This window comes from Eurytemora carolleeae, unplaced genomic scaffold (assembly GCF_000591075.1).
Source record: "Eurytemora carolleeae unplaced genomic scaffold, Eaff_2.0 scaffold254, whole genome shotgun sequence".
Taxonomy (NCBI): domain Eukaryota; kingdom Metazoa; phylum Arthropoda; class Copepoda; order Calanoida; family Temoridae; genus Eurytemora; species Eurytemora carolleeae.
The window spans coordinates 104,344-248,522 of NW_019396145.1; the positions used below are offsets into that span (position 1 = coordinate 104,344).

The window sequence follows — 144,179 nt, forward strand, 5'->3', positions numbered from 1 at the left end:
ATTGGGCATTTGCTTCTTTAAATGTAGAGATGCATGTTGTTTCGCGGAGTTAGAGATGTTTCCGAAGTATTAGAAGTTTCATCTCTTATATTTTGATCTCTATTACTGTATTTTAAGTGCACAGATACTCCCCCCCCCCCCCACACCTTCATGTTAAGACAAGCTAAGCACAAACCAGTTTTTTATTTTAGTTTTAGTTTTCTATTTACAATTGGTTTGACAATTAAGTCCTTATAGCAATCCCCATAGGAACTATCTTACGAACATGAAGTTTAATTAAATGTTTGATAAAAGTTTAATCCATTAAAACTAATTTATTTAAGCCTCTGAAAAGAAAGACGCTGAGCACTCTTAATTCTTTAATTCAAATCAACTTCAGAAAAATATCTACGCACATCTACGAGAAACAAAAACTTGAAAATTAAAGAATTGAATGTCACACAAATGAAGCCAAATAATGTAACTTATATCTTTCTGGAAATATATGTTTTTTAATATTTATAACTCTGTTCAATTAATAGATCCAAAAGTAAGACTAATAATTACTAAACAAAATTAAAATAACTAATCATTTAATATATATACATAATTCTTTAATATAAAACTGTGAAAAGTAAGATTTAAACATATAAAAATGGAAATTATGACATAGAAAGGCAGGCTTTACTTAGTCAAAGAAATTGATTATCGCGACAATGGAAAGCATATTTATGCAACTAAAACCATGAAACCTGATTTGTAGATCTTTGATATTTCAACCTTTGAATTCTGCCAGATCAGAAAGTCAAAGTTAAAAATATTAAAGATCATCAGGTTGCAAAGGTACAGAGAATAGTAAAGTTGGGTTTGTTGCCACTGTTCAGAAACAATTAATTTCAGAAGGTTTGAGTAAAATTTCATTATTGAAATTGAAATTCTGAAAAGATTTTTTACCGGTGTAGATATTGAAACAGACAGAACAAGCTTTTTTACGTGAAACTGCGGTGGCTCCATGGCATAAAATAACATCAACAATTACGAAAATCTAAAATCTAAAAATAACTATCTAATCTAAGACGTAAAAATAATTACCAAAATAAAATAAAAATTATTATGGTTCCAAAAATCTTTGATTTATCAATTGGTAAGTTACTAATATTGAAAAGGATTTGAGTTTTTGCCACAAACTCTGATTTTCTAATCTCAATATCGTTGTAACCTAATGTCGTAGACCTTTAATATTTCAAACTATGAATTCTGTTAGATCAAGTAATGTAAGTTTGACATATCAGAGGTTTACATCATAAGGTTGGAAAGATTTAGGTTTTACAAAAACTGAATTTGTTGCAAAGACTCAATTCCTTTGTTTGATTAATAACTTTAAAATTGTCAATTATTATTAAAATCTTAAACGAAAACCTATTTGATCTAATAGAATTTATTGTTTTAAATATCAAAGGTCTATCGACATCGAATTGCAAAGAATTTTAGGATTAAAAATGAAAGTTTGAGGCAAGAACTGAGTTCCCGTATTTCTACTAAGTTCCCTTAATTAAAATGTGAAGGAAATCGGTCGAGGGGTTTATGAGTTATGATCGGGCATCCAAACAGAGATTACTATACTTTATCAATGATAACTAAAATCTTAAATTAGTCATTGATTACCAAAGTAATAGAATTTATTAATGATATCTTAAGATATTGTATTTATCAATAATAACTAAAATCTCAAATTCATCAATGATTACTAAACTGTACAGTATTTCAGTGATTTGTGTATTTTAAAAATCTAAAATTTCAGTCACTCTAAATTCTAAAATATTTTGGTTTTTCTTTCATTGCCTTTATTATTGCGTCAAGGGTGAAAATGTAGTGTGCAAAAACTTGTAAAACTGCACCACAGTTTGCAACCCAGGTTTATTCTTAGAAAATTTGTTTCTCTTTGCAAAAGTTGTGTCAAATTAACTTTTCCAATACAGCTTAGATTTTCTATGTGTTAAAAAATAGCAATACTTTTATCGTTTCTAAAATTCTGGTTTCATCTATCCAAAAATTACATGAATTTATTTTCATACTTTACCTGTAAATAATGCAACAATCCCTAAATCTTCTAGACCCTTTACAGCAAAATCAGGTAAGTGAATCTCTTTATAAAGGTATACTTACTCAGAGAGAGAACTGTCTCAAGCTCAAAGTAGACAAAGGAGAGTAATCTACTGACCAATTTCCCCAAACTATAATTTTCTGATCCTTATTTCTTTGCAACCTGATGTGTTAAAGCTTGGAAAGTTCGAACGTTTACTATTTAATTATATATATCATTAACAGATTAAAGGAACAGAATACTCACAGAAATCTATAACTTTCTAATCTTTATTTCTTTGTAATCTGATGTTGTAAACCTTTGAAATTTCAAACATTGGCTATTTGAGTCCAGTGTATGAAATATCTGCGATATCAGGTTTCAAAGATTTAAGGATTATAATATCTTCACTAGATTTTTCACTTACTCGAAATTACGTAAATTGTATTTCGTGTAATTGGCGAAACTTCAATTTCGCGAAATTACGGCGTAATTTCGCGTAATTTCTAAAATGTTATTTCTGCGAAATTTTGTAATAGTTACGCATAATTAGCTAAACTTCGATTTCGCGAAATTTCGCCATAATTTCGCGTAATTTCTGCAAAAGTAATTTCACGAAATATTGCAATGATTATGCCTAATTGGCGAAACCTCCATACAAACCAGCCTATAGGAGAACATGTTAACCTTCCTGGACATGAACACTACCATATAAAAGTTAGCGAACTAGAGAAGGTTTGGGACCTTGTGAAAAGTTTACTTTAAGTACGAGAATTCAAATACATTTTTTATAACTGATCTCACAGGAATGAACAGAAGAAATATATTTTCCATAAAATGTGGAACTAACATTTACTTTTTTTCTCTACAGAGGTTTGATCCATCACTATAAGCGAATTTAAATTCAATTTGAGAGTATTTAAATTATCCAATCAGATTGAACATGGTTGTATCGCTCATTTCCTTACACATATTTTCCCGCTATATTCATTTCTGAGAATTAATATGTACTTTACAAATTACGGAATGGTGTCGTATTACGTAATTTCGCGTAATTACGCCTTAATTACGCAAAACTAGACTTTCTTTCGTATACATAATTAGCACGTAATTTCGCGTAATGCTCCTCCGTAAGTGAAAGAAAGTGTTCCGCGTAATTACGTGTAACGTAACTACGACTGGAAACCATAATCTTCACTGATCTCAGAACTTTAGTCCTTACGGACTATATAAGACTCTCTCTCTACTATTAAGGTAATAATCCTATAGTGAGTTTTAGTAGACTATTTATTAACAAAATATACTGGATATATAGGGCTTATCCCTGTTATGATTTACAATAATATAACACAGTAATTTATTCCTTACATACTAAAACACTAAATATCAAAAGATGAAAAATCAAATTTAGAGAATGATATCCCTGAATAAAGTTGAAAGAATACAGGGCGTTCCTAATAGTGCCCCACTGGGGTTGCAAAGAGCTCGGGGTAAATGGTAGTGCTATGGAAACGCCTCAACACGGAAATGCCTCAAAAAAAAGCGGAAACCCCTCAAAAACCGATTTTTTGAGGCGTTTCCACAATTTCTGCAAGAAAAACGGAAATCCCTACAAACCCAGTTTTTGAGGGGTTTCCTCTTTATTTTGAGGCGTTTTCTAAAATTTTTGAGGGGTTTCTGCTTTTCACCTGACAATTATTTTTGAGGAATTTCCCAATATTTTTGAGGGATTTCCCAATACTCTTGAGGCGTGTCCGCAAAATTTTTGGGGCGTTTCCGTATTTTTCAAAACTTGATTTTAAAGGAAAACTCAACTGAACTACTTCTTTATAAACAACCTGACGTACAGAACGTATCATCATATTTAGATAATGGCCAGTCTTCAACGCTAAAACACTACAAAAACACAAAATACTATCTACAGAGGACAAATCTTTTTAGACAAGAAAATAGAAGAAAAATACAGTCCCTTGATGATTTCATCTTTGAATTCATACCAGGCATCTGTTTTCTAGAGTATATTTTTTCACCCATAATTTCCTTTTTTCAGCATCATATTCTCTGGTATATTCACTACTTTCCTGTTTCCTATCTAGGAATTTCTGTTTCTGGCATAATTCTCTCTGTTTTCGGCTTTCCTCATCTTTTTCTTGTGAGGATCTTTTCAACATTTCACATCTTTTGAATACTAATACTGTGATAAAAAGCGGTATTATCTTTCTCCTAGCTGGTCCCATGATGCAGGACCGCAGCATCCTCTTGCTTTCCCATCTTTCTCAAATTCTTTTAGATGTTTCATGCATTGTTGTTTCTTGTCCGTCTTATTATCTTGCTCCAGCATATTTCTTGTATGTTATCCTGTACTTAATATTTTAACACCTCTTTGTCTAGTCTCTGCAGAGGGGGGGGGGGAGTCCAGAGTTCCTCAACACAATTGGTAATCACCGTAAAATTTTGTTTTCTGAGATTTTTGATTTAATGCACCTTAAAACCAATTTTCGGTATCTATCAGGATTTTATAGCATCTGTATTGACTTAAACTATATTTTAAAATTATTTTCAGATTTGTTTGGTCAACAAAAACTGAGAATCAAGGCACAGTTCATTTTAGCCGAATCTTAGATCATATTCGCTCATTTAATGACTGCATTTCATGATTGGCGTTAAGATACAAAAAGTTGGGCTGCCTGTTAACTAAAAAATTATCTCATCCCACGCAAAGTAATATCCATCTTCATTGGAAAGATATTTATAAAAAAACTTTACTGTGTTTAGATTTTTGTATTCACCTACTCGAGTTCAACATCTACAACAAAACTAATTATATGCATAGAAAGAACATAAAATTTTGAAAAATTAGTCTCATCCCACCCTCTTCTGAAAATGAAGTATTTAGTCAACTAATAATGGGTAAAAGTTTCCTCTCTATATGGGCTACAATATCATGAACATCAACGCCAAAACCACTGGGCGCGATCCCGTTAGCTATCAGTCTTGGTACAAACACTAGCTATAAATCAAGCTCTAAAAACCACACATGGTCACAAGCGTAGCTATCAAACAAGCTAACTAATTGAGCTCTAATTGCCACAAAGGGTCACAAGCATAGCTATCAAACAAGCTATTATTCAAGCTCTAAATGCCACAAAGGGACACAAGCGTAGCTATCAAACAAGCTCTTAATCGATCTATACCATATACTTAGGTATAATCTCAACCTGTATGTTTCAATGAGGACTCAATTACTCTACACTGTAATCAAAGTGGAGTTCTGATTATTTAATATTTTTGTGGTTTATATTATGCAAGTTTAAGTTAATAGACGTAATTACAATACCTACCTTATTATCTATAGCACATGATTTAAGGCAATCATGTTACATATTACAGCACAATTAGAAAAAGTCGCAATTTAAGATACACCTCTTCACTATATATCACATGATTAAACTAACCATGCTACATATTAGAACTGCGTATATCAAATGAAAAATGTAGAAGTTTACAAACATTGATCATTAATAATATACAACTGAACTTGCTGCGAATTTATAGAATATCATGTTACCCGATATTTATTATATTCCTTTTACCAGTTTTTCATACAATTATTTCAAGCTGTTTTCTGGATAAACCATATAATAATCAAATTATCCTGGTTTTCCACCAGGTATTGGATTATTGTATACACCATTAGTGCCTGCTTTATAATATTGTAATAATAAGAATAGTTTTTTTTATACAAAGAATATACACATAGCCATAATCTTGCTTACATTACAAAATATGCAAATTCCAAACTATATGAGTTCTTTAATACATTTTAGCTGATACTGAACTCAGTACAATGTACAGTAACCTGTTTTTTATGTTTTAGTTAAGCGTGATACTGCACACTGTAAAAAACCTGTTTATCACAGCTGAGCTTAACGTGAAACTACACACTAAACATAAACCTGCTTAAAGTTCAGTTTAGTGTAATACTACACGTGTCACGTACTCTGGGGAAAAACTGCCATACTCTCAATTGGAGTTTGTGGCGAAAGCATGACATTTTTCTTTATACTTTTTGCCCCCAACCGTATTTTTTCCAATTTTGATCTCATCAGTGGTGTTATATAATATAGGGAGGTGGGGGGGGGGGCAACCCGATTTTGCCACCTCCACCTCAAGAAAGTGCTGAGTTGCGCCCCTGGATCTCATTTAAAAAAACAATATGAAACGTCTTGACTTTTAGAAAAGAGTAATTTTTACAGAGCCTGTATTCTGCATAGGCTTTTTGGAGGGGTTGGAGCCATTAGAGGACTGGTATGAGACCTGTGTGTAATTTGTACCTGTACAATTTGTAAATTTACATGTATTTTGTAAATTTCTGTGTAAAGAAAATACAATACATATATCCCTGTGTATTATTTTTATATAATATAAGTTGTAAATGTGAATGTAAATATTTTCTTTATATAAACGTAAATGTAAATGTAAAGGTTTTATCCCTTTGGAGAAATATTTACTTTATATTACTTGTGAATGTAAATATGTAAATTGTAAATTCTCTGTGTAAAGGTTTTATCTCTGTATAAAAATATTTACTTTATATTACTTGTAAATGTAAATATGTAAATTGTAAATTCTCTGTGTAAAGGTTTTATCTCTGTATAAAAATATTTACTTTATATTACTTGTAAATGTAAATTGTAAATTCTCTGTGTAAAATTTTTACGTTATATTACTTGTAAATGTAAATGGTAATTCTCTGTGTAAAGGTTATATAAATTCTTTGTGTACAGGTTACATCTCCGCGTAAAATATTTTTGTGTACATAACTTATTTGTAAATGTAAATTTTCAATCTTATTTCCATAAAGATTCAAGACAATGTTAGTGTAATGATGTTGTGATTTTGTTGATCTTTTACGATCAGCGATTCAAGGGATCTTAAGATCGCTGCGATCATAGTTATCTAGGGGTATCATGCCCCCCCCCCCCCCACCCCTTGTGCAGACTTTGGAATCATAACGGTTTTAGTTGTGTTTACATGATAATTCTAACAAGCCAAAACAGATCTATAAATAACCCAAGCGAAGCCCTCCGTTATTTCGGAGGTTGGGGGCAGGAGAACCGGCCCGATCAGCCAGGGGAGCTAGGGTTAGGATCTAGGCGAGGGTGGAGTGAAGCCTCAGAAAAAGAGTTAGATGTTAACCAACCCTTTCGATGAAGAGTGGAAGAATATCCTGAGCATCCATCTTCCACTGATTATTATTCTTTGCATCGATCTTATAGTATCTTTTTAGTTTATTCGTGTTTGTATAAAAATAATAATAATGAATTGTAAAACCGTCTCGCTGAATATTTGATAACTTGAGTTGTTGTACTAAATTTTTAGCATATACAATATTAGGTTTTTCATTTTCGAACATATCCTGAATTTGAAACATTGTCGCGTTTTCGAGTCAAAACCCACTTTTCCGTTTTTGAGTATAATCCACAATTAGAAACAAAACTCAACTCAACTCAAAATAAAAGAACAGTTAGTTTTTATTTTCTATTTTGTTCATATTTTACCTTATCAAAAAAATCTTGTTTTGTTTCATAAGTGTGTTAATAATTAATAATTGACAATGATATGAATTCCGGTAATTGTCTTTAGACCAGGATATGTTCTGAAAACACGACATGAGCTGAAATCCGGTAATTGTTTCAAAATAAGGATATGTTCGGATATGAAATCAAGTATCATCAAAAACTAATTCTCACACCTTATATTAGTTTAAAGTTGACGTTTATTGTTTCAATTTATTGTTATAGCCATTTTTTATAAATATATCGTGTAATTTTGTTCTGCTCGTCTTGGATTTAAAGATATATACTCTTGAAAAAAAAAATTTCAGATTCGGCCCATTTCTAACACTCAGTTTTAGAAATGGAGTTTGTTTTGTAACTAATATCCCCTGGAATATCAATGACATACGCATTCATTTTACGTCAGAATATCATTTTTGTTGAACTATAGATTTTATTTATAATAATGGAAATCAACAAAAATTCTTAATATGTTAAATCATTCTGACTTAAAAGTGTAACCTTGAACGCTTGAAACTTTGGAATTGTGAAATGGGCCAGTTGTCCATGGATGCTAAACTCAGAGTAATGGTTTTTCTGAAAAGGAGCTGATTTACTTCACATAATGGAAATCACCTTTTCAATTCACCCCCCCCCCCTCCCGTATTGGTGTAAACTGCCTCAAAATCAAAATTGGGGTTATATGTAATTTTTTTCGTGTGTCTGTGCTTTTTCATATAAAAACTTTTCTTTTATTTGTCAAAATCGTGCATCAAAATAAAATCACACTTGATAAAAAATTCAGGATAGACCCCTTCCTGAGTAACATCTGGAAGGGGGGGGGTGCAGCGTAGATTGTATTATTCTGCACAATAGAGATAATAGACATAGAGTATAGGTTTACTTGCTTACAGGCAGGTAATCAGAATAGATTTTAAAACATTTCTCACACTATAGGAGCCAGTGCCCAGCACCTCCTTGTATCTGTAATCTGTATTGCAGGGTTTTGTTTGAGAAGAAAAATTTTCTTCAAATTATTGTTTAATTTATTCCTAATTAATTATTGATACTAAAAAATGTGGTAGAGTAAAGTGCGTTATTTGGTTAAAATTAAAACTTTTCCGATTTTGAAGATATTTAAGAAAGCAACCGCAGAAAAAAAAATGAAAATGATTTATCATGGCTTCAAATCAAGGGGGGAGACCAGAACTCCTCAACAGGTAATCACCACCACCGAACTGTTGTGGCAAGCCCGCTCCTCAATTGGTAATCTTGTAGTAAATTGCTGGGGTTGTGTATAGTTTACCTATCTGTATTATCTATGTTTTGATTTGACCCAGATCGGTCAATCTATATTTACCTGTTATCAATAAATTAGTATCAAATCAATCGTTGTTTTAGACAGATGTATACAGCAAGGATTGGCTAGAGATAGTCAGGAAAGACATAGTATTAGAGTTCCAGTCAAGTATTGAGAGGATATTTGGGACCTAGATCTTTACATTTTCTGGTGGCAGCAGTGGGATAACCTATGACCCAGATCTAGATGCCTGAGACTGTGAAAGTATTCCGAAAGAAGAGTAAAGTAAAAACCTGGTTTAACGGGTTAGCTAGAGAAACTTTAGCTGGAGACCATTTGTTTGAGAGTGAACTAAGGGTGGCTACAGGAAACACAGTGGCAACGACCCAAGGGTATCCAAGTTTACCCAGTGACGACTCAGGAGATTGAGGGACCGTTCAATCCTCAACAGACAATATGGCTGTGGTGATGGGACAGCTGCAACAGATCCTGGCGAAGCAGGCAGTGACGGAAAAGGCAATAGCGGATATACAGAAGAAGGACACGGACCAAGCCTTTGTCAAGACATGGGGTGAGACAGCCACACCAGAAACACAGGACCCCATCGGTAGGGTCGTGGCATTACTCGAGGCTCCTAAGCAGGAGGATTCACAAGAGTACTATATAAGTCTGCTGAAGGCGGAGAGGGTAGCTGGGCGAGCTACCCTGAGTACCTTCTCTGAGTTAAGTAAGGCGGAAGCTGCATACAAGAAGAAATTGTGAGATTTCAGCCGTTTTGCTCCATGGTAACCATGACAAGGTGTTTGACTGGAGTAATGAGCTAGAAGCATATATCGAGATATAAGTGAGAGATGATTCCCAACAATGTGATCAAGAGGATGCTGTTGGATTGTATAGATGGGAAAGCATAGTCAGAGATAGTATTGTTAAGACCTGATGGATTGCCTTTCCAGAACTATGAGATTGGTGAATTCTTCCAAGAGCTGTTGAAGAAGTTTACCCATGAGAAGGACGAGGAGGGCCGGAAGATGGAGTACATGGTCAGGAGACAGGCCAGGAATGAAGATGCCCGACAGTACTACACCAATAAGCTGCAACTATTCTTGCAAGCCTACCCCCCAGCTCGGAGAAGTTTAGTTGAGTTCAAGAATGGAATGCTGTTGGGGCTGTATAATGCAGAACTGAGGAAAACTTGCCTGAGTAGTAATAGAGTAAGAACATATTGTTGAGTTAAACCCGCTGACGTCATAGGTCACGTGACTGATTTGGACCAATAGGAGGCCTGGGATTTATTTTGGACCAATAGGAATCGAGTATTAAAATTGCTGGGAAAATATTTGGACCAACAGGAGCTCAGTATGGGGGGTTTCAAGTGAAGACGACTTTTAAAGAGGGAAGACAACTTTTAAAAAGATGGAGGACGACATTTAAGGGGAGGGTGTAGAAGGGGGTGGGGGGAGGTTCAATGACCCCCTGGGGGGGTCAAGGATCCCCAACGCCCCTGGGGGGGGGGGGTGGATAATAGAACAGCTTGAAAACAGCCGCAACGGAAAAGACATGTGACGCCGCAACGAACACATAGAGACAAATATGGGCGAACTTTAACAGACCCCTGCTGTGACCAGGCATAGACATTATTTTTGATAAATCAGCCTTGCAGCATATTAAAAATCTTTAAATAATGAAATTACTTTTATTCAGTGACAAAAAATCCGTTATTTAAGAAAAAACAGATTTTTTATTACTGATTTTTTGTCATTAAACTTGATACTTTTTATAACTTTCCAAGAGACAATTTATCGTCAATTTACGGACTTTTTCTGTTTTATATTTTCAGATTTTTAATACGTAAGTTAGGGGCAAATGGTCTGCATTTTTGTCACAGACAATTAACATTTTAGTTTTAAGGATACAGTATATTACATAAGAATCTTGGCATTTGTGCTTAATTCAGTCTAGGAGTGTACATTTGTGTATTGTTAATTGTTAAATGAAAATAAGTGCAATATAATGTATATTTACATATATATTTTATATCATATATATCTAAGTCCACACTAAAAGTGAAAGAATAAAATTTGATTAAAATTCATAATAAACTATTTGTGGTTCAGCTTAATTTTGAATGACGAAAACAAATTAATTTTGTTTTTATTTTTGGGGTGGAAAATCTGTCTTTTTAATCTCAGTAAATTAAAGGGGAATGTCCACATTTCCATACAAAGGGTGGGGGTGGGGGGCTTTCTGACTTCGTTTTTAGAGATTTCTCTCTGATTTTTTGCATGCAGGCCTAAATTGTGATCTACTTTTTGAATCAAAAACCAAAGTGGAGAAAAAATAATATCCCCCCTCATTTTCCCGAATTTTTTCGGGCATTTTTTCAAAAACTTTGTGAAAGGTCCAGTTGGGGTGTCTAAAGTCATTAATATTAGGTCGAGAAACTCAATTCTGGATTTTATGATGCATTTTCCGCTCTCCTTATACCATTTCCCCCCCTTTCCCGCACTTTCCCCCTCCTAAAGGCCAAAGAAGCCTTCTGACTTTATTACTATAGATTTCTCTCTGTTTTTGCATGCAGACCTGAATTGTGATCTAGTTTTTGAATCCAAAACGCAAGTGGGGGAAAAATAATTTTCCCCCTGATTTTTTCTGCATTTTCCAGTCATCTTTTTCAAAAACTTTGTGTTTGGTCCAAGAGTGGTGTCTAAGCTCACTAACTTTGGGACAGTAAACTCAATTCTGACTCTATATTCCATTTCCCCCTCTCCTTATACCATTTCCCCCCCTATTCCCGCATTTTCCCCCTCCTAAGGGCCAAAGAAGCCTTCTGACTTTGTTACTAGAGATTTCTCTCTGATTTTTTGCATGCAGACCTGAATTGTGATCTAGTTTTTGTATCAAACAACAAAATGTAGGAAAAATAATTTTTCCTATATTTTTCCTGCATTTTTCGGACATTTTTCAAAAACTTTGTGATAGGTCCAAGAGTGGTGTCTAAACTCACTAACTTTGGGACAGTAAACTCAATTCTGACTCTATATTGCATTTCCCCCTCTCCATATACCATTCCCCCCCCTTTTCCCGCATATTTCCCATACAGACCAGAGAAGCCTTCCAACTTTAGAGATTTTTCTCTGATTTTTGCATGCAGACCTGAATTGTGATCTAGTTTTTGAATCCAAAACCAAAGTGGGGAAAAATAATTTTTCCACTGATTTTTCATCAACATTGGGTTGGGAAACTCAATTCTGGACTCTATTACTAAAGATTGCTCTCTGATTTTTGCATGCATAGCTGAATTGTGATCTAGTTTTGAATCAAAAAACAAAATGTGAGGAAAAAAAATTTCCCTAGTTTTTCAGGCTTTTTTTCAAAAACTTTGTGATAGGTCCATGTTTACCTCACCAATTATTCTGTAAAAAACTGAATTTATAAAGATGATTTTTTGCAAGTAAATGTTATACATAATTTTATGAACAATTAAATATTGATGGTTTTAATTTATTTTCTATAATGTGTGTATGATTTATATAGTTCATTATTTTTTTTTTTTTCAAAGTTTACAATTGTTTAAATAAGTTTTCTTTTGTTGTTGTATCTTCATACTATGCCTTTGTTCTGCTATGAATTCGTACCGCAAACAAAATCAATACCAAAATGTTTACAAAAAAATATTGGAATTATTTCCATTTGCAAAAATCATGATATACATATAATAATATTTAAAAGATTAAACATATAAATAACTAAGAAAACCATTCTTAATAAATTTGATAATAATTTATCTACAATATGATATTACATTTAAGTTAGAATATAGTACTTTTCGTTGTATAAATCGAATTTGCTTTTCTTGCTAAATCTTGATTCTATCCCCTTTCCCTTGTTATTATAACAAAACAAAATAAAACATAAATATTATAAACTTTGTGTGCTGGTTTGTCCCCTCCCCCCCTACGATCCATTCTTCTTCTTTTCCTCTCTATTCTTCAATACCTTTCTTCTGTCTACTACTTTAAATTTTCCTCCTTTTCCTTTTGTTCTAAATTGTTTTTGTTTTATTTGGTTTTATTTAAATTGAACATGGATGTATCCTGCAGAAGGGCCTCTCATTCAAAACAACCAACAATGGTTAGAGAGGCCCTGGCTAAATTAAAATGTAATTGGTTTTAATTAAATATTTAGTCAAATAAATATCTATCTATCCATCTAATCACTGAGCTTAGAATAAAAAGGATTATTTGAATAAATAGATTAATGAACTATATAAATCATACACACATTATAAAAAATAAATTAAAAACGACTCAAAGAAGTTCGTAGTAAGATTTCGATTCCACTGGAGACCACCGGAGGGATTTTATTTTCACTGGAGGGGTTTGAAAAAAATGCTTTTTACAATTTAAAACTTTACGCAGGGTGATTTTCATTCCACTGGAGGGATTCAGTTATCCTTCCAAGGAGTTTATAATTCCACTGGAGGGACTCAGATATCTTTTCTAGGAGTTTTATTTTTATAATTCCAATGGAGGGATTCAGATATCCTTCCTGGGGGTTTATAATTCCACTGGAGGGATTCAGTTATCCTTCCTAGGGGTTTGTATTTCCACTGGAGGGATTTAGATGTCATTCCTAGGGGGTTATAATTCCACTGGGGGGGATTCATTTATCCTTCCAATGGGTTTATAATTCCACTGGAGGTATTCAAATGTCCTTCCTAGGGGTTTATAATTCCACTGGAGGTATTCAGATGTCCTTCCTGGGGGTTATAATTCCACTGGAGGAATTCAGTTATCCTTCCTAGGGGTTTATAATTCCACTGGAGGGATTCAGATCTCCTTTCTGTGAAAAGATATCTATATCCCTCCAGTGGAATTATAAACCCTCTGGAAAGATATCTGAATCCCTCCAGTGGAATTTTAAACCCTCAGGAAGGATATCTGAATCCCTTTAGGCCTGCATGCAAAAAATGAGAGGGAAATCTCTAAAAACGAAGTCAGCAAGCCCCCCCCCCACACTTTTTGTATGGAAATGTGGACATTCCCCTTTGTTCCTGTAAACCGAACTTTTTATGTTGCGTTACAAAGTTTTTAAATAATTGAAGAAAAATGTTATTCTCTCTACTTGAAGTGAGTCTCAAAAACATGATAGATTTATGTTCATGGTGTATGCAATTTAAAATACCTTACCAATTCACTGTAGCCCCCAATGTAAACTGGAATTATTTTACACTGAGAACCAGATAACTATAGAATAGGGAGACGACATTAAACAATAATTAAGTGTATTTATATAAAGTGAAACGGGCCCGGGTGTGTCTCATAATAATTGGACTATTTAAAGTCATAAATTAGATATAAAGTGGTTTTTCTATTCCAGAGTTATCAGGTTATTTTTAAAGGATTAACTGAAACAAAATTAAATGTTTTTGACCGTTATCCTTTTTTTGGATCATTTTTTCTTGTTAACAAACAAATTTTGTGCTTGAGGGCTCAGGCAATTGGTGTTAAAGTCTGCGGTTTTAGGCCTAAAAGGAGGGTTATGAGTATTTAGGAAAAGTCTGAAAATTTTAACAATCTCAGATCAACATTTTTTCAGGGTGTCAAATTGCCCCTACCCCCCAACCCCCCAGCAGGACCAATTAATGACAAGGAAAAAGTAAAAGATCACATAAGTGTTGAATATTAAGAATTCAATGAGATTTTTGGTGATTATTGAGAATTTATTGAGAAGGATAAAGAAGATACAAAGAGAAAATTTTGAAGGGTATACAGAATTTAACGCAGAAAAACTAAGCAGATTTTATGCAAGTTTTGTGTGTTGTTTGGGATTTAACAAATAATATAGTAGAACAGCGAAGACAGCATTGTTCTGCAATTTCCTTGACTCTAGTCATGATGTGTGTCTGTACCAAAAGAGTGTGCGTGTGTGATAACAAACTCGTCTGCAAAACAGTGTGATTGGCTTTCTCATGCCAGTCCAGCGCCATTTCCCTCCCCTTTATTCCTAATTCCTAGTTTGGTACTTACATACACCTGTATCGTACATAATTGAGTTAAGCGTGACTGCACGACTGCGCGTTAAAATTTAAGAGCAAAGATTAAAGAATAGCTTAGAAAAATACAGATGAGTAAGTTATATTATTTCTAAGTTAAGAAAAGTACAATTGAAGAGAAAGGCTTATTAGGGGTTTAGAAGTTGAAGCTAATCTGTATACACACCACGGGGGAATATTTCCTGAATAATTGTAATTTATGCTAATGTAGTACTGTACTCCTAGTACAGGGCTTCATGGAACAGGGGAAAACGGCAAGATAAATAATAAAAGGATTCTATTTTATATTGCTTAGAACAATGTACTATCAGATCAGTCCCAGGAAACATGAGGGCGGTTACAACTTGAGAATGTGAGTTGCCTACTCAGAAAAACTGAATTATAATATCAAATTTATTTTTAACGATGAAGGTTCTATATTTTGACGGGTTAAATAACGCACCATATAACGATTGTGGTATACAATAAGACTTTTAAAGAGAATGTTAGCATCGTTTTCTATGGATTTATATTCATCAAGATACCTCTAACATTGAACTTACAAGGGCTAAAGATCCTTCCGGGTTCATTTCAGTTTGAATTTAATTGAGTTTTGGTTTATAATTTGATAATTAATATTAACTTAAAGTAGAAAAAATACTAAAAACAATCTGAACTAATGAATGTGCTATGATCAGGAATAACAGTGGTTTTGTTCTCATCAGTTGAATCATTTAAAAAATAAATATGCCATAATATAAACTTTATACTTTATTATTTTAAACGTATCCGCCGTGAAATTTTTTTTTAATTGGTCAAATTGTGATCGAAAGTCACAGCTTGGTGGGCCAAGGACCGAACTATTAAATCAGCGTGCTTTAGACTTGATTAAGTGATGATGGAAACTGCAGTTTCTCTTTTCTCTAGTGTGTTCCACTAAACATGATAATTGAGAGACGACTAAAAGTTTGTCTTTCACTCTAGATAACTACTTAATGGGATTGGTCACATAACTGATCATAATATTCCCATTTTTGAGATTTAAAAAAAAACACAATTAAGTCTTCCTTTCCGCTCTAATATATTCCTGAGGAACAAAAATTCAATTATATTTTTTTTATTAAGGAAAAATATTGATATTCATCGTTTTTTTTAAAGAATGATTTGCGCGCAATTGTTCACATGAAACGGTGCCTAAGCTAACAAGCTCAAAATGATTATCAAGTTAATCGAAAGAAATAAAGTCTTTTCTACAAAATCAAACTTTAAAATGCCCTTTTCTTCGCAACCTGATGATGTAAAGAATGGATATTTCATACGTTGACCAATTGATCTGACAGACTTCCGAGATTTTAATATAAAAGTTCTACGACATCGGGTTGCAAAGATATATGGGATAGAAAATCAGAGTATGTAGAAAAACGCATTTCCTTTGTCCTGAAATCGTAAAACAGTTAAAAACGATTTTTGTCCAATACATTCATATACAAGATTTATTGTAAATGAGGACCTAAAATAAAAAGAATTCAATTTTCAACAAATAATCTTAATGCAAAATAAAACAAAATGAAACTACTGACGCCCCTTAAACCCTAAACTTCAAACCTTATTCCTTAGTTCTTTGCAACCATGATATTTCAAACCATGACGCTAGATCAAATATTTTTTTCAAGACCTCAAGGTGTTTTATCTATTTATAATTATACTCAAGGTTTTAATATATCTATTTTACTCTGCAAGTTTATTTTTTACTAACTCTTCTTATGCAGAGAGAGTAAAGAGAAAGATTTACTATGTTTTATATAATTTATGGGTTGCAAGATAAAGATAAATTTAGCTGATAAACAACAAGATAAAAACCAAAGCGTTGAGTCATAGCCTATGTTTTGTACACTTTATGATAAACAGGACCTTAAGATATTATCTTTTGATTTGTTTTATACTGTATTGTTAATGTTTTGCTTTTAGTTCAACTTTCTCCAGTCCATCTTCTTTACAATCTGTTTCCTTTTATTGTTTCTTTCGACACTCACTGCTTTTAGATGCAGAAGACCCACCCCATCTTTTTACTATTTTAAAATTAAAAAATCTTTTCTCTCCGTTCTAAATTCTGTCCAAAACTCCCACCGCTCTACTTCCGATTTTCCCGATCTCTCTCCAATTTTTGACCCAATTTCTTTCCAATTTTTGAATACGTCATAGTTCTCTCCAATTTTTTAATCCGTCCCAATTGCTCTTCAATTTTTGATTCCAACCCAATTGATTTTTGAATCCGTTCCAATTTTCTCCAATTTTTGAACCCATTCAAATCCAACTTTAATTTTGAATAAATACAAATTTCTCTCAAAACTTTTAATTCGTCCCGTGACCGAATTTAGAGAATTTGAGCGGCGGTTTAAATTTAAGCCGAGGCTTAAATATGGTTGGTTCCACCTAAAATTGTATCAAATGTTTCAAGATTTAAGCCGGCGCTTAATTTAAACTGGGTTTTGGCAGATTTAAACCGCGGCTCAAATTCTTTAAATTCGGCCACCGGACAACCTTTTTCCAAGATTTGAATTCGTCCCAAATTTCCTCCGATATTTAATCTGTCCCAATTACTCTCTGATTTTTGATTCTGTCACATTTCTCTCCAATTTTTGAACCCCTTCTAATATCTGTCATTTTTTTATTAGACCCCATATCTCCGATTTTTTGTGTTCCAATTTTTCTCTGATTTTTAATCCAATTTAATTTCTCCCCAATTCATGAATACGTCATAGTTTCTCTCCAATTTCTCTTTTTAATCTGTCTCAAATCCCTCTCCGACTTTTGAAACTGTTCCAATCTCTCTCCCATTTTTTAATCCATACCAATATCTCTACGATTTTTGAATTCTTCATATTTCTCTGCAATTTTTGAATTCGCCCCGATTTCTTCCCAACTTTCAAATTCATTCCAATTTTTGAATCCATGCCCAATTTCTCCCACTTTGTGAATCCGTCCTAATCTCTTTCCAATTTTTGAAACTGTCCCAATCTCTCACTATTTTTTAAATCCATAATCTTATCTTTCCTGCTTCTCCTAATCCTTTTCCATTCCTCCCAATTTTCCAAACCCATTCCAACAATCCACTAGAGCCAATCTCTCTCCGTTTTGAAACCTGTTCTTTTTCAGATAGTTTTTCCCCGATCATAACAAATATTTAACATTTTTGATGACACACATGAAGTTTTAAAGTTTGTTTCATTCCCCACCTAAGCACGTTCAAATGTGATTCAAAGAACTCTATTGAGAAGAACGAAAATGGTTTGAATTTATAATAAAGTAACCGGATCAAATGCTCTAAGGTTAGTGTAACGTCTTGAAAACGCGTTATCTATAGAAACTAGATGATTTTAAATAAATTGTGATTATTTTAAATAAATTGTGATTATTTTAAATAAATTGTGATTATTTTAAATAAATTGTGATTATTTTAAATAAATTGTGATTATTTTAAATAAATTGTGATTATCTTAAATAAATTGTGATTATTTTAAATATATTGTGATGATTTTAAATAAATTGTGATTATTTTCAGAAAATATTGAATCACATTATTGGTTTCCTTTTATGGTTCTAAAAGTGGACAAGACTGGATTCAAAATATTCATCATAGTTTAATTTCATGCAAGGTTAGTTTTAAAGTTTCCTTCAAATGAAATTATGTTGATCCGACCAAGTTTCACAAAGTTTATTTCATGAAACAACATTTTTATAAATGTATAAATGTAATATATGATAGAATTTGATGTTACATAAAGTGTATGCCTTATTCAACAATGCCCCTAGATATAACACATGTTTAAAATGTTTATATATTACAAGGGGGGTTTGTTAATTCTAAACTCAGATCAGATTTATGTGTATAATATATAATATATGTTTCTCTTTATAACTTGACATATATAGACACTTGCATTTTTTTTATTAAACTTAGATTTTGTGTGTATATTAGCCCAGAAACAAATCCAAGAAATCTGGATCTCTAGAATTCTAGACCCATGGGACCGAGGCTGAGGAAATTCAATTCTTTTCCTGAATACTCTCAGCGCATATTATTTTTTATTATTGCCGATTAAAAGGACTGTCAAGCATGCATTTCAGCAAAGAGGGGAATACCAGATTCTAAACGGTTCCTCCTGAAACCTTAACCGGATCAAAAATGGAAGTAACGTCATTTTTCTGGCTTGAAAAGTGTTTAATATTCAAATGTCTTCAATAATTTCTTAAGTAAAAATACCACTATTGCAGAGAACCCACAATACTTGATTTTGTTATGTTCACAGTCCCTTCAAAACTTCAATAATATGCATGGCACTTTTTGAAGCGCTCTAAAAAACCTTTCCAATTTATTCACTGTTATGAAGTATTTTAATTTAAAAAAAAAATTTGAAGAAAAAAAAATTTAAAAATAGTGTAGATTGTATTTTTACGGTTTAGAGAAGAGAAAAATTCTATGATCCTGGCCATTTTAATTAACCAGAAACAATTGTTCTAGCTAGAACCTTCTAAACGTTTAATCCAATGTGAATTTATATATAGTGAAAAGCAAGATTTTGACGCCTATTAGATGAATATGATGATAAATCAAGAAACCCACATTTTTTGTGAAAATTAAAGAATAATGAATCATTTCCTTAATTTTATATCTATTCTAACCACATCAGTCCTACAGTAATTTGAATACAAATATTCTAGTAGTCTTAAAGTCTCAAACCAATAAAAGTTGAAACAAAATAAAGAAATAAATAACTAAAGAGATGTAATTATACTGCTACTACAGTTCATCTAGAGTAGGGCTGGGCACGTTACGACTTTTTAAAAAATCGTTCTGTTCCGTTTCTTTAACTTTTGGAAACCCGGTTTTTAATTTTAGTGCATTTCTGTATCAATTCAACTAATAATCAATTGTACAAACTAAAGCTTTGGATTAATGTTTATAAAAACTAACGTTCAAAATTACTAGAATTCACAAAAGTGATAAAATGTGGTTTTTAATAAGTTCATATAAATATGATTTATTTTATATTTGTTCAAATGCTCTTAAAGCTGGCATATGAACAGCTAGCTCAAATAGTTCAATCGGCAATCCCCTTCTAAACATCTAATCTCTCAGTAGTGATTTAAAATCAAGTAAAGGAATTGAGTCTTTGCCACAAAAGCTATTTTTCTAACCCCTATATCTTTGCAACCAGATGGTGTAAACCTACAGTGAAACCCTTGATAACAAATAAGAATTCATCAAATGTAGTATTCTTCACTTTCTGATAATGGAATGTTGCAGACATTTAGTTTTTTGATTAAATGATTATATGGAACTCTATAAAACTGTTCCCGCATATTCATGGCTATTTATTTATTTTCGCAAATACTGAAATTTACGTAATATAGTATAAAACTCATTGAAAAATTGTCAAGACGACATTTGATAAGTTCTTCCGATGTATTTGTTATTAAGGGTTTCACTGTATGATATTTCAAACTTAGACTATTTGATCTAACAGAATTTATAGTTTGAAATATCTAAGGTCTACGACATCGGATTGCTAATATATAGGAGGGTAACAGTTAGAGTTTGTGGCACAAATTCATTTCCTTTATCTTTCCTTCTCTTTTCCAAGAATCTATGAACATATTCTTAACATTAATTAGTATCTTCAACATTAGTTGCAAAACTAACACTTGGCCCATTTTAAACACTGAATGTGAGAAATGGGCCAAATCTGCAAAGTCATCTTTTTCAACAGTATATGTCTTGAAATACAAGCCCTGTAGAACATAACTACGTTATATCTATTTATACTTTGCTTGTCTGTCCGTCCGTTTGTATCCAATAAACGTCAAAACGGCTGAACCGATCGGGCAAATTTTTTTTGTGGGACCTCACTTGACGCCAGGAAAGGTTTATGGATGATACTTTGCTTGTCTGTCTGTCTGTTTGTGTCCAATAACGTCAAAACGGCTGAACCAGATCGGGCAAAATTTTTTTGTGGGACCTCGCTTGACCCCAGGAAAGGTTTATGGATGATACTTTGCTTGTCTGTCTGTCTGTTTGTGTCCAATAACGTCAAAACGGCTGAACCGATTGGGTCAAATTTTTTTATGGGACCTCACGTGACAAGATTTTTTTTTTGTAAAATCCGCGAAATTTTTTGTTTTTTTTATTTTACAATGTACACAAAGAGGACATGTTCACAATTGAAATGGAAGATGTGCGTAAATCGCCCTAAAAGCCTAGTCTTTTTAATTAATATATATTAATATATATTAATTAACTAATATATATATTAATATAATAAAGTATATACATACTAGGCTTTTAGGGCGCTTCGCGCCCATCTTCTATTTAAATTGTGAACATGTTCTTTTTGTTTACATTTTAAAACAAAGAAAAAAATTTTTTGCAGATTTTTAAAAAGAATTCGCGGATTTTCAAGAATTTAATTTTTTTTACAAAATTAAAAACCTTAAAAACACATTTTTTTAAATTTTTATCATTCATAAACCTTCCCTGTGGTCATGTGATGTCCCACAAAATTTTCCCCTTTTTTCCTTGCCCACTTTGCTTTTTTTCCTCGCCCACTTTTTATGGAATTTTCCTTATATGGAAGGATGTTGTGTATATAAATGGAATTTTCCGTATATGGAAGGATGTTGCGTATATATAGGGCGGGGAGGGGGGGGGGGCCAGAAGTACCCTCAAACGGGTTTTTTCAACTCACTTTAAAAAAACCAGGGTTGAGGTAAGTTACTTTAAAAAAATCAATAAAAAAAATCAATAATTAAGGTACACCTGCCCTTTTTTTCCATATATGGAAGGATTTTAGATATATAGGGCTTGGGAGGTGGGGGAAGGGGGTGGTCAGAAGTGGCCTGAAAAACACACAGTTATTTTCAACTCTCTTTTGAGTGAAAAGTGAAAGTGAGTTGAAAATAACTGTCCTATTCTACTCACCAATTACAAGTACCACAAGAGAGGATAATATGTTTGTAGCAGATTGATAGATAGCTAGGATTGATCAAAAGATCACCAGTTATAGGATCTACAGAAGGATTAGCTGAGACCACATCTAGACCAGCTGGGAACAGAGGCTCAGATGAACTATTGAGGGACTCTTTAGACCTATATAATGTGGATTAGATAGGAAACCGTTATAACAGATATATTTATACCAATAAATAAAAATAATAATATTTATTAAACCTATGTTTGAAGACCTGAAGAGATAGTTTGTAGGTCAGTAGTCATTAATTGTAGGTCTGCAGATATACGCATGGTAGGTCTGATGGTCATTGATTGTAGGTTGGATGTACAAGTAGGTCAGATGTTCACTATTTGCAGGTCAGATGGTCATAGATGGTCATCCGACCATCAAATGTGTACATCCGACCTTATACAAATGCGTACATCCAACCTACAATCTATGGTAGTTCTTCGGGAGCAGTGGAGTCAGGGTCCTCAGGGGGCATTGCTACCCCGGAATAGCTTTCCATATGAGTTGTTCAATTCAAAGTAACATAATTTATATTTATTATTAAGTTCATTAAAGATATGATATATAAGGAGTTAAAAACAGTAACATTCACAGGAAAATGTCGCAAACATTCTTAAAGAGAAAGTTGAAACTAAAAAACGTAATTTTTTTCTAGCGCTGAATGTGGCATATTTATAGATTTATTTTTGAAACTGAGAATCAATAAAGAAAGCTTTAACAATATTGTACACCTTAGGGCCATAAATGCTTGATGAAGAGAATTTGATTTCACTAGCTATCTTTTTAAGTTTCTGTCTGTCCGTTTTTATTTGAAAATTTGTTATGTTATATAAAATAAAAAATAAAAGTATTATTGTTTTAATTAAACTAAAAATGTTTAATCAAAATCATTTATAACAACAACAAGTAACAAGTGTAAAAAGTAAAATTTTATATGGTATCTTGGAAGTATGGATTGTTATTAAGCAGGGTGAATTTATAATGTTCCGAATTATTTTGGTTCTTCCCGTAGTGGATTTTAATTTGTGTTTTTGGAAGAAAGATTTTAACGGTCGAAAAAGTATTTTCAAGAAAATCTATTAAGTGTCAAGCGTAAATATACATGAACAGTATTGTATTTCTTTCTATATTTAAGATAGTTTGAAAATATTTCAAAACTTTTAAATCATTTAATGACATTCATAACTATTTATTATTACATTGATTTCAAGTCGTCTTCCTAGTCCACTGAAGTAGAATGTCAGGTATAAATAGAGTGAATGTAAGGTTATAGACTCCTCTGATTAATAAGATGGATTGTCTGGGTAGAACAATAGAAAACATTACTCTTTCCTAACAATAGAATAATGTTCAATATGTACAAACCCCACCAGTATTTTTATTTCTCTAATTATTAGAATAAGCACTAAAGGGAAAATAAATATCTACGAATTCTAAACTTATTAAGAGCAAAAGACGCAAATTGTGCCACAACTAAAAATTGGAAAAAAATTATGCATGATTCCAATCTAAAACAAATTTTCAAAACTCAGACTATTAAATTTTTTAAAAATAGCTTGAGTAAACGGCGTTGCCAAAGTTTAAAAAAAATCGTTTTTGTCTATTTGATGTCATCTCCAGGTATTCATGGGTTCCCTCAAAAAATGTTAGCGAATTTTCTCCAGCCATAACGAACAAATATATATGAGCGCGCTTAAATAGGTTTTTTTTTCCATTTAAAAAAATCTTATTTTTTAGCCTATGTCACCCTTGCCGGGATACCCATGGGTTCCCTAAAAATGGTAACCAATTTGGTCCAGCCGTTTGGCCAGCTATAGCTAACACACACATATATATATGAGCAAAGAAAATTATTATATTATAGAGGACGTGAGTCAGACTCTAATAAAAACGCATAAATAATTTCCAGTATGTATATTTCTTATAACTTATTACTAGAGGGTTCAGAACTAGAGTCAATATCGATATCACACGTGTAGATATTTATCAGTACTATGCCCCGTATCCGTTCTATCTAATTCCATTGAATCTTGTGGAACTTGTTTACAGAACAGGTTGAAAACCAGACATCGAATTTTTAAGATTTTCATAGAACAGATCGGTTGGGGGATCTTGTGCTTGAAATTGAGTAGGGAGCAGAAGAGAACCATCCTGAACGGGAACAGTGGCAAGGTGGAGGGTGGGGGAAACCTTTAGGCGGAGTACATCAGGGCAGGACAGTTGTTCTTTAGCAAATTCTGAAAAATTAATCACTGAAGAAGTTGAAAAAGGTGATGGAATTGTTGAAAGTGACACCTCAGACACCTCCGACACCGCTGACACCTCAGACACTGCCGACACCTCAGACACCTTAACCCCAGGGGAAGGAGGCAGTTGTAGAGCGGGAGGATATTTCGGAGCAAGAGGAGATGCTGGAGGGGGACGAGGAGATTGTCAGCCACTACATTTGCAGCTCCAGGAGTATCCGAGGTATAGCTTGTTAGCTCCAGGAGTAGCTAAGGTTTAGCTTATTAGCTCCAGGAGTAGCTGAGGTTTAGCTTATTAGCTCCAGGAGTAGCTGAGGTTTAGCTCATTAGCTCCAGGAGTAGCTGAGGTTTAGCTTATTAGCTCCAGGAGTAGCTAAGGTACACTTATTAGCTCCAGGAGTAGCCAAGGTTTAGATTATCAGCTCCAGGAGTAGCTGAGGTATAGCTTATTAGCTCCAGGAGTAGCAAAGATTTAGCTTATTAGCTCCAGGAGTAGCTGTGTAGCTGATTAGCTTCTGGAGTAGCAGTGTAGCTGATAAGCTCTGGGAGTATCTGTATAGCTCTGGGAGTAGCTGTGTAGCTCATTAGCTCCGCCAGTAGCTATATAGCTGATTAGCTCCGGGTGTAGCAGTGTAGCTGCAGATTAGCTCCGGGAGTAGCAGTGTAGCTGATTAGCTCCAGGAGTAGCTGTATAGCTAATTAGCTTCTGGAGTAGCTGTGTAGCTGATTAGCTCCGGGAGTATCTGTTTAGCTGATTATCTCCGGGAGTAGCTGTGTAGCACATTAGCTCTGGGAGTAGTTGTGTGATTTGGATGTTTCTGAAGGCAGCCTCTGCATGAAGGAACCACAAGTCGGGGTCCTCTGTCCAAAAATCCAGGAGCTTGACGGAGACTTTGGCGATGTACTCGGTTGGAGTTTCTTTCTGGTCCGTCATGATGCTCGGATGTATCACTTAATGTTCAAAGTTAAAGAAAATCACGAAACTGGATAGCGTTTAACTGTATGTTCAAAGTCGGGGGTCACCAATATAGAGGATGTGAGTCAAACTCTAATAAAAAAGCATAAATAACTTCCAGTATATATATTTCTTATAACTTATTACAAGAGGGTTCAGAACTAGAGTCAATATCGATGTCTACTTAGGAAAATTACATTAATAATTTATTAACACTGAAAGTGTGTATATGATCGAATAGTTTACATACTAAAAAAAGTTATAAATATTTTTTTGCAAGAAAGCGGCATTCAACTTAACGATATATTTAAAAATGAAAACCTTGTTAAAGTAATTTCACGTTTTAGATAAATTAATTTCTGGATGTAAACCCAAAAAACGGTTGTATGTTTTGTTTTCAGTTACGTAAGAACAGCTGATTAGCGATGGTTATGTAATATTCTCCGTAAATCCTTTTCTCTGATTGGTTCAGATTTTCCCGGGAAATTCAAATTTAAAATTTAGAAAGTTTAATATTTAAATAGCTATTTATTATTTTACAGAACTTTTAACCTCGAACTTAAAATTCGCGCATTCTTTAGTTTTAGACTCAGGGGGTTAAAGATGGTAATTACAGAAACAGAAATAAGCTAATAAAGTTTCAGTTATTTTAGTTTTTTTATATAAAATTTATTCATATGATATACAGTTAGGTTTTTCTTTAAGGTCAATTTCAATTTCATTACACAATTTAGGAAACATTTTGGATGGAAAGCTTTCTAAATTTTTGTTAAAACCCTGTTCTAATATATATGATTGTGTTCTATTCGGTTAAGCTAAAGACTAAAACATATTTTGGAAGGAAGAGGGAAAGTTATCATTAAATTATCCATGCATAAATGTCATTTGTCTTGTGTTTCTTGGTGAGAATTGACAAATGAATATATTCTGATAATCCATTTTTTATTTTGGGGAAAAAAACTTATAGTTCATAGCTTTTTTACAAAAAATTACAACAGATTCAAGATAATCTAAATATATAAATAGATTCTAACAACCATTAATCAAAGATGTAGGGTAGGGAGTTTTCACGAAAATCACCAGTTTTCTGTCATATTTCAGAACTTCAACTCAACATTATGATGACTAAGAGACTTCTCTCAAAAAAATTACTAAAGCAACTGAGCCTTATTTGACTTGAATAAGAGGTTTATGGAGTAAACTCAATATTGTTGCTATTTTTTTAGAAGACATGTACCCCTTTCCCTCCAACCCCTTGAGTTGTCATGTATTTTTAAACTTCTTCCATGTACTGTTTTTCTAAAAATAGTCCAGTGTATAGGAGTTAGAGTGTTGTCTTCCACTTCCAGACCAAGCAACAAAACCAAATATATTTGTTATACATATTTATCCCACAGTGTATTTTAGAAATCAATAAACATACAGTACTTTTTTTCTCTTGTCTCTTTGGGTTGCTACATTTTGGTGACCCCAATGTGATTTTGTTGCTGACAACTTTAAATTTTCTCACACTGACATATCCAAAATTGGTTTTGACTGGGTCCCTGTGGTTTTTACACCCAAATACCATAGTAGGGTTTTCAGCAATTTAGAAAAGCTGTTCCGGTTTATTTTCAGCATTGAGTAGCGATTGATGCCAGAAGAAAGGGTAAATTATGTGATCCAGGGTACAGTCCCTTTGACAACCATTTCCGTAAAACTTCCATCCTTTAGATCCAATTCTACAGAGGTTTGGTTCATCTAAGCAGAAGCTCAGTTTGAGAACAAGAGAACTACTTCCTCCCACACTAAGTTTACTCACTTTGTTGCTGCATTGCCCCAGGATGTTGCTGTAGACTTCTGGACCTAGTTTGAACACCTCCTGCCAGACCTCATAAAGCTTCAAGAAGGGGCCTCATTCATATGTACTCCCTGAGCCATTTCCAGAGATACCAGGCCTTGCAGAGTTTGCCTTTGTTTACCAACCAACAACTCTCTGAGCAGATGGACAAGATGTTAGTCCTCCTCCCTAAGGATGAGAAACCAGGCATTTTTTCAGAGGTCTATTTATGGACCTCCTCCCAGTTAATATTCGAGAACATTTTCTTTCTGAATCTATCAGTGACTCTTGTGTAAGGGCTCTTTAGGCTGATGAATTGTGGACGATCCCTGGACGCAGCCTCCCGGCCCAGGCTTTAATTGATCAGTTTGAGGACATGCATGCTTTGCCGGGCAGTAACTCTTTCACGAGGTCCAGAGCTCAAAGTTCTTTGCCCAGATCTTCTAGCCATTCCTCAGTACCAGAAGTTTGGAGTAGAACTGGTTCCGATGGAGTCTAATAGTATTACAGCAGGTGGGGAGATGAGCCTAGTCAGTGTAGACTGTAGAGCTCCCTGCTCCTATTTTGGGAAACTATTTAGCTGAAGGGATTTTCTAAACTTGATTCCTGCTGAATCTACTACCTTGATAGTAGATTGGTGTTGGTGTTCAACTGAAAACTGCTGATGGTTCTGCCATGGACATGTTTGGTTCCTGTCAGATAGCTTACCAGTTTGGGTCTTGGCGGTTTGAATGGACTTTTCTCCTTGCAGAAGTATCCATGCCCATCCTTGGCTCTGATTTTCTCCACCATCACCACCTGTTGGTTGACGTTGCTGGTTCCCACCTTTAAGATGCTTCCACCCTGGAACCTATCCCCACCGTTTCCTCTGTTCCTGCCAGTTTTTTGGGATTTGCTTGCATAAACACTTTAATGATTTTCTTAGTAGAGAGCTCAGACAGCGTTTTAGGGTGTAAAGCTATAAGTGCAAGATAGTTAAGTCTGCTATCCATCTTGTACATCTTGTGTAATGAAGTATTCTCTATGGAAGGCTAAAACTTTTCTCTCCTTGCATTAACAGTGAATTTAGACAAATCCTTTGTCAGGTGTTACTTTTTAAACGTAGTTTCCTTTTAATTTTGTATTTTCCAGGGGGGGGGCAGGGCCCCGCCTGGAACTCCCTGGGGGGGCAAGAGTACTACTGCCCCCCTTGGTACGCAACTGTGCCTGGCCTGAGGAAGGGAAATGCAAGCAGATGTAATATGAAAAGAGCCTCCCCCAATGGGTGCCCCCCTTCGTGGTTGCACCCTTTGATACGGCTGGAAAAGTCCTTATGTAGTTAGAATGTGAAGAAAAAATTAAAGTATCTACACCAGAATATATTTATATATATTTTTATTTTGAGGGTTTTTTAAGGGTTTTTTGATGAAATTTAATTTAAATTTCTCAAATTTATCCGGGCTCAAAACGCAAATGAAGTGATTGACTCTAGATGTTTAGGTGTGTTGCTCTGGCGGTGGCTGTCTTGCAGGATACATACATATATTTTCTTGAAAAAGCTCTAATCTCTTTTTTACTTTTATTTTAATTTTCTTTATATTTTGTTGCGGCCATGTTAAAGAACATTAAATAATCCTATTTCTTTTTGTTAACACTGCATCAGCCTAAGAGGATCATTTTAGACACTCTTAAACTTTTAACGACTGTTTGAGAAGAAGTTTCTCTGCCTAAGTCTTTTGATCCTAAACTTACTAGATTCTTGATTCAAATTAGAGTTAAGACCCGTATTGACCCGTCTACAGGCCGATGATAAAAATTATTTCTAGGACTAAGAAAGTAGATTTTCTATTAATTGTTAATATATTTCTGTGTGAAAATAAATTTTAATAATAAGGATAATAATTTAATCTGCATATATTTATTCTTTCAAATGCAGAAACTTTAAAATTCTATAAAATCTTTGATTTTTTTACATTTTTATCAATCATCAGGATATTTCCAAAGCAGAAGTATTCATAATGTTAGCCTCATTTTTTGGGCCGAAAATATTTCTGGTTATTCACATTGCCCTTGGGAAAGTTTATGACCGGTCAAAATAAGAAAATTTTGCTTCGCAATAATTTTGATATCATTTTTTTTAAATCAGCCATGTTAACATGAAAGTATTCGAGCAATGAATTATTTTAGAAAACGGAGAATGGGGGAGCAAACTCGAACTGCAGACAAAGGGGATTAAGAAAGGGATGTCCATAAAGAATGAGACTTTAGAAACGACTTTATGTAATTTAGTTAGTCTTTTTTCTTACTTTCTTGGTTCTTAAAAAGTTTAAACTTGTTTCCTTCTGTGCCAACTCAATAGGTATAGAGAGTTTTAGGTCGTCATCAAACTCTCATTCTTCGAGGTTTACTCTGCATTATAGTAGGAGGGGAGTTAAATCCAGCAGAAGGCGAGTATATCAAACATTAACATCTATGCAAGAAAACTTAATTCTGATGCAAAAAAAAATCGAATCTTCAACTCTTTCAGATTATTTATTCATCAATAAAACTCCTTTTTTATTTGATAGGTATGTTTATATTTGGAATCAAATTAAAGTTAAAGAGAAATTTTAACCCCCGGCTTTTTCATCTCCGTTTAGAACTTTCTGATATAAAACTTTTCTTTTTATCCTACAATATACAATACACAGAATACTTGAGTAACTTACTCTATAGAGGAAGAAAGAAGTTTTTCTGTTAACTCCATTTTCAGAGCTTTCATTTTAACAACAAATCATTCCATTCAAGAGTTTTGGTTCTGAAATAATACTTTCCTTTCTATTTTGTTACAACGTCAACAAACCAAACACTGTCAATTATATTATATAATATAATAATAATATATATATTATTTTATATACAATCATTAATAGTTTAAGTTCGCGTCTCTTCAGAAGGTTTAATTAAAATTTTATATTTTTAATTTTTTCTTGAAAATCATTGTTTGGAGATTTAATTTTGAATGAACTGTTTCTACAATTCTTAAAGTAGACCTAAATTGATAACAATTCAAGTAATCCAGAGATGGATTTTAAAGAATTTGAGCCGCGGTTTTAAATCAGTTCTATTTTATCTTAGCATTTATTTGAGACATTTCGTTGTCAACCTTCTTGAACATGTATGATTCTTGAAACAATAACCACAAAATTCTCTTAAATCTGGGATTTCCAAAATGTGGTCTTTCTTATTTGTGTTGTCAATATTACCAAGGATATTAAGAATTTCGTTCAGATTAAAATTTTGTTAACCCTATTCCTGCTGGGGTTTTTTTTTTACATAACTGAAAAAGTATTGGTCTTAGGCTGTTTAAATTTTCTGACTTTTCCTACATACCCAAAGCCCTCCCTTTAGGCCTAAAACCGGGCTTTAATACTAACTGCCTGAGTCCTCGGGCAAACTGCCCGAATGACTACTTTTTCCTGTAATAAACTAAATCTTTGTTTTGACCCACTTTCAGTTGTCAGATTTTGATAAAATTTAGCTTTTTGGAAAGCCTATGACATAAGGAAACGGATTGCACAAGTTTTGCAAAAAAAAATTGCAAATTTTTTGCAAACAAAAGAAATTTGCACATTTTTAGTTTTTCTTTATTAAACATCAGGTTATTTAAAATTTTGCAAAACTTTTTGCATATTTGAAATGGCATGGTCAAGGGCTTTTCAAAAATGTATAATTTTTCATTTTTTGGAAATTTTTTTTTTGCAATACACAGAATACTTTTATATCTTACAATACACAATATGCAATACACAGAATACTTTTATAACTTACTCCATAGAGGAAGAAAGAAGTTTTCAGAGTTCTTATATTAAAAACAAATTACTCCATTTAAAAGTGTTGGTCCTCATATTATACTTTCCCTCGTAGGTGAAAAATATATGCGTTTGTTTGTAAATTCTGCTCAAATTGATGTGCGGGTAGCTTGAGATGGTAGAATATATAGTATATATTGAATTCTTTATCTTTAACCAGCAATCTGATGTTTTCTCTCTAATAAATCAATGGTGTGCGAATTAAAGAAGTATATTGATCAGATAGGGCTTGGCCCACGTTGGCACGCGGGTCAAACAGTTTTCTGATCTTTTTTCAGCTCACATCATGGTTGTTTCTTCTCTCTGGTTCTATATCAACTGTGTAGCCTGCTTTTTGCAGATTGCCAAATTCAGGGCAAATTCAAAGATAGTAATATTTGACAATATAAACACTTTTAGGCATAAAAAGATATAAAAGTGAAAACATAAAAACATATTAATAACTTTTGTTTCAAGTGATCTAAACACCCCTAAAGGCAGCATAAGGCTTTTTTGCACAAACTTATTTCTTTTTTTACTTCTAAAATTCATATCTTCTTGTCCATTGTCATTTGTCATAAATGAAGCATGATATAAAAAGTTTATAGTGTCGTAACTTTTACGTAAATCCAAACTTTTGGGATCCCAAACGACTATCAACTGATGTTAAAGATATTGGGATTGGGCTTGGTTTGGGAATAAGGTATATTAATGAGATAGAACCAATTGGGAATAGGTAAAATATCAGCTGTAGAGAAATTTGGGATTAGAAGATTTGTTATTCGAATCAATTAGAGCTAGGATGAAAGGAAGGGTTGTTTTATTGGTAGTTAGAGTAATTGGGAAGATTGGGCAAAGGAATAGATATTTTTTGAGAACCACTGCATCGGAAGAGAATAAGCAAAATATTTAAGTTTAGTATAAAGATACGGATATAATAAAATACGTGTGTGTAGAACAATAAGAGAATAGCTGATTTAGTGAATAAAAATGTTAAATAGGAATGAAGACGACATTTTGGAAAGAATGAACAATTATTGTTAAGTTAGAATAAGAGAGAGAAAATGATCAAAAATCGCATTTTTAATTTACAATTGTTCCACAACGGTGCGCTGTATACCAGTGTCTAAGCAAAGATTATGCGTGTTTTTCTATCTGTAAATCGATAAATTTTGATTCGGGTTTCTTTTATAAATTTATGTCCCAGTAACAAGAAAGGAGGTTGAAAGAGTTCATTCTTTTTTTCAGAGAGGAAACCAATGATATCTACTTGATTTTTCTTTGATAACATGTTTAAATATGATTAATGAACGGTTTTTATTTTTACAGTTTGTAATAGTAATTATATATTATAAATGCATATTATGCTGTTTGTACAATTATAGACAAAATGTATAAAGCATGAAATCTTATGTTCTTGCTTCTTCTCCAGATAATATTACGGGGTGTAAGGTCTGGAGTTTAATGGTAGAACTGGAATATTAGGTTCATATTCTATCTCGTTCAAACCATCAGTGCACTCTGGGTTGGAGTCCTGCAACAAGAAAAGTTGAATTAAAAAGAGTGACTTGCTAGGTATAGTAGTTGTACTGAGAGTGCATTTAGACTATAGAGAAAAATATCAGGATACATTGGATACCTATTAAACGCTTTAAGATTCTATAATTGCTGCATAAGACCACAAATTCGCTCTCGAAAGATTATGAGGAGGTATAATTCTGGAGACTTGCTCTCAAGGTTTTGAATTCAGATATTTTACTTTAAGAACCTGTAATCTCAGTTCAACTACCATAAACAAGAAAATATAAAATTACAGCTGTGGATCATGTAAAACAAATTCTTCCATTAAGGGATTGTTCACGTGATTTAAAAGGCTCTACAGTGTTCTAAAGGATTCAAAAATAAAACTTTCCTGATGCTGGCTGTGGTCGCAGGTTTTCAAATTTACAAAACTAGGATTTAGCGAGCTTTGCGCCCCTTTTTTCTAATAACAATTTTAGCTTTTACACGTTGATTTTCAAACTTTTTTTATAAACCTTGGGCTCAATCAGTTTAACTGGTTTAACTGTTTCGGATTGCTCCGCATCCTCTCTCTCTCTCTATGTACATATTGAAAAACAAATATTATCATCAGCCTATATCAGATAAAGATAAAATCATTTATTGCATGAAGAGTCGCGCGCTTTGAAGCATACATTGACAATCCCTTTAAGTATCATCAGATTAGTCCTTGTTAATTTTTTTTTTGAAAATGCCTTTTTATCTTTCTATAATCGGAAAATTTTAGTTGGCTAGAGCTAAGCTAAAGGGTGTTCATTCAATAAACTTTAAATACAAAAAGCTAAGCTTTTTAGATTTATGAAATTCCATTCCATTTCAATGCTATTCAATCCTGACTTCTGATTAATCATCTCATTGGTCGGATCCCAAAACTTTAGCGAGTGATTGAAGACAGAGTTAAAATCGATGAACAAAAAGATTTAGCTTAGTAGCAAAAGTTTTCTGATCAATTATTGTTCATTAACCGTCTTCAAACTCGTGTAAATAAGTAGCAAAAAGCGCGCTGGAAACAGGAAAGTGGTGAAAATACCAGAGAATATTATGCTGCCAATGAAGAGTTATGGTTGCAAGCATATGATCCAAAAAAGAGGAGCCTGGTTAAATTTAAGAACCAAATCCTCAAGGGATTGTATGATGCAGAGTTAAAGGAAACATGCCTGTTTTTACGCCTAAGGAACCAAAACAGAAAGGAGATATTAAGGCAGTATTAAACCGACAGCTAGCTCTTGATAGACATGAGTTCAAAACTGCATATGTCAATAGTTTTGAGATGATAGAAAACAGCAAGAGAGCGGAAAAAATGTGGGAAATAGGAAACAGCAACATAGAGAGTTCTAGGAAGAAAGGAAACATCCGTTGTCCGTAAATACACGGGAAAGTTTGTTATTATACAGGGTGTTTATATAAAGCTGAATTTCTGCAGGAACATTAAACCTTTTGAGGGTATGTATTCTGAGAGGGTGCGGCACTGAACCAAATGCATCTTCTAAATTGAAAAATGTTACATGGACTGTTTTCTTGTTTGTCTTTGCTTGGCTTATAAACTCTCCAAGGACGACATTATGCTCAATAGTGCCGTTAATGCCCGGCAGAAAGGCCTTCTGTACTTTCTCGTCAATATAATTATTCGCAGTTAAAAACTTGGTCAGTCTTTTTGCAAGAAGAAGATGTAAGTCTTTGCAATAGAAGATGTAAACTGCGTTTCAATTGAATGCTTAACATGAATAGCTTAAATCATGCAACATACTTAAATTCTGCAATAAAACATGGACAGTGAAAGATTTACTGAGTTATAACCCTTTAAATATGTAATTTAAACTTTAACTGTGCAATAAATCTGTAATACTTTAGCTACGCTCAATATAACGAGACCCGGGTTTAAATAAATACTTTATTAACTAACTTGATTCATAAATTTTAATTCAAATTATCGAAAATTATATATAGATGGGTGACATGGCAGAATTGATGCTCTTCTTGCCGTGTCCTCATATCCGGCTCAGACTCGTCTTCCGCCACAATACTCCCCCCAAAAAGGAATGGCGGAGTTAAGGCGGAGCATGCACTTCTTATCCCAGCTTGTCTGTGAGGATTTCTTCTCAGTATAACTTCAGGTTTATTGAGGAAAGATTCAGACTCCTCTTTGGAGGCAAACAAATTCATGGCGGAGGATGGCTCAGGAGGATGACTTGCTGGTTGGAGAGGAGGATGTCCTTGAGGCGGAGGGTTGGCTGGAACTACTGGGGAATCAGAGAACACTGGCTTTAAACAATCCACAGAAACAGAGTCAACCTTGTGTCCAATCTGGAGGCAGAAGAACTTGCTCCACCGCTCAACAACTAAGTAAGGACCACAATACAGAGGAGTGAGGGAAGGTTTGCTGGCATCTTCTTGCACAAAAACAAACTTAGCAATTCTGAGAGCAGCTGGGACTTCAGTTGGAGGCTGCTGTGGAACGTCATGAGGCGGAGGAATGGAGAAACCAGCTATAACTTTCCCTATCTTACTGAGGAACTGAGAGCTTGGAAGCTCAGGAGCATCTAAGAACTCTCCTGGAATCGTCAAGGCCGAGCCATACACTGCCTCAGAGACGGAGAAACCTGTATCTTCCTTTGGAACAGAACGGAGTCCAAGCAAAACCAGAGGTAAGTGAGAGACCCAGTCGGAGTCAGCAGCTCTGGCTCGGAGAGAAGATTTCAGAGATCAATGGAAACGTTCAATCATACCATTCTACTGAGGATGAAAACTTGTTGTCTGAGAGGTTGAGATCCCCAGAGAATGACAGACTCTGGTCCAGACAGAGGAGGTGAACTGTGCTCCTCTGTTGGTGGTCAAGGTTGAAGGAACACCAAATCTTGATATCCAAGTTGAGATAAAAGCTTTTACACAAGTCTCAGTTGAGATTGAGGATAATGGAACAGCTTCTGGCCAACAAGTAGTCCTGTCAATCAGTTAGTCAGGATATCAGAACAGTCCTGACTAGAGGGTAGAGGTCCAACAATATCAATGTGTATGTGAGAGAACCGTCTGGAAGGAACTGGAATGGCAGGAACAGAAGTTTTCACATGAGTTTGTGTCTTACCCCATTGACATTGGAGGCCCATACTCCGACATCTTGAGACAAACCAGGCCAAACGAAACGAGCAGAAATTAATCTCCGAGATCCTCTTACACCAGGATGAGAAACATTGTGCAGGGCAAGGAACAGAGATTTACGAAGAACTAGGGGTCTGAGAGTTCCTGTTAAGCTGTCACATAATAAATCTCCGGAATCCAGAGTTACAGTCACTATTGAGAGAGGATAAAATTTTACTGATGAACAAACTTGCTGAAGCGATAAAATCTTTGAAAAATCAAAGTTTGGAATAGAAAAATCTTTTAGAACTGTAGAAGGAGGTGGAGAAACTGCCACTGCCAACACCTCCGACACCACCCACACCCCTGACACCTCAGAAGCAGGATCCTCAGTAGGAGAAGGATTTGGAGCATCATGAGAGGGAGAAGGGGCTTGGAGCTGGGTTTAAAAGAGGGGGAGAGACAGTGGTTGGAGGGGGCTGGGATGGAGCACGAGCACTGGAGCACTGAGAAGGGCGAGAAAGGGCATCAGCCACGGTATTCTTCAGGCCTGGAACATGCATGATGGAACTGGTGAACTCAGCGATGTAGGCCAGGTGTCTCTGCTGTCTAGCCATCCAGGGAGGAGAACTCCTGAACAAGGCAGAGGTTAGAGGTTTGTGATCGGTAAATAACAAAAATTCTCTACCTTCTAGCATGAATCATAAGTGTCTGATGGACAGGTAAGCAGTCAGGAGTCTCTGTCAAAGGTGGAGTATTTCTTCTCTGCATCTAATAGCTTCCTGGAGAAAAAGGCTAACGGAAACCAGGCATCGTCAATCCTCTGTTGGAGCGCAGCACCCACATGAGAATCAGAGGCGTCCACGATGAGAGAAATTGGAGCTGACAGACGAGGATGAATTAACTCTGGAACTCTGATGAGGAGATCCTTGGCGTGGCAGAAGGCAGCCGCGAGGTCAGGGGTCCAGGTGAGAGACTTGCCAGGACCCTTCAGAGCTTTGGTGAGTGGAGCTAGTACTCTAGCAGCCCCCCCCCCCTGGAGAAATTTCCTGTAGAATTGATCATGCCAAGGAATCACTGTAGAGCAGGCTTGTCTGACGGAGCAGGGAACTTGGAGATTGCTGCTGTGTGCTTGACTAGGGGAGAACAACCACTTGCAGACAAGACCCAAAAAGACCCAAAAACTCAATCTTAGGAACAGCAAACTAACACTTGGGCAGGCCAATCGTCAGTCCCTACTGTCGACAGAGGAAGAGAACTTGACAAAGGTGATCCAAGTGCTGCTCCAAGCTGCTACTGAACACTAGAATATCGTCCACATAAGTGAAACAATAGGGCAGGTCACCTAGGATAGAGTCCATCATCCTCTGAAAAGTATTCCCTGAGTTCCTGAGGCCGAAAGGCAGGCGTAGAAACTTGAACATTCCGAACGGTCCTGGTTGAATATAGAGTCTGAAATTTAGTCCTATGTTATTGGATGCTTGTGTCTCTGTGTGGCATTTAGAGCCGGTCCTGGTTGAATATATAGTCTGAGATTTGTCTGATGTTATTGGATGTAGGGTTTCCAGTCGTAATTTCGTTACGCGTAATTACGCGTAACGAAACGTAACACTTTCTTTCACTTACGCAGGAGCATTACGCGTAATTACGCATATATTACGTTTACGAAAGAAAGACTGCACGTAATTACGCGTAAGAGAATAATCTATTACGTTGGAAACCCTAATTGGATGCTAGTGTCTCTGTCTGGCATTTAGAGCCGGTCCTGTTTGATTAGGTTAACTGATATACCTGGATAGATTAGTCTCCAGTAAATTGTTATGGAGTATGTATTTGCTACAAATAAGTGAATTATGTATTACACATTCCCCAGCTACCTCTATCATGTCAACTTATGCGGGAAAATTTCATGTAAAAATTTTCAAACTACTGTTAAAGACGATACTCAGACATTAAGCCAGTGTCTAGCTTTTCAAATTAGAGAAATCAAGAGATTTAATTCTTTTGATCTAATGTTTCAGTTCAGGGTAACTAAACTCATTGATTTCTCAAAAAAGAGATAATTCATTTGATGTACTGTCCACTTTTACTGTCTATAGTATTTACATAAACTGTACTACTTGCTCCATAATTAGATGGGATACTTTAAGTGTACAGTTCAGTGCAAAGCTTAATTCTTATTTTCTTTTTAACCTCAAAAATGCAACCAATTATCAAAAAGTAACTTAAAATGCAAAAATTCTAGATTAAGTTCTTTTATTTGTTTACAAAACTGCCCCAATTATTTTTGAAAACTTGTTTTTGATTTTAAAACCCTGTTCAGTCTCCCCCTAACCCTGTTCAGTCTCCCCCTAACCCTGTTCAGTCTCCCCCTAACCCTGCTAGCAACAACACATCTCTGTGACTCTCTGTCTCCTNTGTTTCTCAGCAATGGATGACGAGGGAGTCAGCTGCGAAATATTGCACTGGCATTCAAAGTCTAATCTGTGTCTATCATATGAATCATTTATATAGAAAATAAATAATGTAGTTTTTCCATTTATGAAAGTTGTAAACTTGTAAAACAATTGTAATATCTTAATCTCTGCTACAAAATAAATATTTAAATCTAAAAAAAAGATTTTAAAACAATAAATTTAATCAATAAAATAAAATTAAATTACAAATTACAATATCATATTATAGAGGTTAAAAAACTGAGGAATAAATACAATATTATCCCTTTGAGTTTTTTTAAGAACCAGTTTTTAAATATAAAATTATCCCATTGATTAAAAAAAATTGGGGAATAATAACATTTTTTAAACCTGGTTTATGATCACATTTTCAACACAATTGCGTTTCAAAACTAAATGTTATATAATTTAATATTTTGGAATTTTTTATACCTTCTGAGCCTGTATCCCAACATTAGTTCTAATATTCCTCTTGTTTACTGGTTGGAGAGGTCGGAGATTATTTTCTGTTTAAAACATTTACTCTTTACAATCATAGGGTGCAGTAGTCATCAAAGATTTATAATGGTATCTATAATTAAAAATAGCTTGTCTGTTTGTTTGTATCCAATAAATGTCAAAACGGCTGAACCGATCAGGCCCAAATTTTGTGTGGGACCTCACCTGACCCCAGGGAAGGTTTATCAATTATCAAAATTTTTAAAATTTGCAATTTAAAGCTTTTATATTTTGTACAATTTTGTATATTTTTGTTTTATACTATTCAAAGAGAGAAGATGCTCTCAGATAAAGCCATAATTAAAAGTTGAAATAGAAGATGGGCGCGAAGCACCCTAAAGGGCTAGTTTGTATAAATTTGGATAAATGAACCAAAAGGTCGTCTTGATTTCACTTGACCAACATTCACTTTGCAGCCTCATCATTAGAAATTTAAGGTGTAGAAGAATGAATGCTTTAATCATATTAATTGGCTAAAAGATTATCCTGATCCAATATGGCCAATTAACTTTTCAACCTCATTTTTACAAAGAGTTCAGAAATCATTAAATCTTAAACATAATCTTTGTGTTTTTCATGTGGAGAATGTATACACCATAAAAACGTCTCATTGGTATAAAATTAATCCTAATTTGTTTTAAATAATACTGCATTCTCAGTTCAATAATGTTACTTAGCCTGTCTCTCTCTTTAAAGGGCTAATGGTTTAGGTAGGCTAGACCAATATTCAATTTACATGCTCTTAGGGTACAGTGAAAATGGTATGAAACATAATCATATAAAGGTTTCCTATCAATTTTTTATGTAAAATTTAATTCTAAGAACATTTCTGGTCAAGCTGAAAACTGCAGATCAGCAAAAAGAAGAAAACAATTCATTTTTACTTTATAAATAAATTGTAAAAAATGCACACAATTTTGTTCTATATTTTTATCGAATTTTCAAATATCTTGGTCTTTACAATAGTGTGTAACATAATCTGGCCCAGACTTATGAATGTTTAATAAGAGGCTATGCTGCTTGTTTTTAAACTTGGTCATTTTCGGTCTATGCTGGAGCCTAGATGTAATGAATCCATCCCTAGAGTCTGGACTCTTGTTCAACAACAGCCTTAGTTGCCTGTGTCACTTGTTGAACTGCGCATTAAGTACTCTGTGAATGAATTTTTATATCTGGAGTTACATATGGCTTCTCAAGAATGTTTGTAAGTTCTTCATTGGAGAGACAACATGTAAATATTGGTTCATAGATATCTTGACTTGGCCATGAATAAGATCTTGTAAGGTTGTGGCTTTAAGATCTTCAGCTCAAATTAAGGAGTTAGGCCCAATAAAATTATGACCATCCTTAGTTGGTTTTAATGGAGAACAAGGCTCAATGTTGAGTTCTAATAACAACCCTGAATGTGCCAATTTCTACTATGAAAACCTGCCGAATAGAATATTAAACCAGTTTTTTTTAACTCTACTCTATGGAAAATAAGATGCAGCTTGAATCTGAAAGATCAAGTCGTAAAAAAGGCCCAACAACAGCTTAGACAGGATCTGTATTTCTCCAAATTTTTTTAAATCGTAGGCTCTGATAAGTCATGTTTTCTGGTCCACAGATAAACCAATCTCATTTCTGTTGAATGCCATCTTGGATGGTTTAAAGCCCTACACTTTATTTCTCTAAAATATGATGGAAGGCAGCCTTTTTTTTACTTCATTACAAAGTTTTTATGACAGTTGCTGATCTGATATTTTATCTAAAACATTCTTTGGAAGAATAATTAGGTCTCCACCTCCAGGAACAGCTTTGAACTCAGGTTGGCATTCCATCTCATTTACTCATCCTAATGCAATATTTCAAATTGTTTTACGATCAATTTTTACAATAAGATGGCAAAATGGCAATTCATTTGTGTGTAGTATACAAATACATTGATGACACTTGTGATCTAAGAACTATTCAAGTAGCTATTGCAACTCCTTGCCGCCAATGTTAATAACTGTACTGTCTTCATCTAATGTCATACATGATTCAGTTAGATCATGTTGTTGTTGCATAAGATGATAGACAGCTTCAGCTTCTTTCATTGCTGGTTTAACAGGATGCACTGGTTCTACAGGTGTAACATACCCAACATAACTGCCTGATGGTACTGCTGTCTTTAAATCCATCACATATTCCAATTATCTCAGAGTCATTGATCTTTTTCTTGTCTTTAGCTTTTACTGATTTCATAAGAGTTCTTTCTTGCCCTAGCTATTTTTGATGGGTCTACTGCAAGGTAAGACAATTCTCTCAAACCAGCAGAGACAGATCATTGGCAATATATCTATTTGTATAGTGCTTTCTGTACACAATTGTTTGTTCTTTTAATAATATTCCAGGTTTATCCTAGAGAACTATTTTAGGATCAACCCCCCTCCCCACCCCTTCCTATCAATTTTGTACATGACCATTAATTTTCAGCTATTTAGCAAAATTATTATCTTTTATTTTTTATTACTTTAGAGTTACGTTAGCTTAAGATAATTTCTGGGCCAAGTACTGCGGCTAAGACAGGCTAGGGGGCCAAGCACTGCAACAAGGACAGGCTAGGGGGCCAAGCATCACAGCTAGGACAGGCTAAGGGGCCCGCGCTGTGGCCACTTGACCAATTATATGCATGTGTATCAAATGAGATCCATGCACAAAATTGATAGGAGCCTAGGAGGGGGGGAGGCTGGTATGGGGTAAAAAATCGTTCTCTAGGAAATTACCAATATTCCCCTCTGTATAACTGTTCAGTGTTGGAAGTTTACTAGGCATAAACTCTTTACCTTTGCCATCATAGTCAGTCATAGCTGAACAACTAGATAGCCTAGTTGATACACTATTGGAAGCCATCCTTGGCTGTTTTGATTACTTAGTATTGATGTAGAAAGCTGACTTTCATTGCTGCTGCAATCTTAATCCACTCAACCTGATGCTAACATCCCATTGCCTACACTAGTTTAGAGTGAGTACACATGTACAGTGATTAAGATCACTTAACAGTGATGACTAAACATTGAATACCAAAAGATTTAATAGAAGTTACGAGTACTAAACAAATCGTTTGTTAAAACAAAGATATTTGAAAATTTGAGAAAAATATAGAACAAAACTCTGTGCAAAATTCATTAATTTTGTAACAAAATAAATTAAAAACCCTATTTGATGGTTAATTTTTGGGAAACAAAATTTCTGTCTCTAGAAAATTGACAAAGGTACAGTGGATTTTCATTAAATTTTTACGAAAAATGCGGCACATAAAAGTCCAAATTTGGGAATCAAGATGTCTTCCAATAAAAAAAGCCTTTTCTAAATTGTTATTAGAATTAAATTTTGCTTAAAGGTGTATTTTTATAAAACTCATATTTGAACTTTTCTATTTGTCTCCTACTTTTCAAATGTAAATGTTCCATGGGCCTATAGATCCATGTTCCTCTTACCATGTTTCAGCCTAAAAAATATAACCATAGCATTGTGATTTATATATTTGAGAAGTTAAAATGCAACACATAAATTAAAATAAATACAATTTTATTTATATTTCATTCTTAATTCACAAACTCCACGGGTAGGGCATGTGAGACTTTCGTTCTTGTATGTGTTAGGGTGTACGCATAATTTCAAGTGACCCTACATGAAAAGATATCAATGCCAGATTTACAACGGTATATCCTTAAAACCTTTTACTGAATAATGTTGTGGGCAGTTGTGGGACTTCTTCTCATTAATCTACAAAAAGTTTAAATGTTGAACACTCTGTTTGCAACCTGTTTTAAGTTTTAAAATGTTTATAGTCAAATTCTAGAGTTGGCAAAAAATAATATTTTCTCTTAGCTGTGTTGAGGTCAAACTGTATAGGTACCTTCCCAAATGCTTTTCTCCAAGTGGCACCTTCCCAAATGTTCAATTTCCCAAGCGGCAACTTCCCGAGTCCATCCTAGCCGCATTGCTCGGACCCTCTGACTACGCCTCTGTCAGGAGGGGGCCCGTGGCCCAGGGCCCCACTCTAATCCGCCCCTGGTTTAAATGGTACCGTTGTAAATAGGGCATTTCCCTCTTTTCATGGAGGTACACAAACCAATTTCATTTTATAAGCATTTGAGTCAGTGCGCAAAATTCTTGTTTGCTGTACCCTACTTGCCCCCCCCCTTAAACCCCCTTTTTTAAATATTGATACCTTTTTTAACTATTTTCGGTTATATATACCCTTCCATATTACAAGTGTTGTTAATATTATTTATGTAATTTTCTTAAGTGGACTCATCAGTCATCAGACACTCCCTCTTAATAAGCTTCAAGGGGTGAAAAAAGAGATGGAAACGTTTTTTTAAAAATATCTATATTTTTATAGGAACGATACATATTGTATTATAAATAATCATATAAAATTTAAAACGAAGGCCGTATTGATTAAAGCTTTTTTAATTAAAATTTTTTAGTTAAGGGTAAAAGTGAGATTTTAAGTGTTTTTTTATATTTAGGGGATGCCGTGGCCCCCCCCCCCCTTCGTACACTACTTTTTATTAGTAGATTTTAAAACTACTGGCAAAACTATAGTTTTATAGCATTAATTTAACTAGTTAGCTGAATTGATTAAAGGAACTTTAGGCGTAGTTTTAAGTTACCCTCCATGCACCCAAGTAACCCAACGGCACTAATTGAAACCTTAAAAATGTGGATAATATTATTGTTTTTCTTGGTTAAAAAGTGTTATATTCAGATGTATCCGATCAGTCTTCCTAAAGTAGAAATGCGCATATCAATTTTGTAAATAACCCACAATAGAAAATAATCAGTTTTCAAAATTATAAACATTGATATCTAATAATAAGGAACGTTGTGAACCCGGCATTGTCATTGTCACTTGAAATTGCGTTCCTTTTAAAGTACGAATCCTTTTAAAGTACGAATCCTTTTAAAGTACGAATCCTTTTAAAGTACGAATCCTTTTAAAGTACGAATCCTTTTAAAGTACGAATCCTTTTAAAGTACGAATCCTTTTAAAGTACGAATCCTTTTAAAGTACGAATCCTTTTAAAGTACGAATCCTTTTAAAGTACGAATCCTTTTAAAGTACGAATCCTTTTAAAGTACGAATCCTTTTAAAGTACGAATCGAAACAAGGACTTCGCGTGTTTTCAGTGATAATTTATGAGAGTACATCAATTATATATCTCTAATATTCACTTTAATTTTTCAGAATTTTTTTTATTTGAATAACTAAAACCGCATTAGAATTTTTAAAATTTTGAAGTGAATGAACAAAAAAAAAATGTTCATTCTCTTGAAAAGCTAAAATGATCCCTTTAAAAATTAATACAGTGAAACGAATACATCGAAAGAATTCATCAAATGTCGTATTCTTCACTTTCTAAAAATGAAATGATGCAGATATTTAGTTTTTTAATTAAATGATTATATGGAACTCTTTAAAACTGTTTCGGCATATTCATGGCTATTTATTTATTTTCGCAAATACTGAAATTTACGTAATATAGTATAAAACTCATTGAAAAATTGTCAAGACGACATTTGAGAAATTCTTCCGATGTATTCGTTATTAAGGGTTTCACTGTAATAGGGTAATCTTTAAACGTTGCATAACTAATATTATCTGAATTAAGAGAATAAATTTACAAAAAAATATTTTCTGTTCTTTTTTTACTTTTTCAAAAGGACATTTTTTTCTCTCATATTTTTAGCATTTTTTCGTGAATTTTCTTTTTTTTTAAACTCGCATAGAATAGTCTTAACAGTACACCCAATACTGAGCTAGACTGCGAACATAAAATTTGAAATTTTCAATGTTCGGACAAACATCAAAAATATTATTTATAAATGCATACAGTAAAATTTCAAAGAAAATTAAATATTTACCTCTGAAAATGTGCCAGCTGCTTTGTTGTTATAAAAATAGGTTTATTGAATACTGATCAGGAAAAATCAATATTTTTTTCATATTATATTAAATGTTGAATTAAGTATTTGATCTAAATCAAAAGGTTCAGGAGTTTAAGGAATAAGAGGATTTTCAACGTAATTTTAAATAATTTTTTAAAGAGATTGCAAACCGTAATTTCAAATGACCTTTCATGCAACAAATGCAATGCCCAATTTACAATTGTATAATTTTAAAGACGACCTTACATTTCTTCTCTAGACATCTAACTCTGTGAAGTGTTGTATCAATAGGCCCAACGATCCTTTGGAATAACCTTTGTTTGGACTGTTGTTGATTTGTAACAACGTATAAAAGTAAAAAAGAGAAAATGAAGACATTTGTAAAATACAACTAGAAACCACACTTGATGTTGATCAGGTGGATGATTCTTGTTATGATTTTTTTTACATTTAGCTACTCTAAACATTCTAGAACAAATGAATATAAACCTTCAATTAGACTTTAGCAATATTTTTTTCATAATCAAAAATAATGTCCAATTGAACCAAAGTTTTAAAAACCTTGGTTCATTTGAACAAAATTATCTTAAAATTATGTTTTTATCAATTAAAGTAATTGAAATTCAAACTGATTTTCCAGTATTCCAGTGTTCAAGAACCCCCAATAAGCCTGGAACCTGAATATTTTTGTATAAGTGGTGATAATGTACACATTATTTTCATAATTTTATATATTTTATCCTCGAGTTGTATTTTAATTTTAAGTAAAATTATCAATGAATACTATTAAATATCGTCTTTTTTTGCTAATGAACTAAATTCCTATTCCACACAATCTGGAAATTGTGCACACGAACATTTAAGGTTTTAAATAGGACATTGCTATCTTTGCATGGAGGGTCGCTTGACATTACGGTTACAGTCCCTTTAAGTTCCACTTTATCTTAATTAATTGCCATATAAAAATATCACCGTTTTTATCTATATATTTTAAGATGCTTAAAACGCAATTTCTCAGGTTAAAGTTTAAAAAGTATCAATATGTACTCATTGTAAATTGTGACTTTCCATTTATAGAGTGGAATGCCCGATTTACAACAGTACCCTGAAAACTTTGTATAATAAAAAATTAATATCCATGTTTTATTGAAAATGTGTTACTTAAATTTGGTTTCTTAAAAAAAATATTTGCTTTAGGAAAAATGAAGAAAATTGTCAGATTTAACAACTTTCAAAATTATGTTTTCCACAGTATTAATCAGATAAAGGTTTAAAGGGTACCATTGTAAATAGGGTATTAAAAATTACATCACTCCCAATGAGATTAAGAAATATGTATTTGATTTCCTATCCATGTCACAGTTTCCCAGCAGCCAGGAAAAGTTGAACTTCCCTAAATATTCCAATAATTTAAAACACTAAAAACTACTTGTAAAAATTCTATATTGTTTACATCATAGATTCATAACAATACAGATAGAACACTAGATGTCATCTTTTCAAGATTTAGGGATTTTTCACTCACAATAACCCTGAGGCAGAAGCCCAAAGGAGTTATACACATTCCGCGTTCAATTACAAGACAGAGAGAACATGTGCCCGTAATTACTTTGAGCTTCTGGCTTCGGGTTATTGTGAACGAAAAACCCCTAAATCTTTAAAAGACGACATTCCAAAAATCCTTATAATTGACCTCGTATGTTATATAGTCTTCAGTTCTAGGCAATACTTGATGTAAAGAGAAGGTTGGTACTTTCACTATATCTCCTCTGTGCAATAACTAAACATAACATCGGAAGTTATATTGGTAAACGTTTTAAGCTCAGCTCAAAAATACTCACATAATACTCGAAAATACTCACATAATACTCACATAATACTCACATAATACTCACATAATACTCAAAAATACTCACATAAAACTCGAAAACCCTTGTTTTTTTCTGTAAGCAAATTTTTAAGATGACCTTATTCAGCCTACACGTAAAAATTATTGGTAAAAGTAAAAAAATAGCTTTTTGTGGGGGGGGGGGTTATAGAGGGGGTAGACATTTTCACTAATGTCTAGATTCTGCATCGATGACTTTATCACTGATATCTACATCAGGGACATTTTCACCAATTCTACATTCTACATCGGTCAGAAAAAACTCGATTTAGTACATGGCATCGACATTGAAAAATTCTAAAATTATTCCAGTCCAAATAAAAAAAAATAACAAATAATACAAATGCAATGCTAATCAGAAAGATCTAGAATTAATTTACAATTAATCAGACGACTTTACAACCTAATTTTACAAATATGATGAAACAAAATAACCTAGTCCTGACTTTACAACCTAATTTTACAAATATGATGAAACAAAATAGCCTAGTCCTGACTTTACAACCTAATTTTACAAATATGATGAAACAAAATAGCCTAGTCCTGACTTTACAACCTAATTTTACAAATATGATGAAACAAAATAGCCTAGTCCTGACTTTTACAAAATGTGGTCTGCCTTTTTTCATCATTTAAAATTCCCTTCCCCTCTATTTGTGGAAAAATTTTGTCAATACAAAAAGAATTAATTTTTATCATTTTTTTACAAGGGAAAAGGAATAGACAAAAAATATTCCAAAAATCAACATTAAAGATTATTGGTAAATGCAATATAAATATCTTTTATTAGCTAGATTTTTGTGTTTTATGTTTGTTAGACTATTTTAAATGATACCTTTGTGTGCATACAGAATGAAGTGTGGGGGGAAGGATAAAACATTTTCTTTATTCTTTATTTTAATATTTTAATATTGTTGCGCCCGAATCCATTACAGTTTTTATCTTACCTTATCTAGATGAACAGATATGAAATCAAAATCTGATTTCCTGTATAATGATTCCGTTATCTGTACAAGAATGGCGAATGCTACTAGACCATTAGGGTTCTCTCGAGCTATGCTCATGTTCGGGTACAGTTCTAGATAATATAGATAGATGTTAGGGAGAACAGTTCTAGATAATATAGATAGATAATAGGGAGAACAGTTCTAGATATTATAGATATGGGAATAATATTTTGGTTCAGTTTCAAACACTCAGAGTTTTTAAAAAAGTTTTTTATTTACAGTGAAACCCTTAATAACGATTGACAATTTTCCAATGAGTTTTATACTATATTACGTAAATTTCAGTATTTGCGAAAATAAATAAATAGCCATGAATATGCGGGAACAGTTTTAAAGAGTTCCATATAATCATTTAATTAAAAAACTAAATATCTGTAACATTCCATTATCAGACAGTGAAGAATACGACATTTTATGAATTCTTTCGATGTATTCTTTATTAAGGGTTTCACTGTATAATCTTAGTCATTATTGATAAAAGACGAAAAGAAAGTCGTCACTAGCCCTGTACTGTGTTGTATTTGTACCACATTATATTGGGATATTTAAAAAACTTTAAAAGACTTAACAAATTAAAAAAGTATATGATGGTAATCATAAAAAGTTGCTTGCAATATGATATGGGACGCACCGCGTACAAATTATTCAAACCATAATTTGTAATCATATTTTTAATTTCCGAAAAAAGAAAAGAAAATAAACTCAGTCAAGAACTAAACTTGAATTTGACATTAATGTAAACCCACACTAACATCGTTAATTAGTATAGTCATTTCAAGATTGTTTATGTGGTTAAAGGGCGTAACTATAGAGTCTGATTTGATTTGATTTGTAAAGAGGAGGAACTGGAATGTTAGTCTTTCTTCAAAGAATATCATACCTGAGTTGAATCCATATATTTGAATTTCAGCTGGGAATGATTGTTTATTGACCGTATGTTCAGAACCAGGGTTCCCTGTATTTGCCCAGTGAAAGTACATCTCCTAATCAATGAACAGAATTAACAATCTAAAAATACATATTTAAACATTACACCCCAAGAATTGAAAGGGAGATGCAATATCGAAATATATTTTTTAATCTGAGTTAGGAGTATAACATCCGAGTGTTATCTTAGCAGTCTATGAATTCTATATAATAAATACCAAAAATAAAATACATAGTTAAACTTTCAAAACAATAAAAAAATTCTGACTTTAATCTAAAGAAATTTCTTAATGTAGAAGGCTAGAGACGGCATTAACTTTAAGATTGGTCTTGATCTATGAATATAAAAAAGTTAAGGAAAGAAACTGAAAGACGGACGGTTTTATGTAAATGTCGTCTTTCTTAATGCATTAATAAAAGTATATACATAGATTAATACATAGATTAATACATAGATTAATAACAACACAGAAAGAACACTATAATAAATATAATCTTTTCAAGGTCTAAGGGTTTTTCGTATGCAATAACCCGGAAGCAGAAGCCCAAAGAGGTTCCACTTTTTTGGGCTTTTGTCAAAGAGTTATTGTGAACGAAAAACCCATAATTTTGAAAAGACGACATATGGTATTATATCTGTGTTGTTTTTAAACTATGGCCCTAGACTTGAAATATTTGTTGTAAACTTCTATAACTGAATTGAAGGCAAAATTGATAATTCCTAGATAAATTGAAGGGACTGTTCCTCAATTAAAAATGCAAATAATGATGTCCCTGTGGGGCATCGAGCGGTGAGAATAAGTTCTGTGCATCACATAACCGCTAAGTTTCACCCATAATTTTTTTTTGCATAATTTACAGCATTATTTTGTTTCTTTTACCAATATTATAAATGAAGTTTCTTTTTACCTTGAATCTATATTGGTATGTAAGAGGACCTCCTGCTATACCAATATCCTGACCCTCCCCCTCATCTACTCTATATACCAAGGACTGTCCTAAGTTTTCATTTTTTTAAACATTCAGGATATTTAAGATTTCAGGAGGCTTTTATTCCTTGATTTTGCTTTGTTCAGGCTTTAAAATTCTCCAAAACTAAAATGAACGAGGGGGGAAGGCAAGCCGTCCGTATAGCCTCGATCCCGCAATTTATTCATTAACATAGAGTTGCGGCAACGCGCTCACCCGTAGTGCTTCCTAGTCGCACCACTATATACTCCGGCAAAATGTTTTGATCTAATCTAAACATATTTTTGAAGGAAGAGAGAAATTTAATTTTTACTAGAAATAACACAGTTTTGCGTTCAATTCGGTTTAAATCTATCTAAATATATCTATCTATCTATTTATCTGATTTTAGATAATTTCAAACCGATTCGCATGCAAAACTACGTTATTTTTAATAAAGATCGAATTTATGATATGATTAATATGTTTAGGGTATAAAAGATGCCATGAAGTCTTTGAATCTTAAATTAACTCATTCTTTCTCTATAATAAGCATTTCAAAGTAAAGACATTTTGCCACAATCACGATCAAGATAAAGTCGAGTGAGGGGCGAAACATGTTGAGGGTGGGGGGGGGGGGGCGAAATCAAGTTTGCTCCCCCCAAGTTGCATCACTTTACATCATGTTCTAATTCTCTGAAGCCTTGGTTAACTATCTTATAATTATAAAATAAAATGGTTTACCATAGATTCAGAGAATTTTAAGATGTTTTACCTTTGTTTCTGAGAATAACAATATGCAATAGTTTCAGTTTGTTATAAGATGGGTTATGTTAGCCTTTGAGAATCTTAAGACGGTTTACCAAAGACTCAGATAATTATAAGATGGTTTACCTTAGCTTTTGAGAATTTTAAGACGGTTTACCAAAGACTCAGATAATTATAAGATGGTTTACCTTAGCTTTTGAGAATTTTAAGACGGTTTACCAAAGACTCAGATAATTATAAGATGGTTTACCTTAGCTTTTGAGAATTTTAAGACGGTTTACCAAAGACTCAGATAATTATAAGATGGTTTACCTTAGCTTTTGAGAATTTTAAGATGGTTTACCAAAGACTCAGATAATTATAAGATGGTTTACCAAAGTTTCAGTATAGTTATGAGCTGATGGTGTACCTTAGTTTTAAAGAATTTTACCATGACTTACAAGAAGTATTGTAAATCAGGTTTCAGAATATAAAAATATTTTACTTAAAGGGACCGTTCACTTATTTGGGTAATTTCAGGGTAGATGAACGGTCCCTTTAAAATAGTCATCAAATCTTATATCTAGTGATCACACATCTTTGGAGACTTTACAGCAATCCTCTGTAGTCTGAAGTATACAATTGTGCAGTTCAGAATTTGGATAAAGTCTGGCTTTTTACGACAACTGTAGATGTAGATAGAAAAAGTTATGTAAAAAATAACGAAGATTTACAAGCGCCCAAAATTGTTAAAAATACCGAAAAAAGGTGCCTGACCTGAATTTTAATTGCAGGCCAGGACGTCTTAGGGAAAAGTTAAGGCATATGTCAAATTCTTCGTCATAAAATGAGGATTAAAAATAAAAAAAACTTTTCAGACCCCTTTAAGCGCACTGCCCCAGTATATCTTCTGGCAGAGTCACCCTTATCCATGAATTTAAGATAATTAGATACTGGTAATCGCATATTTTTGTGGAGTCTCAAAAATAGTAAAAAAAGCCTTGAATATTTTAGAAGGAATACTTAAAAAGTTATGTCCAACCTGTATTCATAAACTGTCCAGTGACACTCTTCTTCTCTACCCGAATACTATCCAGGGATCCATCATAGTTCAGGTTTATTGGATCAATATCTATAGGAGATTGTAGTTTACCCTGCAATACAATGTGTTTTTTTATCTCGAAAAATCCGTTTCGTATCTCAAATTACGTTTTGGTTTAATTAAACTGAATTGAGCTCAAGTAGATCAATGTAAATTGATCTACGTGAGCTCTGAGGATAAGCATAATTAGAGTTTCATTTCTCAGAAAATTTTGGGGTTCATGAGTCATGAAGGATTGCAAATATTAGTATTTTTCATCGTCAATTAAAATTTTTTGTTCATTTATCTCTAGATGGAATTCATAAAAAATCATGTAATAACTTTTTTTATTTTAAGCCAAAATCAGTTGAATTTATGCAGAAACAATTATTAGTAATTGATTTTACATATAAAACATGTCATCATTGCAAAATTTGTAAGATATCCTTTTATTTCATACTAGCTGACGGGCCAAGCGTTACCCGTGAAAAAAATCTTAATTTTTTAGCCTCAGACAACCCCCGGCCACAAAAAATGTCAGACCATTCGGTCAAGCCGTTTGGCTGGCTAGGGGGAACATATATACGAATGTCTTGTTTTATTAAATAGATATAAAGATATACATTGCGTGTGTGGGTGTCTGTTTGTTTGTTTGTATCAAATAAACGTCAAAACACCAAAACCGTTCGGGCCCAATTTTTTGTGGGACCTCACGTGACCCATGGGAAGTTTTTGGATGTTCGAATTTTCAAAAATTTGTCTCTAATGAAATTCGATTTTTAAAAATTTCAAAAATCCACGAAATTTTTTTTTTGTTTTGTCTTACAATTTATACAAAGAGAAAATGTATAAAATTGAAAAAGAAGATGGGCGCGAAGCGTCAAAAAACCTATACATATACTTTGCTTGTTTTTTTGTTTGTATCCAATAAACGTAAAAACGCACAGACCGATCGGGCCCAAATTTTGTCTGGGACCTCACATGACCGGCTCAGGGAAGGTTTATTGATGATCAAAATTTTCAGAATTAGCCTCCAACAAAATACAATTTTCATAAAATTTTGAAAATCCAAGAAATTTTTTTTTAAATCCGCAAACTTTTTTGTTTTTGTTTTACAATGTAAACAAAGAAAAAACGTTCACAGTTGAAATAGAAAATGGGCGCGATGCACCCTGATAGCCTAAAATAGCTATAATCTTCTTCAATTTTTAAGGCACAATAAAGGTAGATTAAAAAAATAGTGAGGCATCAGTCTTGTTTGCTCTCATGTTATGCTTTCAATATTGGAAGCCAAATTTATTAGGACAACTTATTAGCAGAAAATCTAGAATTAAAAAAATCGACAGAAGATAATAATGTATAAATGTAATTTTCAATCTTGTACAAATGTAGGATCGTTAAAATCGTTAAGATCTACATTTACAATTAAGTGAACCTTCTTATCAATTGATGTCATAACTCCAAAATTTTTAGATTTCAAAATACAGAAAAAATAATCCACTATCATGTCGTAGAGTTTTAAAGTTTAAAACAAGAAAATTGGCATCAATTTTCATTGAATCAAGATGAAAGTGCCTGATTATAATTTTTTTGTTGAATAAGACATGTCAGAATTAGGAATTCAGATATTTCTTATGGAAGCGCAATAAAACCCCCTATTTTCATAAATCCATACCAAAAACCTGATACTTAGTGTCAGTTAACTCTGTTATCAGGTTCACAAAATCAGAAACCTCGGAAACAAATTAGAAATTTACCCGAAAAGCCAAATATTGAATATTGAATGTTCTGTCTGATTAATAAGTAATCCCCCCCCCCCCATTCTGCCTGTAAAATTTGGTCTGAATGATAAGACGGGGCATTCAAGAAATATTCAATAGGATCAATCACAATGAGGCTTTGAAGACGACCATACATAATTTACCCAGGCGTTATTCTTACATTCTCTGTTCTCTGCAACGAGGGAGAGGTGACTGATCTCAGGTTTTGGAATTGCTCCCAGGGTTTTAGAGTGCTGCCAGGATTTTGGAGTTGTTCCCAGGGTTTTGGAGTAAAATGTGAAAATTTATCCGACCATTTCAGAAAAGTCCTTTAAAAGGGGACTTTAAAACCGAAAATTGAAAAAGGTCTCTGCTACCGGTATACCCCTTTTTTACTGCCTTTGTTCAGATTAGGGTTTCCACGAAATGGCTAAATCTTTTGCGCAAAATTTGCGCTATTTTCGCGCAAATTTTATTTTTGCGAACTTTTGCGCTATTTTTGCGCATGAAACGCAATGAGTTTTGCGCGGTTTTGCGCTATTTATTTTGCGCAATTTGCGCAAAACCGGAAATATTTTTTGCGAAAGTTGCGCATGAAACGAAATTTTAGTTTTGCGCAATTTGCGCAAAACCGCAAGTTTTACGCAATATGTAACTTTTTAGGCACATTGTCAAAAATTGATATTCTAAGCTTAGAATTAAACAACTGAAGATTTATTCCATATAAAAAAAAAAAATATTAACATACGAGTATGATAACGATTATACCACACTCAATTGGTTACTTCCAGTTACAAAAAGTTTAAATTAAGGGACCAAAATTAATAAAATAGAAATTAGAGAGTGTGAAACTTGGCAATATTTTAATCCTATTAAATAATTTCAAGTGACCCGGCCTTAAAAGCTTTGCTTAATATGCAAGTTTGAATTGTATTCTTAAATTTCTTTAATCAAATTTCTGAAATCTTTTTAATCTCGTATAAAATAATGCAAGAAAGTAACCAATGCCTGAAGAATCCACTTTTAGGAAATATGCATGTCCAAAACTAAAATTGTCGAGAAAATTGTGAGATTTTAACTCTTCTTAACTGTCATTGGTCAATTATGTAAAAGTGACCAATAGGAAGACATTCCAAAACAAGATTTTTCCAGAATTGAATTCTAAGAAACACACACCGTCACCAACCGTTTGATTTTTACGAAATTGCGGAATTGCGGATTTGCGCAAAACTCTTGTTGCGGAATTGCGCAAAATTTGAGTTTCGCAAAAGTGGAATAGGGCAATTTTGCGCGAAATGACTTTTGCGAATGATTGCGCAAATTGTTGTTTTTTCGCGCAAAATTGATGCGCAAAGAAAGAAAAATATTGCGTTTCGTTCCGCAAAAATTGCGCAAAAGTTTTGCGAATGGAAACCCTAGTTCAGATATTTGCAGAAAAAAATGCAAATTTCAGTCCAAGTAGCCTGTGGCGATCATATAGTTTTGATTAACTCCCTTTTTTAAGGGAGTGACCGGCTATGTAAGGTCCGGTAATTGAATTGAGTATGCAGTGTTGTCGAAAACTTCTTTAGAACTCATTTGAGACATATTTCACTTTTTAAAGATTAAAATCCTGAGTTTGAGCGCAAATTCGACGTTCAAAACTTCTGATTGAACAAGATTACTTATTTTCGATGATAAGATTAATTTTTATTTTCTCACAATGTTCCTATCATGACGTCTGTAATTTATTGTAGAATATTTTTACATTTTATGTCGTCGTTAATTAATAATTGAAAAAAAACTAATTCTGAAAGCGTATCCACCCCCAAATCAGGAGTTTTGAACGTCGAATTTGCGCTCAAACTCAGGATTTACAGACTTTTAAAAAGTGAAATATGTCATGATTCCAAAAGAAGTTTTCCACAACACTGCGCCTCAGTTCAACTACTTTACATAGCCGGTCACTCCCTTTAAAGGACTGTTCATAAAAGGTCGGATAAATTTTCACATTTTAATCCAAAATCCTGGGAGCAATTCCAAAATCCTGGGAGCACTCCAAAACCCTGGGAGCAAATTCCAAATTCTGCAGGTGTTAACTGTTTGTGTTCCTTAGTCAAATCTTTAATTAAATATAGGCCTAGGCAATTTGCCGTTTACAATGACAGCCGTTATGCGTTAATTTTGCATGCCTAATGTTTACATGTAAAACTTATGTTAGCTAGCAGATGTGTGTCTTTCTATGAGACTATTGAAGCAAGTTCTAAGCTTTGCATTAGATTTCTTTCTAATTTATGTAAAAATGACCTCAACACAGTTCTTGGCAGAAATTTATTTTCTATTGCAAATGATTGTTCTGTAAATTCTTCGGATCTTAGTAAAATGTTAGTTTAGAAACAAATGAAATATTTTAATGTCCCATTGGAACATGAGTGGAAAGTTCCGGTTTTACAAGAACTTTTAAATACAAGAATGAATAATTTATATGTTGAAGGATTCGATGATTACGTAATAACTGAAATAATAAATATGTTATGCAGTGAGTAAAAATAAATGTTTTCTATTTGTGCATAATTTTGCATATTTTTTCTCTTTTCTTTCGGAAAACTGTATTTTCAAAAAAAAATTATTTAAACAAATTTAAACTACACCATTTATATATGTGTTTATATCTTTGTGTGTGAATAAATCTTTATAATATAATAATATAGCCCAGCTGAGTTCAAAAACTATGAACCTTTCATCAAATGTTTACACCATCTAACCTTTCATTTTATCTATTTATTAATGCTTTCATTAAATGGTATAAAAATCTAATGAAAGATTATAGTATTTGAATTCAGGTTATATTAGGCATACATTAATTAACAGCCGTCACCATTAACGACAAATTGCCCGAGTTAATTTATACCCCATAAAAGTTCACACTATATACAATGCTGAAACCAAATTCAGCCTTCAGCATTCTTATAGTTTAAGGTCGTCAATACTTTTTGGGTAACCCTATATCGGTCAGATTGGTTTAGAAAATTCTCCGTGTTATATAACCTTAGCGCATGTAGTCCAATCTGGGTTCATGAGACCCCAGTAATAGGGTCCGGAAATTCCTTCATAGGTCCACCAGCCTTCCCAGTTACAGGATATACTTCCGATACAAGTTAACACTAACAGTACATTCTGCAGTACACAAGAGGTACTTTTCTTCGTCATTTTTATCTAATTGAAATCATTTTTGGGAAGGGTTAAAGGTATGAAAATGGAAGTGAATAGTTTAGGGAATTGGTAAATATAAAAGTAGGAGCAGTAAGAAAAAGAGAAGATAGGTAGAAGCCGGAAGGTAAAGAGAAGGTAGGTAGAAGTCGGAAGCTAAAGATAGGTGGAAGCCGGAAGGTAAAGAGTCAAACGTTATGGAAACCCAACGTATAGAAACAAGGCATATTTTGCGGAAGAATATTTTTTATAGTTTTGAAATTTTTTTTGTAAATATTAAGTAGCTTCATTATCATTATTTTGTTGTTTGTTTAACATACCCTGCACATTAAAGGAGGGAAATAGTTAAATGATTATCAATGCTATTTGCTTAATTTTCACTTTTCAAATATTCTTCGGTGCTCCACAAAATAAAATGGTAAAGGAAGACAACTTCTCATAAATATACAGTGCTCCCCAAAATAAAATGGTAAAGGAAGACAACTTCTTATAAATATACAGTACAGCAATGCATTTTCCCCACTCAAATTTGCCATTTTATTTTGTGGAGCACTGTATTTTTATAGAGGAGTTATCTTCCTTTACCATTTTATTTTGTGGAGAACCGAATATTTGAAAAGTCGACTTCATGGCCATTTATTTTGGGGAGCACTGTATTTTTCTGAGAAAAGTAAATTGTCCCTGACATGCATAAATATTCCGCCAGCATTTTCTATAATGTCCCTTTTCATGTTTTGTGACAACAACGTAAGCTGTCCCGCAAAATACACCTTGCGGCTATACATAGCGGTTTCTATACGTTGGGTTTCTATAATGTTTGACTCCTTATAAAACGATAGGTAGGAGCCGGAATAAAAATAGAAAGTAGGTTATATGGAGCCACAAGCTAAGGTAAAAGTAGGTAGGAGCCAGAATTTAGGGCAAAGAAACGATTAAAGGACGTGTAGGAGAAAGAAGGTGAATGGTAGGGTAAAGGTCGATTGGATGAAGCAGAAAGGTAAGGTAAAGGTATGCAAGGAAGGAATGTAGCGTAAAGGTGTAAAGTAGGAACAGGAAATATATAATGTTTGAGACGACGTGTAGAACTAAATAGAAAGAATACCCAAACCTCTTGGAAATCTCTACGAACATCACAGAGGGAACGAGATGAGGACCCACTAAACCACCCATTTTCCAATAAATTCGAGGCTGTATCCAGTGCCCATCTTAGAGAAACATTGGGGGCCGGGGGGGATACGTTTGTGTAGATTAAAGTCAAAAAATATATAATCTAGTTATTTTGAAAATGATAAAATAATAAGAATTTTCATAGAATTATTCTGATGGCTAATACTAATGTATATAGAAATAACTTCTCCCCCCCCCTAAACCTCTGGTCTCCGACATTCCCCATTCTTCTTGGAAGAACGGGTCTAGAGAATTTAAGCTAAAATTATATGCACATGACAATCAAAAGTCGGTGACGTTGAAATGACCAAAATGAAAATGATTATATGGAGATAAATTGAAGGAATGAATAATAAACAAATTTACATTTTTTTCCGGCAAAATAATTTTTTATCATTTGTCATGGGCCCAACCAAAGTGGGGCAGTGTCGAGGATGAGTTCTCACCTCACCGGCCCCTACTCTTCTTCTCACCCCTCCCCCTCTAGTCTCTACCTCTCCTTCTCCCCTCTCCCCCCTCAATTGGTAATCAACATAAAATTTTGTTTTATGAGATTTTATTTTTATGCATTTTTATAAACACAGTTTTCGGATGGTTTTGTTTTCGGCGTCTATCGGGGTTTCATGGCATATTGACTTAAACTAGATTTTCAATTTGTTTCCAGATTTATTTGGTCAACAAAAACTAAGAAACATATAGCCAAATCTTAGTTCCAATTCGCTGATTTAATGACTGCATTTCATGATTCGAGTTAAGGTACTAAAAGGCCAGGCTGCCTGTTTACTAAAAATTATCTCATCCCGCGCAAAGTAATATTTATTTCCATTTAAAAGATATATTCAAAAAACCTTACCATCTACAACAAACCCAAAGAGAATAGAATTCAAAAATCTTACCAGTTTTTAGATGTTTGTATTCCCCAATACTCGAGTTCAACATCTACAACAAACCCAAAGAGAATAGAATATATATTAGAGGGGAATTTACTCGAAAAAAGTGTAAAACGGCCATTTTGTTGTACTGTTTCCATACTGCAGGTTTACTTCACATATTTATGCTATATAACCTTTTGGGCCCTGGAATATCATTTTATAGAAAATATAAAATTTATATTAAAAGAAACCCAAATTATGAAATAGGCTGGTTTCATAACTGACCAATGATCATTTCACATAGACTCTATGCCTTTCACTTTACAAACGATGATTTTCCGTTATAACTATAAATCAAATGATGTTTTTTATTTACCTAATTCATTATAAAGTTTATTTAACAGCTTTAAAAAATTCGAAATTGAAATGGATAGTCTAGGGAACATACCGTATTAACCGTCTATGTCCGAACTTAATATTTTTCAAAATATTTTTTTAAATTTTAATTTTTTTTAGAAATGTTCCCTCAGGAACAGAACTATTTTTATTTTTGCATACAATGCATAGTTTTAGAGATAGGCCTGGACAGCTGTCGATATCGACCGCTTCGTCAACGTACGGGATTTTAAAATGGCCAAAATCGACTGCTCCAGAACAAAGCAAAGTTTGTATTTTTTTTCTTTAAAAGTAAATATATCTATAGTTAAACATTGAAAACAGCTTGTTTGTAGTTTGTGGTTCAAATATCTTGACACACGTGGACGCCTAAAAGAGGGGGGGCAATTACCCCCCCCCGTCCCCCTTTTATAACATTACTCATCCCCCTCCACTTTCATAATATTACTCAGCAGTCAGCCCTGGTTAAGTGAAATCTTGGGGGGTTTCAGACCCCCAAATAGTTAGGAGCCCCATAAAAAAGTTTTAAGTCCCCTCTGTACAAAATCCTGTATACACCCCTGTTATCTTCTAGAACTAGTTTTCATAAAATTTATTCTAAGTATTATATATACCGTTCAGAAATTATTCATTTTCTCCCGTACATTACCATAAATCATGTTTCCTTCCCATCCCGTCCCTCCCTTCCCATCCCTCCCTTCCTCCTATAGTATATGTTTAACGTTTATGGATCATGTATAATATGTATATTTTATGATTTTTTTTTATTTCCCTGCAGTGACACATGAAAATTTGTAATTTGTTATATTTCAAAGCATTAAAATGTCAAAATTCTTTCAGATAATTCATTTTGGTACTTAATTTTTAGAAGACAGCCCCTGTTAGGTAAGTTTAGCAATCCCGGGCACAGGAAACCTTTTTGCTGAGTTTATGTGCCGATGGCAAAGTTGGCGGGTAAAAAATTCTGGACTTTTTATGTTCACCATCGGTTTTAGGAGACTTAATGTTTGTAGGGGGGGAGGGGGCTAACCCAAATTTTTTTGTTGTATTGTATAAACCTAGCTGACCAACCAACTGACGTCACCAAGACGTCAGGGCGACGTTGTCTCTAGTCACCGCGGTCAGCTCATTTAAAGTAATTATTAAATCTAGCAAGACAAAATTTTACACTTAAAACAAGTTTTAAAGCATTGATTTTTATCTTAAAGCTAAAAGAATTTTGTTACTTATTCCCGCACATTTAAATTTTTGAACTTTTTCCTTTTTAAAGTCAATTATTATTAAAAGATTATTTTTTGTACAGTCTTTGGCGGGCTTCGAACTGGGTTCCGTGGGGTTCGAACAGGCTTCTGAGGAGGTCGAACAGGGTTCTGCTAACTACCTGGGTTCGAACAGGATATTGCGGGGTTCATGGTCCCATGGCCCCCCTCCCTCTTTGGTGTTTCAATGGATTTCATAATAGAGTTTAAAATAACTCCGGGAATGGAACTATTTGAACAACAACATTTCACTGAGCTATATATCATATTGACGAGAACTGAAGAAGGACATGAGAAGGACTAAACTAACTTAAATTTCTCTCTACAGAACTCATGTACACCACAAGTACTCAATGACATAAGAACAGCCAATGGTCACAACCGACCTAGTTAATCTATATCATCTATATAATAGGAATATCTTTAAAACATCTCTGTACATTTATATATATTTCAGGATGAAAAATGTCGTCTTATGTGCAATCTATCTTTGTCTATGTTCTACACCCATTTTTCAAGGGCTTTTAAAAAATATAGTTTTCAGATCTGTAGCTTTAGTCTGGGCTATTTAAGATTATTTCACATACTCGGTTTTTTATCTCCCTGCACCCTAGCTTATGCATAAAAAAATTTCAAAAAAATCCTTTAATTTTCTGTTTATGAAAAGTCAAAAAATTAGTAAAAAAAAACTAGAGAGGGGAGCCAAACGCCCCCGTCTGTTTTTTGGTTAAGAGCTCCAGGTCGTCATCATTGTTTCATGCACTGTCATGTTTATGTTTCAAGTTAAATTCATGCCCTAGAAACTTAATATTTTGACATATTTTGTTGCTAATAAATTGAAAACCTACAAATTTGAAAATTGTCAAATGTTTGCAGTCATTATCATCGAATTCTCTTTAAATAAAGAAAGAGAATCTAAAAATTGGTCAATTCCAATTCCCCCTTAGAAATACGATCACTTTATATACAAGTGTACAGTATTAGATACGTAAACATATCGTGATGTATACAACCGACCACTCTATTAATTGAGTCACGGAAGTTCGTAGTAAGATTTTGACTCCACTGGAGACCACTGGAGGGAATTGATCACTGGGGTTTGAAAAAATACTTTTTACAATTAAAAACTTTACGCAGGGTGATTTACATTCCACCGGAGGGATTCAGATATCTTTCCAGGGCGTTTATAATTCCACTGGAGGAGTTCAGATATATTTCCTAGAGGTTTATAATTCCACTGGAGGAGTTCAGATATATTTCCTAGAGGTTTATAATTCCACTGGAGGAGTTCAGATATATTTCCTAGAGGTTTATAATTCCACTAGAGGGATTCAGATATCCTTCCTGGAGGTTTATAATTCCACTAGAGGGATTCAGATATCCTTCCTGGAGGTTAATAATTCCACTGGAGGAATTCAGTTATCCTTCCTAGGGGTTTATAATTCCACTGGAGGGATTAAGATATCTTTCCAGGCGGTTTATAATTCCAATTTGCATCAAACTTTTTAACTCGGAAAAAAATCCAGTTTTTTAAGTAAAGAGAACCCCTAAAAAATACGTAAAAATACGTAAAATAAAAACCTTAAAACTTTGAGATATTACTTGGTATGAAATTTACGAAAAAAATACGTATTTTTAGGTTTGCATCAAACTTTCATTCTCTAAAAAATACAACTTTTTAAGGTAAAACCCCCTAAAAAATACGTAAAATAAAAACCTAAAAACATTTCTTGGTATGAAATTTACGAAAATATACGTATTTTTAGGTTTGCATCAAATTTCAAACTCTAAAGAAAATACAACTTTTTAAGTAAAGAAAACCCCTAAAAATACGTAAAATACATAAAATAGAAACCTGAAAACTTTGAGATATTACTTGGTATGAAATTTACAAAAATATACGTATTTTTAGGTTTGCATCCAACTATTTAACTCAAAAAAATACAATTTTTCCAACTCTAAAAAAATACGACTTTTTAAGTAAAGAAAATCCCTAGAAAATTTCTTGGAATAAAATTTACGAAATTATACGTATTTTTAGGTTTGCGTCAAACTTTTAAACTTAAAAAAATACAATTTTTTAAGTAAAGAAAAAACCAAAAAATACGTAAAAATACGTAAAATAAAAACCTCAAAATTTAGAAAAATTACTTGTTAATAGATACCTTTCTGGAAAACCAAAGCATTCAAAAAAAATTGTTTGGTTCTTTAACCAAAAGTTGAGCATACGTATTTATATGTAAAAATACCTATTAATACATATACTTATATAGAAACTTTGGCATTTTTAGGTTTTCAGGTTAGTAGGGTAGCAAAAAAAATATAGTTCAAATGATCGCTAAAAAGTAGTTGCTCATTTGAATTATATCTTTTTGTTTTATTTAAAATATTTTTTTTCCTCAATTGAACTATACTTTTGCTTCTTTGAGCTATTTTTTGCTCATTTGAATTATTTTTTGGTCATTTGAACTATTTTTTAGCTCATTTGAACTATATCTTTTTGATCATTTATTTGCTCGTTTGAACTTTTTTTTTAGTATAACTTGAATTATTTATCTTGATCATTTGAACTATTTTTTTCTATTAACTGAAAGCTATGTTTTTCTCCGAACTATCTTTTTTCTCATTTAAACTATTAAATGTTTCATTTGCACTATTTTTTGGTCTTTAGAATTATTTTTATGTCCATATTTGAAATATATTTTCGATCATATGTAAACTATTTTGTGATGATTGTTTGACATATTTTTTTTCATGAAATATAAAAATTTTAAACTGCATTAGTTCAAATGAGTGAATAGGTCACAATGTGTTGTTTGAAATACAGGAATAAGGACGTCATTATCAGTAGTTAGAATGGTTCAAATGCGGTTCCACTTTCATTTTAAAAATTCTACGTGGATATTTTGGCCGATCAATATAAAAAACTGAAAATTCTTATTGGACGGGATTTTGTAGTTATACCCGTCCGAAATAAAAAGTTTTATTTAAAGCAAACTACAGTTAAGAAAATCTATATATAAATTTGTCTTGTCTGGGTGTTTTTCTGTTTGGGTGTCTGTTTGTTTGTATCCAATAAACGTCAAAACGGCTAAACCGATCGGGCCCAAATTTTGTGTTGGACATCACGTGACCACAGGGAAGGTTTATGAATGATAAAAATGAAAATAAAAATGTGTTTTAAAGGTTTTTAATTTTGTAAAAAAATTTAAATTCTTGAAAATCCGCGAATATTTTTAAAAATCTGCAAAATTTTTTCTTCTTTGTTTTAAAATGTAAACAAAAAGAACCATGTTCACAATTTAAATAGAAGATCTAATTAGAAATTTTTACAATAATCATCAAATATTTCACTAAATATCCCCTTCACCCCCCCCCCCCCCGAAAATTGAGTTGCGCTTAAATGTTGTGATGGTACCGTGCTCATGATCAGTGATCACCCTTTAGATCACATGATTCGTTTCCTAGTCTCCTAGACTCCCTAGTCTGTATTAGTTAGATCCAGATCTCAGATATAAGTGTACATCTGTTCACTTACCCACAATTCCAGGGGGTATTGAACACATTTCGAGAACTCAAACTGTACATCTGTCTAAATGTACAGATTACATAAAGTGATAACACAAGTAAAGTATAAAGAGCCTAGTTTACCCGACAATTATAACAATTTTTAATTTCATCTGTTTATCAAGTAAATCACGATTGCAGTATGAAAAAAATTCACTCTTGTCGTCAACGGCAGTATAATTGAGAACCCAGCCGAACTTGCAGGCAGGGTTTATGATATTTTTTTCGATCTTCATTGCCGTTTTAAGTAGCCTTTTAGTATATATATGTATGTATATGTATGTATTTGTATGTATATGTATGTATATGTATGTATATGTATGTATATGTACGTATATGTATATATATGTATGTATATGTATGTATATGTATATATATGTATGTATATGTATATATATGTATGTATGTATATGTATGTATATGTATGTATATGTATAGTGATGTATGTATATGTATGTATATGTATGTATATGTGTATATAGTAGTATATGTGAAGCGAAAAATTCACATAAAAGATTATAATTGGACCAATCAAATATCGGAAAACGATTATTTGATTTTATAATCTACGCATATATAATATAATCCTGTTCAATTCTTATAGCTATAGCTTTACTTAAATGAGTTATATTCTTTTCAGAGTGTTGATTTGAATTCTAAATTATGAGGGAAAATAACGAGGACGAGGAGAACCAAAACCAAGGGAAGGTACAAGATCAAAATGAGCGAACCAGACTTTTGCCTGAAGGTAAATTATTCACTCCAAACTATATCATTGTGAGCAAAATCAAATTTATGCGGAACTACTAACCTGGTGTAAAACGTTGCAATCTTTTAACTCCTATGTTTGATCCTAAATTCAGCTGGGAATGGAGAAACGCAACAAAAAAACTCCTCTGAGAAGGGAGTTTTGATTGAAAACATTAAAGATTTTAATTAATTGTTCAGTTGGATTTGCAAACGAGCAAATCAATCTTTATTTAACTATTTCTCTAGATTATTGGGAAAATTATGAAATAAAACTGTAAGGAACTGTAAACGTAATTTTAAGTGACCCCCCATGTTAAAAACTTGGTCAGATTAAGGTTTAAAGGGTACCGTTGTAAATCTGGTATTGCCAGTTTTGCATGAAGGCTCGCTTGATATTACGCGTGTAGTCCTTTTAAATAGGTTTTGTATTAACGTTTGTTGATTTATTTAATAATAGAGGTTTTAATCCAGTAATAGGAAAAAATATTATTTTGCAATACATCCGAACTCTGATTATTTTTAAACCTAAAACTTTTCATTATATTTTAGTTAAGGGATAAGCATATTTTTAGATTACCTTGCACTATAAGAAAAATGGGCAATTTCTTTTTCACGCAATATGTTTTAGCGATCCTTACAAATGGCGATTTTGTTACAGAAACGATTTTAAAAGCTTAAACCCGAGAGAAAAAAAATGGCTTTAGCGGCCCAAGGACTGTTTTAAAATACGACTAAATTCTAGCAATTATTACAAAGTAAGATTTTGTTCACGGCAGCACTGTTCACGGCAACACTGTTCACGGCAACACTGTTCACGGCAACACTGTTCACGGCAACACTGTTCACGGCAACACTGTTCATGGCAACACTGTTCACGGCAACACTGTTCACGGCAACACTGTTCACGGCAAGACTGTTCTAAAAAAAATTCTCTCAATCAATAATATTTTGTTTCAAACTTAAACCTGTTTATTGCAATCCTGACAATTTTGGTTTGTTTACAATTGAAACCTGTTAAAGTAATTCTTACAAAATAAAATTTAGATTCAGGCTTAAAACTTATCTTAAAGTAAGATTTTGTAACTGTTTCTTGTCTAAATATTTTCTACTAATCTGCTAAGACGATTTTCTAGAAAAACACCTGTTCTGGCAATCCCTAACTAAAATAAGATTTTGTTTAGGGGCAACATTTTCTAACAATTCTTTTAATAAAACGATTTTGTTTAAGCAAACCTGAAAAATAGCAATCTTTAACTATATTCAACCAACCTGTTTTTGCAATCCTTACAATCCTAAACCAAATAGGATTTTTTTTAACCATCTTCCCTACTCATTTTCTACGATTGTTCAAACCTATCTTATGATAGAACACACAGTTCTGTTGAATGTAGATAAAAAATTAGCTTACCGAGAACATTATAGACGAATATATACAGAATTGTTTTATAAACTGAGCACTAGCCACTAAACTGTTCTGCATAATAACACGAACTATACAAACCATTATATTTACACTAAAACATATTAAGAATATAGCGATTAGCGATTGTTCTACGGTTTGAATAAAAGGGAGATAGTCTTTCTGAGGCTTCTCTGCCTCCTATGGCAGATGTATTCTCTGGCGTCCATTCGGTCTGAGCCTCTCGTCCATACTGATTCTATCTTGAGTTCAAACATGGCAAGTCCTCTCCCTCCACATTTTAGAAACCCGCTGGCCTAGTTGTTGGCCTAGATATATGCCACGCTGTTTACGGGTGGCTTGGGTTCTATCTATATATTCCTTCTTCTTCTTATAACAACTTTATTCAGTACAAAACAAATCGACAATAGTATTTTTCATTTATAGAATCATAGAGAAAAACGTCTCGTTCTACCTATTGCCGTACCGAGCTGCTTTTCGCACAGCTCTCCATTAATTAAGATCTGATCAAAATAATTTGCAAGCGTAGTTGCAGACTTTTCATCTATACATCTATATGAATAAAAGAGAGGGAAAAAAAACAAAGCAACAAAAAGGACATAAAATAAAAATCTAGAGTACTGGAAAACCGAAAAAATGGGAAATGACTTTTCATCTATATATTCCTAACATTTAAATACGGGGGCTGTGTCGACTGTCCTATGTACAACAAGAACTTTAACTTGTGGGGCAGTTTCAACCGCCCTATGTCCAACACGAACTATAGACAGTGAGGCTGCTATGCTCACATTACTGACCAAATCTATATTCGGCAGTTTACTTAAAATAGCTGTAATGAACGTTCATTATTGACGGAATATTGAATAAGTTTGTCAAGTTTAATGTCAATGTTAATAATTTGGTTAATTCCAGGTTCTCAGGGGCACGGAGAGGATCGAACAAACTTTTTTCTTTCTCCATCTTTAAATTCTATAGGTGAGCTAATAATGTGAAGGGATTTTTAGCATAATTATGAGTGAATTGGAGTGTCTGCAACGTTGTACTATAGGTCAACACTTTTTAGACGTGTTAGATGAAAATATTTAAGTGGTCAAAAATTTCATGAACGAGGTTGAAATGTCGAGTCGAGTCAAGAAAGGTTGAAAAGGATAGAGTTGTGATTTGTAAAGAACTCCTGGTTTCGTTTTCAGAATCACTTAAAATACTTTGATATTCCCGCAACTAAATTTTTGTAATATTTAAATTTTATCGCATCTTGCATGTGTGATGAATTTGTTCATATAAATGCAATGCGTTTTAGGAATAAAATAAAATTGAAAAGAAGTGTATTCTTAATGATTCAGGTTATTAAATTGGGCTCAATCCTGAAACAGGATCGATTCGTGAACCTCCATCCCCATTAGACTCAACTGTGCAAATTTTATAGCAAATTCTATTTTAAAATGAAATATAGATGAAATATTTGTTTTAAATTAAAAAGATCGGAGTATAAATAAGGCAAACAAACCCTTATCTTCCACCTAATATCCAACCCCTTCCTGAGCCCTTTCCTATCTTATCTTTTGCCCCCTTTCCCTTACTTTGATACCCCCTCCCCATTTTATTCCTCCTAGTTCACCTGAACAAACATGAACGTCTCCATGTCTCAAATAATGATTATGAATTGTATTCGGTTTTTTTAAATTGCAAGACATCATTATATTGCTCTGTGAATCTCATTTTGTACATAATATCATGTTCAACATTTTGATATTTTGTTTCAGGAGATATTCATAGTATATCAATGCCAGACAATCATGTTTATCCTTACCTACCCTCTGCACAGGAAACTGTTTATCCGCCTCCTATGGTAAGTTTAAGAGACCCATATAATAAATTTTTTACTGAATATTTTTTTTTTGTTGGTTTCTTAAGACTTTATTTGTCATTTTACAATTCATAGTTTCTTTAATTCATGGAATTGCCTCCCGCTACCTAGTGTCTAATTTTGCCTTTTTTTTGCTTTACTTGATACCCACTACTATCACATTAAACACTGTCACATTTAATTCATTTTTGATCCATTGTTACATTTCTTTTCCTACATGGTTATCCATGCGACTTTAATGACTACCGAAAACTCTTTGAATATACAGTTCATCCCCAGGCCTTAAATGTTTCGACGTAAAATTTTACTTAACCCTTCCAAATCTCTTTGTTGCTTGAAAGTTCAGAGACAAATGATTTAAAGAATGAAATCGTTCTTTTTCAGGGAATAAATAAATCGTTATTTTGTTTTATGGACGAAAGTTTTCAGGCAATTAATAGTTAACCTGCTGCAGGGGCGAGTTTTTTAAAGAAACAAATCGTTATTTTGTTTAGGGACGAGTAGTTTCAGGGAACAAATTGTTAATTTGCTATTAGTGGCACAATCTAAATTAAAAAGTCGTAATTAAGCGATAAAAAGTCGCCTAATCAGGTGAAAAAGTTGGATGGCACCCGAATAGGCGACAAAAAACGCTTAAGATACATCGCTTATTTAAGAAAAAAAATCGCTTATTAAAAAAAACATCGTTAATTTTCAACAAAAAATCGCGCAGAAGAAGTTGGTGACTGCCAAATAAGCGACACAAATTCGTTAACTTTCAACAAAAAAGTCGCTTATTTTTAACATAAAAACACATATTTTCAACGAAATCCCTTATTTTCAACAAAAAATCGTTTTCATTCAACCAAAAAATCTCTTATATTTGACAAAAAGCTGGCTTATTTTCAACAAAAAAATTGCGTATATTTAACAAAAAAGTTGCTTATATTCAACCAAAAAATCAACTCTTAATCGCCTATTTTTGTTCTTAAATTGCTAATGTTCCTATTATTGTTCCTGTTCCTAATACTGTGTCCGACCCACCTGAAATCCCTGTCCAAATCCTATATTTTTGTTCCTTATTCCTGAATAATCTTTTTTATTGTTCCTAAATCCCTGTCCTAATCCTTTAATGTTGTTCCTAATTCCTGGACAATCTTTTTTTTGTTCCTAAATCCCTGTCCTAATCCTTTAATTTTGTTCCTATTTCCAGAGCAATCTTTTTATTGTTCCTAAATTCCTGTCCTAATCCTTTAATTTTGTTCCTTATTCCTGAACAATCTTTTTATTGTTCCTAAATCCTTGTCCTAATCCTTTAATTTTGTTCCTAATTATCAATTTTTTTGTTCCTAAAAAATCTTGCCCCCCCTCACTTAAATCCTGTGTCCGCCCCTGTTGATTTTTAAATTAAACTGCAGAAGAAAAAAAGTCAAGATGTGCAGTGTGCCGATGAAACAAAACACAATGCATATGTCGTCGTATACTTACATCGTTGGTTATATCTATTTTTAACAAGCTAGAAAAATATTTTTTCGTCCTTCATAATGATTCAATTTTTCAATAAATATTAGTTATTATATTTCCATTAAATAAGAAATAATCAAAAAGCTTGAAATTGAAAAACACATGTGATTTATCAAATTGGGAACATTTTTTGCCTCGAAATATCAGGGGGGGCGAATGTCCCCCCCCCCTGTATCCGTGCCTGGATAAGCCCCTCACCCTCGGGAAAAAATTCCCCCGATCCTGAGCTTCTCAATCGTTTCATCCAATCCGTCATAATGTTGTTCGATGTATGATTTGAAGATTTGTTTATTTTCAATATGAACTATTTAGCAAACTATTTGGAACGTTAAGCAAATAATTTGAAAAATAGAACAAATCTGTAAACTTTAAATCTTGATTTCCCTCTAATTTCTGTGAGAACTGCTGTCAAACATTCACATAGATCACAATTTGTCGCAATTAGAAATAATCAGCTGATTCATAAACTGGTTTGAACAGGAGTTTTTGACTACCTGCATGAAAATATACGATTTTAAATCGCTTATTAGGCGATTTTCAGTCGTCTAAAATGAATTTATTTCTAATTCAAAAATAATAATTTAAAATCTATTAAAATGCAACTGATAGTCATGATATACTACTTTTGTCCTTAATTTCACATTTTTAGTTTTAGACGATTTAAAGATGCAAATTAGGCGTCTTTTAGTCGTCTATCATGAAGTTTTTTTTTACTTCACAAATAACGATTTAAAAGCGTTTCAAATTCAACTACAAATTGTTTATTCAGCGACTTTTTGTCCTTAATTTCACTATTTTGAGTTTTTAATTAAGAGTGCAGGGAGAAACAAATCGTTATTTTGCTTTGATTTTTAGTTTCGGAAATCATGTCATTAATTTGTTTCAAACTTTAGGGACGGAAGATGTCAAGAATCCGGACGAACTCTGTAAGTATTCTGAATGACGATGGAGACGATGTAATTGCTACTAGCTTTGGCCCTGTTGTAATGGATCATGCTCCCAGCAGGTTGGATACTAATATTTAAGTTAATATTAGTTAAACTAGGTACAGATAGTTGAACAACTTCTCTATTCTGTGGTTGAGATTATGCTAAATATTATATTTTAAAGATTTATTCACACACAAAGATATTAATACATATATAAATTTGTTTAAACAAATTTTTTAATATATAGTTTTACAAAAGAATAATATGCAAAATTATGCACAAATTGGCGACATTGGTCTTATTGATCCTTTCTCATTACATAACATATTTATCATTTAAGTTATTATGTAATCATCAAATCCTTCAACATATAAGTTTTCAATCAACCTAGTTATTCTAGTTTACATATATCTAGCTATTCATTAATTCCAAACTTCGTTGAAGTTAATTCAGCCACAGAAAGAAAGTGCTTCAGGGGTAACTATAGTTCAAGGCGCGGTAACAATTGAAATAGCAAGGAAAGTAATTATTTGGGCTAAAATATTTCATTAGTCAGTAAAATTTAGGAAGAAGAATAAAGGATATTTTTGAGACGGACAAATAAATCAACAGCTACAGCGCCTAGAGAAATAACTATTGAAATACAAACATAGATTTGGTTTTTGAGACTATAAAAGATAAAATTGAATGGGCCAAAAATGGATTATGGGATTGAGGCATGGGACAAATAATAAATTATTACTAAATTATTATAATATGGCATTTGTCTCAATTAATTGTTTGGATAATCTGTAGCGATTAATTTTAGAAATTTTTATGGAAACATCTGAGTATAATCTCTGTGATGAGGGAAACTACTAATAATTATTTACAAACACTTAATCTTATTTTACTTTAGCAAGGGTCCAAGAAATCCTAATACCGATATTGTCTACTAAACTTCCAGATATTTTGTATGCAAAATTGATCAAGTAAAATTTTCAATTTGTTGAAAAAGAAGTTGTACACAATATTATCAGTTTTTAGATGAAAATACGTGAATATATTATATAATGCAGAGTGGGTTGTTATTGTTTTTCCCAAGGAACAGTTAAGTTACTTAACATTCCGCTGTTTGGGTAATCATGGGCCAGAACTGTTGATAATAGGTGGTGAAAAGATAACTAATAAAAACTAATGTTCAGTAATCTAGACTGGTTGCTTGGATGGTTTCTCGCAATAATAAGGAAAGCATATAATTGAGAAGTGGGACCCATAAATTGTAAACCAGCAGAGAACGGTTAGACTAAAGTTTTGACTTTTAATAGTCCAATGAACAAAGCTATTGTGCACTTAATAAGTTAATTCTCAAGCATGTGGTTTTAAACTTTTTTGTTTTATAAAATCATTAAATACACATTAGATTGATTTAATGTCGTCTCCTTATTCTACATTACAAGGTTCCTACTGTAAATTATTGAAATTTTTCTGTAATTTATCAATTTTACAAGTCAGTAATGAGTTTTGTAATTTGTACGCATTGTAAAAGGTTTCATTTATTTCCATGAGTTGAATGGCAAGCTAATTATATAGTTTTCTTGTAAAGTGGAGTTCTGTTTACTGCGAATAATTTCTTCGTCAAGTATTTAAGTTTGGAGGCTCTGGAGATGTTAACGATCAGGTATTCTTATACAATATCTTTAAAGAAATGTTGTGATCCTTTATTTGAATCGATCACAGCCTCAACCATTTTAAGCTTTATCAGATCAATAATGTGTTAAGATATCATCGTTTTTCTAGCCTGCAAAGTGTTTCATTCTCACAATTTTCTCATTAGTTTCTGTAGCAGAAATCCGCATCTCACTTTTATAGAGAACTTTTGTAAATAAAAACCGACAAAAAGAAATAAACCACGTTTTTTAAAAGGAATCGTTGAAAATCTTATACATTTTTGATCAGACAACGCTTTTTAGGGTCCTGATATTATGTATAAGTGGCGGATTATTAAATATTACGTTTACGGTTCCTTTAATATGTATATGCAGTGTTTTAAAGTCTATTATCCGACTCTGTTGAACTAATGGTTTCCTTTAACCCATTCGAGTTTTTTCATATTTTTAAAGCCAAATGATGTCAGAAAAATTAAAATGTTGATTTAGGAATCTATCATAAAAATACCAACAAAAAGTTGACTCATTATAAAAGTTTACTTATATAATTCATGATCAAAAAGAAATCTGAAACCTTTATCTTTACCAAATAACAGAATTGAAACTTAACTTTAACTTCATATATGAACCATTCTTTAAAATAGTATGTACTTCTAGCTATAAGCGTCTCAGCCCATACATTTTTTTTCTTCAAAGTTCACTTTATCCATGCAGATTTATTTCTTAGAACAGCTAATGTCGATAAGATGATATGTTGGACGTCATTAGCTTTGGTTCAGTTTGGCTTGGTAACCTTGGTTTTGTTTGGCTTGGTAACCTCAAAAAGACAAAAGAAAGGGTCTTAGGGGGGTTTTATATTTTATCTAATCTACGTTTGAGCAAACAATTTATTATTTTCCCCCAAGGCCTCTCAGCATATTTAGGAAAAAATTCGTTATATATTGTTATTTTAAAATCTTGCGTTACAACTTGGTATGACGCATCATAAAATATGTCAAACTACTCTAAATTTAGAAGCCTTGCAAATTTGTTTTGAAAACTTTTAAGTTTGTCGTCTTTTTTTTCCATGTCTCGTTCTACCATTACTCTCTATTACGGTAATTTCCACCAAATTCCCTTCAGACTTTCGCCTAAGACTATGGTTTGCAGTGAAGAAAAAAATGTTCGCGAAAATTTTTTTTCTTCGCATATCATTTGCTCACAAAAAAGCTAAAATTTCGCAAAAAAAATAATGCAAAAATTTCGCAAAAAAGTTACCTTTTTCAGCTATCCTTTGCTATGGAATGATTTTGATATTTATATTGAAACAAATCTAGAGTAAGCTTGGGTTTAAACTTAGTGTTTAACAATTCTTGCTTAAAAATTCTTGCTTGATAAATACTTGTACTTTAGATGTGATAAACTTTTGTGTCAGTTGCTCAAATACTTAATACATTCTCAATTATAGCTTTGTTTCTTGCTTGACCAGCCTGTGGATCTTATCTTTTATTTTGAATGCTAATTTTTAGCCACCAGACTTCTTAAAGAAACCCTACCCTCTCTCTGCCAGGAACTCCAACCTTTCTAAATCTAATTTTTGTGGAACTTTTCAAGATAATTTTTGATTAAAGGACCAACTGAAAACAGTTTCGGTTAGTTCCGTCTCCCTGCCATAAAGTGTAAATCAAATGATGTTATTATAAATATCCATTTTTACATGTATGATTTATGGCTAAATATATAATTTGATTTGATTTATTGAAAAATTAAATCTTTTTATGAAGAATAATTTTAGGTCTTCAATGCAGACAATTGTTATTTTGATAACTCTGTTGTCCACTAGAACTCCAATTCTACCCCCGTCAAACAAGGTTGGTATATTTCAGTAAAAAATATATATACTACAGGATTACATTAAAAATCAAAGAAAGTTTTTGATCGCCATTTAATTTTGAGTTCCACCTAAAAGAATGTTTTGAATTCTAATAATTTCTTTTATTGTTTCTGCAGAAAAAAAAACAGAAGTAACTATTAAAGAGAGTCCACAGTGGCGGATACAGGATTTAAGTGAGGGGGGGGCAAGATTCTTTAGGAACAAAAAAATTAATAATTTGGAACAAAAAACCGTGCTGGAGGCGAAAAATTTTTTTGAGTTAAAAGACTCAAAATGAGTAAAAATTAGTGACTAAAGACTAAAAAACTAGATTTTTAAGTTTTAGGAACAAAATTAAAGGATTAGAACAGGAATTTAGGAACAATTAAAAGATTGTTCAGGAATTAGGAACAAAAATAAAGGATTAGGACAGGAATTTAGGAACAATAAAAAGATTGTTCAGGAATTAGGAACAAAATTAAAGGAATCGGACAGGGATTTAGGAACAATAAAATGATTGTTCAAGAATTAGGAACAAAAATATAGGATTAGGACAGGGATTTAAGGTGGGTCGGACACAGTATTAGGAACAGGAACAATAATAGGAACATTAGCAATTTAAGAACAAGGATGAAGACACTCTTCAAGGAAAAATAGTTCCAAAAATAAAATTAGAGTAGCCAAAGTCTGATTGAATGATTGATTGATCACCAACTTGAATTTCCTCAAAAGGCCTAAATAGCTTCATCTGCGAATTGTAAATCTTTATTTTAATTCCAGCTTAGTACAGTCATGGTTGGATTGTGATTTGGTCATAGGGCATTCCCGAAAGTTTGATTGATTGATTGATTGTTTGATTTGGCGGAGAATTTGATATGTTGATGATTTAGATAATATTTGGGTTGATTCTTACATGTAAAAGTTTATTTTTTATGAATAAATAAAATAAAATGTTTTCTAGGATCGAGTCCTAGTGGTTCTACAAGGCCTTCTAAGTGGAGTTAGGGTGTTTTTACAGGTATACATGTACACAGTGGAGATGTAGGTCAAAATCTACAAAATTTTATTTTACTTCCTTTACCAAGGGAAAATTATAAGAAAACTTTTAAGTTTTATTTATTTTCCACTTTATTTTATAGAAATTCTTAAAAATAATGTTTTTTCTCGACCCTTTGAATGAGATGGGGAATGCAGACGGCCATAGGTCACAACATTTCCCTCTTACATGCCACATATTATCTTTTTTTGTCTCCTGGCAGCCATAAACCACAACCGCACAGTCTTCCATGCCACAGCATTCAAGTCTTCCGGCTGTTATTACTTTTTTAAATGATAATATAGGGCATTGAAACAGCAATTTTTAAAAATCCTGCCACATTACGCAAAAGATCATATCTTTAAGAAATTTTAGAAGTTTATTAAAGATCAATGAATTGTGTGTCAGTTTATAAACTGCTTTACATCATCACAAAGAAAATTTGACATTATTTTGCGCATTGTGGGCACCGAGACAAATTGGTTGGGGTAGTCTAAAGAATAAGAAAAGATTAGAAAAAATCACAAAATTAACCGTCATTACCAATTACAGATTTCCTTTAAACAGTGCAAATTTTCGGTTAAGGGCGACCTTTGAACTTTAATGAGTATGTTTTCCGGTAAAGCAAAAAGAGATTAATTGGTTTGTTTGGTAAAAATTGGAAGGAAGAAAAGAGATAGGAGGAATGATCTAGATGTGATGTAAATATGTTTGAAGGTGGGGGTGGTAGCTGTTGTATCTTTCCTATCTATAACCATCCATCTAAAACTTTCTCTCTCCTCTCTGTTATCTGCCAATCTGGTTGTTTAATGAGCACTATGATTCCGATGATTTATTAATGTTTATAATCCACGATCACATAGGTAAAACAAACTCGCTTAAAGTAAGCCAATTGAGAGAGGCTTAGTGGGATTTCTTAGCAACACTACATGATGGTGTGTGTTCTTTTTACCGGTCGGGCTTGTACTACTTAAAATCCAGGGTGCCCAACTCTAAATTGTCAAAAATCCACCGAAAGGCAAATTTTTATCCACAAAATCCTCAATAAATAATTAAGAAATCCCCAGAAAATCCTCAATTTTTCCTACAGAAAACAGCTTTTTTAGAGTTTTTTGGGAGGGTTTATGAGAGTTTTTAACATTTATTTCTGTATCTGATGCAATTTCAGATCTCTTTACTGCAGTGCAAATGTTATAGTTTCATTTAAAACTCTGAAACACAAAAAGATTAAAAGTCACATTACACACTTCGAAAAAAATAGTTGCTTACAATTCAGAGCTCATGTTACATACTTTGAAAAAAATTGCCAAAAAACTAATGTTAAACCAATTAATTCCAAAAAATAGTTTTTTTGATCCTATAGATTAAACAATTTTCAAGATACCGATATGAAAACAAATGAGCGTCAGTGGAATCTCAGACATCTTCAGATTGTAATATTTTGAGAAAAAAAAAATTACTACTGACATTTGTGAATTTTTTCTACCTTTAAATTAATTTTCTCGTGGAAATTTTAATTTTACAGAAAACTTTATTTCTAAAAGTCCAGATTAACAATACTCATCTAACAAACTGACAATATTTAAATAAAAAAAATGTAAAACTCAACCCCCTTTCAGAGAGATATATATGTTACAGGAAAACTTTCCTTTAATTTCGAGACATGTTTTTCATTAATTTTTGACAGAATATCAGAAATATCAGAATAAATATTAAAATCCCCAGAATATCTACAAATCCCCAAGGGGTTTCAAAATCCCCAGATTTGGCACTTCTGGGGATTTAATCCACAAGGTTGGGCACCCTGTTAAAATCCTGGTTCGATTTCAGGGTAAAAATAGCAAATAACAATTTACAAGATAAACAAACATAGATCTAGATTGAATGATAAATTGATAAATTGATACATCATTAAATTAATGATTCTTGTTTTGGGATATAACCACCCCTAAACCAAGCCAACCATTTAAAACCACGCAGGTAGAGAAAAGATAGAAATCCAAGCGCCAGATACAACTGGTGTATATAAAGGTATTCTAAGAAGGCATTCATGAAACAATAATACATCATTAAATCATAATATTTTGTTTTCTAGTTGTCATTTGTCATGTAAAAAGGTCGGCAATAATATAAAACTGATTTTATAAGTAAAATCCCAAACTGTAAGAATCCCAAATGAATGTTAACCAATGTTGGGATTGGAAGGATTGGGATGAGGACTAGGAAGTTGGAATAGGTTGGACAGGGATCAATTGGAAATAGACAAAATAGGTTGGGAATTGGGATGGATACCAACTAAAGAGGAAGTTGGGATTGGGATTCAATGAATGTGAGGATGATAAAAGGGTTGGTAAATCGGGAGTTGGAGTAATTGGGAAGATTAAGTAATGAATAGATGTTCTACGGGGACCACAGTATTGGAAAGAGAATCAGCAAGATATAGAAGTTCAGAACAGAGATACAGACATAATAATATACGTGTGTAAAGACTAGGGAGAATATGTAGTTTAGTGGGTACAAATGTTAATAAGGGGGGAAGACGACATTTTGGAAGGAATTAGCGGATTACTGTTAAGTTGGGATAAGAGAGAGAAAAGAGTATAAAAATCATCATTAGAATCATTCAATACTCTGAAACATATGTTATGGTGCATCATTTTCATTGTTTATAGTGTTTTCAAAAATAAACCATTTTTTATGAAAGATTGAATTTATTTTTGGGGAAAATAAGTTTTGCAGCTTACATTAAAAGGAATTAATTACATATTTTGCATGACGTAACTTGATTTTTGAAAATCACAATTTCAATGCACTAAAGGAATTGAGTTTTTGCCACAAACTAAAATCTTCTGGTCCCAACATCTTTGCAACCCGATGGTGCAAACCTTTGATATTTCAAACTTAGATTATTTTATCTATAAGTATTAATAGTTTGAAATATCTAAGGTCTACAACATCGGATTACAAAGATATAGAGATTAGAAAATCATAATAACTGCCGGAAGACTCAAATATTATGGCTTAAAAGAACGTATGGTTGTGACTTATGGCTGCCGGAAGACAAAAAAGCTAATATATGGCATAGAAGGGAAAATGTTGTGGCTAAAGGCCGCCTGCCTTCCTCGCTCTTTGAATTCATACATTAACAATTGCAGCTTGTTAAAAATCTACTTTTATTTTTATACATTTCTATAATCATTTTCTGTAATTTTTAACAACTTAAGAAATATTGTTAGCATTTATATGTTAACCATACACACACAATCAGAAATCAATCAGTGGTTTATGTGGTTTATTCATTGGTATTTTTAGAATCTATTAGTTATGGTGAGAGAATTAATCGGCAAAATTGATATCTTGAAAATATTGAATTCCTTTTACCAAGACATTTTTGTCATAAATTAATGTATAATAATTGTAACCGTTAAAATACTTTTTGTGTTGAAAATCTACTCTATTTATATTTATGATAAAATTGAGTTTTAAGAATCCCTCATTCACTTTGAACAGAATTCTCGCTATTTTCTATTTAGTTTGCCTGCCTCTCCTTCATGCCCCTGGGGGATGCATTGACGCTGGTATTTACAGAGCCACTCTGGACTATTATCATTTCAAAGATTATCCTAAAAATAAATATAGGTAGGTTTTATGTATCTTACCAACATCATATGTAGGTCAAAGGTATCTAAAATCAATATAAAGGGTGTTAATAAAAAAACACAAGATGGTAAAACTCAAAACTAACCAACAAAATCATATAGAAGATGGCCAAAAACCTAAAAAAATTAAAAACAGTTTTCTATAAGACTAATTGGTGGAAAATATAATGACATATGCACCTCAACCCACATTGAAAAGACAGATCAAGGCTTAGTTACTAAACAGTGATTAAGCCAGTGATGGAGATATTATAAAGTAGCTTTTTCTCAGGTAAAATTCCAAGTCTAAAATCCATTTCACAAACAACTCTTCTATGTAATACAAAACATGCAAATTACATTTAAAGTTTTGTGTTTTGACGACCGGAAGGTTAATAAAAAAAAACCAGCAACTTCAAAAAGAAAAATTGGTATGGGTGAATTTAATGATCATAAAACATGGTCATGAAGGATGTGAATATGTTTTCCTAATTAAACTATGTAAAAAAATAACTATATAAACATATAAAACATCCAGATTAAAGCCATAGTTAAGTAATGGGAAGCACAAAAAATAAAAATAAACAAACTCAAAATAAAAATAGTGTCCTAGGATGATGCTACATTCTAAGGAGATGAAATTTCCTTACAGGCTGAAAGAGATTTTCAGCTCCACGCTGGATTACATAATTTGACCACCAAAATGGCAAATGTTTTGCTTTACAAGAACTTTCTGGGTATTTTTGTATGTGTTTATTGGCTTTTATCCCTCATCAACTTCAGTTTGTTTTAGATAAAAATGGGAGTCAGATCAATAAAGGAGACTAATGAGTGATTCAATCTTTGTATTTATTATTTTTAGTTTTAATAAATCAAAATTTTTGTGGTTTTTCTATTAACAGGTATTGTAAAATCAATACAGGTAGGTTATAGGTATCTTAGTGATAAAATAGGTAAGTTATAGAGATCTAAAAATTTTATAAAAAGTTTACAGGTGTCATAAAATCAATATAGGTAGGTTACAGAGATCTTAAATTTAGCCCTATCTCTGCTGGGGTACTTGAAAACCAGGATATGCTGGGGGGGGGGTCAATTTGACCCCCCCCCCCCCTCTAAATCCCATGTTTGATGCCCAAATATGACAAATGATACATCATTGGAAAGCTCTTGTGCTCTACTTTTAGATTCTGCAAAAAAATTAGCAAATTTGCAATAATTGAATTTTTTTTTGCAAAATCCCGTTATATAGTAAAAATGTTTGCAAATAAAAATTTGTCCAAAAAATGAAAAATTATACATTTTTGAAAAGCCCTTGACCATGCCATTTCAAATATGCAAAATTTTTTGCAAAATTTTAAATAACCTGATTTTTAATCAAGAAAAACTAAAAATGTGCAAATTTCCTTTGACAGGTTGTTTGCAAAATTTTGCATTTTTTTTTCGCAAAACTTGTGAAATTCGTTTCCTTATGTCAAAGGCTTTCCAAAATAGCTAAATTTTATCAAAATCTGACAAGTAGAAGTGGGTCAAAACAAAGATTTAGTTTGCTACAGGAAAAAACAGTCATTCAGGCAGTGTGCCTGAGGACTCAGGCAGTTAGTATTAAAGCCCGGTTTTAGGCCTAAAGGGAAGGCTTTGGGTATGTAGGAAAAGTCAGAAAATTTCAACAGCCTCAGACCAATACTTTTTGAGTTATGTAAAAAAAAACTACAGGGGGGGTCAAATTGACCCCCCCCCCCCCAGCAGGAATAGGGTTAAATTTGAAAAATTATTTAGGATGGTGGAAGACGATATTTGGAATATTTCTTCTAAGTGGAATGGTTCTTTGTATTCAGCCCCCGTTTATATTTCACCCTCTTCCTCCGTCTAATTCGTCTTCAAATAACTCAGGTCAAGCAAATTCAAATTCTAAACCCAATTCAGCATTGGAAAAAAATCCTTAAATTTTTATTTTGAACATGGAGTTAATGATATGATAAGTATTTTTATAGTCTAAAATTTATTATAACTTAAGGGACTTAACTTATAATAAGTTTTCTTTTTATATGACAAATTTCTTTTTTTAGGCTTTGCTAACGAGACTGATTATTCGAATACTACATTCCAACCTCTTGATATTTCCACAAAATTCACTACTCAACCATCATTTTATAATCAAACAAGCAACCAATTCTTCAACACTGAATTAAGTGAACTCAATCTTAACCATACAGCAACTTATCCTAAATACACAACACCTAATCCCCAATACACAAATACGCAAAATATAAACTCCATCTTCAATCGACACTCCGATGCTCCTAAAGTAAGCTTTTTTATCATTATATAAGAACTTTTCTTGTAATTGTTGTTTTAAGTTTGAAATTTTTCTTTTACAGCAGCCATGGTTTTTTCATACATTATTAAAATTAACAATTTATAATTTAAATTATAATTCAATTGTATAATGTTTTATATATATATATTTATAAAAAAATAGTTTAAAATCGAAATTGTTCTGAGGCATTCTATCCGAGCATAGACCTCCAGGGCTATAGTAAGTTAAAACAAAAATTTGATTGGACCAACACCCAAACAATCAGACCAGGGGCGTATGTAAGAATTTTATAGGGGGGGGGGGAGGTTAAATTCGAATTTTTCTTTTACCTCCCCCCCCTAGAAAAATATCTACCATTTTATCATGATGTACATCAAATTATTGGTATTAGTTTGGTTTGACTTAGGTTGTAAATAAAGGCTTCCTTTCCTACCCTTTAGCTTTCACCTTACTTTATATCCTTCAATATATAGTCATTAATTTTACATTACCTCATTAGTTTGATCTGTAAAAAAACCTTGATTTATTTTATATATATACACATATAAACATATACAAATATATACACATATGCATAAACATATACATGTACATATACATATACATATACATATACATATACATATACATATACATATACATATACATATACATTATACATATACATATAAAATAATTTTACTCTTAGAGGAAAAAGATGTCACTTTTTTAATCTTTATGAGAATCTACTCTGCAAAACTTGGAAATAATTTTGTCTTTGTTTTTTTTTATTTCTAGTTACGTTTAGACTGATATTTTTGTAAAATTTTCATGTATTTTCATCATGTTTTCATGTAGTACATTAAGATCCTAAATGAATATAATTTTGAAATGACATTATTTAGAAGTGAAAATGTATTCTCCTTTATCATGGCCATAAACCCTTTTTTATCTATTAAATAAATAATAAATAATAATAATAAATATAAAATAATTGTAATGACTCGACATTGACCATTGCTTTAAGCGCTGCATTTAAAATCATTTAGAATATGTTGACTTAAACTCTGAAATATTTTAAAATTTACTGCACATCAAAATCTCATTCAAATTTTAAAGATATTCAATTTTTAAAAAGTTGTCTTTACACATGTTTTTATGTTTTTTAAAGGGTGTTAAAAGCAGACTTATTAATAGGAAACAATTTTTTGGAGGAGAAACCACAGGATTCTTAGGGGGGATACTTAACCCGATAACCCACCTATATACGCCACTGAATCAGACAGACATGCCAATTGCCAAGAAAGGACTCACTAAATATGTGAGTAAAATCAAGTGTGATATCTTCAGGATCCAAGCTACAAAATTTAACTTTCCTAATGCTGAATTGTTAGCATTGTTAGTATTATACTTTATGGAACTGGAACTGCTATCTCTCCTGGGTGAAATAGACAGAATATTGTCTACAACAGAATGTAAAAATGTCCTACTAGTCAGGCACATTAATAGTGATATTTCTAGACCTACACATTTGTGTAAAGTATTAGAACATTTACAGAGGAGATTATGTTTGTGGCAGATTTTCTACGCTTCAATTGCATTTGTGGCAGGTGTTATGTGTCAAGGAAAAACTTGTGGCATCTGTTAAGATATTTTTTATAATATTTCATTGTTTTGTGGTAGATTTGAAGCTCATTCATAATGCAATATTTAAAAGTGTATTTTTATATCATTCAAATTCCAGACCTAAATCCTAGGGACGTCAAGGTCCACCATTTGCCCCTCGTCTATTAAGGGTTAATGATGCAAAGGCTTCAATTTTGATCCCAATACCAGTTTCATAAACTGTCCCTTTCTGGTTATTCATATAGTTCAATGTCTATCTCTCAAAATATAAATAAATAGGATTTATTAGTTTATATTTTATTGGTACAAATACATCTGTTAAAGCTCAATTCTCTGCACAACTATAAGCTCCTTAGCTTAGCTGCTGCTTCTGGTAGTCCAGCCTGTGGTTCAAAGCAGTCTAGAGGTAGCAAAACCATCCAGAGAATACCTATTGCTTGGAGCTGCTCTTCAATGGTTTCAATGTTACTACTGGTCCTGAGATACTTCCTGTAAGCTATCCTCAGACCCCCTGTTTCATGTAAATCTCCATCTCGTCCTGGAACTGGAAGAGAAGCTTCCCTGGGACTAGAGTTCTCATTTAGCTGCTCCATAAGATTCCCACTCCTGTAGGGTTTCTTGTAGCTGTTCCAAATTAGGTGGTCTCTGATCAGCTTCCTCTGTTCCTTGCATCTCCTCAGATATAGGTTCAGGATTTTTACACTTAGAACCTTCATTTAGCAGCTGTGGGTTGGCCTTATTTGGAGCAGCTTCCTTTGGGCCAGATAAGTCTTCTAGAGCTATGTCCAGGAGTGGATGCTTCAGAAGAGGAGATATCATCTTTAAGCCAGGGTAACATATCTTCCAATATCTCTTGTAGAGCATCTCTCAAACTCTCCTTATCTCTTCCTGCTGCATAGACTAACTGTTCAGCTGTTCAAACTACTCCAGGGAGATGAGGGTAATCTGGGGGTGTAGGTTGGGTTGGAGGAGTCCATGGTTCCGAAGAGTCCCTCAGGAGTTCTTCCACTTCTGTATCTAGGTCCTCCATCTCCACAGTGTCTGGACTGGTATTGGAGCAGTCTGTAAAGAGCAGCTTCCTCAAGGATCTCCAGTGATCCATAAACCTCCTGATAACTGCATCATATCTGGGGCCTGGTAAATCCCCTCTTCATTAAGCCTTAAGATCTCCTCTTCTCCCAGAGTCATCGGTCTGTACTGATCATCTATCTGTTGGTGATCACCAATAGGGCCTGAGTTTCAAGTGGAGCTCTCTGTAGAGTGTGGATCAGCTCAAGGTGCAGTAGACAGAGGGTTTAGTTCCTCTCCTTCTGTGGATTCCAATCTCTCTTCATCTCCTAAAGTGTTGGTCCCATTTGGTAGTTGAGCCATCAGTACTGGTTTTGGACTTGGTTGTCTTAGGTTTACCAAATGCTCTATATCTCCAGTGGACCTCTCATTAGGACCAGCTCAAGCATCTAGAGTCTTATCGGACATCTCTTTATTCATAGATTACTCTATATCTCCAGTGAATCTCTCACTAGGCTCCATTCGAGTATCTAGAGTAGTTGAACTAGCTGTAGAGTTCTATACCTCCAGTGGCCCTCTCATTAGGCCAGGCTCGAGTATCTAGAGTAATAGATGATGAGAATGAGCCTGCCCAACCTCTGATGTATTAGATGATGAGAATGAGGCTGTCCAACCTCTGGTGTATTAGATGATGAGAATGAGGCTGTCCAACCTCTGTTGAGTAGGTTGATAAAATACCTGTTAGTTTTCTATTGACTGTCTGTTAGCTGTCCATGAGGTATAAGTCCCCAGGCCCTAATTAGAAACAGCGGAGCTGAGCTCAAATGCGTTTTCTATCTGATATCCTGGAGTGTGCTGATTAATTCTCCGACTCTCATAGATTGCTCTGACTCAGAGAAGGAAACAAAGGTTTTTTAACTAGGGAGGGAGTGCTTCCATATTCTAAATATTACAATAATATGTGTGGCAGATTTATGCATTTATGTTTGTGGCAGATTTTCTACTCTTCATTTGCATTTGTTTGCAGGTGTTATGTGTCAGGGAATAACTTGTGGCAATTGTTATGATATTAGTTATGATATAACATAATTTTGTTGTACATTTTAAGCTCATTCATAATTTGGCTGGCATATTTTAGATTTATTTTTGTGGCAGATTTTCTTAGCTTCAATTGCATTTGTGGCAGATTTTATGTGTCAGGGTATAACTTGTGGCATTTGTTATGATATAACATATTTTGTGGCATATTTTAAGCTCATTCATAATTTGTGTAGCAGATTTTTTTCAGATAGATTTTGTTTGTGGCAGATTTTATGTGCGAAGACATTATTTGTGGCACATTTTATGGCATATTTTTTCATGAAATATGAAAAATGTTACCAACTGAATATCCTAATTGGCATTTTTGGCTAAAATTGGCATTTTCTTCTGTTACTTGTAGAATTTCCCCTAAATCAGCAGATTTCTTGTCTTGATGGGCAAATTATACCGACCCAAATTTGCTCTGTGAGGAACCCTGAGTCATGCATATCCTCCATCAGGACTGAATGCAGGACATAAGAATGGATGAAATACTTGAACCTGGAACTACATACGGGAGAACCTCATATTCCAAATACTGATCCGGGACCTGAGTGGACAGAGCGTTTGGAAACCCCTGCAGCTACAGTGTGTCATGCAACTACAGCAGATGATAGTTTGAGGCCAGCCTCAGATAGGAGGCCTAATCTCCAGAGATATCTCTTCCTAATTGTTATTGAGAATGATGGTAGAAACCTGTTTAATGCCTACAGAAACTAACAGGCTACAGAAGATATATATAACTGCATTAGAGAGACAGTTTGAAATTTTCCATCATAATGACGCTCTTCCCCCTCGTCATGACGTGTTTGCTCCTCACCCTGGCCTGTCCAGTCCGTGCCAAAGATGATATCCTCAAGTTTATATCTGAAAATATTTTTTTGTTACTTGTCTTTGCACTGTGGTTGCTTTCTTTTTTGCGCTAATAATTGACTACAAATTTAAAAGGTTACTGTCAGTGATTTTTAGATAAGGGGTCGCTTAAAACTATGAATATATAAAAATACTCTAAATTTAATTTACAAAGTTTTTGCTTTTCTAGAAAGAACTACCATCGAATAAAATACCGAAGCCAAACCTACTTCACAAGTTTAAACAGATTACAGGTCAAAGCTTCAGTTTTAATTTTTCACATTAAATTAAAAAAAATGTTTCTGACATTTAGTTGATTGTTGGTTGTTAGTTTTAACAATTGTGTTGTTTAGGTTTGGATAGACTTCAACTCCAGTATGTAGCTAGGCAGAGTATTGAAGATAATGATGGTGGAGGGGATACACCTGGAACAGGAAGATATTATATAGGTATCAGAAGTTTCCATTAATAAATTCAGTTAGGCGTTGAGACATTGGAAGTAGGGCATTCTCAAAACTTTGATTTGGTTGCATACTTTTCCATGTTTAGAGCATGGACTAGAGATATATACACGCTAACATTACTATCTGTGAGAAGTAGCTAACATTGAATTCTCCTTATTGACAGGACATATTCCCTTTGCTGTTCGCTTCTAATACAGAACGTCCCATATAATACTAGTCTTATCTCCAAGCTTTAACGCCAAAATGAACACATAATACTCTAAAAACCTAGCATTTTTTGCAACAAATTTTTATGTTAGCTTTATTAAATTTTTAAAAATGATTCATACTTCTTAAATTTTCAGATTTGTCCCGAAAATCGTAATTTAGACCCATTGACGATCTAATATGATGTGGGACACCCTGTAGGTTAAAAATAAACCGTTCTAACAGTGCACACATTAGTATTTTACTTCTTGTAGTGTAAACACAGATATTTTGCCTCTAGCGGTGCAAACACCAATGTTACGCTATTGCGGTGCAAACATCAATTATGAAAGGTGCCAACGCTGATAAATTACGCTGTTATGGTACAAACACTAAAATCACACTCTTTGTGGCACAAATACATATATAATGCTTCTTGCGGAGCAAACACCAATATTACGCTTTTTATGGTTGAAATATAAATTCCTTTATCTATATACTTTGCGGTCTGTCTTGGTGTCAGTTTGTATCTAGTAAATGTCAAAAAGGCAGAACTGATCAGGCCCAAATTTTGCACAAAACTTAAAACTTGTTCTACATATTTTTCAGTTTTTGACCCTTTTTTGCAAAATAATAATTTGAATGCTTTTTGAATGAATTTTTTATTTATTTAATGTTTTTATCGTAAAAAGTCAAATTTTTGTTATTATTTATTATTCCCTTTAAGCCCTGAAAACATATTTGCATAATAACTTAAAATGCTTGTTGCGCTTGCAAGAATACCACTTGATCGAAAACCACTTGATTAAAAATGAGGAGTTGATCGAAAAAGTGTATGCTATACAGTTAAAGCTACAAGTTAGTTTAGCATGTTTAAATACCGAATAAGCTCTTTTTTCATCTCCCTTTTCAATTCTTTGTTTCTTCTTGTTTTTCCCTCGCTTTCTTCGTCTTTCTCCTTCTTTCTCGCTCTTTTTTCTTCATTGTCAATCTTTTTCTTTTTCACTCTTTCTCTTTTTCTTTCTCCTGCTCTCTCCTTCTTTCTACCTCCTTCTTTTTTCTTCATTTGTCTCCTTTAATCTTCTTTCTCCGCGTTTTACTTGAAATTTTTCTTCTATCTTCTTATTTCTTCTTTCTTTTTCTTATTTCCTTTTTTCTTCTTTCATCTTCTTTCTTCTTCTAATTTCTGCTTTTTCTTCTTTCATTTCTTCTCTTCTTACATGTTCTCTTTTCCCTCTTACTTCGTAATTTTTTATTCAAATTCTCCATATTTTTTCATACTTTTTTCCCCCCATATTCTTTTCTGACAGAAGCCAGGAAGATGCACCTGAAACCCCCATACCTTTGTTCGCATTAGTGTACTGCAGTTTATAGAAGGAATGTAGGTTAGGTTAGGTTAGGTTAGGTAGTACTTATTTGCTTATTTTGAACAAGTGTGGAAGTGTCTGAGACTGCAATTGTACACAATTTTTTGATCAATTCTTGAATTTCGATCAAGTGGGTTTCGAGATCATCTGGTATTCTTCCGTCGCGCTTCATAGTGAAATATCAAAGGTCTGCGACAAACAAAACAGTCTACATTTTTAGAAAGAATAACTCATTATAGATTTAAATTCGTTTTTTACTATAAATCTATATTAAAAAAAAGCTCTATGCTTATATCTATATATTAAAGCTGTTATGTAAGGGTATATATATATTTATGGGTCAGCTATAGCTGGCCAAACGGCTGAACCAAATAAGCTGAAATTTTTTTAGGGAACCCGTTAATACTCTTGGGATAACATAGGCTAAACAAAAAGTAAAGCAGTCTACATTTCGTAACTTTAAGAATCAGAGGAGTGCAGTCATTAAAGATTTAAATTCGTTTTTTACTGGAAAAATTAGATAAACTTCTGAATTATGCGTATTAAGCGATTTAATCATTTAAATCAATTCTCTCTTTGTTTGCCTTAGCTGGGAACTTTTTTGGATTCTCATAATCCCGATCCCTTGATCTCGGTATCTACCGTTTGCACTTCTAATATGATGATTATAAAACTATACTTTTCCATGACTTCATTTTAGTTATTCTTACTCCGATCAAAGCTACCTTCAACCCCTGACTTATTGTAACAGTGGGCGAGTTTTGTTGATCTTTTACGATCAGCAATTCAAGGATAGTTGAATATTTGAGAAACTCAGTGCATTGCTTTATTGATTTTTATTCATATACAATATTATTACGATTATTGAAAATAGATAATAACAAGCATTGATCTCTATATCCACAAAACAAGAATTAAAAGTGTTCCCAGCGTTTGTCTGCATGCCACAGAGCAAAGTTTTCATTAAATCTGTATTTTCTTTTATTTGATTATAATTGTCTGATCCGGATAAAGTATTAAAGAAATATAAATATTATATTTTTTAGTCAATAGTTTCTCTTCGTTATAAACGCTCCCGGATTAACCTTTGGCAAGCATCTATGATTACCCGTTTTCGATGCCTATTCACACTGCACACTACCCTTAGCACAATGTAAACGATACAACGATACAACACTACGCACTGCAAATTGCAAACTATAAACCGTACACTGTACAATATGCACTGCACACTGTACACTCTATACACTCCAAACTTCACACTGCACACTGTATGCTGCACATTATGCTGCACATTTCACACTATAAACTGTACACTGCACACTGCACACTGTACACTGTATGCTGCACATTATGCTGCACATTTCACACTAAAAACTGTACACTGTACACTGCACACTGCACACTGTACACTGTATGCTGCACACTTAACACTGTAAACTGTACACTGCATGCTGCACACTGCACACAGCAAACTGCACACAGCAAACTGCACACTGCACACTGTACACTAAAAACTGCAAACTAAGTTCGGCAAATGCACACTGAAAATTGCACACTTCACACTGCACACTGCGATAGTACACTGCACACTATGAAGTGCAGACTCCACGCTGCACACTGCAACCTGCAGCACACAATAAATTTCACACTGTACATACTGCAAAATGTGCATTATACACTGTGCAATTTACACTGCAAACTGAGTATGGCAAATGTGCAATGTACACTGCAAACTGAGTATGGCAAATGTACACTGTACACTGCTCGCTAGACACTGCACACTATGAAGTGCAGTAGACTGCACACTGCAAACTGCACACTGCCAACTGCAGATTATACATTTCACACTGTACATACTGCAAAATGTGCATTATACACTGTGCAATGTACACTGCAAACTGCACATCGCACACTCTTCAAAATGCACACTGCACACCGAACAATGCACACTGCATCTGTACACTGAACACTGCAATCTGTACACTGCACACTTCACTTACTATACAGTGCACACTGTACACTAACTCTTTACACTGCACACTTCAAACTGCACACTATGCACTTTACTCTTTAGACTGTACACTGAACAATGCACACTTTAGGCTATACACTGTGCACTGTTTAGATATGTGCCATAATAGGTTAATCCGAATGCGTCGATATAGACGCAAAAACGTTTTTTGCTTTATATTTAAGCACAAAAGTTTAGTAACATAAATTTCTTAAAGACCCCTAAGGAAGCCGTCCTGGAAATGTCATGCAATTCTGTCGACAGGGAAGCTGGTTGGTATTAATAGGCTAAGTACAAAATGAGATTTTTCTTACAACGATTTCCTTAAAAGATATAGCTAGCATGAAACTATCATTTTATTACAATAATGATTTGAGGACTTATTTAACAATAATTAAAATTTCTAGGTGTCCTTTTGGCATTGGGAACTGCAGTTACAGGATCTCTTGCTAATGTTATAATTGCTAAGGTATAGATAAAATTATAAATAAAATCTAAAAATCATTTTTACAATTTTAATTTTCTGATGGGTGGGGAAAATATAACGCTAACAATATAACGACCAAAAATATAACCATCCAAAAATCTAATCATTTTTTTACCAAAAATATTACTATTTTCAACTAAAAAAATAACTTTTTTTCAGTCAAAAATATAACCTTTGTTTAGTCAAAAATATTACCTTTTTTTAGTCAAAACTATAACAATTTTTTTTGACTAAAAATATAACTTTTTTCGACCAAAAATATAACTTTTTCGACCTTATATTTTATTATTTTCGATGAAGAATATAACTTTTTTTTGCCAAAAATATTAAAAAAAAATTTGACTAAAAATATAACCATTTTTGATCAAAAATATAACCAGTTTTGATCAAAAATATTACCATTTTTGACTAAAAATATAGCTACCAAAAACATAATAGACCAAAAATATAACCATATTCTACCAAACATAATTTTATCTGCCTGTTCAATGTATGCAAAAACTTCACATGTATACTTTTTGCGTCCCGTGCATAGGTAAGTTTTTTTTCATGCTCTTTTTTAGGTATGTAAACCAATGCTCATTGCCCACTCCTGTCCACTAAAGTGTCCACACCTTTATGGCTTTTATTTAATAAAAATTCAGCGGAATCACATTTAGGCATTAATAGAAATTGATTCTCATCTTTAAAAAATGTTTAATAGTTAAATTTTAAACTTAAAAATTTTTTATTTTTGGTAAAGAAATAGTAATAAAAGTTTGTAATTTTGGAAGAAAAAATTTTATTTTTGGTTAAAAAATTTGTGTAGTTTTGTTTAAAAATGGGTTTATTTTTGAGATGTAAAGTAGTTATATTTTTGATTAAAAACGTTTGTATTTTTGGCTTAAAAAAAGATTTTATTTCTAAAGAGGCCAAGGCTATATAATTGGCTAAAAATGGTTTTATTTTTCGTTAAAAAGGTTCTATCTTTGGTTAAAAAAGGTAGTATTTTTGATTCAAAAATGGTTATATTTTCGGTTTAAAAAATGATTATAGTTTTGGTAAAATAAAATGGTTATATTTTTGATGAAGAAATGGTTGTATCTTTGATTAGCATTATGGTTATATTTTTGGTTAGTAAATGGTTAAAAAATGGTTATTTTTTGGCTAGTTTTATTTTTGGTTGGTTATGTTTTTGGTGGTTATATTTTAGAAGCTATATTTTTGGTCAAAAATTGTTATACTTTTGGTCGTTATATTTTTAGTGGTAATATTTTTAGAGTTATATTTTCTATCACAAATATTTTTATTAGATTGTTACGATTATCTATCGAATTTTGAATTGTGAAAAAGGATTTTAAGTTTTTTGACTAAATTGTATTACTTTATTACTACTTACTAGAATTTTAGAACACCGTGCCGAAGTAAAATCATTGCTTAAACCTAGAGAGTATTTATAAAACGTTTTTCTCATATTTTTTGTACAATATTGGATTAAAATGAAACCTAATAATCTTATTTTGGGTACAAAACAACTAAATAATAAACACCCACACTTTAAAACACCTAAATTTCAAAAAGTCAAAAGTGACAAAACATCTAATTTTTCAAACACCTAGAAGTGCCAAACACAATTGTCATTTATCGGTAAAAACCACCTAAATTTAATTTTCGGAAAGAAACATCAAAACTTTCAATGAACTTTTTGAATGTACAGATATCTAAACTTTTTTAAAGGTAAAAAAAAACTAAATTTCATTTTAGAAAAAAAAAACGCTAAATGGCTATAAATAAGCCATTTGAATTTTAATGATGTTTTTCATTCAAAGTTAGGTTAGGCAAAAAGTTTCTGATCAAATTCTTGTTATTAAGATATCAGATGAAAAAGTCAAGATACCTATCGAATTCAAATTCAATTAAAGATTAGCCTGTAACCCTTTCATTTTTCTCGAACACTCCTTTTAAAGTGGATCACTGAATTATTTGAATAATTTTAGTGTGATCACGTGGCAAGCAGTGTTATGGTATTTTACTCTGGGTTAGGAGGAGTTATACTGGGAGTTTCCTTCAGCTTCATGGATCCAGACAATAGACTAGTGTTCGATATAGGCAAACATTACTTAAACTTGGAGCATATTTCACCTTTATGGATCCTGACAATTGGCTTATATCATTCAACCTAGGCAAACATTATTTATTCACAGGCGTGTATAAAATTCTTTCCTCCCCCTGGGGGGGGGGGGGGGGATAAATCAAAGGCATACATAGAGCATATTTCCGCTGTATGGAATCCTTTAATAGACTAGTATTCAACATAGACAGTTTTATGGATCCCGACAATTCTTATTTAATGAAACTATTGTGTACTTTATCATTCTTACTCACTTCATCGTGAATTTCATAATGAAGGTGTTATAAAATAAGCATCGGGCTATAAAGTTAAATTAGCTGTACATTATATCACATGTTCGTTATTATAAAGTTTTGATTGGTTCCCGGATAATTTCTACAAACAAATTTAGGATATTTTCAAAATATTTTTTTCAATTGAAATGAAAATAAATATGAAATCAACTTCATATTTTGACTTCTGCTTTCGTTTCAAAGCTTATTTTGTCTAGAAATGACCATTGAAATAAGTACACAAACGTTTCATAAAATTACTTATAACACTATTATTTTGGCACGACGTGCAATAAAGTTTTTGGTCTTAAATTCTCTCTATACCTCGAAGGTTCTCGCCTTTCTAGATTATATTATGTCCCTCGCTAAAGCTCGGGATAAACTTAAATCGAAAAAAAACCTTCGCGATATAGAGTAAATTTCTGTCCATAAACTTTAGAACACTACGAAATAACAGTGTTATAAATAGTTATTTACTGGCGCAAAATGGACAGTAAATTTTATTTTTGGACATAAAGCAAACATTACTTATTTTTGGAAGGATCTTTCGGCCTTTTGAAGCCAGACGAGGGGGGAAGGCGACCCGCACCTGTTTTACCACCGGCCCGCAGATGACGTCACAAAATGGAATTTGCGGCATTTGCCGTCTGACCCTCACCCGTTTTTTCATTCCGGCAAAATGTCTTAATTTGTATAGGCAATTTTTAGGCAGCGCCAGGCGGCCACGACTGGTATTAACTAAAATTTTAAAATTTCAAAATATAAATTTTAATTGGATTTATAATAAATTAACTCTTTTTATAGTAGCATATTCTTTTACTGCATTTCTCTTATGAATAAAAATTCGGGTCGGAAGACATATGGGTAAGTGACGTAAATAGCGGAATGCCGCAATTACAATATACACTAAAATGTTGCAGTTTGAATCTTTAAAACTAAAGCTTATTTCAGCGGGAAAATGTGATACTGTTAGAATAAAAAATATGATAAAAAAGTTTATTATTTGATTGATGCCATGACGTCTTTAAACATTTAAATTAATGCTGCAATCGGTTAATTAACATATACAAATTAAGAAATTTTGCTGGAAGGTAAAACGGGTGAGGGTCGGACGGCATAGGGGTAAGCGCATGCCACAAATCCCGTTTTGGGTCGTCATCTGCGGGTCAGAGGTAAAATGGGTGCGGGTCGCATCACCCCACCCCCCTCGTTAAAAATAGGAAACATTACTTATTCTGTTTTTTTTTCTCCGAAAATGCCAAAAATTATTTACGATTAAGAATTGTTTAAGTCAAAACTTGAAAGATTGTTTCTTGCCTGCACAATGAATTAAAATTCTTTGCTCAGTGTATTTTTCTTGTGATGATATTTGGCCTGGTCATTTACCTGAAAAGGATTAGAAAATATATTATGTATGCATATATATTCATAGGAATACAAGGTTACTGACACTCTATTATATCCAGAGAATGAATGGTACCTTTTCCTGCGATCAGGGGGGGAAAACTTCAGTGTTTCGGACGAATTTAGTTATCAATTTTTACGATGAGTTGGAAAGTAGGTTGAATAGGAGATAAAAACCGCCTGTGGGAACTTTTTAATTATTTTAATCAGAAATCTTTAAGGTTTATTCCCCTTTTTCGGTTTGTTAAGCACCTTAACTTTTCTTCGACATCCCAGTTAGTGTTTCCAACGCAAGTGGATTTTAAATTCGCGCAAATGCGAACCCTTGCGCACAAGTGAATTAAATTGCGCGGAATTCCGTAGTAATTGCCCGCAAAAAACGCCTCGGCATTGCGCGCAATAGCACGCAATTCCGTCCAACTTTCTTGCGTTTGTGTTTCAACTTTTTGATAATATTCAATTAAAACCTTATGGCACGCAATAAATGCAATTCATTATTGCGCAATTCCTTTCAACAACAAAAAATTAAATTTAAACTTTGGTAGTGGCATTACACTAAACTGAACTGCACTAACATTTCAGTCTCAAATGCTAAGAAAATTGAATTTAAGCTTAATCTTTTGTTTTATAATATTAATTTGCAGCATGATAACCAGAAGACTCAGGCATATGAAGACGACATTTTAGACACAAGCAGACCAATGTAACTGAATAAGTGATTTAGTAAGATACTAATTAATGTTTTTTTGCTATGTTGTCCTTCTGTTCCATAGTTTTCTGGTTCTCACTGTAGCAAAATATCTAATTTTGATTAAACAAACCTTACAATTTTAACCAAAAAAAGCAACCAATGCACGCAATTCCGCGCAACAGAATTTCGATTGGAAACCTTCTGCACAGTACTTCGTACTTAGGGAAAATATGTATTTATAACTACGATGTATCCGTGAGAGTAATGTACTGTTGTTGTACAGCTAGTATACCTGCTGACAATTGGCTGGTTCTAATCTTACTTGGAGCTAGTGGACTTATTGGTGAGTACTTTTAGTACTCGTGATAATTATATCCCATTAGTAAAAACACTATGAATGAATTATTATCATCTCGTTTTCTAATCATTTTTATGATCAATTGCCGCGGAAACTATTTGTTTTGATATAACAATGACCCAATTTTATAAAAAAAGAAATCATATGGAGTTGTTCTGCATATTTCAGGTCTATTTTTATCTTTCCAAAAAATAGTTTATGATTATTTATATTCTGAAAATTTCTGTGTTGATCTTCAGTAAAACATCAAGTGTCTAGTTTTCAAACCCTTATACTCATATACTTACTCAAACATATACTTATACACATGTTCTATTTATTTTGTTTTGATACGGTGGTTAACGATCAATCAATCAAAATAATGAAGACTACTTTTTATTTAAGTTTTAATTGTTGACAAGCTAAATTTTCGATTACAAGTTTACTAGTAATTAAAGTGACGCTTTTTTAATTGCCAGCTTCTCTTTGTTTCCATGTTTTTGTGTATCCATGGTGTTTGAAAGTTTGATAAAAATCAAAATTGAAATCGAAAGTAGTCTTCATTATATTGATATAATCGCCTACTGTAATAAAAGCTTAGTGATACAAAATTTTATCAAAACCATCAAAATCAAGCTATAATACCTCGTTCTCATAACCAACTTAAAAAAAATCGGAGTCACGGAAGTCCGTAGTAAGATTTTGACTACTGGAGACCACCAAAGGGAATTCATTTTCACTGGATGGGTTTGAAAAAATGCTTTATACAATTTAAAAATAACGCAGGGTGATTTACATTTCACTGGAGGGATTCAGATATCCTTCATAGGGGTTTATAATTCCACTGGAGGGATTCAGATATCTATCTAGGGGGTTTATAATTCCACTGGAGGGATTCAGATATCTATCTAGGGGGTTTATAATTCCACTTGAGGGATTCAGATAGACATTTGAATCCCTCCAGTGGAATTATAAACCCCCTAGGAAGGATATTTTAATCCCTCCGGTGGAATCATAAACCTCTAGAAAGGATATCTGAATCCCTCCAATGGAATTATAAGCCCCATAGAAAAAATACCTTAATTCCTCCAGTGGATAGATGTCTGAATCCCTCCATTGGATTGTAACTCACCATGCGTAAAGTTTCAAATTGAAAAATGTGACTTTTCAAATCCCTCCAGTGAAAATGAAATCCCTCCAGTGGTCTTCAGTAGAATCGAAATCTTACTACGAACTTCTTTGATTCGAAAATTTTTGTGAAAATAAGGATATGGGGGATCTTGTTGTATTTTTCCTGAAGTATATATTTCTGTAAACTATCTTCTAAAGATAAAGTGTTTAAAGGTTACTATGCTATGACAAGATCTCTTCAACTTATACCACCAACCACAGTAGCAGTCCTCAGAGCTTTAGAAATTATTCTTGCATACGTTGCACAGGTTAATAATTCAGAACATCCACAAAGATCTATAATTATCAATTGGTTTGGCGTTACGTTGTCTTTTCTTCATTTTTTTTATTTTACCTGCTTATAGTTTCCTAATTTCATTATTAAATAATAACAAAATCTTATTTGCGAAAATAAATTTTTTAAATTTTATTGGATGACACTGTTGGCATGAAACAACAAAATGCAGAAGAAGAACGATCTATCTCATATTCTTACTTGCATATTTAGAATGTTTAAAAATGTAGGTTTTGCATAAATAATCTCAATAGTCTTTACCTTTTCTAATATTTTCATTATTTTGCACTCCGGTTTTCAGTCGATTATTTAAAATCTGTTGTTTAGGCTGTTGTAATGGGTGAGATACCGAACCCTATGGCAATATCTGGATCTTCTATTGTAATGCTGTGTGTTATGGGTGAGTTAGTTTGATGTTAGGAAGGGATTAATGTATATATAATCCTTTGATGTTTCGAACATTGGAGATTTGATCTAGCAGAATTTAAAAATTTAAAAATTAAAGGTCTGCGAAATCTGGTTTAAATAATGTAAGGTTAAAAAAAGAGTTTTTTTGACCACGCTACAATTTTCGAACCGATTTGTAAATTTTCTTAATTGTAAGTCTGAAAGAGAAATTGGTTATTTCAGGATTTGCTCTGGAGGATACGTTCACGTCCTGTTGCTTTACCAACAGATGATTTTATTCTGGATGGAAAATATATTGCAACTGTAGTGCAACAATCTGAATAATGATGTATGTACATCGTACAGTTTAGTGTACACACACATGAAAATCAAACATCTTAACATCTAAGGTTTATTAACTAAAGGTAGGGAGGATAGAGTTTTTAAACGTATTTGACTGAAGTATTGTATTAACTAGTTTATCAAACCAATAACTAAGATTGTAAACAAAAGTCGGAACTTTCCCGGGCTTGTTTACTCGCTTGTTTATTTACCTTAAACCAGTTCATAAAGGCCCCTATAGAATATACAGAAACCCTATCCCACCTCCCTACTTTTACCTTGTTTTTATCAATGTCATTATTTAAACGTTCATTAGACATGTACAGGGTTACCCACAAAGGATGACACTTCCAGGACTACTAAAAACTCTCAAAATATGACAATTTTAAAGTTTATTTATGTCTTCTGTCCTGAATATTTTCTTTAAATGGTTCATCTGATGATATGGCAAAAGAAGGAAATGTGTTTACAGTTGCAGGAAATTATATATGTAAGGAAACAGACTTAATTAACATTTTGTATTGTCGTTTCTGAACTCTCATCTTTTGTAGTTAACCCTGTTTAAACAGTGTACATTGTATATCAAGATGTCCACAAATGGCAGATACGATTTGGATTAATAGCATGGAAACATATTCATTTCTCTGAAGTCTTGTGTTGTGAATCTCGGATCAAGCATTGATCTCCAATTTTCATCTTATGCAGGGATATCTTTAAAAGAGAGATCAAGCAATGATCCTCAAATATTAAAGTGCTCGCATTTGGTTTGGATCAAACGTTCAAGATTAACGATACTCCACAAAATAGTTCTAATCTCTATTGTCAACAGTTTTAATAGTGGTTGTGATGATTGACTTTTAGTGGTTATCTTCACAAGATAAAAGTAAACAAAAATCGGAACTTTAGTGGGGATATTTTTATTCTTGAACATTTGATCTCGATATCCGCATCCAAAGTGGTCACTCTATTTATAGGTCAATGATCCCTCAATTAAAGCTTTTCCGGCATGACCATCACGGGATCTGGAAAAGGAATTTAATTAATCCGTAGATCCGAAGATCACAACATAAAAAGTGATTTTCAAAGTTCACTTTCAGCGTTTTTTATAAATCTTACACATATTAGGGGAACCCATTTTTTGAATGTCAAGCATTTTGGATTTAATTTTTTTTATAAGTATTTAGTAAAGTTTAAGCAGAAATATATAACATTTATTTTTATTTTTCTACAGTGTATATAGAAGCTATTCTATAATTGCAGTGAATTCAGGATTGCAAGCTTTCTCACAAAATCCGATCTGCATTATCCACTATGACAAGTTTAATTCTTTGAGAAAATCTGCTCCGATTAGAGATTGCTCTTGTGTTGCGACTGCTGCCAATTGAAACGTACGAGTCTTTCGTGAAAACAATAAAGATATAAGAAATCGGTATTCTTTGGCGGAAAAAAACGGTTATACATTATTTTACAGAAATCTGGAAATACGTAGAAATGAATAAGTTACCTGGCACAAGTTTTTACACTTGGTAAACCTGTCTGACACCTTAATATATACATATAATTAAGTTTTATCATATTTATTACATCGTTTCAATTATTTATTTAAATAACAAAAAGTTAATCATCGATTTACATTTTAAAATCTGTATTCATTTACTTTTTATTATTTTAATGTTTATCTTCATAATAAAAGTGCAATATTGTAACCAAGATACACTTTTGTATTTTAAATTGTCATCTTTTAATAGCTTTTAACTTGTAATCGTAATTTTGACTATAAATTCATCTACATTAGAAATAAATCGTTTCAACTGAACTACAACGATAGTTCATTGTACATTATTTATTAGGGGAACTCTTTTTATTTTTGATTCAATTGTTTTCATAAGAATTAAGTAAAATTTTAGCAGAAATATATAACATTTAATTTTAATTTCAAGCGACTTTCCATGCAAAGATGGCAAGGCCCGATTTAAAACAATGCCTTGGAAACCTTGATCTGATCAACAATGTAGAAGATACTGTAGTTCTATTCAGAAAGAATTTATTTCTGATAATTTCTAAATTGCTTCTAATCAGCAAGGAATGCGCCAGCCATTTTAGCAGAGAAACCACAAATCAAATAAACAGTTTAAAGAAGCAAAAATATGGATATACAATTCATACTTGATCAGACAAAGCTTAAAGGCTACCATTGTAAATCGGTCATTGCCATCTTTGCATTTGAAATTACGCTTACAGTCCCTTTAAGCAGTTTTCAAACTGTAGTGCCAACTCATCCAACGGCGGGTTATCCCATTAGGATATGGGTTGGCTGGTGATAAGGTTTATAAGAGGGGGTTTCTAAATAATTGATGAGGGAATAGACTATATAGCGAGCTAGTTTTTTAAGCTCATTTTGCTATTTTACATGCACATTGCGGCACGTATGAATTTGTCAGACACGCGGATGCTATATCGATTGGACTAATAGCCGATTGAGCTAATGTTCAGTTAAGGAATAAAGTCAGCTGTTCATAAACCAGTTTTTAGTACATATGAACAGATTAAAAATGGACTATTTTCAAATGAACTAATTTTTAAATTTAAAACAAGACCTGGCTCAATAGAAAGTAAAAATGAGGAGGGGGGGAATGGGTACTTTTTCACCAAGTAAACATTTAATTATTTTTACGGTGGTCGCATTGCAGCTCTAATTTATCGAAGTTTAAGAACGTATAATTCCACGCAAAAACAAAATTTCATCGAAACTCGGAACCAAATTTTATTACCGAGTTTAAATCTACTACGTAATACAATTCATGTTAAATAATGTTGTAACATCTGAAGATTACATACTATGTTAAATAACTACTGAGTCGCAGCACTCGGCACAGAAATTGTTTTAACCTAACCTTCAAATTTTAAGATTAAGATAATATTCTTTTGTGTAAAAATACAGGGTGTCTCAATCAGGGGCGGATTCAGCTTTTTAAAAATGGGGGTCAAAGTCTGAATAATATAGGGTATAGTACCGAGCGAAACGTAGTGAGCAAGGGGGGGGTGTAGGGGGGCGTCTCAAATTTAAAAAAAACATTAAAAGTGAGTATTTTAAGTGATCAAAACAGAAAATTACTCTTGTAGTATGTAAAAATATTTCACTAAGATATATTACTCTATAAAAAATATTTCCATTTCCATTGGCATTACATAATTTCTTATTACAATTTTACATATTGTGATTGAGATATTAACTACAAAAGGTTGTGGGTGTTATTTCATGTGACTAATTAAGTTACAAGTTACCCCAAAGGATGCAATTTCAAGATTGTAGAGTTTAATCTGTTCTTAACTCCTATTCTTTGTGGTTAACCCTGTAGGTTTAAATATAGCGATGGGCAATTGATAAATTCGTTTTACAAAAACTTTTAATACTTATGGACTTTTAAAGGTTTACGGGTTCAACGATTTGAAATTGTCTTCTGTAGAAGTTTTCTATTATCAAACATGCAAATTTGTTATCCTAGGTGAAAACATAAGGCAAAAATGAACTGAAAACGATCGTTTTAAAAACCCAAAAACTATTATTTTTGCCTTATTTTTTCTTCGAGGGTAACAGATTTGCATGTTTGGTAAACTTCTACAGAATAAAGTTCTAAACTGTTGGAACCTTCTCATATTGTCGTAATACCTTTTAAAAGTCTAAAAACATAAAAAGTTCATGTAAATTGAATCTGGTTATTGCTCATCCATATTAAAATTTTTTAAAAATAGATTATTTATATATGTAAACTACTAAACATGAGGAATAAAAGTAAAGTTTGCAAAGTTGTATAAAGATATAAGATCTAATCTTCCAGAATAAAGAAAGCCTGTCAACTTTGTTATGCATTTTTATAATATTTTTGTTGTTAAACAATGAAGATAAATAAACCCTGAACCTATTGAATATATTTAATTCAATTTTTGTCTATAAAAGCTTTAAACACTTTTGCGAGTTTTACGGTTTCTAAGATGTCTCAATGAATGTTTATTATAGGGATTATTAAATCTCTCATTGTTCATGCTTTTTGTTAAAGCATATTAAAGTATCTGCTGGAAAACAAGTTTCAGTAAACTTTTAGGTTAGTCTCCAGCAAAGGAGGGGGGGTCAAAAGATACTCTTGACCGTCGGCCCCTTTACCCCCCCCCCCTGGATCCGCGCCTGGTCTCAATAAACGGGGAATTAGGGTCTACACTCTACAGACTCATTTGTAATCGAATTTTCAAGATTGAGGCCATTTTAAAAATTTACGTGCAATTTCAGATTTAAAAAGTCCATTTTTAGATTTAAAAAATAAACATTTTATAGGCTCCTAAAGTTTTCAACTGGAGCGCTGTTAAGTAAAAAGTAAAAGATAATCTCCGTTTGCACAATTTTACAGTCAATGTTAGGTTAGTTTTTTACAGTAAAATTTTTAATTTTAGATCTACAAGCCAAAAGTTGGGCTCATTGACTCGGAAATTGTACGTAGATATTAAAAATTGTCGTAATCTTGAAAATCCGATTTACAAACATTATAGACCCAATTATGTGCAAACGGAGAATTTTTTCCAAATTTACTCACTCCAGATGGAAATTTTAGGAGCCTTTAAAATTGTCATTTTTAGAGCTACAAGCCTAAAATTGAGCTCATTGAATCGGAAATTAAGTACGTTGGTTTAAAAATGATCTCAATCTTGAAAATCTTATTCCCCGTTTTTTAAGACACCCTATACTTATTATGAGGAAATTTTTTTTAAAAATCTTAAAATTAGTTTAGTTGAACAAATATGGTCCTTTTGAACGTTAGTCCAGTTGATATGACACCCGGACGGGTCAACTCTGCATCTATATCTACCTGATCTGTAGGTAAATAGTCTGTATAGATCGTGGATAAATTGTCTAAGTTTGAAATATCAAAGGTTTACACCATCAATCATCATGTTCCATAGATAAAGAGATCATCAAATTTGAGTTTGCAATTCCATTGTGTTAAAATTAAATAAGTTGAATTAATGGTGTTCTGTAGATCTAGAATGAGTTTATGTTGCCGCCAAATATGTAAAATCCACCTAATCCTGATGTACTGAATCCACCCGTGTTGTTTCAGCTCCGAGTAAACCTCCGTTCTCTCAGGTTGGAATATGGAGAACCCACAGTTTACCCTCACCTTGTACAGGGTTAACAGGTCCTAGCAATCAATCACTAACAATAGGATGATCGTATTTGTTTTCCGTTAAGTTGTTTTTCATTTCTATTGACGTAACATAAATGAGTACTCCTACGTTTATCTTTTTTAAAATGAAATTGTTATCGTTGCAAATTTTATTTCTATCCCATGTTTCTGACAAGCCTTCATGGACCCCAAAAGTACAGAATAAAAACATTTGTTTAATTATCTCCGTATACTGGACAGCACAAACAGAAAATGTTGGTGTCAATTGAGAGCTGTTAGTGTTTTCTCTCGACAGAAAATGTTGGTGTCAATTGAGAGCTGTTAGTGTTTTCTCTCCACAGAAAATGTTGGTGTCAATTGAGAGCTGTTAGAGTTTTCTCTCTACAGAAACCTAGGTTAGAAATAATACAGCGTTGTTATATTATAAGTAAATTACTATTTGTTCCAGTTTATTGGTAACCGACCCTCTTTGTTGCGTAGAGTTTTGAAAATTGCGATAAATAGGTTTTGAAAGTGGTAAAAATTGCTCAAACTAGAATTGCTCGCATGCATACATATACGGAGTTGTTGAAATTATTAATCTTCAGCGTGAAAATTGTCCCCCAATATTATTTTGTTCTTTCAGCAAATTAATTTACGCTAAGCTATTAGAAGAAATCCTAACGATGTGTTGGACCTATCGAAACTTAAACAAATCTTAATGAATGTTAAATTTTCCTTAACTCGATAAAGATAAAATCTTAACAGACTCTATTCTTTCAAATTTATATCAACTCCACTTTCCACTTTCATTTTATATCAAGATATCAGGGTCACGTCTGTAATCTTAATCTTTATATTAGGAATTCTAAAAAACGCACAACAAGAATGAGCGGAAAAATAATTTCCACCCATTCAGGTTAAAAAACTATTGGTCGTCGATTTCTTGATAGCAAGTACAAAATCTTTAAAATTGTGACTGTTTCTGGACATACTGGGGTTTTGGCAAAAACTAAAAAGCCTGGGTCAAAACTCAGAATCCAGAAAACTTGGACATTTCATTATAGAAGAGACCCAAAAGGCCCGGGCAAGTTCAGGAATTTCTGGGGCTTTGACAGACACCAAGAAGCTTGGGAAAGCCCCGGGGATTTTAAGACTGTCCCAAAAACACAGAGCCCTGTACACACAATGCCATTGAGATTTTCTATCTCTAAGACCCAACAGAACGGGACATCCCGGCCCTTGTATTTGAATCTTTGGAACTGTTTCATAGTCCAACTCCAAGAGTCTCGACACCATGAATGTTTTATTTTTCTTAATCTCAAAGACTTAAAAGCATGGACAGTCCCGGGATCTTTGGCAGAAATCCAAAACGCTTGGCCAGGTCCAGGTTTGCCCCGAAAAAAAGAGGCTCAACACCATGGAGGTTTATTTTTCATAATCTCAAAAACCTAAAAGCCTGGACAGTTCCAAGATCTTTGGCAGAAACTCAACACCAAGTGGGTTTACTTTTCTCTATCGCAGAGACCCGAAAGCCAGGACAGTCCAGGGGGCGGAAACGTCATGGGGGTGTGTCTGTACCAAAAGAGTGTGTGTAAAGTTTACCGAACCGAAGGTGTGTACTGTAGGTATATACAGTACATACGAATCTTGGTATTTGTACAGCCTGGAGAGTACATTTGTTTTTTGTTAATTTTACTTAGAAATATAAGTTTAATATACATGAATATATTATTTATATATATTCAAGTCAACACTATAAGCCAAATTTTCATGCAAAGAATATAATTTGATAAAGTTTACCATAAACTAGTCTTTATTCAAGCTTAATTATAATTGACAACATTGTTTTGCAATTTCCTTGACTGTGGTCATGTTGTGTGTCTGCACCAAAAGAGAGTGTGTAAGGTTTACCGAACTTGTCTGAAAAGCAGTGCGACTGGCTTTCTTATGCCAGACCAGGGCCATTTCCTTTCCCTTCATTCCTATTCCCTGGGACAGTCACAATTCTAGGATTCGTGTCACTTGCTGTTGGCCCTCTCATGGTCATGTTTATTGGGAGACCCCGTATATGTAATGTGTTCCCTTTAAACTAAGAAACCATAATTTCAACCAAAGTCTATAATTCTCCAGATTTCTAACGATATGCTTTATTGGGTTCATGAATTAATTTTAATAACCAGTCATTATTCCTTTGTTTAATTGCTCAAACTTTAACTCTTCAGCTCCAGGTTAACAACGTTAATTAATTTCTTGCACTTTCAAGCATAATGTGCTCTTTTAAAGTTATCGTTCACCTCTTTTAAAGTTATCGTTCACCTCTTTTAAAGTTATCGTTCACCTCTTTTAAAGTTATCGTTCACCTCTTTTAAACGTTTTAATATATTCCAGAAAGCCTCAAGCTAAGTTTACTTGTATTTAGTTAGAAAAGATAAAAATGAGTAATAAGAATATAACAAGTTTTTTAACAAACCTGTGGCCGAATTTGAGCGGCTGTTTAAATTTAAGCCGCGGTTTAAATATGGTTGGTTCCACTTAAAATTGTATCAAATGTTTCAAGATTTAAACCGGCGCTTAATTTAAACCGGGTTTTGGTGGATTTAAACCGCGGCTCAAATTCTTTAAATTCCATCTCTGGCTTCCAAAATGCGTTACTTTTCCTCTAAAATAGATGCTGGAAATTAAATCAATTTCCAAAATACATTTGATAAATCGAAAAACAACATTGTAAACGGGTTTAGTTATGATTCTTGGAAATTATTTTTGTGAATTACGGATTAGAATTTATTTTTTAAAAATCTCAATTTAACAAAAAATAGCAATTTTTGACATTACAAAGTGTATAAATGTGACAACTGGTTATCATTTTGCACTACAATGCAATACACAATCAGACTATTGTTGGATTTAATTTTCCGGAACTGACGCTCTTTTTCCGGAACTGACGCTCTTTTTCCGGAACTGACGCTCTTTTTGCCTCAGTCCTAGAAATATTCTCCAAATATCACATTGTATTTTCAAGGTTTAAGTTCTTCGTCGATATAGTGATGTAAATTTTTTTGCAGATGATTGGAGTTTGAGTTTATTGGTATAATCATAAAGCACCATAAATCAAAGACGAGTTTGATGTCGTCCTTTAGTTTGCATGTTTGACTGCCGGCCTTCATGAACCCCTTGTCAACTAGATGTTTTTATTTATAAATATAAAGTGTGCACTTAAACTACTTCGATTTCTTTATTTTTAGCCTAATGGAAGCAGTGTTGTATATATTCAATACATTCTAGAGAACAAAGGAGCAAACAAAACATTGTTTCCACCAAAAGGGATTGTTCTCTTGGGTTGAAAAATATTTTAGATATTTTTTTGCATGTTATTTTGCAATCGGTCAGGAATGACTTTCTGGTCTACACAGACTATTTGCACTAAGACTAAAATCGGTTTGTTTTTGCTTTTTGACTTTTTTTTATTGATTTGAGCTCTTGTTATTCGTTCAAGTTATTTGATTCAATGACTGCGAAGAATTCCGAAAATTAATTCTTGCAATTCATGTTTTTTGCTAGTTTGCTTTAGAAGTACGGTATATTCAGGACCAGATAAATTACCTATTTTAGAGAATTTCAGGGCATCGTTTTTTATTCATTTCTTTTTGTATGTTTGCGAATCAAAAATCTAATAATTTTTAAAAATAAAGAACAAAATAATCCAAATACTTGTTTTTTATTCATTTCTTTGTGTACGTTTGCGAATCAAAAATGTAATAATTTCTAAAAATAAAGAACAAAATAATCCAAATACTTGTTTTTTATTCATTTCTTTGTGTACGTTTGCGAATCAAAAATGTAATAATTTCTAAAAATAAAGAACAAAATAATCCAAATACTTGTTTTTTTTATCTAGGCAAAACTTTTGCAGAAGAAATTTAACTAATCGTTTTTCATTTTTCTTTCAGTGTTTTTTTCTTGGCAATTTATTTGTAATAAAGGCAAAGGAGTTGAGCTTTTGCCACAAACTCTGATTTTCCAATCTCTACATCTTTGTAATCCAATGCCATAGACCTTAGATATTTCAAACTATTAATACTTATAGATATAATAATCGAAATTTGAAATATCAAAGGTTTGCACCATCAGGTTGCAAAGATATTGGGATCAGAAGATTTGAGTTTGTGGCAAAAGCTCAATTCCTTTATTGAGAATATAATTTAAAAATGTGATAAAGAAAAAATCAAAAAGCTTGAACGAAGCTATACTTCAGAGACGACTGTACAATTATACATACTTTTTAGACTATTAGACAATACAGATTCTAAAAGGGTTTAATAATTTGAAATATAGCTTAGAGTGTAACAGTGAATTACGCTCCATTAAGGGGATTTAATCTTTTACAAACTGTGTAACATGCCATAGTTAGGTGGATAAACACTGCTTGTATTTTATTCTTACAAACTGTGTAACATGCCATGATTAGGTGGATAAACACTGCTTGTATTTTATTCTTACAATTTGTATTACAGTTTGTTATAGTAATTTATTTTAACACGAATAAGATTATATTTGACAAGAGGACCATGTTCAGAGTTAAATATGGTTTTCGATCCTTTTTTATGCATTCAAGATTCTTTGCATTCTAGGAGTCTCCACAAAAATATGCATCAGAGTCAAGAAGGATAATTGAAAGATATACAATCGATTATATCTTCCTCATTGTTTGAGTTGTTTCTCAAGTAAAGGTTCAAATCGTACAGTTGTGATGAGGGCATGTAGCTCTTTAATTAGAGTTACTTGACTCTTTTTAAGCGTATTAATTTGAACTCTTGAAGCCTGAAAAGCTTCCGTTGCCTGGTGTGGGGAAATTTTGACTCTAAGAAATTAGAACAAGAATAAAAACTACGTTTCTGTGACTAATATTTTTGATGTTAATGCAGGAAATTTGAAATCTCTTTTTATTTTTAATATGTTTGATGTGCTTTGTAGTAAAAAGTGAAGCATATCTCAATCAAAAGTTTTACACCAACTGTAAACTACGTAATTTTGTGTTTTTTTCCAGCAGATTTATTCTAAAAATATCATAAAAAAATTGACTCACTTTATCAATAAGTTTACAAATATAAATGAAATAATATGTAATCAGTGTAAAAAAAACAAAAGTTTTTATTATATACTACAATACAGAAATAAATCAAATTGTTATATATTGCTCACAACTATAAATCAAACTGAAAATGGAAACTAAGTTTTGATATTTAGCTTTTTCAGCATGTCTTTAATTGCTTTACATCAATGGAAAACCAGTTGGTGAATTTGAAAGGATCACAAAGATATCAGTTTTATATAAAGAAACTGATCATTTGGACCATTCGAGCCTGTCCAGTCCCCTATAAAGTTTGGTCCCAATTTGTGCGGGGAAAATAGAGAAGGGAATTCACCCAATTGGACTCCTTTGTGACACATAAATTTACAGAATCTGTTAACGCGTTTTTGACATAAAACTGAATTTGTGATTTAGGTTATGACTAAATCAAGCTATTAAATAATTTTCACGTTATTCTGATATTCATTTGTTAAAATGACAGTAAATTTTTTTAAACGATCCCCACATAGGCACCCTGTTATTTGCTGTAAACTGTCCCCACCTAGGCACCCTGTTATTTGCTGTAAACTATCCCCACCTAGGCACCCTGTTATTTGCTGTAAACTATCCCCACCTAGGCACCCTGTTATTTGCGGTAAACTATCCCCACCTAGGCACCCTGTTATTTGCTGCTGTAAACTATCCCCACCTAGGCACCCTGTTATTTGCTGTAAACTATTCCCACCTAGGCACCCTGTTATTTGCTGTAAACTATCCCCACCTAGGCACCCTGTTATTTGCTGTAAACTATCCCCACCTAGGCACCCTGTTATTTGCTGTAAACGAGTGGTGCCGAATTATGCAGCAGAGACACTTTTCAGTAAAAAACACGACAATACCGTCCTCATTGTTAATCTCAATTTATCCGGTTTAAAGGGTATCGTTGGTAATTAGACATGCAACTTCATAAATGGCTGGCCCCTAAAAAATGCCTCCACAGATTCTTTGAGGAGAAAAAACTGTAAGCTCGAAATAACGGAAGAAAAATATGCTAAACAATTGATGAAATCATAAATCTACCATAATAGCTGTTAAAATATTTTCAGAATTATAATATGCTTGGTTTATCATGCATTGTTTTCTTTAACTTTTTTCTTGTTCATGGACTAACTACTTCTTCAAGTTTAACCCAGGTAAATATATCCAAGGGTAGTTCTAGTTGGAACTTGAAGAACACAAGTTCACCTATTTATCAAGCAAAAAAAAGGATTAATTTTTTTTGGTTCCTATCGTCTTCACACCGAACTTAGTATTTTTAATCGATTGTAAATATTTAATTATTGTTTACATTTTTAATGTTTCTTAATTCAAAATTTAATAATTCCGGTTAACCTAGTGCTAACCTAGTTTGAAGACAAAAAAAACTGATAAAACAGGAATTCTCAATCGAAAAAAAATTGAGATGAAAACACGAATTGTTCTGTCTGTTTTTTGATCTCGACTATCTTGGAATTGTAGAAATAAATTGATCTGATTGTTGGGAATTTATGAAAAGAGATAAGTAGATGAATTCACTACTAGTTAAAAACTCTAAACAAAACTGTTAAAAAAGTTTGAATATTTTTCTGCGTTATTTGAATCATATTCATGATTGGTATTAAGTATAAATACAGTGCTCGGCGTTTATATCAATACATTGAAGACGACTTTTTTATTTAAATTTTGATTGAACAAGCTTTTGAGCGACTTTTATATACAAATTTTGATTGAACAAGCTTTTTTCAAATTACAAGTTTACAAGTAAGCAAAGAGAAACTGTTGATTGCATCTTCTCTGTGTTTCCATGTGTTTGTTTATCTAATGCTGTCTGAAAGCTTGGTAGAAATCAAAGTCGTATTCATTGTTTTGATACATACGACGACGAATACATATTGACAATCATTAAAAATATTCTGGGCAACTCTGTGAAAGCGATTTTCAATCCCAACTCGTCTATTTTCAACTTTTAGTTCCAGTATTTCATTCATCGAATTAATTGTTTAAATAGATAGATAGATAGATATATTTGACTAAATATTTTAATAAAAAGTAATTAAAATTGCAGAATTTTTACATTTTAATTTAGCGATTGGAAGAGGTATGGTTCAATTTTAGTTGACAATATAAGATAAGTAGCTAAAACTAGTCCCCAATCAGTTGACTGCGGTAACTATAGGCAGAAGGAGAAGGTCTAATATATGCGACATTTCTGTAGGACTTTGTAATCTCGTAGTCGTATTTCATTTAGTTTTGATTTTACACACAAGTATGAGAAAGGAAAATTTATTCAGTTTCATATTATAAATTATAAACAGTTAAGTTCTTCTCTATAGCTCTATAATTGGAGTTATTATTGAAAATATAAAAGATTTCAATCTAACGTGATATTTACTTTTGTTTGACGTGAGTTCAAACACCTAGAGCTCATTCGTGAATTCCTATCTCAGTGGAAAATAATAGGGTTTCGTAATATTTGTTTTTGGTAAAATTAAAACTTTTATTCTTTTAACTCCGAGTTTTGAATCTTTAGTCTATCAAAGTCATCCCTAGTCATCGCAGTGTTTGAAAAGTTTTATAAATTATGCTGCATGTTTAAAACTTTGTCGATTTTAGTCAGAGTGAATTATATATTCCACGCATCTCAACATCGTTAATATTCAATATCAACATCATCAATTGTATATTAAAAAATATTAAAGGATAGGGGTGAAACATTTTTCTTAAATCATTTTTCAGAAACAAAATTGTATTCTACTTTTAATTCTTAAGTATAAAATGCATTTATCGCAAAATTCAAAAATGTTTGCCTTAAACGGGGTTAAAAAAAAATTTTTATCATTATAAATTTCATCAAGTGCTAAAAAATGTTTTGTTTTTTACCAAACTTGATTTACTTTCAATATTTTTCAATTCGGTGAATTCGGAAATCCAACCAGATTCCAATGGTACCGACCCAAATTGATAAGCTTTTCACAATTTTCATTTCCTCTTATACTACTGATTTTGTTTTCACATTTTTTATTTTTGTCAAAAATGTAAGTAATTAACATCAAAACATATGAATGTCAGTTGGAATACAATTTTGCTTCTGTGAAATTACATCAGAAAAATGTCTATCCCCTATTAAAGAGATTGTTTTGATTCTTAAATTTACCATACATGGCAACGGCTTTTTATAAAGAAGTTCTATGAAACATAAACGAAAAAGAAAAGGTCCTAGGTTTGTTTAATGAAATAAAAAAAATTGAGCTTAATTCCATTCAGATGTCCATCTTTGAGAGTAGAGTAATATGCAGTACAGTACAGTACAGTATTAATATGCAGTACAGTACAGTAGAGTATTAATTACAGTACAGTAGAGTATTAATGTGCAGTACAGAACAGTAGAGTATTAATATGCAGTACAGTACAGTAGAGTATTAATATGCAGTACAGAACAGTAGAGTATTAATATGCAGTACAGTACAGTATAGTATTAATATGTAGTACAGAACAGTAGAGTATTATTATGCAGTACAGAACAGTAGAGTATTAATATGCAGTACAGATCAGTAGAGTATTAATATGCAGTACAGTACAGTATAGCATTAATATGTAGTACAGTACAGTAGAGTATTAATATGCAGTACAGAACAGTAGAGTATTAATATGCAGTACAGAACAGTATAATATTATTATGCAGTACAGTACAGTATAGTATTAATATGCAGTACAGAACAGTATAGTATTAATATGCAGTACAGTACAGTACAGTATAGTATTAATATGCAGTACAGTTTTCTAAAAGGCAAAACCCTACCTTTTGCAAAACAGTGTATTTACTGCATAATCAAAAAAAAACTTATGGCGCACTTTTTATACTCACATTATGGTTTTTATTCCGTACTATACAATGTCATATAAATTCATACAATATCCTAAAACGGAATCATGCTGTTTTGCAGAAGGGTGTCTGGAGAAGAGCTTTCAATGGAAACCAGATAGTAAGGAAACAGGAGGGCTCAGAACATTTACATCTTCATCCTATTCAGCCCCGCCAGCAGCATGGTATACAACACCAGGAAAATTTAATAGGAAACACGGTTCTGAATAATAATGAATACAAGGACAAGAATGAAGCTTATCCAAACATCTTTAATCTACTCACGGATGTTGCATTCAGAAATAAAGGATTTGTTCAAGAGAATTTAGAAAGGTTAGTTTTCAAAAAAACGTAATAGATAATAATTTTGACCTTTTTTTGGAATATTTGACAAAAATCAAGGTAATTCGTTATATTTTATTGAAACACTTAAGCTGTAAAATTTAAGTTAATGTCAAATTGTTAATTTTACTAAAATCCACCAGTAGATATAGTTTAAATTTTTACTTGATTTTATTATCCTGTAAAATCCTAAATAAACTTCTGATGAAAAGTCAACGTTTATAAGACGGTAACAGGGTTTCACTTGAAGTTACAATTAATTTCATCTATACATAAAGTATAAAGTTGAGTGGGTTGGCTTTTATAGGGATAACTCCAGACAAAGCAGGGTGTCCCAGCTAGTTATACAATAAGGCTTTCTTTGAGAAAATTGTCAAGAAAATCACCAAGGCTTTTTTTTATTTGTTTCTTTTAAAAATACGTAAAAAAATTTGGTTTCACCGATATCAAATTTTCGCAAGCTTGTGGTTTGCACGGAATTGCGTTGTTTTGCGCGCAGAAAAATTTGTCTTCAAGTTGATTTCTGACTGAATGTAAATAAAAAAAATTAGAACAAATTTTTTCAACTTTTTCCAGTTAAATTAATCATTTCTAGCAAATTGTTTGAAACTCATTTCGCAACTTGCGTCTTTGCTTACGAGCCAGAATATTTCCGCGAAAAAAGATGATACGCCAAGCAGCACAAACCATTTTGAATTACACTGGAAACCATACTCTCAATTCTGAATCATCCAATAATTATTACTTTTTAGTGAGTTGATGCACAGTGTGGATAAGAAAAATGTTAAACGAGACAGGTAGATTACATAAAGTCATATGTGTTTGCTTTAAGGTTAGGATCCATGTTTCTCTAATTGTTTCCATAGTATCGGTTTAATCATAAATTTGGAAAGATATTTTTAAATATAATTGCGTGATTAAAAATAGGTGTTAATGAATGAATTTTTAAATGTACATAATGAATTAATTAATACGACTGAATTCTTGCAAATATACATAAGGTCGCCATTGTAATTATGTACTTTTTTTGGAAATTTAATTTTAACAAAGTTTAAATTTTGCTAAAAAAAAAAGAAATCATAAACGTTGGTTATTTAAGGTAAAATGCAGAAAATCAAAAGGAAACAAATAAGTTTTACAAAACGAAATAAAAAACTAATATGTGTCAAATTTAATCCAAGAGAGGGAACCAGGAGGGGATGGGTTTGAAAGTCAAGAAGATGTACACAAATAAAAAAAAAAAAATTGGTCACTTTCTAACATTTTTCGGAAGACTCGCAGCAGTGCCTTTTATCCCCTTGTTTTATAACGGAGAAAATGAGATAACCTTTTATTCTATCCAAAAATTGATTGTGACTTCTTTATAAAAAAGTTAATTGCGAAGAGCAAATTAAATGGTAAAGAGGCATTAATGAGGAAAATTATCAGAATTCAACACCTTTCTTAAATAGAAAAAAAGTGTTTTCTAGTATGTTGTAGTAATGATCAGCAATAAATCCCAATTTTCTAATACCTATATATCTACAACCAAATTATGTAAACTTTTGATATTTCAAACTTTGATTGATTGATATAGCAGAAGTCATAGTTTGAAATATCTAAGGTCTACAACATAGGGATTTAAAAATCAGAGTTTGTGGCAAAAACTTAATTCCTTTAATTACATAGCTTGTCAATCCTTTCGATTGGAGTTCATCTTAATGAATTGTTTGTAAGGTTTTTATATGATGAATATTTGATTAGGACCCAACTGCGTCTATCACTATCCAACAACCTAGATATTCTCAGAGAAAAATTATTAAAAGAAATATCAAGGAAGAGCATGAATGAAATTCAGGTTAGACATATATATATACTCAGTTATAAAGTGCTTTCCATAAAAGGATGAGATTTAAAACACGATTATACAGAATGTATACAGTCTTTGTTCTCCAGTCATGGTCCTTTTAAGATGTTTTTTTCGTACAGTCATAACCAGAAAACTCCGAAATATAGAGACGACTTTATAGCAATACGTATGTGTATTTGATGTTGTTATAAAGCAAATAATTTTATAATTATTTTATTTAATCACAAATCAAGTAAAATGGGTCTGTTTGCACTGAATAATTTCTATTTCTCGTGCTCATTGTACTATCTTAAAGGGAGTGTTCGCGAAAAATTAAAGGGGGTATAGGCTTAATGCGATAAAAAAGCGCTTTTGATCGCTACTAATCTTACTTCTTTCTGTTGCGTCTATAAGGAGAAAATTGCTAAAAACAAATCACACCGAAGAACGTAGTGTTCATACAAATTAGGAAAGATGCAACATTCAACTCGGATCGTAAACAAATCAATTTAATTCCCTACAAATAATTCAGATATTACAAACAATAGTCATTGATTATTTTTCGACGAATTCGTAAATATTTGATATTTCATAATATTTTGTATTTTTCATGATCTGAGAGTTACATTTTTTCCTGTTTCGAGGATTTTTGATAATGAAGACGACATTTTTCTATTTTCCAGGAATGTTCGAAAATCCAGCGCCAGCGAAAATTAATTTTAAAAAACAAAATCAAAAATATTATGAAATATTAACTTTATATGAATGCGTCGAAAAATAACCGATGACTATTGTTTGTAATATCTGAATGATTTGTCTGGAATTAAATTGATTTGTTTACGATCCGAGTTGAATGTTGCATCTTTCCGAATTTGCATGGGCGCTGAGTTCTTCGGTGTGAGTCATTTTTAACAATTTTCTCCTTAAAGACGCAACAGATAGAAGTAAGATTAGTAGCGATCAAAAGCGCTTTTTTATCGCATTAAGTCTATACCCCTTTCATTTTTCGCGAACACTCCCTTTCAGTCATAATTTTAGCTTAAAATACACATTGTAATTATGTACTTTTTTAAATTTAATTTTAACAAAGTTTAAATTTTGCTAAAAAAAAAGAATCCATAAACGTTGGTTATATATAAGGAATCGATAAGTTTAATTTATCATCATTATCTACTCAAAAAATGTATTGGCAGATTATTTCAAATGTCGTTTAATTTTAAACAAATGTAACTTTGTAGTGTGCAAAGTACCTAAACTATCTAAACTTCTTCTCACTGTTAATTAATTCCGACCCAAGGAAGAAGATGGATTGAATGGCGGGGAGGATGCAAGGATTGTCCACTGGAAGAAAATGAAAGCAATGATACAAAAGATGAAGATGGGAGGATTCCAGGAGCAAAGAGCAGTTAGAGCAAATATTCAGGTTAAATGTAATTATCATAAAAACTAATTGTGTAAGCCAAATTAAATTTTTCAATTTTTTGTGGACAGAAATCGAAATAGTTTAATTTTATATACTTAATTGATTCTTGATTATTTCGACATTATTATTATATTTTTCCAATTATAATTTATATTATAGAGAAGATTGTACAGGCTGGCCCCTTCTTCTAAACCTATCCATAGTCTGGGAAAGTAGGATGTATAAACTGGATATATCCAACCCTTGGTTAATTCTTGATACTGACAATATTAAACTACATGTTAAATACATGTGTAACATATAAAAGCTATTATTATGAAAAATTCAACAAATAAATTGAGATTAAATTTCTTATGGTTGTTATTCTTTCAGGGACAATTTAAAAAGATTTTTAAATATCTCACAAGCCAAAGGATCATGAAAATTTGAAAAGTGAAAAGTTGTCGGTTAATGTAATTTCAACTGACACTCTATCTAGAAGAATTTAGGTTCAATTCCTAAACAAAGTTTTTCTACAGTGAAACCCTTTATAACGAATACATCGGAGGAATTTATCAAATGTCGTCTTGACAACTTTTCAATGAGTTTTATACTATGACGTTAACAGTGAGTTGCATTTTAACCAAAAGATCTTCCCTTTGGTAAACTTTCTATCCATTCTTAAAAGCTTCCGTATCTTGCATTTAATGTTGGTCACTCTCCAGTTCTGCGTAGAATCTTTAAAATTTCTACGTCTCTTTTAATCTAAATATAAATAAATAAATGTTAGTATAGTTGCTGTGACATCTAATCAAATTAGTGCACAGTTTATTTGCAAAACACGTAATACTTGCCTAACACTGTAAATTATCTACCCCATATCTTTGCAACCTGATATCTCAGACGTTTGCTATTTGGCGTTTCAGAATTTACATATATTTTAAAATATCAAAGGTCATGACATCTGTTTGCAAAAATATAGGGATTAGACAATTAGAGTTTGTGACACGTGTTTACTGTTTTTGAAACCAGAGGAAGTAAGTAACAAATATGTTTGCGATTTATCTGTCCTTTCTTGATAAACTTAGTTTGTTGAAATTCAAGTTGAATGTAATGTATGTAAACTCCTGGAGTTCATCGGACAATGGACGTTTGGGTAATCGTGACTAGCATACACTTTCTGAAAATCTTTTCTACATGGATTAAGAAAACAGATTAGAACAAGATTTTTTATTTTGCATTTTGCATTTTGAATAGATTTAACTGAAAATATAATTATATATAGTCCGTATAGTTCATATTACGTCACCGAAACTTCAGCCAATGGCAGTGCAGTATCGTTGTCACGTGATACAGACGGAAATCACGTATACTGCACCGCCATTGTTAAGTTGTAGCATTAAACAGATCAAATTCAATAAGTACACAACCAATCTGAAAACGATTATATCCAACAGGAGCAAGAATCTCAGGTTTGCTGATATAATTTTTTATTTTGCATTTTGCATTTTTAATAGATATAATTGATTATGCTGAAGTTATTGTGACGTAATACGGACTATACGCATTAAATGTAATAATATTATCAATTATATCTAAAAAAATGCAAAATGCAAATTGAATAATTATAACAAGAGTAAACCTGAGATTTATGACACAGTTTTATGTCAACTTCTCGAGACAGGAACATGTCTTATAGACGTATCGTTCAAAACCTGAAATTCTCAGGTTTTATCCTTTTTTTCTATCCCCTTTCATTTTTCCTTTACAGTCCCTTTAAACAAGCCCTAAGTAGTAATAATACAATTNCCACTTTATATCTAAACAGTTTGTTTTTAACAAACTCAAGGAATAATAATTGTCTTAAACATTTTTTTAAAATGAATATTAGCAAATTATCTTTTTCCCATCTCATAATCTGAGTTTGTTTCCCTTTAGTCCATTTGACAGCCCCAATTTTTTAAAAAATCTTTTTTGTTTGTTTATTTTCTTGTGGTTTTATCGATTTTGATGGTAATTATATCGTTAAAACTGACGAGGGTCAACCCAGACCGAAATATATTTTCAATAAATGGGGAACTAACATCTACTTTTTTTTACTCTACAGAGGTTTGGTCCATCATCATCATAGTTAAAATAAATTTTACAAAATTGTTTTTACTTATTTCCATTGGCACTTAAGTTTATTCTTTGAAAACGAAACCAAAGAAACCTGATGTACCTAAAAATAACTTTCATTTCAAATGCATATTTGAGTTTGTTTCGTCTCAAATCGGCGACAACGAATATAAAAAAACCTTAGAGATATACTCAGTCTAATCAAGTAAATCTACTTCGAGCTCATCTTTGTAGAGTAGAACAGAACAAAGTATGAAGACATGGTATCCAAATCAGCGTTTATTCTAAATACAGTAAAAAACTATCACAACACGTATAAATATGCGATAATATTATAAAACCTATAAAAGATAAAATCAATCACAAAATAAAATATAGATTTGCTGCTGACAATGACGGACAGAGAGAGAGAAACAATCGTTTAGACATCTTTAGGTCCGTCCCGTGGAAAGAGGAATTCTGGCAGAAGGTACTTTGGATCAAAATAAAACCCCTTCAGACTATTATATGATAAAACTGTCAAATATTGTATTCCTATATTAATCATACCTCAAGTATCTCTTCAATATCTGCTGAAAAATCCATTGACTATACTAAATCAAAAAAATTGACCCTAGTTCGCAATGACGGGCTCTAATGTAGATTCAAAACTCCCCTGGATAAGCAGTCATTAACCGAACAGCAATCAATCAATATTAGCGTCAGGTTTGTAGTTATTTCATTTCTCCGGAGCTTATAGGAAAGGACTGATCATATAAATTTATTATATCTCTCATGGAAAAGATTAACCTTTACATCGAAGTCTGAGTCTGGACGGGACCTATATTCTCATCTACTCTCCTTCCTTACCATGGAAGGATTTATAATTTTGTTTTAAATCAGTCGATCCTAGATCATGATCTGTGTAAGACGTCTTTCTTGGATCCTCATTGTTATTTAAGCCTAGGCGCTGAGAAAGCTGTATCCTAAACTGCTGGAATGTTTAGTCAAACCATACATAAACAGGAGGGTAATAATCAAATAGAGGAAGAAAAATTAAAAAGAGTCATGAAGCATTCTAGCAGTACATTATACATCATCCGGCTTTTCACCTAACTTTCTCAGCAACTGGAGCCCTCATGTAAAATCTCTGACCACACCATGGATAAAGGGTCAACTCCTCAGCTGTATCCGTGGTGCTTATCTATAGTAATAATGGGATAATTCCGCATACACATCGGAAAGATGTATAAAACCAGAGAAAAAACAGGGATTGTTCACTACAAGATCTCTCGATACCCCTCCTCTTCCTAAATCTCCAACCTTAACCTACTTCACGAGCAGATAAAGTGGAACTCAGAAAGCCCTATACCGTACAATCTTAATCAAAACTTTCTGAGATCGAGGGAAAAGCATTTTGACATGTGAGTATAATAGTCCTAGGGGGTGCTCCTAGATCACCTTAAACCTAGCTGAATGCAGTATTAGGCTATGGAGATCTCTTGATTTTTTTTTCAAAATTACTGCAGGATACATGAATGAGGCAGCAGATTCAGAATTTAAGAAAACCCTACTAATTTGTATCCGAATTTATAAACCTGTAGAAAAATTGACAAAGTCAGCCTCAAGACGAGTTTGCATGATCTCGTGGAGAAGCGTGCTACTCAAATTCAGACTGTAGACAACAAAAATAAAGAAATACAAATTGCTTTATCAACTTTGTTCATAATTACATATATTACCCTTTAGGGGGGGGGGGGGGGTATGCAGATAACACAGACAACACAGTTAAATAAAGTGAACAAGGGTACACAGAAAAGAAGAATATTGAAAATAATGATTTTCTGCATTATACATTGAAAGGAATTGAATCTTTGCAACATTCTCAAATTTTCTAATCTCTTTATCTTTGTAACCTAAGGGTGTACACCTTAAATATTTCAAATTTATGTTATTTGTTCCAACAGATTTCACAGTTTGAAATATCTAAGGTCTATACAATGTTTGATTGCAAAGATATAGGGATTAGAAAATCTGAGTTTGTGACAAAGCATCAATTCCTTTGTAATAAATATAAAAATAAAAAATACCCAATTTGTAAAAAAAAAATCAGAAATTAAAAACAAGCATTCGCCTAATTTACAATTTTTGTTAAATATAAGCGATTTTCTGATAAGAGATAAAATTGACTTTTGCTTTCGCGATTTGGCGACTTTGTATCACTTGATTAATTGATTTTCAAGGGAGTTGATTCTTTGCCACAAACTCTGATTTTCTAATCTCTATATCTTTGAAACCCAATGTCGTAAACCTTTGATATTTCAAACTTATATTATTTGATCTAACAGAACTCATAGTTTGAAATATCATTGGAATCTGAAGATATTATTATAAAGATTTATTCACACACAAAGATATAAATGCATATATAAATGGTGTAGTTTAAATTTGTTTAAATAAATTTGTTTTTTGAAAATACAGGTTTCCAAAAGAAAAGAAATATGCAAAATTCAAATAGAAAACATTGATTTTTACTCATTACATAACATATTTATCATTTTAGTTATTACGAAATCATCGAATCGATTGGAAAATCAGAGTTTGTTGCAAAGACTCAATTCCTTTAGAGTGCACTAAAGTTTCTATTCCTAGAATTTGTTCCTCTTGAAGAACACTTTATAGAAAACAGATATTCTATTTTTACAACTTTCCTCCCTATCCAACAATATCATTTTTGCATCAATTGATGTTTATAAATCAATTAAATATATTTTTGAATATTTAATTTTTTAATTTTGTGCGGAAACACAATTTTGTATTTTTATTATTCTTATCATTACTATTATAGTTACCATTACCATTACTTTTATTATTATTATCATTATTATTATTATGATTATTAATATCATAATAATCATTAATACTATAATTGTTGTCTTTATAATAAAACAAGATATTCCGATATATGTTGCGTATGGGCGGCCAAACGGCTGGACCGATTGGGCTGAAATTATTTTGTGGACACTCATGGATAGGCTAAAAAAAATCTTTTTATTTTGCCTTTGTTTTTACTTTTAGTTTTGAATAAATTAGTATACCATTATTATCATTAATTTTTCTAAATCTTTCTAAATTATTTTTGAATGTTGTGAATCGTAATTAAGAAATTTTTCTTTGAATCGTAAAATTTTGAGAATTATTTTTCTTAATTGTTTGGAGCTCATTCAAAAATTGTAATCTGCATAAAGCATTCCATAAGCATACACATACAGTATGGGAAGTTCTGACAGGAGTTTGTTTACTTGGGAAGGTTGCTAAAGGAGTTTGTTTACTTCAGAAGGTTCTGACAGTTGTTTGTTTACTTAAGGTTCTGACAGTTGTTTGTTTACTTAAAGGTTCTGATAGGAGTTTGTTTACTTGAGAAGGTTCTGACAGGAGTTGGTTTACTTGAGAAGGTTCTGATAGGAGTTGGTTTACTTGAGAAGGTTCTGACAGAAGTTTGTTAACTTGAGAAGGTTCTGACAGAAGTTTGCTAACTTGAGAAGGTTCTGACAGAAGTTTGTTTACTTAAAGGTTCTGATAGGAGTTTGTTTACTTGGGAAGGTTGCTAAAGGAGTTTGTTTACTTGAGAAGGTTCTGACAGTTGTTTGTTTACTTAAAGGTTCTGACAGTTGTTTGTTTACTTAAAGGTTCTGATAGGAGTTTGTTTACTTGAGAAGGTTCTGACAGAAGTTTGTTAACTTGAGAAGGTTCTGACAGTTGTCTGTTTACTTAAAGGTTCTGATAGGAGTTTGTTTACTTGAGGAGGTTCTGACAGGAGTTTGTTTACTTGAGGAGGTTCTGACACAAGTTTGTTTACTTAAAGGTTCTGATAGGAGTTTGTTTACTTGAGAAGGTTCTGACACGAGTTTGTTTACTTAAAGGTTCTGATAGGAGTTTGTTTACTTGAGAAAGTTTTGAGAGAAGTTTTTTACTGGAGAAGGTTCTGAAGGAGTTGGTTTACTTGAGAAAGGGTTGAGAGAAGTTTTTTACTGGAGAAGGTTCTGACAGGAGTTGGTAAACTTGAGAAAGTTTTGAGAAAAGTTTTTTACAGGAGAAGGTTCTGAAGGAGTTGTTTTACTTGAGAAAGTGTTGAGAGAAGTTTTTTACTGGAGAAGGTTCTGACAGGAGTTGGTAAACTTGAGAAAGTTTTGAGAGAAATTTTTTACCGGAGAAGGTTCTGACAGGAGTTGGTTTACTTGAGAAAGTTTTGACAGAAGTTTGTTTACTTGAACCAGATTGTTAATCCTGTATTCTACACTGTTCACTGTTCAGGGTTACACATTAAGGTCAACAGTATTATTGTAATCCTTAGTGTGTTTTACTCCATGCAAACTGTAAATAAGTGTCTATTTAGAGGGCAATAATAAAATCATATTTTACTGTTATTATTATGATATTCATTTAACTTTAAACAGTTCTCTGGTTTATTACAAACTAGGATTTTTGGAAATCGTAAAGAGAAATTCTGACCAAACATGATTAAAGAGAAAGTTAATCTTTCACGGGTTTTTATATTAAATATTTATAAATGTCCACATTATTTTTTTGTGAAATCTAAAATCTTAATAGTTCCTACAATAGTGTCATCACCTTGAAGGGTATAATTATAATCAATTATTCGCATGCCAGACCAACATATAAAAACAGAAATAATCGCGGGTCTTAGAATTATTCTTTTTCGTGAAAACACAAAAATGTTCAATACATGTTTCAGTGAAACAGTTAGAAGTCACAAATTTCTTAAAAGTAAGAGTGGAGGCGCGCGTAATTCCGCTGTTGGTTATCACTAAAAAGACAAATTCCGGAGATATTTAAAAACCTATTTCGTCCTTTTTATGAAATTAAATAACACAAGACACAATTAATAGTTATACATATGTTCATCTTTTTATCCTTTCTCCATTCAAACGTCTTAATAAGAGTTTAGAAAGTAAAATCAAATTCCTGGTTTTTGTTTTAAACATGATCGAGAGAAAATCTAAAACCTCAAAGTACCGGAAAGGAATTGAGTTTTTGCCACAAAATAAAATCTTCTGATTCCAATATCTTTGCAATCTTATGGTGCAAACCTTTGATATTTCAAACTTAGATTATTTTATCTATAAGTATTAATAGTTTGAAATATCTAAGGTCTACGACATTGGGTTACAAAGATATAGAGATTAGAAAATCAGAGTTTGTGGCAAAAACTCAACTCTTTTATAGTGTGGATATTGTTAATCTTAAATGCTTGATCTCGATATACAATATAGGATATGGAAGAAGAATTGAATTAAAATGTAAATTCTTACAAGATGTAGATCAATGCTTGATCAGAGCTGAAAACTTTAGAATGATATATCCTTAATCCAGATCGGTTAATTAATCTGTAAATTAATTAGAGAAGAACAAGCATTATTTAATCTCGAGATTAAGAAAAAGATGAGATCAAGCATTGATCTCAATATCCACCATTCTAAAGTTTTCAGCTCCGATTAAACACAGATTCAGAGAATAAACGTAGTCTAACTAAATAACAAATAAATTGAATATTTCGCCAGATTTCAGAGCTGAGCTGAAAACTTTAGAATGAGAATCCTTAATCCTGATCGCTTAATCTGAGTATCCAATGTACATACTTTTGATTTTCTTCTTAATCCTCTATTTTGGATTTCCCTACTGTATAAAAGTTACGCTTGATAACAATTACAGAAACGATCGATTGTACTAATATCCGATTGAACTAAAGTCAGCTGTCACAAGCCTGCTTATATAGCATTTAAACAAATATAATTTTAATCATGTTAATATATAAACTTATTAAAAACATATTTTATCATATTTGAGGACCATAAATAATATTATTACAAAAGAGATTAAGGGCGTACGTGCCCTGAGGGGTGGCAACCATATAAAAATACTTTAAAATCTCACTTTTGCCCTTAACTAAAAAAGTTTCATTAAAAAGCTTTAATCAATACTGCCTTCAGTGTAAATATATATTTGATATTTTTATTTATAATACAATATGTATCGTTCCTATGAAAATATAGATATTTTTAAAGAAACCCATATCTATTTTCACCCCTTGAAGCTTTCACCACAGTATTAATCATGAGTCCACTTCAGAAAATTACATAAATAATTTATCAAAACTTGTAAAATGGAAGTGTATTTATGATCGAAGAGTTTACATAGTTAAAAAAGGTATTAATATTTTTTCAAAAAAAGGGGGTTTTAAGGGGAGGGGCACACAATTTTTTTGCGCGATGACGCAAGCAAAATTTGCCCACCCCCTCCCCTACACAAATGCTCACGTACGCCCCTGAAAGAGATTGATTTTGCTGATATATTCCTTATAGTTTTTTTTTTACTTTGGGGTTCCTAAATAGGGTTCGAACGAAAGTGTGTTTTTTGCTCAAATGGAGTTTAATATTTCTCCCACGCTATACATTTTCATAGAATTGCATTAAACCATTAATTTTAATATAAGAGCTAAAACATTTTCGATGAAAATGGAATTTGTTTTCTTCAAATCAACAAAAGGGCTTTCCATTTAACGTTCACATCGTTAGGTAAAATCAACGAGACCATCTAAACCATTAATTTTAATATAAGAGCTAAAACATTTTCGATGAAAATGGAATTTGTTTTCTTCAAATCAACAAAAGGGCTTTCCATTTAACGTTCACATCGTTAGGTAAAATCAACGAGACCATCTAAAACTGATCTTTAGAAGACTAAAACGATCACGGATTAACAAAATACGCATTTTCTCAAAACCTATTTCACGTCGTTAATCGTCAGCTGTCGATCAACCATCATTAACAATATACGTTTTTACGATTGGTTTTTAGAGTGCCATCTCACGGCCACGCGTTGAACATAATACCCATTCAGGGGTTAAGTTAAGTTTTACTCCAATTTTAAAGATGAAAGGATTCTTAAATATCCCAGAATACAGATGTTTGCTGATTGGTCTTGTACAGTTCTTGTACACAATAGAACATGCTGTGGAAAATATCGCATATTTTAGCTGATAATCGATCTCTGTAACTCTCTATCTCTGGTATCGATAATATAACAAATTAACACAATGCATTTGTGTCTTTAAGTAATGTTTATTAATACAACCAGAATATCAAATAAAATAAGAAAAATCATGTTCTCATTACAAAACGTTCAATTCTGTATTTAAACTATCCAACTTAGAACATAATCCTGTTCTGAAAACAAAATATTTTTAACTAAAGGGTGGTTTAAATTTTTTAGATAAAAAGGTTAATTAAAGATTTTTCTGTCGAGCAAATAATTTCACCAGATGTTTGCTGAATCATGCTGGAAAGTTAATTTGGGAGGAGAGTACGAGAAAATGTTTATAAATACAAGTGTCCCATCTTTCTGCTTTATCATTCCCAGTAGCACCAGCACAGATAAAGTAAGACCTTTTTTTACAATAAAAACTTGTTACTTACTTAATTTTCAACCATCACTGAGCTAGAATTTAGTCTGAAAATACCAATTGCCTTGTAAAAATGTATCTTTTTCTTTAAGAATCAGCACGATTTCTTGCACTTTTATTTTTAAGAGCCTTCTTTTTCAATCCCATATTAACATATCATGTATGGAAATTTGGAATACTCTTTTTTAATTCATTTGTTTGGCTCTACCTACCACAACATTTTATATTTGAATGCCATATCAAACTTGAATGTGTTTACTTAATCGTAGTTAGTTTTGTGTGATGACGCTTTGTAAACTAAAATTGCTTCCAAAACTGATTTTGATTATCAATGTTGCAGACATGTGGAAAGTCTTTTTGTTATTGGTAGCTGTTGCAGCTGTAGCATCAGCTTCTGGTCCCAAAGGTGGAGCTAGGTAGTAAATTTATGGATTATACAAGATGAATGGGGGGGGGGAGGAGCTAGGTAGGAAATTTATGGACTAGTGTAAAGTGTGGGGGGGGGGGGTTTTCTAAGTAAAATGTTCAGAAGGGGTGATATATGGTGCAAGACGGAGGGGGCGGGAAAACTGGAAATCATATAATTCTAGGGATTAGCTCGGAGGGGTTACTTGATATTTAATTTTGCAAAATGTCAGTGGCGTTAACGTGAGTTTTTTTTTCAAGGAGGACTGAACCTTAAAAAAAAATTTTCTGGGATTCTTCCCCCGGAACCATAGTTTACTGCTTTTATTTTATTTTCGATGAATAAAAGAAATAATAGGATATAATCAGGAAAACTTTAAATTAACCAAATTTTCAAATATATGGATACATTGGCTTCCAAATTCGCCCAAACAGTTTAAAATTCAAGAAATTCAAATTAAATTCAATAAAAGTTTAGTAATCTAAATCACGAGGAAATTGTGTGATGAATATACAAATAATAAGTAAAAATGTGTCAACCAAATTTGACAAATTTGAAAAGTAATAAAATGAAAGTTTATCTACAAACACTTTCAAATAGTAATAATAAAGTATAAAGAGTATTAAACACTAGACCCACTTTTAACATTATTTATATTGTTAAAATAAAGTTAACGCAATATGTGTTTTTTCTCTCAGTAAAAAGATGAAAAAATATTGCCTATTGAAGAAAATCATATTTATTGTCTAAAGAACTTGAAGTCTAAACATGATTTTTTAAATATCACAATTTTTAGAACAGGATTTTTTGCAAATATTCGGGGTCCTTATTTTGGAAATAAAAAACCTGAAGATATTAAAAATCCTGTTAAACTTCGTATGCTTTTAAGAAATCTAAATTGAAAGTAAAAACTGGCATTTTGATAGAAAGTGACACTGACCTACTGATAAAGGATGGTCCTTGAAAAGCATGATAATTCACATTTTAAGCCTGTGCTGGTGGAGTAACATGGAAACTAGTTTCATAGAAAAATACATCAATGCCAGAGCGTAAACCAAGAACATTTATCGAATATAGAAAATGTTTCCAATCACTTTAATCTATATTTTTAAGTTGTTTGTTATCAAAAGAGCGGAGCAAAAATAAAAATTTTATGTGTTACTTAATTAATTAATGACAAGACTTTATTTTTTGTTTTGTTATTTTTCATAAAAAAATATGGTATTTATTGATTCTTAGTATATATAGTAGTAAAGAAAATGAAAAATAACTTCAATTTACCTATTCTCTTTTTGCATTTATTTTCAGACATGGAAAAGTGAACTTAACCCTCCGTTTTAACTTATTCAAACCATTTAAAAGAACAGAACACTAAATCAAATTAAATATAAATAAATTTCACGTTAGATTAAAACTTTAACACAGTTCAATCACACCTCTTTTTCAACAATTTTCAACTTCTGATTACATTACAAAATAAGTTTTGTTTTTTTTTCTTGCAAAACTAGGGAAGGTACACGATAACAAAGTCGTAACAGTTATTTCGCATTAATTGGATTTGAGATGGGCGTGCAAGGAATTTACTCTAAAAACGTTTGCAGAACCTGCTTCTTTTATCTTATTTCTACTTCACTAAGGAATAATTCAACTTCAAAAAAGAATGATGCGGAGTGCGCAAAGAGTGGTTAGTCTGTAAAATTATAGAAAAAAAGTAGACAACACGTTAAAAACACAGAAAAATAATAAAATATATCATCATGCCATAAATTGCACGACAATTTTTGCTTGGCATACTTTTAAATTGAAACACTCTTATTCATCAACCTTAATTTTGGTATTTTCTAATTATTTCGACTAATACGGGAGACATTTCAAAACTAAATTTATTATTTTAGAGAACCTAAGCTCTTCTTTGTATCCTCAAGTACTTCGACGTCCATTTCTACCACGACATCATTATTAAGCACCCAGTTTACTTGCTTCGCGTAAGTATAGAATTAGTGGATTTTATAAAATAAAATTTTTGAAGGCATATTTTTCAGATTCTGATCATCCATAAACCTTCCCTGAGGTCATGGGAATTGCCTCAAAAGTTTTGGACTCAACCTATATTTTTATTTTCATTTTTCATTTTCATTTAATAGGTTTTTACGTTGCATAATAGCTGCATGGGAAAGCGTGAAAACTGTTATCGACTTTTCACTAGACTGATTCATCGAATGGAGTCCGCCCCATTAAGCGTAGTTTAATGATCCTAACGAAAATCATAAAATCAATTCTGCCATGAATAAATTTATTTTTTAGGAACATATTTTGATAAGAAATTATCGAAGAAATCCGTGATAGTTGAATAGAATCATTTTTATTATTATCTTGAATTCCTTATTTTCTATAAATGTTTTTTAGATTTCATAAAAATTCAAATGTCGTCTTTGCAAGGAAATTCAAGGAAATCTGCGGGAAACGGTTTGGATCAGAATCGAATATTACAAAAATTTAATATGACGGACTCAAATAACTCATTTTCAGTGTTAGAAAAAATGTTCCATCCTGTTTTTGGTCATGACATTGGTATACAGCAAAATTGTTTTTATGCTTTTCGTTTGGATAATTAAACAATGGTAAAGGTACGCTAGTAAAAAGTTTATAAATGTTTTTTATGATCGTTCGCACAATTACACAACGTAAAAACACGTTGCTGATATAAAATAAATCGTAATATATTATTCAATAATGCTACACAGCTCGAACTTACCGCGGTCAGTCCCTTATAGTGGCAGATTAAAGTCGCTAAAAAAATGTTTGCAGTGTAAATAGAGTTATTTCATTTGACAAATGATTTAATAACTTACTAGTAAAACTATTTGCTTATACATCAAATACACTTAAGTTTTGCTTTATTGTCGTTTTCTGGCTCTCACTGTATGATATATTCCAGGTTAGCACTTCAATAATTGTTTGTCGAGTAGAGCTTGTATATATTCCAGGGTATCGAGTACCGCGCTTGTTCTCTGCACTGGTAGAAAGAAGAGAGCTGCATCTCTAGTTGAAGACCAAGCTCTGAGCCTAGACCTAGAAGAACCTATCAAGGTTTCCAGAGTACAGAGGTAAACACAAATAAGTAAATACATATTTCACTTTCATATGCGGTATTTTAGTAAGAGAACAGAACAATATTTTGTACTAATCTTTATTCTTTAAAGAAAATAAACTATAATGATGTCGTCACAAACCTGTACTATTGCTTATAGAGATTTGGACACTGACCATGTTCATTCATCAATCGAAGATAATGTATCGAGTAACCGTCAAGCTAAATTTGCTTGGTATTATATGACAACTACAATTACAAGCACTTCTACTTCTACATCTACATCCACCACCTTTACAGGTATACACTGCTGAAAATCAATCAGGATCAGGCCAAATACTCCTTTAAATCAAGTAATGAATCATGAGTCTTGAGTTTGATGGAGAAATGTGAGGGGTTAAAGTTTAACGGTGTTTATTCCACAACTGTTTTAAAGTGGGGTAGTCAAATAAATCAATGAGAACTATTAAATATTTAAGTAAAATCAGCGGCTATTTATCAAATTCTATCATTATTTTTTTCAGGAACCTTGAGTATATCACTGTTAACGTGTACTCCATCTAGCTTTGTTGCTTGTGGCAAAAAATAAGTCCTAGCTTATCCTATCCTATACCAGATACAGGCGGTCTCCCTCAACCCCTGATTAGATCAAGGATTCTCTCCACCATTTAATGCACATTCTATATATGTATCTAGATAGTAGATACAGATACAGTATAACGGATCCTTTTCCATCTATTTTCGTTGCATTTGATTTCTTGAAATATGACGAATTAAGAGAAGACATTTCAAACCATTTTATTTTCATTCAAATCTATAACGCTGATTCTAAGCAAAGTAATTTCTATTGTTGGTTTTCAGATAATTTTAAAGTTTTGAAATGTATTATTTCTATTTTAAAAATTGAAAAATATAAATTTTTAAATAATGTTGATTAATATATATTGTGTAATATTCCGAGAAAACTATGTGATTTTTTGTTTGAATAAATTGTAAATGCTATTCCATCTTATCCATCCTTTGAAGATATTTTAGTAGATTTATAAAAACAATAACATAGTATAAGTATTTAGTAGTTACAAAATAGAAATATAGAAAACTAAAGAACAAATAAAAGTCGAAAATACGATAAAAATACGCTTAGTCCAATAAAAAAGTCAGTTCGCTGTTTGGTATAATGCATTTAGGCATAGATTAAATCGCAATGAATAGAATAAATAGTAATGAAGCACTGTTTTGATGCTTTTCTTAAGAAATTGACTTTTTATAATTTATTAAATATGAAAATTAAATTACATTAAATTTCGATCCCTAAGCTTTGACTTCTGAATTGGCCTCCAACAAGTGTTGAATTAGAAAAGTTTAGAAGTCTTTATTCAATGTATCATTTACTCTCAAAAAAATTAGAATCAATGAAAATTTAATCCCGAAACTACAATCTTTTGGCATTCTTTAACGCCAATCCTAGATTCATGCCGGGTTCAGGGTTTAACTTGGTTGAACTTGGTTCAATTTGGAAAGTGCTAAGGATGGTAATGGTTTAGGAAATTTCATGAGGAGCTTAGGAAATCTAATATGTTTTTATTTCATAAATGAAATTGACCAACTGCCTTACAGATTTCAGAAGAATCAGTTGAACCAATCGCATCTGGTTCAACCACCTGTCTCTCTCTCTCTCTCTCTTAATTATGAATTTCTATTACAGGTCAAATCTATGATTAATTAATGTTTAAGAGGCAGTATAAAAAACTTTATATATGACCTTCATTAATATTTTTTTTATTTTGATTAAATACATCTAACAAATTACAAAGTACTGTAAGAAACATTATCTTGATAAATAACTGGAAAATAACTATATTCTTTGAACTTGAAATAGTTTAATGTGTGTATCAAACCAAACTGCTGGATCTATATTTCTCAAGTAGATAACTCCCCACATATATGTTCTAAACAGATATTTTCGTTGAAACATTTATGGAAGAGAAACTTTGAAGGAACTGTAGACATATTTCAAAGAACCTTACATTTATAGAGTGGAATGTCAGATTCGCAACGAAACCCTTTAATCTTTGGCTGATTAAAATTAATAAGATGTCCATTTTTTATCGCATTTCACTACGAACATGTGCATGCCATTCTTTAAATGTATGGCCACTTAGATTACAACATTTGTCCCTTTACATTAGGATTTTATTATTGAATTGAATCTCCTGGCTTTGGCACTATCCATGTAAATCGCTTCAGGTTGAGCGCCAAAAAGATTTTAAAAATTCTTTAAATATTGTTTTAAGTATGAATTGTTAAACTTTGAAAGGACACTAAGTATAAAGTACTATAAAGGGAGAGGGGACGTTACCTAAACCACATAGCAGTTCCTGGGTTTGCTTGATATCTCCGTATAAGGATAGGATGAGGTACAGGGAGAAGTCCTACTAGAGTTCCATGTTGGAGAAATCTCAAGATCTCACTTTCATCCGTTAAACCCTTATCCATACACATCTTCTCTACTTGTGGTACCAGAACCTGAGGACGGATTATTTTATTAATTACACGTATTTTAGTTGGAATAGTTGAACCACTTCGGTAGAGTGGACGAAAGTGCACTACCCTAACACAGACTGTGCATAGGCTCATGCTTGGGTAGGCTAGCATGCCTTTAGTGTCTCGGCACGCCATGCTACAGTTCCATGAAAGTTTTTTAATGCCATCTAACGACCACTTGTTGCATAAAATGCCCATTAAAGGGTTAAGTTTTTCAATTTTTAACATTAAACCTAAAATTAGTGAATTTAGTCTATTTTTGAAAGGTTTGCATTTCATATAAAATGGATCCCTTAATATCCCTGAATACAGATGTCTGTTGATTGATCCTTTACACTGCTTGTACACAAAAGAACCTGGTGTGGAAAATATCGAGTAGTTTAGCTTTTAATTGATATCTGTAACTCTCTTATCTCTGGCACTAGAGAAATAGTTTAAATCACCATATTTCAATTCCTTCTCACTATTTATCGAATAGATTATCAAGTACAATAGGTGGCAACAGATAAATGGATCAATTATGCATGACGTCACAAGTGTCAAATATAACAAGGAAGTCAACATTTTCTCCCATTTGTTGACAATTTTTTCCAAGATTAAATAAAAGTGAAAAAAACAGAAAATTAAGAACACAAAATTGTACTTATTTCACTGTAAGATAAGCACTTTATTATCACTATTATTGATAATTGTGTCGCACACACAAAACTGTTGACACTTGTGACGTAAGAATACAGCTGTACTGAGACTTTAGAGTGTGCAAATTCTACGTTGCCATCTATTGTACTTGAAAATCTATTTACTACTTATTAAATTCTTCCTCTAAACTATTGGGATCAAATACTATGTAAACGTAAGTTTAAAGCACCCTTATTGAAATGATGCCATGAACCAAACACTTCGATTCTTATAATCTCAGATTATTTTTCCTGAATTGAGCGTTATTGTTGTTAACTATGTATGCAAAGACCATGTTCGAGTAAAGAATATCCTTTTTTTTTAATTATTCTATTATATTTTTAGTTATAAAGAGATGGACCCTTTATGTTACCTTTTATTTTTAGCTAATAACTGAACGTTCACTTTCGTTTTACGGTTCTTTATAGATAGGAACTGAGTTCTTGTCTTAAATCTTCTAATCCCTATATCTTTGCAACTTGATGAAGTAAACCTTTGATATTTAAAACTTAGACTTTTTGATCCCAAAGAATTGATAGTTTGAAATATCAGAGTTCTACAACATTTGATTAAAAAGATATAAAGATTAAAAACAAGAGTGTGTGGCAAGAACTCAGTTCATTTTCGTTATTTCTTGAAAACTTCTTTTTTTAACGAAATTATGGCGAGTCTTAATTATGACTAATGAAATTGTATTACCTGTAGCAATCGCATAACAGTATGCAATGGAAGTTTTTTCCTCCATTCATTAATCCATTCTTGAGTAGGAGCCCAGTCTTCAGGCTGGCTAGTTGTAGATCCACTTCTCTTCTTACTGAAATATCATAATTAGTATTATTTTATTAGTTGTATACTTTGCTTGTCTGGGTGTCTGTTTGTTTGTTTGTATACGATATACGTCAAAAAAGCTTAACCGATCCGTCCCAAATTTTTTAGGACCTCACTAGATACTAGTTAATTGTATTTTTATTATTAGTAAAGCAAAAAATTAGAAACTAATTGTTACTAATTGATAATATGCATTGAATCGAACACTTTTAATCAAAATATAGTAATCAAAAGAATATTACTCTGAATTTTTTCGTTTTGGTTGCACAGAAGCAGTAGATTCAATTCTTTGCCCTATTAAACCAAAGATGTACGTAAAAAAGAAAAACATACAAAAATTCATCTGAGGTGGGGAAAAATGAATGGAGGAAAAGAGGTTGGGCTACGTTTGAAAAGTAGTTAAATTAATTACACCTTCTTCAATTATCCCTATTCATTAATTCCAACTCCCGGTATTTCGTTCAATGAAGAATTCATTATTGTACAGAAAAAAATCTTTGGTTATTTTCCCTAGATCCTCATCCATCAAATTCTCCACAACTTTAGTATCCATTAGGCTTGAACCTCCTGATCCACCTGTAGAAAGTATTTCAAGCAATATTTCAATTTTTTAACTGGCGGCAATTATTCTAAAGATAATTATATTATATTTGGGTTCAATATGTACGCAGAGTATACGCAACTGCAATTAACATTCCTTGCATTATAACCTAGAATCTATATTTCTTAATTTGATTGAATAACCTAGAGCTTGTACTGTATGAACCCCTCCATCCTCCACAAGGTGTGAACTAGTTGGACAAAGAGGTTGAGCTGGATACATTACAGGGTCGGATACTTTCCGGACACTCAGAGCTTCAACAGTCTGGATAAAAACAATTATTTTTATTCTTAAAGGGACTTTAGGCGTGATTTCAAGCGACCCTATTCATTTGTAGAGTGGTGTGTCAGATTCATAATAGTAACCTATTAAACCTGCTCAAGGATGACTATTTATTTACAGAACAGGGTTTAAATTGTTAAATATATGTGTGTAACGGTTTTTTATAGAACATAAACAGTTGGGGTTCTGAAACATTTTCTCGCCCTTGAACCCGAGCATTTGGGGGGTTAGGCTCGGTTTCTGCATTATAGAAACCGAGCATTAGGGGTAATGGTGGCCATCACGACCATTTCGTAGGAGAGCCCCTACTTTTCATTGGAGACCCCCAGCTTTTCATTGAGATCCCAGATTTTTGTTTCGGGAGACCCCCAGATTTTCATTGGAGACTCCAGATTTTCGTTGGAGACCCCCAGATTTTCATTGGAGAACCCCAGGTTTTAATTGAAGCCCCCAAGATTTTCATTCTTTCACTCATTCTTTGGAGACCAACAGAATTTCATTGGAGACCCCCAGATTTTTATTGGAGACTCCAGATTTTCGTTGGAGACCCCAAGTTTTTCGTTGGAGATCCCAAGATTTTCGTTAAAGATCCCCCAGATTTTCATTGGAGAACCCCAGGTTTTAATTGAAGCCCTCTAGATTTTCATCGGAGACCCCAGATTTTCATTGGAGACCTCAAGATTTTCATTGGAGCCCCCCATATTTTCATTATCGACCCCCAAATTTAATTAGAGACCCCAAACTTTTCATTGGAGACCACAGATTTTCGTTGGAACATTCCAGACTTTCATTGGAGACCCCAGATTTTCGAAAGAAACCCCCAGATTATCATAGGAGACCCCAAGCTTTACATTTAGACCCCACATTATCGTTTTAGAACCCCAGATGTTCATTGGAGACCTTACAAATTTCATTGGAGACCCAAGATTTTCTTTGGAGACCTCCAGATTTTCATTGGAGAACCCCAGAATTTTCAGGAGACCCCATGATTTTCATTGCAGAGCACTAGATTTTCATTGGAGACCCCAGATTTTCATTGCAGACCCAAAATTGGAGTTCAAAAATAAAAAAATTGAGAATCTTTGTGTCTCCAATGAAAATTTTGGATTTCAGTCCCATTGTGGGCAACCATGAGTTCCCACATCAAATTTTTTTGCAAATCTGTCAATGGGTTATGAGCGGACATCCAAACATAAGATGAGCTAAAGGGGAATATCCACATTTCCATACAAAGGGTGGGGGGGGGGAGGGGCTTTCTGACTTCGTTTTTAGAGATTTCTCTCTGATTTTTTGCATTCAGGCCTGAATTGTAATCTAGTTTTTGAATCAAACATCAAAATGGGAAAAAAATCATTTTCCCATTTTTTATTATTTTTAATTATTAATTATTTTTCCTACATTTTGTTGTTGGATTCAAAAACTAAATCTCTAGTTATAAAGTCAGAATGCTTCTTTGTCCCATAGGAGGGAGAAAATGTGGGAATAGGGGGGGAAATGGTATAAGGAGAGGGGGTAATGGATTATAGAGTCCAGAATTGAGTTTCCCGACCCAATGTGTATGACTTTAGACACCCCACATGGACCCTACGTAAAGTTTTTGAAAAAAATGCCCAAAAATGCGGGAAAAATCAGGGGAAAAATTTTTTTCCCCACTTTGGTTTTTGATCCAAACACTAGATCACTATTCAGGTCTGCATGCAAAAAAAACAGAGAGAAATCTCTAGTAATAAAGTCAGAAGGCTTCTTTGGCCTTTAGGAGGGGAAAAATGCAAGAAAAATGAGGGGGGAAATTATTTTTTCCTAACTTTGGTGTTTGATTAAAAAACTAGATCACAATTCAGGCCTGCATGCAAAAAAATCAGTGAGAAATCTCTAAAAACGAAGTCAGAAAGACCCCCCCCCCCCCACCCTTTGTATGGAAATGTGGCCATTCCCCTTTGAATTGAGTGCCATCAGTAATTCACGCTGTTCTCTTTTCAAGATAATTTGGAGAAATTTCGATCGAATTGTAGAAGGTAGAATATTTTTTGTCTGTGCGTCCAGACAAAAAATAACTATATTAATTGTCAAATGAAAAATTTATATATTAAAAGCTAAATTTTATATATTTCTCAGGCACAAGGACACCTGCAGCCGCAACAGTTCTATAAAGTAAGTTCAGGCAAAGTAAGTACACCAAATTTAAATATTAATTGATTTAATAAAGTTAAATTAATTCTTTCTTTCTCATCCTTTCCTTCTCATCCTTCCGTCCTCATTCTTTCTTTCTCATCCTGCCTTCCTCATTCTTTCTTTCTCGTCCTTTCTTTCTCATACAAAATTTAAATATAAATTAATTCAATTAATACAAATTGATTAATTCCAATGAATTGATTTTATAATAAATGTTTTTTAGGTAAATTTGAATGGATCAGTCCCCACTGGAAGAGCAGTGTTAAGTAGCATTATATATGGAAACCAGTTTTAAATCAGGTATTTCATGATTATTTCTTATCCTTCCTTTCTCGTTTTTTCTTTCTCACCCTTCCCTTCTTCTTCCTTTCTCATTTTTCCGTTCTCATCCTTCCTTTCTCTTTCTTTTTTACTCATTATTTCTTTCTTGTCCTACTTTTCTCATCCTTCCTTTCTCCTTTCTTTATCCTTAAGTTCTAATTCCGAATGCTTTTAGCTAGCTTTTAGTCAGAAATGGGTGACTTTGGGTTTGCACGGGTTGTGACTGTTTTTTAATTTTTTCAATCCAATCGCAGAGTCGCACACTGAACCACCTGAACCACCTGAATCACACTGAAATTACCTTGAAAAAAAAATCCAGACCATGTGTTTCAGATCTGTGTTTCTGCGACTTTTTGACTTAGTTACTTTTTTAATTTTCAAGAATTTTTCAAATTATTTTTAATCCAATAGTATTTTAAACTGCAACTTTGTGACTCGCAGAGTCGCACACTGAAACCACCTTGAAAAAATCCAGACTATGTGTTTCAGATGTTGGTTTCTGCGACTTTTTGACTTTGTGACTTTTTTAAGACCAATAATATCAATTGTTGGTTAACTATTTATTGGCTCCTTTGAACTATGTTTTTGTTAATTCAAACTATTGTTTTGCACATTTGAACATATTTTTGCTCATTTGAACTGTATTTCGTGCTCATTAGAGCTATTATTTGGCTCATTAAAACTATTTAGGCTCATTTGAACTATTTTTTTTGCTCAATTGAACTATTTTTTGGTTCATTTGAATTATTTTGTTTGCTCATAATAACTATACATTTTTCGGCTCAATTGAACTATTTTTTAATAGTTCATATGAGCAAAAAATAGTTCAAATGCGCACAGAATGTTATCGTTTGAACTAGTCGCAGAGTCGCACACTAAAATATAATTGGATTAAAAAAATTTATAAAATTCTTGAAAATTAAAAAGTGTTGGAGTCCAACTAATAACGAATAAAATATTGATATATTTTTTCTAGAAGTCTCAGAAAACAAATATATACATTTTAATTTTTAATTTTTTTTCAATTGAGTTCACACCGCACGCTAGCGTTCAATCCAGTTTTTCTGACAATTTAAACACCATTTTAGAGACAAACACAAACACACGAAAATCTCTGATCTCGATAAATATTCAAAGGTAGAATTGTAAACCACGTAGGATCACTTGAAATTACGCCTACAGTCCCTTTATATTTGAATGTTTTTTACCTGTGTGAGGAACTCTAGCTGTTTCTGACTAGGATGTGCACTCGCTGCTTCAGTAAAACTTTCAACTCCAGGAAATTTTATCAAACTTGCCTTAAAATGAATGTTCATTCAATAAACTAAGCACTTTTAAATGGCAAAACAACAGCTTGAGCCCAAAACTTGAGACAAAGTACCGTTATGAAAATCAGTTTTGAAACCCGGGTTTCAGGAATGGGGTTAGGTAGTTTTGTTGATATCAATATTTTTGTTATGAACTATTGTTTTATTTAGTTTCTTCATATTCTCAATTTTTCGAATCTCTAAAATCAAAATTACACAAATGTTAAGACCAAAAAAAGAAACTCAGGAGTTTCGTTCAAGGATACTCTTTTAAATTTCGGGCTCTGGCGTTGTCGGAAAAGCCATTTGCACTGCAGTGCAGTCTAATTGCAAAGCAATTTTGAGATATCATATGGAATTATGTTTTCTTATCGTCAATATAAGATCCATCGAAGCCAAGAATGAATTATATATACACCAATCAACTGATAATTGATGATTCAAGGATTATCGATTATTTTAAGTGTTATGTTGTTTTCTTGTTTTATGATATTACTATTAATGTTTCTGGGTACAGTTAGCAGTATTATATTAATGTTTCTGGGGGTACAGTTAGCAGTATTATATTAATGTTTCTGGGTACAGTTAGCAATTATATTAATGTTTCTGGGTACAGTTAGCAGTATTATATTAATGTTTCTGGGTACAGTTAGCAGTATTATATTAATGTTTCTGGGTACAGTTAGCAGTATTATATTAATGTTTCTGGGTACAGTTAGCAGTATTATATTAATGTTTCTGGGTACAGTTAGCAGTATTAAATTAATGTTTCTGGGTACAGTCAGCAGTATTATATTAAGGTTTCTGGGTACAGTTAGCAGTATTATATTAATGTTTCTGGGTACAGTTAGCAGTATTATATGAATGTTTCTGGGTACAGTTAGTCGTATTATACTAATGTTTCTGGGTACAGTTAGCAGTATTATATTAATAAAACAGACACTGATCAATTTCATTTTGCAGAAGAAACTATTTGCTTAATAACAACAACATCAATTACATTTAAAGCTGCTAAAATGAAATTTTTTTGTTCCATAGCTTTATGGTTCTCACTGTATTTACCTTTAATGTTCCAGGTTCTGCCGGTAGAGCTGGAATTGATCCTTCCATTGATTCATCATTTTGGGAACTTTTTCTTTGAATTGGTTTCTTCACTTTCCTTTTCATAGCCCTGGAATTTAATTAATTCAAAAGTAAATGTAAGTTTAAAACTAAATTTTCTTACTTTGTAAAAATTTTGTAATGGGTTGGGGTAATAGGAAACGTTTCCACGAGAACAAAAATAAAATGAATTTACAAGGCTGCCCATCTCTAAGGATGATATTTTAAAGTAGACTTTATACAGAATTATTGGTCTTACGCAACTCCAAGTCTGTTTCTATTTCTATAAGTTGTTGACCGTTATTTAATGGGTAGCCCTGTAGTTCATAAGCAAACTTTACATAAAGACTGACACTTTTTTTCTCCAAAAGTAATTGATCCGTTTTGCACCACAGAAAAATTATACTTCATGAAATTTTTAAAAACATTCATGAATGAAAAAAATTGAAAAAATTTAAACGCAGATACTTCTTTTTAATTTTTAATTTAATTTTTTTTCAAACAATTCGATGGGTATCAAAAATACGTCTTGAACCGCATGAATACTGTGTACTTGCTATTGCTATATTTTAATAATTGTTTTATTTAAAGGAATTAATCGCGAAAAATGAAAGGGAATATGGGCATATGGCGAAAATAATCGCTTCAGATATTCATCAATAATCATTCGGATGTTAAAATCTAGTCATCGATTATTTTTCGCCACATTTGTAAATAGTTAATTTTTCATAAAATTTTTTACTTTTTTATATACACTGCACTTAAAACAACGATTTTTTTTTCACTAGATGTCTCTGCCGTGTGGAATCATAGAGCATCGAGAGCGGAGACACCTGGCGGACAAACTAATCGTCATTTTAAGTGCATTGTATACAAAACAAATACAAAATATTATGAAATATCAAACGAATGTGTCGAAAAATAATCGATGACTAAAGGTTGTAATATCTAAATGATTTGTTTGATATTTAATTGATTTTTTTACGATCCGAGTCATGAATTGCAATTTTCTCAATTTTGGTGGATGCTACGTTATTCGGTACGATCGTCGTTTTTAACAATTTTCTCCTTATAGACGCAACAGATAAAAGTGATCAAAAGCGATTATTTTTCGCCGTATACCAACCCCTGTAATTTTTCGCGAAAACTCCCTCTAAGGCCGAACAAAATACTTATTATTTATAGCTCTAAACAGATTTAAAATATTTTAAAAAATCTTGTTATGACAAAATTTGATTTTATTATAAATGAAAAGTTTTGTTATCTTGTTGATAACAAAATTATATTTTTTAATAATCTGAAAGTTCTACAGATTTCTGCTTGTGAAAAATGGATTTGTGCATTTTTATAAAATTTTCTGATAAATAAATAATCAACGAACTTGGATATGGCCCCACCATCTGAAGGAAGATGAGCCAGGTTGTGGAACACTGCGCGCTTCCTGATAATGGTGTAGACGAGGTTACTGTTCCCGTCGAACTGATACTGGATTAGGTTGTTCAGCATCTCCAGCAAGAAGTAGATCAAGGTGTGATTGGTCGGGGTAGAGAGAAGAAACCATGGAGTAGAGAACGCCTTGACAAATAAATAATTATTTCTTCGCTTCTCCAGATTTTTTCCCGGACTTTGGTGCACTTAAATTCCCCCTTTGTTGCAGTTCCTTTTCATTTCTTTCATTCTTCTCCGATTTATGGCGTTAAACCATTTAATTTGAAAGTTTGGGCAGTTGATATCCTTCAGTCGCTAAAGCTTAGCGCCATCCCATACTAAAGTATCGTCCTCAGTTCTAACTTAATCTGCGTCCAAAAACATTCAAAGCGTAAACACTATATAAAGACCTGAGTTTAAATATTTTAATTCCCAGAAAAACACTTGCATAGAATTTATTTATTTATTCGTCTTTTGGGGTAAATCTAGTGGGATGATATCATCCTAGATTATTAAATATTATCCCAAGGGAAACTTCTATAAATCCCCTTAAAATAGTAATTAATCTGAAATTCTCGTTACCTCCACTAGATGCATTATCTTACAAGCAGCCACCATTGATAGAGTTTTAATATACGGGGATACATTACACAGAACAGTCAGTAAACAATCAAACAAAGGTTGAAGACGTTGATGCCCTGAGGTTATAATCTGAAATTATAAAAAAAATTAAGAAAAATTTATTTTAATTTGTTACCAATTTAGAAGTGCACATAGCTCTATTATAGGATTTTAATGACGTGTTTGATAATTTAAATCGTTTCACTTTCTTTTTAGACTAATAATAATTTGTTGGCTAATTATACATGGTTCTTTTAGAGTTCTGGACCTTTATGACGTAAAAGTCTGCAAGAAATCCAATGTTATAAGGGGGGATCCTTGAGTGCTGAGATTTTGGCTGAAAGCGGCAAGCAGTGAAAATTCTAAAATCGGTTTTCCGAATACTTGTAAATTTTTCAAAATTTTTACGAGCGAAGATTCTTACCTTGTGGAAAACTATGATAAGAAGATCAGCATGAGAACCTGAGAATACAGGGATATCCATTGGAACTGAGGCAGTGTAAGGTTTATTCAGACGAACACCGAAATTCCTCTCTCCACTCAGCAACAGCAGGATGAATACACCTTGAATAACAGAAAGATTAATTCACCTTTAATAACAGAAGAATGAATACACCTTGAATAACAGCATGATGAATACACCTTTAATAAAAGAAGGACGAATACTCCTAGAATAACAGAAAGATGAATACACCTTGAATAAAAGAAAGATTAATACATCTTGAATAAAAGAAAGATTAATACACCTTGAATAACAGAAAGATGAATATACCTTGAATAAAGAAAGATTAATACACCTTGAATAACAGAAAGATTAATACATCTTGAATAACAGAAGGATAAATGCACCTTAAATAACAGCAGAATGAAAAACCTTTAATAACAGAAGGATGAACACACTTTGAATAGCAGAAGGATGAATGCACATTGAATAACAGCAGGATGAATAAACCTTGAATAACAGAAAAATGAATACTCCTTGAAATGACAAAAGGATGAATTTTAGCTACGCTCGTTTTTTTAGCTCCGCCACAGAATACGCTTTGAATAACAGAAGGATGAATTCACCTTGAATAACAGAAAGATGAATACGCCGTGAATAACAGCAGGATGATACACCTTGAATAACAGAATGATGAATACACCTTGAATAACAGAAAGATAAATACACCTTTAATAACAGAAAGATGAATACACCTTGAATAGCTGAAGAATGACACCTTGAAGAACAGAAGGATGAATACACCCTTAAAAACAGAAGGATGTATACACCTTGAATAACAGAAAGATGAATACACCTTGAATAACAGAAAGATGAATACACCTTGAATAACAGCATGATGAATACTCCTTGAATAACAGAAGGATGAATGCACCTTGAATAACAGAAAGATAAATACACCTTGAATATCAGAATAATGAATACACCTTGAATAACAGAAGGATGAATACGCCGTGAATAACAGAAAGATGAATACACCTTGAATGAACGAGAACGAGAAGGTTGAAACGGAGAAGAATGAACACGAGAAGGATGAACAGGAGAAGAATGAACAGGAGAAGAATAATAACAGAAAGATGAATACACCTTGAATAACAGAAAGATGAATACACCTTGAATAGCAGAAAGATGAATGCACCTTGAATAACAGTAGGATGAATACACCTTGAATAACAGAAAGATGAATACACCTTGAATAACAGAAAGATGAATACACCTTGAATTACAGAAGGATGAATACACCTTGAATAACAGAAAGATGAATACACCTTTAAAAACAGAAAGATGAATACACCTTGAATAACCTAAGAATGACACCTTGAAGAACAGAAGGATGAATGCATCTTGAAAAAGAGAAGGATGAATACACCTTTAAAAACAGAAAGATGAATACACCTTGAATAACCTAAGAATGACACTTTGAAGAACAGAAGGATGAATACATCTTGAAAAACAGAAGGATGAATACACCTTGAATAACAGAAAGATGAATACAATTTAATTATCTTCTCAACTCCTCTAATTTTATTTATAGATTTAAAATAGATATATGTGGAATATTAACCTATATGCATAAGTCCTACTCTGGATTGATCAGCTCTGGCATCGTTTAGATAGTGTAAAATAGGAACCAGGATCTCTAATACGTCAGAGCTCTTGAGAACGTAGAAGAGGAACTTCTTGTTGTTCTCACAAAATTTCCAAAAGAATATCAACAGCTCCTGGTGGAAATATACCTGGAGAATACATAAAAATAAGTAGTAGTACAGTTTACACAGATATTAATTTCAAGTCTTTTCAAAATGAAGAAGTTCATTTTATGCGGAATTACAGGAACAACTTTGTAGGTTTTTAACATGAGGTTGCAACAGTTGATTAAATTATACAGTGAATGAATGAATGAATGAAATCTTTGGATTTCAGGGGGTTTTCACGTCCTATGGGTGCTGAGCCCCCCCTTGGACAAACTATAAGTAGTTCTTTAGAGATTTAATTCCATCTTTGCAAATATATATTAGATGAATTGATAAATTCAAATCAGATACCTTTCTATGTGCATAGGGTAGGTAAGTTTGTTGTAGTGGATTCATTAGTAGTCTAGTGATACCTTGCAGAATATACTGAAAATCCTCATCTCTAAAAATATTAAACCTTATCAAGAACATTTACATAAAAGATCATTGAAAATATGTTTGCTTAATTATTAGAAAATATCTTTTTTTTTTAATCATTATTAAATTATATCATGTTATTATATTATATTATTATAAAAATTGTTTTAAAAAACAAAGTGTTTTTTTAATTTCATAAGTTTTTTGGACTCAAAGAAGTTCGTAATAAAATTTCGATTCTACGGGCGACCACCGGAGTGATTTCATTTTCACTGGAGAGGTTTGAGAAGTCACTTTTTTTCAATTTGAAACTTTACGCATGGTGATTTTCAATCTACTGGAGGGTTCAGATATCTATCCAGGGGGTTTATAATTCCACTGGAGGGATTCAGATATCCTTCTAGGGGTTTATAGTTCCACTGAAGGGATTCGGATATCTTTCCATGTGGTTTATAATTCCACTGTAGGGATACAGAAATCCTTCCTAGGGCTTTATAATTCCACTGAAGGGATTCAGATATCCATCCTAGGGGTTTATAATTTCACTGAAGGGATTCAGATATCCATCCTAGTGGTTTATAATTCCACTGGAGGGATTCAGATATCTTTTCTGGAGTTTATAATTCCACTGGAGGGATTCAGAAATCTATCTAGGGGTTTTATAATTCCACTGAAGGGAATCAGAAATCCTTCTCATCCTTCTCTTTCTCATTCGTCTCATCCTTAATTCATCCTTCTCATCCTTATCCCAACCATATCATTCTTCTTATCCTTCTATACTTCTCATCCGTGATAGATATCTGAATCCCTCCACCAGTGGAATTATAAACCCTAGAAAGGATATCCGAATCCCTCCAGTGGAATTATAAACCCTAGGAAGGATATCTGAATCCCTCCAGTGGATTTAGAAACCCTGGAAAGATATCTAAATCCCTCAGATAAACCCCCTAGATAGATATCTGAATCCCACCAGTGGAATTATAAACCCCCTGGTTAGATATCTAAATCCCTCCATGGTGGAATTATAAACTCCTGGAAAGATATCTAAATCCCTACAGTAGAATTATAAACCCCCTGGAAAGATATCTGAATCCCTCCAGTGGAATCATAAACCTCTAGGAAGGATATCTGAATCTCTCCAGTGGAATTATAAACCCCCTGGAAAAATATCTAAATCCCTCCAAAGGAATTATAAACCCCCTGACAAATATCTGAATCCTCCATTTGAATTATAAAACCCTAGGATGGATATCTGAATCCCTCCAGTGGATTTATAAACCCCATGGAAATATATCTGAATCTCTCCAGTGGATTGTAAATCACCCTGCGTAAAGTTTTAAATTGTAAAAAGCTCTTTTTCAAACCCCTCCAGTGAAAATGAATTCCCTCCAGTGGTCTCCAGTGGAGTCAAAAACTTACTACGAACTTCCGTGACTCAGTTTTTGTCCATTATGCTGACTCTAATACGTCGTGTTTATCTATCTATCAATCTAAATGTCTCTCTATCTTACTATCTATCTATCTTGTTGTCTATCTATCTACCTCTACCTGTGTAATCTAGAAAGATAGTTAAGAAAAAGGTTGTCTGAATAGATTGTATCTTCTGAACTTCGTGGAGCCATGTCCAGACAAACAATCAAAACCTTTAAAAATTATCAATTTAAAAACATGGAAGAGTTTAAACATCATTTCCACAAGTTTTTGACAAACACAACTTCTTTTTGACAAACACAACTTGTTTTTGACAAACACAACTTGTTTTTGAAAATGTTAAGCTCAAGGAAAAATACACTTTAAGAAAGGTTTTGTAGCTTTATTGTTTTTAACAAGTATGCAGACACTTAATCAACAATCTTCAGCGTTTCGATTTTTTTTTCAACTTTCATTTATACTGGCAAGGGAATAGAAATGAACATGCAACTGATTTTAGTTGTTCACCTATCAAATCCGGAGCGGCAATTTCAAAGAAACGAATAAGTATAGCTGAGTTAGGAAAGTAAAATTAAAGGTTTAGGTGCTGCAAAACCTTAAAGCTGAAGCTGAACCTGTAAAGCCAGCTCTACAAGCTTTTCCTTACTGTCCGACCAGATTAGATGATTGTATGGTAGAACTCCTCCGGGGATATATCCACAGACAGTATTCAGTAAACTAGTAAACAGGGGCAGAGCATGTCTAAAAAAACATTTATTAATTAGAACCCTTTTAGACCATACCAGAAAAACGCTACAGCACTTTGAGTGCACTCATAAAACGATACATAAAACGCTGCCAGATAAAACGTCAGTAAAGATGGGACGCTACTCTATCAAAATATCACAATATTGGTGTGAAGTTTATAGATTGGATTATAAATTACATTTTTTAATAGATTATTACATAAGTTTTCCAAACTTAAATAATGAAGGGTTATGGAGTCGGGAGGGGGGTGGGTCGGAGAAAAAGGGGGGGTTGGAGAAAAAGTAAAAGTATTATTTACGGCCGTGAGGAACTTTTTATTATAAAATCGTAATTTTTTTACTTTTTAACCAACTCTTTTCTATAAAACTTTTGTCTTGGATGGAATTGTTCGTTACTAAAAACGGAACGGGGGATGGAAACGTTCTTGATTAAGAACAGAACAAGATCTGAGGGATGCAACCGTTCTTCAACTAAATAAAGGAACGAGAACTGAACAATTTAGCTGAAGGCCCTCGTTCTAGAACGCCACGGAACTATTAAAAAAAGTCGGAACGTGCCCAGCCCTATCTATGTTT

The 144,179-nt window shown here is 32.7% G+C and overlaps 5 protein-coding genes across 14 annotated transcripts in view; 3 read left to right on the top strand and 2 right to left on the bottom strand.

Annotated features, from left to right (window-relative positions):
- Positions 1-32,102: 32,102 nt before the first annotated feature.
- LOC111696304 (putative carbonic anhydrase-like protein 1) lies at positions 32,103-57,033 on the bottom strand. Its single transcript, XM_023465874.1, has 12 exons — positions 56,969-57,033; positions 55,699-55,866; positions 50,873-50,984; positions 49,045-49,133; positions 48,089-48,191; positions 47,149-47,279; positions 46,007-46,093; positions 45,646-45,706; positions 44,290-44,341; positions 41,853-41,863; positions 38,326-38,399; positions 32,103-32,336 (listed from the first exon to the last, which is right to left on the bottom strand). The coding sequence occupies exons 2-12, from the start codon at positions 55,858-55,860 to the stop codon at positions 32,241-32,243; spliced, it is 978 nt and encodes a 325-aa protein (XP_023321642.1). The 5' UTR covers positions 55,861-55,866; positions 56,969-57,033; the 3' UTR covers positions 32,103-32,240.
- A 6,728-nt stretch (positions 57,034-63,761) lies between these two features.
- On the top strand, positions 63,762-97,373 carry LOC111696300 (uncharacterized). 10 transcript variants are annotated; one of them, XR_002764046.1, is made up of 21 exons: positions 63,762-63,869; positions 66,204-66,266; positions 67,055-67,140; positions 69,555-69,667; positions 70,775-70,816; positions 71,176-71,250; positions 73,014-73,089; positions 74,053-74,109; positions 77,661-77,766; positions 79,542-79,655; positions 79,832-80,070; positions 84,818-84,881; positions 84,981-85,076; positions 89,066-89,127; positions 91,122-91,233; positions 93,906-93,965; positions 95,304-95,398; positions 95,752-95,824; positions 96,055-96,273; positions 96,395-96,473; positions 96,723-97,373. XR_002764046.1 is itself a non-coding variant. In XM_023465870.1 (19 exons), exons 1-19 carry the CDS (start codon positions 63,785-63,787, stop codon positions 96,102-96,104), a joined length of 1,668 nt encoding a protein of 555 aa, XP_023321638.1. In that variant the 5' UTR covers positions 63,762-63,784; the 3' UTR covers positions 96,105-97,373. The 10 variants fall into 10 exon arrangements, 1 of the variants encoding a protein (XP_023321638.1); XR_002764048.1 differs by having other exon boundaries at positions 96,055-96,236; positions 96,404-96,473; XR_002764040.1 differs by having other exon boundaries at positions 96,055-96,473.
- Positions 97,374-98,026: 653 nt separating this feature from the next.
- On the top strand, positions 98,027-114,226 carry LOC111696301 (uncharacterized). Its single transcript, XM_023465871.1, has 8 exons — positions 98,027-98,031; positions 100,785-100,791; positions 107,485-107,573; positions 110,364-110,614; positions 111,376-111,420; positions 112,367-112,460; positions 113,749-113,874; positions 114,034-114,226. The coding sequence occupies exons 3-8, from the start codon at positions 107,496-107,498 to the stop codon at positions 114,088-114,090; spliced, it is 651 nt and encodes a 216-aa protein (XP_023321639.1). The 5' UTR covers positions 98,027-98,031; positions 100,785-100,791; positions 107,485-107,495; the 3' UTR covers positions 114,091-114,226.
- A 9,161-nt stretch (positions 114,227-123,387) lies between these two features.
- On the top strand, positions 123,388-127,932 carry LOC111696299 (uncharacterized). Its single transcript, XM_023465868.1, has 6 exons — positions 123,388-123,409; positions 123,774-123,849; positions 125,735-125,824; positions 126,827-126,946; positions 127,091-127,230; positions 127,455-127,932. The coding sequence occupies exons 2-6, from the start codon at positions 123,776-123,778 to the stop codon at positions 127,517-127,519; spliced, it is 489 nt and encodes a 162-aa protein (XP_023321636.1). The 5' UTR covers positions 123,388-123,409; positions 123,774-123,775; the 3' UTR covers positions 127,520-127,932.
- A 756-nt stretch (positions 127,933-128,688) lies between these two features.
- The window catches only part of LOC111696305 (protein HID1), a 16,586-nt gene continuing 1,095 nt past the window's right edge, over positions 128,689-144,179 (bottom strand). The window contains exons 3-17 of the mRNA XM_023465875.1: positions 143,472-143,598; positions 142,975-143,069; positions 141,361-141,451; positions 140,880-141,051; positions 139,238-139,377; positions 138,775-138,903; positions 138,146-138,339; positions 136,726-136,834; positions 135,565-135,654; positions 131,725-131,845; positions 131,491-131,556; positions 131,223-131,274; positions 130,852-130,966; positions 129,290-129,456; positions 128,689-128,879 (exon numbers count right to left, since the gene is read on the bottom strand). Of these exons, the coding sequence (XP_023321643.1) occupies positions 128,786-128,879; positions 129,290-129,456; positions 130,852-130,966; positions 131,223-131,274; positions 131,491-131,556; positions 131,725-131,845; positions 135,565-135,654; positions 136,726-136,834; positions 138,146-138,339; positions 138,775-138,903; positions 139,238-139,377; positions 140,880-141,051; positions 141,361-141,451; positions 142,975-143,069; positions 143,472-143,598 (1,762 nt within the window). The 3' untranslated portion in view covers positions 128,689-128,785. The remainder of the gene's footprint in view (positions 128,880-129,289; positions 129,457-130,851; positions 130,967-131,222; positions 131,275-131,490; positions 131,557-131,724; positions 131,846-135,564; positions 135,655-136,725; positions 136,835-138,145; positions 138,340-138,774; positions 138,904-139,237; positions 139,378-140,879; positions 141,052-141,360; positions 141,452-142,974; positions 143,070-143,471; positions 143,599-144,179) is intronic.

What these genes read in the sequence shown, in the direction of transcription:
- LOC111696304 (XM_023465874.1), bottom strand. Translation starts at nt 55,860, where the DNA reads ATGACGAAGAAAAGTACCTCTTGTGTACTGCAGAATGTACTGTTAGTG. An exon ending in AATATATGGATTCAACTCAG is followed by an intron (nt 47,280 to 48,088) that starts GTATGATATTCT and finishes TATATTATCTAG; the next exon opens with AACTGTACCCGAACATGAGC. An exon ending in TATCTGTTCATCTAGATAAG is followed by an intron (nt 46,094 to 47,148) that starts GTAAGATAAAAA and finishes TGTTATGTTTAG; the next exon opens with TTATTGCACAGAGGAGATAT.
- LOC111696300 (XM_023465870.1), top strand. Translation starts at nt 63,785, where the DNA reads ATGAGGGAAAATAACGAGGACGAGGAGAACCAAAACCAAGGGAAGGTA. An exon ending in CTAATGTTATAATTGCTAAG is followed by an intron (nt 89,128 to 91,121) that starts GTATAGATAAAA and finishes GAATAATTTTAG; the next exon opens with TGTGATCACGTGGCAAGCAG. An exon ending in TGTAATGCTGTGTGTTATGG is followed by an intron (nt 95,825 to 96,054) that starts GTGAGTTAGTTT and finishes TGGTTATTTCAG; the next exon opens with GATTTGCTCTGGAGGATACG.
- LOC111696301 (XM_023465871.1), top strand. Translation starts at nt 107,496, where the DNA reads ATGCTTGGTTTATCATGCATTGTTTTCTTTAACTTTTTTCTTGTTCAT. An exon ending in GTTCAAGAGAATTTAGAAAG is followed by an intron (nt 110,615 to 111,375) that starts GTTAGTTTTCAA and finishes ATTACTTTTTAG; the next exon opens with TGAGTTGATGCACAGTGTGG. An exon ending in CAGTTAGAGCAAATATTCAG is followed by an intron (nt 113,875 to 114,033) that starts GTTAAATGTAAT and finishes TTTATATTATAG; the next exon opens with AGAAGATTGTACAGGCTGGC.
- LOC111696299 (XM_023465868.1), top strand. Translation starts at nt 123,776, where the DNA reads ATGTGGAAAGTCTTTTTGTTATTGGTAGCTGTTGCAGCTGTAGCATCA. An exon ending in ACCCAGTTTACTTGCTTCGC is followed by an intron (nt 125,825 to 126,826) that starts GTAAGTATAGAA and finishes TATATATTCCAG; the next exon opens with GGTATCGAGTACCGCGCTTG. An exon ending in TACATCCACCACCTTTACAG is followed by an intron (nt 127,231 to 127,454) that starts GTATACACTGCT and finishes TATTTTTTTCAG; the next exon opens with GAACCTTGAGTATATCACTG.